General features: G+C 40.5%; 1 protein-coding gene across 1 annotated transcript; it reads left to right on the forward strand.

Moving 5' to 3' along the window:
* Positions 1-20,930: 20,930 nt before the first annotated feature.
* Positions 20,931-84,739, forward strand: LOC148028581 (uncharacterized). Its single transcript, XM_087688464.1, has 6 exons — positions 20,931-22,386; positions 60,177-60,230; positions 70,108-70,167; positions 81,941-82,004; positions 82,145-84,085; positions 84,160-84,739. The coding sequence occupies exons 1-5, from the start codon at positions 21,181-21,183 to the stop codon at positions 84,082-84,084; spliced, it is 3,324 nt and encodes a 1,107-aa protein (XP_087544590.1). The 5' UTR covers positions 20,931-21,180; the 3' UTR covers position 84,085; positions 84,160-84,739.
* Positions 84,740-144,179: the final 59,440 nt, after the last annotated feature.

Genomic DNA, 144,179 nt, shown 5'->3' on the forward strand with positions numbered 1-144,179 from the left:
TATCAAAACATGTTATGTATGAATTTTTTATGTATTTATTTTTGTGTAAATGGCTTTTGTTAATGTACTATACTTTGAGGTTTCTTGCTAGTAATTCCTCTAAGTTTGAATGCAGCCTACATATTTTCATTGTTATATAGGACAAGCAAAAATGGTAAAGATCATCCTCTTCTTGACTTTCCTCTCACAAAACCCTATTGTACATTATTTAGCTTTAAATCTTAATAAGGTAGTTGAAGCTTGTGAAATCAAATGGGACAAATATGAGGACTTTTATCTGATTTACATAGCAACCAATAGGCCCAATTTTCAAAATTGCATGTCCACACTCTAGGTAGAGGTTGTGCATCCGTCATTTGGTTTGTAACCAACCTTATAATCCATCTCTCTCTCTCTCTCTACCCACCCGGGCCTTGTCACCCTCATGAATATGATGGGATCTAAGTAACTCTACAAAGTTCACTTCTACCACATGGGTTAAACTTTTTGATATATGGATTGCCATAAAATTTTAGCCATTAGTACCAATTGCATATCACAACAATAGCTAAAAAAGAGTACATCTAGTAGAAAAACTTAAAACATAAAATATTATTAACAATTTTTTTAACAAATTGCGATTTTGATTGGGGTGTTGCTTGCTATGGGAAGAAAACTCTTACTTTGACCCCTAATGTATTACAACCTCTTTGTGTAGCTCAAATGACATTGGGGCCTTCTTTGTTATTGTCTTAGCTCTTTCTCTCAATATTTTTATTTCACTTTGTCTCCTCTTGGAGATTTTAAATTTCCAAGGCAAAAGGCTTTTGCTACCAAGAAGTCTAGTCTTCTTCTTTATAGCTTGGACAATGAAGAAAAACAAATAAAAAAATTATAAAGATTGAGAGATTGAATACTATAATAAAGGAGAAAGAAGGAGAAATTAAAGAGGATCAAAGTCCATTGCCTCCACTTTTCACTATGCTCTAAGTACTTAGAAGGTAAGATAATGAAAGTGCTATTATGTAGCACAAGGAGAGCACAACCAATGTGGCTACATGCATTTGATATGCTAGGTTTTATTAATACCAAAGCAAGATTTATATAGTATGAAAAATATAGGACTATTATATCATACCCCTTATAAATGACGGGTATAACATGTTAAGACATCATCAAATATGTAGGTTACCATATTCAATTCATAGCTAATCTTTCGTATAATAGAAATAATTCTTTAGAATTAGAAAATATTTAGTACAAAAGAATTCTATAACATCAAAGAAATATAATGTATAAATAACACCTTTAGATGAGCCATAACACAAATGAAAATGTGGCTTGTCTCATTGGTATAAGCTTAAGAGATTTGAGCTTCTCAATCTAACAATCCAAAGCCACAAATAATAAGTTAGTCATGCAATCAATAATTTAAAAAGTAGTCTTTAGTTGATAGTAGATCATATATATATATATATATATATATATATATATATATATATATATATAATTTTACTTTATAATATTGAAATATAAGTAAATTTGATAATACTTCAATGTTATGTAATTATAATATCAATTAAACTTGAAATAGATAAATATTTATTTTGAATAATCATGAATAATACATTGTACAAAATATGTTTTGTATAAGAGATTAATGAAAATCACTAATTGGGATATTATGAACGATATAACATATTTTGAGATGGTAAGTAAATAATCTATCCTTGCCAATTTTAGTCAAGGGTAGAAGGGAAGAAAAAACTTTAGTCAAGGGTTGGTAGAAGGGAAATAACTCTACCTACCCCTTAATTCTCGCCAACGGATACTTCCCTCTCTTTTATATAGTCTCCATTCTTTCGTTCAACATCGTTTCATCCTTCTTTTGTACCATTATAATATTCTTGCACTTTGCTCGTCGCCATATCTGCACCTGGACAGCCTGCATCTGCCACAGTGAAAATATTCGGCGCTTCCAGGCGAACGTCCGTTGGGGGTGGGGGCAGAGAGACAGTTATACAATGATCACCTGCGTTGACGTACTGTAGCTGTGGCCGTTTGCACTTGGGACGTCGACTTCGAAGACCTGCACGCATCGATATTCAAATCAATATATATAGCACAGTACAGTAGTACCGGCGCTGCAGGCGGGCCGGCGCTGATTTGGCGCTGCAAGGCGCGGGGCGCTGATCTAGCGCTGATCTAGCGTACGCACGCGTCGATCAGATCATAGCGCCGCAGTACTACAGTATTGTGCGCTGAGCTGCAGGCGGGGCGCTGATCATCGACTGGCAGCGGCCTTGATCATCATCGATCGAATGGCGCGGCAGCACGCGCAGGCCTAGCTGATATTGCGCCTTGGCCTATGATCTGTGGCCTTGATCATCGTGTGCTGCACGGGCAGCGCGTGGGCAGCTAGCTGTTGCGCAGTGCAGTCCATTAAGGGGCCCAACCACGTCATCACGTGTGTGCCTTTCCTGGATATAACTTATCTCAGCACGGCCTCCTCCTCACACGTGCTTGCCTTGCTGGGGTACTTGCCCCACGGCCTCCAGCTCCTCACACCGGCCTGTATTTGACTCTCCTTTGGGCACCTGCTACCTCAACGTTGGGGGGTATCATCGACGCTGCTGCCGTTGTATTTGTGTAGCCGCAATGTTTCTCAGCGTGTGCAGTGCCTCTTCCGAGTAGTCGCTGCCCGCCCTTGATAGCTCCGTGAGCAGCCTTTCCACTTCCATTTTTGCTGCGCATATATCGAGGGTCGCCTTTCAACGACAGCATGCCCACAGGCTTCTTCCGCCTTTGCTACCTGGACATAAGCCGAAATGCTTCAATGGCAGCGTGCCCGCGGGATTCTTCCGCCTCAAAGCCCTGCTCCACTTCACGGCCTAATAAGGTTTTTCTAGCTCATTTACTTTGTGTGCATCAACTTGAGGCCTAATAAGGGATATTAATGTTTAGCATGAACATAGATATTCGTCTTCATCGAATATTAATATGATTATTTAGCATGTTTAAGGGTATGTTCATGGAATATTAATGCACTCTACTTAAATGGATTATGCCTTCAAAAGCTAAAAGTAAGAATGGAGCTACCACTAACTCTTCTATATTGCATGAAATTCTATGATATTTTGGAATGAGGAATACTCATGATTTCATTATAGTAAGCATCCTAAAATGATTTGTTTGAGGAAATGATTCAAGAGTATTCCACATGGGTGCTATGTGGGTTTGTAAATGTGGATTAGAGTGTTTTTTATGTGCTTCCCTACTAGTGCCTAAGTCGCTTTCTACTTCGTATCCAAGTGATGTGATGGGTCTTTTTGGCCCAAGGGACACGATCTTCCTATCCAAGTAGGGTTTAGGGTAAATTATATCCTTTGCTTGTTTGAGGAGATGTCTAACCATGTTTTGCGAAAGGATAACTGTTGTGATGGGCCTTTTTGGCCCTAGGGACACGATCTTCCTATCCAAACAGGGGTTATGGTTCTCATGTTTACTTTTTACGCTAGGTTTTCTTGAGTATAAGTTTGTTATAGCAAGCTCCTAGTATCACTTGTTTGAGGAGATGTGTAATCATCAATGTATGTCCTTTCTTGGGAAATGAGCCCACCAATGTGTGTCCTTGATATTTTTTTTAAACTCTTTTTTGTAGAAACACCTCTACTAGGACCACCCTTTCAGCCTACAACCATGTTCCTTCTAAGATTCAAGAGTGTTCCACATGGGTGCTATGTGGGTTTGTAAATGTGGATTAGAGTGTTTTTTATGTGCTTCCCTACTAGTGCCTAAGTCGTTTTCTACTTCGTATCCAAGTGATGTGATGGGTCTTTTTGGCCCAAGGGACACGATCTTCCTATCCAAGTAGGGTTTAGGGTTTATATCCTTTGCTTGTTTGAGGAGATGTCTAACCATGTTTTGCGAAAGGATAACTGTTGTGATGGGCCTTTTTGGCCCTAGGGACACGATCTTCCTATCCAAACAGGGGTTATGGTTCTCATGTTTACTTTTTACGCTAGGTTTTCTTGAGTATAAGTTTGTTATAGCAAGCTCCTAGTATCACTTGCACATATCGTGTCTGGAGAAATTTTTATAGAACATCTCCTTTTCTTGTTTGAGGAGATGTCTAATCATGCTTTGGGAAAGGATAACTGTTGTGATGGGCCTTTTTGGCCCTAGGGACACGATCTTCCTATCCATAGATTCATTAGACGTGTCACCACATTTTCTTACACTCAAATAGGGAATAGTTGATGAAATGAAGGGCAATTGTTTAATATAGTGGATAAACATTTAACACGTACATGCTTATGAGTAGACCTCATGTTCTTCAAAGAAATTAAACTATGCCAAATGTGTCCCTCATGTTCTCAAGCATAAGTTTATTATAGTAAGCTCCAAGTATCACTTGTTTGATGAGATGTTTAACCATGCTTGGAAAAGTAAACTTGAAAACTAAAATTGTTAAGAGATTATATAAAGTTTTAATTGAATGGTATTCTTGTGGCACAGATGGCAAGTTCCTCAAGTGATATGAGAAGATGCTCATGCTTATACAAGTGTTCAAAAGCTAATCAAGGATGGCAGATGGTTAGTCAAAGTACTTTCTACCATCATAGCCACCAAGATTTACTTGGTAATATGCATAGGAGAGTTGGTTTACAAAATCCAAACTTGACGATGGCCGAAGATGAGGAACAATTAACTGAAACTATAGATGCGCCCACAGAGAGGAGACAGGTTTGGTGCGATTGCATTTTATATTGTCATGGTGGAAGATATGTTGTTCCTTCTACCATTGCTATTCATCAACAATTGAGGTTGAAATATCGAGACTTGGGACTCGAGATAGGATTAACGCCACAATGCAATGATGACATAATAAGCGATGTTCATGATCATGGAGATCATGCATATAGTGACCCAAATCAACATTGTGAGGATAATGCTAACAATGTTGAGCACTTGGAAGAACATGATGAACATATGGATATGCATGAAGACGTTGATCCAAGTAGTGCAAATGTGGATGATACAGAGTCTTTACTATGCATCCAGATACTTGAGAAAGTAATTGAGTTACAAGCTCTTTGGGATAAACATAGAATATCTATCACAGCTCAGGATGAAATGCTTCAACTTTTGTTTCGTGATATGGGTGGCCAGAGAGTTGGAAAACGAGATAATGAGCCTTTGAAACCAAGCTTGAGTAAAGCTCTTAGTTCAATTGCCTGAGACGTGGGATGGGACCTTGGATGGAGTAAGGATTCCTGCATGTTGGGAGCAATTGATTACAATGTACAATGGACTTGGAATGATTCAATCTCAACGCTATAAGATTTGTGGAGGTACACGTGATAATCCTCATGAGATAGAGCTTTTTGAGCCTAGTAGAGAAGATCTGTATGTGGGAAATGTTGAAAAGTGTTCTTGTCCAGGAAATAGAAGACAAAGCATCTTGAAACGTGATTACTTGATTTGTTCTTCCAAGTGTCCAAGGTGTCAAAAGACACGAAAGGATATGCTTTCATTTGACTATTTACCTATTAAGAATCAGCTACAACTTTTAGTAAAAAGTCAAAGCTTTTGCCATGGATTTTTACAAATGTGGCGCCACAAGGAGAGATGTCTTGGACAAGCAGTTTCTATGCATCCAAACTCATCCTTTGAATTTTGGGATGGATCAAAATGTCGTGAGGTCCAAGATTTTTGGAATCCAAATGCTGAGTACGAGCTACATATCATCTGCCAAAACTCAAGGTGTAATACTGTGTTTTCCACCTTTCCAAGAAAATCGGAAACACTTCAGCATGGATGGAGCGAATCTACCAAGGAGTATATATTTATATGCAATAAGTGTCGTACTTTGAATAAACACCATCATCAGTTATGCAAGGTACATATTTCACTAGTTATCTCCTCAAAATATGTATACCAAATCTAGTTGTGAACACATAGAATCATACTAGTTATTGCTCTATGCGTATTTGTACTAAATTAATTTTTTATGCAGGGAGAGCCTCGAAACTTTGCTCTACTTCTACATTGGGATGGATTCCAAGCTTCTCGAACAACTCAAAAGGATTGTGGAGCAGTAGAAATTATGATTTTAAACAGTGGCAAAAGGTCTAGGGTTGGGATTCTTCCTGTATTATTTTTGCCACTAAGTAGCAAGAAATTGATTCGCAATTCAAGCTTTGCATTCGGGATCCTTTTGAGACCATTAATAAAAGAGCTTGAGGAGTTATTCATTGAGGGAGTAAATGTGTTTTATAATTATCCAATTGAACGTATCTTTGATAATTTCGCTCAACAAACGCAATTTTGCAAGATACGTGCAATGTTAATGATGGTCATAGGTGATCATCCAGCCCAATGCAAACTTGGAATGTTTAAAGATGGAGGACAATCCTTTTGTCGAAGGGATAAAGCTCAGGCTACCTTGGATAGTAATAACTCATCTTTTCAAGGTCACTATATTTATGATGGAAATAGATATCAAGCTCGGTATCCTCCAGAAAAACGTACCATAGAAGGAATGAAAGAAGTACTTTTACAATCCAAAAAAGCATTCACACAGATTGAATGAGAATGTATACTCAAGGAACCAGGATTATCAGGAGAGTCTATAATGTGGAGATTGCATGATCTATATGGTTTCAATTTATCATTGGATTTAGTCTATGATTCAATGCATATTTTTGCATTGAATGTATTCAAAAAATATATAAGTGCTCTTATGCAAGCTACATCCAATGAGACAAAGAGAGAAATAGATGCTTGTGTTGGAAAGGTATTTTCCCTCGCTCCACAATCCATTCAAAATGGTCGTTGGCCATCCACTCCAAGCAAATACCATGATATTTTTAAGGCAGAGGAGAATCAAAAGTTCATCCAATGGTGTTTACCATATATTTTACTAAGAATTTCTGACTTACATAGAGAAATCTATGACTTGGGGATTCTTTTAGTAGATATATCCCATGGGTTTTATAATTACAGTTGCGACAAAGGTTGGTCAAAGGAAAGCATAGAAATGATGCGTTCCTTGCTTCTTTCATAGAGAGTAAGAAAGGAAGAGTCTATGGGGGCAAATTCTTCTCCTCTTGAGCATGCTGCAGGTATGAATCTTTATTAATTCAATATATCAATTTCTCATAGCCTCTAATAATGTCTACTAACTTATTTTATTTACAGGGTTTGGAGAAATACTTGATGATATTTGCAGGCATGGAATGCATGATATCTATTGGTGTTATGAATTTGAACGTAAGGTACTAACATATGTTGGTATCAAGACCAATAAAAAAGACATGGAGATATCGTACATTCATTATTATAGAAGAATACTATTTACAGAGGTTTTCTCAATATTACAGCAAGACAAGGATAGCCTTTTGCCACATGAGAGGACATTAAAAAGTGTTCATATGTGTTTGTCACTTCCTTCTTTTTTTGAGATAAGAAGTCATGACAGCACATCATGCCACGCAACACATGAACAAGGAATCTTGGAGGTTTCGTCAGTCAAGAGGGCGAAGGAGCTATGGAGGGAGCTTGAAATAATAAATCAAGATATTGCATGTTGGAGAACGATAAAACAAAAAGGTATAGCAATACGACAAAAGAGAGGAATAATTAGACCACTTATTCAGGAGGAACAAAAGTATGTAGAGCACTATTGGTCTCTTGAAGAGAATTCTCTACAATCCCAACATGTGACAATGTATAAAAAGTTAGTGTTCAATGGGGATGTTTATAAGCTTGGGGATGATGTAGTAGTTAAAGTTGATGAGCCTAATACTACTGTTGAAAGCATGGGTCATTGGAAGGCTCGTATTACATCATTTTTTTCAGTTCAATGGAATAGAGAGATCATGCTTTTCTTTGGGGCAGAGTATTATAAACAATGTATCACAGTAAAAGATAATAAAGAGTGCTTACTTATCGAACCAACTACAGGAATGAGTGTGTTACAAAGAGAACGTCTTCCATTTGACTGGGATTGTGTAAGGCCTGTAAGCTCATTATTGCACAAGTGTATGCTTCTCCCTTTCACTAATAAGCTTATTGCTTATGAAATAAAAGATCTCTCACCCAAGACAAGGCTGCTTCAAGTAGGTGAAGTTGGATGTATTCCTCCATGGCTAGAGAAGAATGATATTGTGTTGGCATATATGGATATGAATAACAATTTAACCAAACATGCGGTGGTACGTGAAGTGGATAGAGAAAAAAAGGAATGCAAATTAACATGGTTGGAGAAAGATCACAATCAAAATAACTTATGGAAAGTTTCTATGGAGGATAACTGCACGAGGGACTGGAATTGTTGTATCACAATAATACATGGATGGTTGATAAGGAAAAGGAGGAGAGCAATATTACCCTCTGGAGAATTATGTGATTTTCCAGTGTCATGGATATCCTAAATTTATGCAAAAAAGACATGTGTATATAGACTATATACATGCTTATAAATGTAAGTATTTTTTATAACGTTTATTTTATTAGATCAATCCAAGTTTCATATATCTCTCAAACTAATATTTACCATTTTATGAATGATTACTATCTTAAATATTATGTTTATTTGACTTGTATGTTTTTTTTTTCAGGTCATATTTTACGATGGCATCTAATGAAGTCATGGCTGTAGATACACCAACATATGAGCAGATATTTTTGCCTCCGCCATCAAACAATCGCAATCCTAATAAGAAATATGGAAGAAAATATCTCATAGCATATTGTCGTAGTACACAAAACCAAATGTATTGTGCAAATCAAGCTACTGTAAGACGTTGGGTGAAATATGTGGAAGAAAAGTATAAAGATCTGCGACATAAGCTTGACTTGCAAGAAGAGATCAAAGATTACATTGAGTCTAAACATCATGAGATTAAGCCACTTGAGTTTCCAGGGGCAACTTATATTTGGAGAAAAGAAGACATCTACCTATATTTCCTTCGAAATATGCAAACAAATAGAAAATTCAAGAAACAAAAAATGAGACACTTATCAGAGAGCTCCTCTATGGTACACTCTTTTACATGTATTAGAACTTACTTTACTTTTTATACTCCTTACAATTCAATGTCTTTTACAGAAATCGACTACTTCTATAGTTGGAGAGGATGCTAAAGATGATCAAGAAGTTCAACAGGTTTATTTCAAAAAAATTATTTTCATTTTAGAGTGATGTTTTTTTAAATTATGATTTGGTTTACATAAATGTACTGACATAAATTGCACTTTTTTGTTATATTTAAAAAAAAACATTGCAGCAATCCCAAGCTTTTAACAATGAAGAAAATGAGGGTTTGGATCATAATGCATGTGGCACAATAGAGGTTTGTCAATAAAACTATGATATGCACCTCATTGATCATTACTTTTTGGAATATTTATGTTTTTTATTTGAATACTGAGTTTTCTTTCAAACAAGATGGAGATAGAGGATGTTTATCGTCCAGAACTACTTTCACATACACAAGATGATTCAAATCACACTACAAATGACGAGAATTTTGATACGGTGAGCAATATTTGTAATTATTTTTAATAAAAACTTTGGATAATTTTACTAACATGTTTTATTTTCTTTTAAGGATGACATGCTCAAGAATTATAAATCCTTTACCGACCTTCTTGTACATGCTACACAGGTTAGTTATTTTCAATGCTTTGTAAAAATTAATTATTAATACATATCATATTATAATTTAATAATATTATTTTTCAAAAATTATAGATTGAGGAGAACACTATGTTGGCAAATAATGTTGTAGTTCTAAATCGAAAAAGCAAGCGAATCCCAAAGGTACTAAGATATTTCTCTTTCTTTTTATCTCTATAGTTTGTATTAAATATTATCTTTGTTTAATCAATTTCTTTTTATCTTATAGTGGAGTGAAAAGATGAAAGATAACATGAAGGAAATGAAGAAAAAAGCTTCAAGGGATATAGAGAATCATAATAAATCCAAGGTATTTTGAGTATATCTTACACTACAAGATATAGACCTTATAGCGACGTTTAAAGCGACGAAAATACAAACAACAAAATTTGCCCCCGTCGTCGCAAAAAGCGTCGTTATTGACGACGCCATAGAATCGTCGCTATATGCGTCGCTATATTCGTCGCAAATGCGACGCATATAGCGATGGTTACAGAGAATTTGCGATACTGATAGCGACGACAATAGCGACGCGTGCAGTAAATTTGCGACGCAAATAGCGACGGTAACCGAGATTTTTTTTTTGTGGCAAGGCAGCAAGCTGCCCTGCCACATATAGCACTGTGTGCTGTATGAGAGTCATACAAAATAGTTTCTGCACTGCTGCATACAAAGCGTTTGCAAACAAAAAGAATGTATACTGAAATCATAAAACTGATAGATGAAATAAATACATGATATCGCATAAAATGCGATTGGTACAATCATAAAACAATATCACTAATACATAGAAAATGTCTACATAGATCGGGCGACTAAAAACTAAAGGTATGTGAGCTCTAAGGATCCAAGGGCGAGCTACAAATCGTCGTCCCCCGAAAGCTCTTCCCGCTGTAAAGGAGCATCAAACGGATTCTGTAGAAAAAGAAACAACATATCAATCCACCATACAATAATGCATTCAAATATCTCATGGTAACTACGGACAAGAAAGATGAGTGACTTACTGGGCCGCCGCGTCTATACAATCGGTCGATCAATGATCTGAGACCGTGCCTCTCTGCATATCGAGTCTCAAGGCCTTGCGGATTGCGATTTGTAATGGAGTGCTGCAAAGAAAACAAAATGCTAACTGTTAGAAACATGATTGTCAGTACAAAGAATATCTAAAAAAAACAAATAAGCAAAACAAAAGAGAAACTTACAAAGTCCTCCAAATATGTCCTGTGGCCGCCACTCCCAAGATGATGTACCGATCCGGCCTCGATTCGTGCCCTCGCCGCCTCCCGCTGCTGACTCCAACGTCCTGGTGAATTTGTAGCCTCCTCCCTCAGTCGGCGCCAGTCGTCTGCATCTAACCACTCGGGCTTTGGAGCCCCACTCTTGATTGCCTTGCGTGCGTCGGATCGTCTATGTGACATGTATGCACGCATGCAATCCATCATCCAGCCCGTAGAGAATCTATCCACTGCGGCTGGCACCGGGAACTCCTCGTGCAAGGATGCTACTATGTACTCCTTGCTCCCCTCCGGTATGTTCCTCCAATGATCCAGGACGTTGTGCCGAAAAAATTGTTGGCACAACTCCCTCATGCGAGCCATCACCCTCCTCCCCTCATCATTCATGATGATGGCTCCTGACCTGCCATCCACTAGGTATCTATAATCCTTAGGAGTGTGCCTTGTATGGGCCCTCTCCCATCTTCGTCCACGCTCCTGGGCATATCCAGGAGACCCCTGAACATCCGGTGTACCGACGGGGGTACCCTCTCCCGAAGTGCCACTCAAAGGGGTGCCACCAAAAGGAGTGCCACCAGAGGGGGTGCCACCAAAAGGCGTGATATCTGCCGACGGCTGCGCAAAAGCCGGAGTAACTGGAGTGGACGTCCCCACAGGTGTGACAAATCCTGGAGGTGACCGAGCTCCAGCTGAACGACGAGACGGAGACACCGCGTCCATGTCTCCACAGCAGCACCCCCCTGATCCTCCTGCAGTCGCAGTCCCTCCCTCTGGCCCAAGTCGCAAGCGTCGAGATCGTCTGCTCGAAGCTGAAGCATCTGATCGCGCTGAAGCTAATCTAGCAGAGTGCCCTGACGAAGAACGAGACAGCTCCTGATCTGCTATCTCTCTGAATCTCGCGAGCTGATCTGGAGACATACGTGCCATCATCTCCTGAAACTCCTCATCGCTCATCCCTCGACTCATCCTGAAAATGTCGATACCTGCACAGATAAAAAATAATGTTAGAATAATCAATTTAAACTATACAAAGCACATTAATATAAATCTTTTTTAAAAAATCCCTCTTAAAATGCATATCTTATCTACCTTTATGGAAGATCTAAACAACGAATTGAGTAATACAATTCTCCAAGAATGAAGTATTCTATGGTCCCATGTTAATCTCCTGACACAACTCTGCATACACTGGAAGGTCGATAGACATGTCACCACAAAAGAACGAGTCTGCCTCGTTCTCAAAAAATTCTACGACTTCTGTATTTCCATCATTGTTAGCCGATGCAGGCTCCAAGCTCAAGGTGGCCTCCACCCCTTGTAATTTCGATCCCTCTATTTGCATATTTTCTTCATCTATGCGTGGAACATCGCTTTGATCGTATACTCTCGCACCTCGAGGAGTTGAAGGTATAACATACCACCATCGAGGTTGTCGGGGATTTGGATAGAAGATTACCTGTTCACAAACACTTACAAACCGTCTTCAAACCATTGTGACATAAACCATGTCGTATTACAATTAGCAAGCAAATGACTAGTTGTACATGTTCACAATGGGCCGGCAACACAAAGGTGTCGCGCAAATCCATCCATTTTTTTTCGGAATCTATTTCGAGAAATCCAGATGGACCTCGTCGAACTGTTGCGCCAGCTCCTCCAAGTACCACTTTGAACCACTGCACATCGAATATTATCATGGAGAAGCTACGGTAATCCACCGTAATAATACTTTGCAAATTCCCAAAATACTCAATCTCATCCACAACCATGTTCGGATCCGTTGCTCGTCGCCGACTCTCTTGCTCAAACCTTGCCATGATACCACAGTCCATTGTGGAGCGCATTTTGTCAATACGCTCCACCCGAAAATGCCGTCCGCGCGACCACGCTGTACTATATATTTTGTACTGCACATTGAAACACTCAAATTAGATGTAGCAAACAAATTTAGATACGACAAATTCTAAACCCCTCATTACCTTTGGACTACATCCCCTCGAGAACTCCCACTCCTCCATTGAGACCTCTGTCCCTTCGCTGGATGCTGCGATCAAGGCTCCATGCAACCATCGTGTTGACATAAACCGCGGCATCTCCTCCATGCCTTCGGGATATCGAATCGGTCGGTGACGCGTGCTGCGTCGGAATTCAGCTCGCGCTTCCTCTCGATCTTACCTTGCAATCTGGTACTTGGCGAGCCACGTCTCCATGGAGGCATGGTGCAACATACAAAAGCGATTCACCTTCTCTTCCATTGAGGCATCCATTCTTTTTTCTATCCCATTTCCAACCACCACATCTCCAGTCAGCCTGTCATCGACGTCCTTCAGCGTCCATAGCATTTCATTGTCTGGTTCCACCGTTGGTAGCCATTGTGAGATATGCACTAACGTCTCTGACACCAACCAACCTTCCGCCATGCTACCTTCCGGACGAGCTCATTGTCGCACAAAGCCTTTCAGGGTTTTCATGAAGCGCTCCAGGAAGAACATCCATCGCGTATGGACAGGTCCAGCAATCTCCACTTCATCCACAAGATGCACAAGAAGGTGAACTTGTATCGTGAGCATGCTAGTGGGCAGGTATTTCTCAAAGAGACAGACCGTCTCAACTGCTCCCCGCCTTGTGGATTCAATAGAGGACGTCTTAATCTCTTTCTGTGAGATCCATTGCACCAAAGTCGACAGCTTGTAAATGGCCCCGCGAATTTCTGGAGTTAGGCATCCCGCGATCGCGATCGGTAGGACAAACTGCCACAAATGAGAAAGCATTAAGAATAATGGTCACTTTTCAAATTTCAAAATGTCCACGCTAATTAAAATCCATTCTGTTCACAAACCTGACATATCTTATGCCAATCATGGGATTTTAGCCCAGACATTTGGTCATCTTTAGAAAATGCGGACCTGAGAGAACGCATCATACCCGTCAGAGTGCGGATAGACTTGATTACTTGCTTCACAATGCGCTCTTCTTTGGTAGACAAAACCCAGGGAGCGCGAGGAAGCTGCACTCCCCCTTCAGCACTCGACTGCGGCCAAAGCGCCTCCATCTTACCTACCTCCTTTAAATCCATTCATGACCCTATAGTGTCTCTCTTTCCTGTGATGTGGTCCCATAGCAAGCTGCCCACATTTTTGAAAATATGCATGGGATCCAACAAGTGGTTGACCTGTAAGTGGGTCCAATATGGCAACTCGTAGAAAACTGAGAACCGTCGCATTCCATTTGGATGTGATTCCGGGTTTACCATTTTCAGCTCGTACCAGCTTGCAGCGTTCATATGTGCTGGAGGTCGTCCAAGAAAACCTTCCCTGAGTTCATGATCCTCCGGCAAGAAAGCGGCGTGTCCTTGATATACCATCTTCTTCATGGTTCGTGACCTTCGGGAGTCTAACTGTGGCCCACACAATGGACATGCATGATAACCTGAGGTAACGAGACCTGCAAGGCGATCCATGACCTAGTGAATACTTGATTGAATGAAATAAAATATAGATATTACCGGCGAGAACAAAGGTCTGCTCACCTGAGCACTCTCCCAATCCCGGAAAGTCATGCATCGTCCACATGAGAATGGCTCGAATGTTGGCTGACCGCCGACCATCGCGCCTGCTCATATCTTGCACCGTGACCCCCTCCTCCCACAAAATCTTAAGCTCATCGACTAATGGACGAAGATACACGTCCATATTTTTTACTTTGTAGCGGCCCGGGACAAGCAAGCTAAGGATGAGATGTCCTTTCTTCGTAGAAAGCCATGGAGGAATGTTGTAGTTGACAAGCACTATAGGCTACACATTGTAAGAAGTCGAGCGCAGACCAAATGGGTTCACACCATCCATGGCGAGACCGAGCCGAAGATTCCTTGGCTCTCGCGCAAAGCCTGGGAAGGTAGAGTCAATGTGGCTCCATGCGCGCGAATCTGCTGATATTTGTTGCACTCCATCCGTGGACCTATTCTGCACATGCCACGTTGTCAAGCTTGCCATGGCAGACGTGCGAAACATGTGGTTTATGCGAGGGATGAGCGGAAAGTGTCTGAGGACTTTTTGAGGGATGGTCTGCCCTTGCAAGTCCTGTCGATACCTGTGAGCACCACACTTTGGACATGTCTTCATAGTCTCGTATTCATCTCGAAACAATATGCAGTCGTTGATACATGCATGGATGTTATTGTAGTCCATGCCAAGCTTCCGTAAAACATGTCGTGCATCATCACGAGACTCAGGCATGGTGTTTGCAGGTGGCAATATATGATATTTCAATAACCTGAAAAAATCATAAAACACCTTGAAAAATCCATCCATGTTTGCAATAATACTGTTAAAAAAAATAAACAATGAAGTCTGTGTGCAAGGTACCTGAATAACTCAGTCACACTCGTATCGCTCCAACCGTATTTTGCTTGCACACTTAAGAGTGCAAGCAATGTCTTCAACCGAGATACTCGGCACCCATCATATAATGGTATGGATGCTTCCTCTCTAAGCGGGTCAGATGTCTCAACATCCATGGGAATCAATGCATCGATCATTGCCTCCATCTCAGGCTCCAAGATTGTAGGCAAGTCGGGAAGGTTGTCTGTCTCCTCTGGCATTGACGATATAGATGGGCCTTGCGAGTGGTCGATTGGCTCCTGCAATCCATCCATCGCACGTCCACGAACTCTTCTAATTGGCCGCAAAGGGTGCACTCCCCCTTGGGTCGAGACATCACCCCCCTGGATACAAAATTTGCCAACAAGACCCAATCTTATTGTGTATGGTTTTCAATTAGCTTGAGAGTACAATGCATGAAAAATGCTAACTTCAAATTACCGTTTGCTGAAAATCTGCAATCGCCTGATCAATGATCTCAGATTGAAACTCGCCAAATCGTCGTACGTGTTCTATAGACAATCGGCGTTTTCGTCTAATTGCCAACTTGCATTGAGAGCAAGGACATGGGACACGCTGATTAAGATACGACTTGCGGTCTTGAACAATAGGACCTTCTTCGTTTGCCATCTTATCTACATTACAGCAAACGAGGCTTAAATGGATAGCTTTATGGAGATGTACGTCAAGTTGCAAGTTGACCATAAACCTTGCATTGTATATAGTAGTCGAGAGATTTTCCGATGTTATATCTCGGCCTTGTATCATGCTCAACGATTTGTTTGTCCCAGTAGATAATTTTTTGTTATATCTCGGCTTTGAGTATAAGTAATCCATTTTAAAATTAATGCGCGCCATCTATGAAATTTTATAACTATAGTAATAAAATTTATTTCAATCAATTCTACTCATAGTCATAAGACCTGAGAGAAATTATCATATACTCAATTTAAGGGTTTCTTCTTCTATAACAATAATTTTGGGTTCATTTTGATGAAGTACGTGGCCGTATGCAAAGCACATTGCATACCATTATCAATACATATATTATCTTAAATTTCCTTCCCTTCCCTCTCCCTCTCTTTCTCTCCCTCTCCCTCTCTTCCTCTCTTTCTCTCACCCTCTCCCTCACCCTCTCGTTCTCTTTCTCTCCCTCTCTCATTTCCTCCCTCCCCCTCCCTCTCCCTCTCCCTCCCTCTTTCTCCCTCTCCCTCCCTCTCCCTCGCTCCCTCTCCCTCCCCCTCCCTCTTTCTCTCCCTCTCTCATTTCCTTCCCCTCCCCCTCCCTCTCCCTCTCCCTCTCCCTCTCTTTCTCTTTTTCTCCCTCTCCCTCTCTATCTCTCTTTCTCTCTCATTTCCTAAACAAGCAAAAAATAAAGTGATTTAAACATCCTCCAAGCAAAAGGGAGAGGGAGAGATACAATGCACTCTCCCTCTCTTTCTCTTTCTATCCCTCTCTCATTTCCTTCCCCTTCCTCTCCCTCTCACTCTCTTTCTCTCTCATTCCCTCTCCTAAACAAGCAAAAAATAAAGTGATTCAAACATTAAACAAGCAAAAGGGAGAGGGAGGGAGAGAGAGAATGCACTCTCCCTCCTTCTCTCTCTCTTTCTCTTTCTCTCCCTCTCCTATTTCCTCCCCCTCCCTCTCCCTCTCCCTCTATTTCTCTTTCTCTTTCTTTCTCTTTCTCTTTCTTTCCCTCTCCCTCTCCCTCTCCCTCTCTTTCTCTCTTACTCTCTCGTTTCCTCTCCTAAACAAGCAAAGAAGAAAGTAATTTAAACATTAAACAAGCAAAAGGGAGAGAGAGAGAGAGAGAATGCACTCTCCCTCTCCCTCTCTTTCTCTCCCTCTCTCTCCCTCTCCCTCTCCTTCTCTTTCTTTTCCTCTCCTAAACAAACAAAAGAGAACGGTTTAAACCTTCAACAAGTAAAAGAAAGAGAGAGGGAGACTCACTAATGAGATATGGCGAGCGTGGGCGGCTTCTCTTTGCAACGAGGGCTCCTCCTCTCCTTCGCGAACAACGACGGTGGCGGTGGCGGCGGCGGCGGCGGCGGTGGCAGCAAGTCTCTTCCTCCTCTTCTGTCACAAAGCCTTGGCTCTCTCCCTCGCTCTCACTCTCAAAAGGCGAAGAAAAGAAAATGAAAATGGCGCTCTGGTTTCGGCCGCGCTTTTTTCCCCTGCGGCGTCGCTATTGGCGTCGCTATATGCGTCGCTATTTGCGACGCAAATAGCGACGCATATAGCGACGCCAATTGCGACGCAAATAGCGACGCCTATAGCGACGCCGATATCCGCCGTCGCTAATCAGCGTCGCTATTGCCCCATTCCCTTGTAGTGTTAAGATAAACATGGATGTCTTTATTTTGGTAATTTAACCCTTTTATGATGCTTAATAGGGGATTGAAAACTCCAATGTGCGGCTAGCTAGGAGCCATGCTAAGACACTTGATAAATGCCAATCCTCTCAGGTTATATATGCTGTGTTTATTTAGTATATGTGTGTATTGCTAAATATGTAAATATAAATTGTTTTTACTAAAATCGTTTTTTTGGAATTGCAGAGTATGTTGAGTGAGGTGGATGAAGAAACGATCTTGTTAAAATACTTGGATATTGCTATGGTGGATGAGCTATATACATCATTAAAATCCACTTTTAACATCATTAAGAGAGATCCCACTTTCACTACAAATCGTACAGAGAATAATGTGGATGCCATGAGAAAGGCTATAGTACAATGGCTGGTGGTTCAAAAACGAGTTATAATCAAAGATACAATTATTGGAAGTTTAAGCCTAGATGATGTTAATGTAGTAGAATAGGGACAATTTGGATTTCACATTATAGTATGCCGCTTTTGTATTGTGGACATTGGCAAAAAAATCTATTATTCACTTTTACTTTATTAAAATCACTTTTAAAATAAAGTATTCTTTTATTATTATTTATATCAAAGATATAAAAATGTCATTCTATGAGATTTTGTTATATCATTATATGTCTCCTATATGCTAAGTTGTATGATAAAGTTACTACATAGATGCTATATGTTATAATTTCTTATATGGTAACTTTTTCGATGAAGTTACTATATAGATTATTTCTATTTATGAAGTTACTATATAGTAAATTTTTTAGAAAGTTACTATATAGATAGTTATGATAATCAACTTCCTATATAGTAAGCTAACCAAAAAAAGCTTTCTATATAGTAAATTAACTAGAAAAATCTTTCTATATTGGAAACTATCTTTCTAGATTGGCAATCTAGTAAAGTTTGATTTTTCCTATATTAGACTCTTTCTAGTTATGTGGAAATCTAACTAGAAAATTCTCTTTTTTTTCCTATATAGTAAGTGGTTTAGAGTTTCTTGTGGATCCCTCTCTCTCACGCACGCGTTGACTCCAACGCGGATCAGTACACACACACATTATCTCCAACGTGGATCAGTACCGGTGACCTAAAAATCTCACTTGAGCCAAATCTCACTCATCTTGTTGCTGCTTTCTTCTCTCTGGGAACTGGACGCTAGCTGCCGGCCAGCTATTCCAGAAATCTGCTGTAGACGAACTAGCTGTGAGTGGTGTGCTATTCCAGATCGCTGCGGAATAACACATCTCCTTATCAGAACCATTGTGAAAGACCCGAGATATTGAATCGAGGGCTTCATCAAGTACAAAAGTTTTCTATGACACCCCCTTTGCCTTTCCTAGCTGTTTACCAAAGTCTTTTATGGCCTCCATTACTGTGTCCATTAAAGACTTCTCCTTGTAAGTGACTTGGATGCTCTTATTGGATGACACTGTGAATTCTGCCATGCAATCACATATTTATGATGATGGTTCACTCAGGTAAGTTACTCATGAATATATGTGTGCATCACGTGGGTTCAAAATAAGGTATTTTTAAAATACAAATTTTATATATTTTTTTCACATACAAAAGGGTGTAAATAAAGGGGTTATTTACAAATTGAATAGAAAATGGTTATGTATTATTGAAAAAAAATTCACAAATAGGATATTTATAAATAGGCCTTGAACGCACGTGATGTAGAGGATATATATATAGTAACTTCCTCGAGGGAAAAAAAGGGCCAAAATAGTCGCAACAAAAGACTGTGAATGTTTTGACCAACAATGTGTGTGTGTGTGTGTGTGTGTGAGAGAGAGAGAGAGAGAGAGAGTGAGTGAGTGAGTGTGTGTGTGTGTGTGTGTGTGTGTGTGTGTGTGTGTGTGGGAGAGGAAGAGATAGTGTGAGGGAGAGCTTGAGAGAGAGAGAGAGAGAGAGAGAGAGAGAGAGAGAGAGAGAGATGTTGAGGCCTAAATGGACTACGCTATTCAACTTCAACTGCTACAATTTCTTTTACATACATACATACATATGCACACACACACACACACACACACACACACACATATAAAAGGAGAGAGAATAGGCACATATTCTCATTTATCTTATTATAGATGCTATACTACTTTGTGGTATAATTGCTTGCATATGTAGTAAAATATTACAAGCAAAGGTGGAGGTGCATAAGGAGAAGCAAAACATTGCACTCACTCCACGTACAATGAGTACTTCCTGAAGAGAGAGCTCCACATGCACCAATAAGGCATGCACATTAAGTTTTGGTAGCTTTCAATCCTCAAATATTATATATAAGTCAAACTTGGGGTTTTTATAAAGGGACCTTCTAATTATAATGCAAAAAAGAATACCATTTCATCAACCTATTTTCTACCCTTAACATTTTATTGTCTCAAACAATATGTTATTGTATGTACATTTAAATTGAAAATGGATTATATTTGTATAAATGTACAATATCACGCAACAAAGTGCAAACAATAAATTTTTAATATGGTTTTGAGCGCAATGTGGCTAGAAGGGTGGAAGGGTTACAAAGCCCTACCATCCATTTCTTTTTCCCTGCACTACAACCATCAATATTTGCATCACTAATTTTAATATCACCATTGTTGTTAGCATCACTATTGATGTCACTATTAACATTGCTATATAGCACATTAATTAACAATGTCAATAGCAAAACTTTCATGGTGATGATAATAATGACAACAAGGGTATTTTTTGTAGACCATGAGCTTCTCTAAAGACCTTGCAATAGGCCCAATATATTGTAGTGTGACGATGATGGACATGTGCTTCGATTAAGATAATTGGGATGGTTGGGAAATTGTTTGAGGAGTTAGGTGTATTGTTGTCAACGGTAATGATGGGTGTAAAGGCATAGGAGGTACATGACATAATTGTTTATTAGCACTTGTTGATGGTAGGCAATGCTCGCGTGTTTGGAGAGAGGGTGAAGAAAAGGGTGTTAGCACTTGTTGATGGAGTAGAACAGGAGCTTACCCCTACTAGCACTAAAGTACCCTGTTTTGATGGGGTGCTAGAAGGGTATCTCAGGCTTATTATAAACAACCTCCTACCCCCTTCGAGTGTGACCTAGAATTACCCAACTTTGGGTGCGACCCGAGTCCCGACTGTAAGCCTCAACATAACTCCTATCGGATAGATAGGGTAAAGGGACCAATAGACTGTCGTTTAACAATCCTGTGAATTAAATATCGTCCACATATTAGGCGCCGCACCATCTGGCAGCCAAAAAGATTCTCTCTCTCTCTCTCTCCCTCTCTCTCATGCACGCGTTGACTCCAACCTGGATCAGTACGCACACGCGTTATCTCCAACGTAGATCAGTACCGGTGACCTAAAAATCTCACTTGAGCCAAATCTCACTCATCTTGTTGCTGCTTCTTCTCTCTTGGAACTGGACGCTAGCTCCCAGCCAGCTATTCCAGAAATCTTCTGTAGACGAACTAGCTGTGAGTGGTGTGCTATTCCAGATCGCTGCGGAGTCATAGCCGAACAGACGTCATGGAGGATGATGAGGTGCTGATCCAGCTATTCCAGGAAATGGAGGAGTCCAAATGCCGAGAATACATGCTGAGCTCCATGCTCCGACTCGATAACCCGTTGCATATCTTTGTGATTGGGCACATTCAGAACTCTGATCCGAAAAGAGGAGTGGATACGAGCCCGCTGATCCGTGCGATGTTCGGCGGTTCTATGGAGCCACACGGGGAGAGGTTCCCTGGGATTGTGGATGCGCAGTGGCAGGTCCCGCCCCGGTTAGACTCTCCCAATATGGTATTGATCTACCAGATGAGCGGAAGGACTGTTGTAGGAACAGATGATGAGTACGTGGATCAGATCAAGCTCTTCCTCGACTCCCGCACCAATAACATTGACTTCATTTGGTATGTGCGGGCCTCTAATTATGTTAATTGGAGTGAGAAAGACTCGGTGATTGCACACAAACTGGGGACCATGCTCAAGGACAACTACAGTGAAATTCCCGTTATGCTTGTTGAAAGTACTGCTTTTCTTGAAGCCGTGGTAGAGAATTATGAAGATGAGCTCGGGATGCTACGTGATTGGACGCAGTGTCTGGAGACGTGGAGATCAAACACCTGCTGCAGGCTGCCCAGGGCCATGTCCAGCTTCTTGCGGTCCGAAGGCCGCATGCATGAATGGTTGACATGGGTGATCAGCACCCCATATCCCGAACCAGAAGGTTATGAAAGCAAAATTGAGAGCGCTGGGAGGCTCATCGCTGATGTGGTAGTCGGCAGTGAGAAAGCAGTGAGTGAGAAGACCGCTGCCAGCTTAAAGGCTCTTTTCTGCCACCGCATGTTACAGCAGCTCTTCACTGTCTTCCACAAAATGTTGGCGCGCAGCCCAGCGCCATACGATACGACTCCTGATGGGAGCTTCGTCTCTCCTCCATTTTTGGACCTCGTCAGCAAGGCTGCACCAGGCAGCGTATCCAAGATTCTCCTTCTGTACTCTGTGTACACTCTAGGATGCACAATTCATTATCTAGCGCAGCAGGCAACATCGGACGACTCTGTCCCCAAACCAGCGCCGCAAGACTTCTCGGCCTTGTGGAGCGCTTATGGGAAATCTCGTGCTGCCAAGAGAGATTGGGGCTTTGGATGTCAGCTACTTCGCGATTCACGTCCTGCAGGTTATCGGGAGCATATTGTGTCGCTTATCTGGGAACATTTCGAAAGTACATCGGTAAGCCGACTATGACTTCCATTTCCTTTTGCCAGTTTCTTACGTTTTAGGATTTCATTTTTACTTGCGGCCAAACTGTTCGTTGGTGCGTTGGGTGAAAGTTTCCTCAAATTTGAGGTGTTGTGGAATTTTTATAATAAGGGAATGCCATTCGGCCTACGGGATGATGGCTAATCAATGTTGAATTCGTTGATTTATAATTTGGGAAATTTAAAATTAGGAAAATATCAAGTGAACTTTCAAAAATACTAATTTTTGAAAATTACCAAATATACAAAGCCTATTTTTTAGTTGAATTGCTTTGAATTTGTTACAAAGCCCATACTTTTTTACACTCAAAATCTAGCCTTTGCCCAAATCTAGCAAAAGCATCAATAATGAGAAACAAGTTGGTGGAATGTAAATACCATAGAATATTCCCTATTTATAACCTTACCTTGATGAAATAATTCCTTACTATAAAATCTTCAACTTTATTTTACATTGAGATCCATATGTGGAAAATTATGGGGTGAAGTCAAAAGTTTGTAAGTGTTTGGGGGGGGGGGGGGGGGGGGCGCATTTTGGAAATCTCGGCCAATATGGAGAGGTATGGCTCGAGGAATTTGGTCAAACTTGAGGTAACAATTGTATTTTGAAATTTTCACGTAAGTAGAAATTTTGAGAGTTTTTACGAATTTATTTATTGGGGTGTAGTATATGGTCTTTTTCGATGATCACGTACATCACCATGATACGATGATGAAGTTCTTGATACAATTCATGTGATATCATCAACATGATCATCATAGCAATGGCCCTCAAATTGTAGTGTTTCAATGATAGTGGATTTTTAGATGATATCAAGGACAAATAATATTTCAATGATTGGATATTGCATGTACATGTACATAAAAACTAAGGCATCTCCATCAAAGTAGATTATGTTTCTAATTATTGTGATGCTAATCATGGATGACGACCTATTGAGTGTTGCTGATGATGAGTAATAATAATAGTGGTGGTCATGAGCAAGTGAAACTATTTGATGCACAACATCTATACTATTTTTATTGGATTAATTTAGATAGTTTTTGCTACCTAGTATTTGACACTACTAAGAATTTAGTACCTTTTAGTTCAAGACATCATCATTTGAATCTAGTAAATATACTCTTAGGTACTTGAGTCACTTGTGGCCTTGCCTTTTGATGAAGACATCATTGTACATATTGCAAGGATTCCTCGTAAAGTTTGTGTAATATTCCCGTTTGAAAAATATTACTAGACTGACTTTCCACACCCCGCGTGAAACTCATGCAATGGTTATTTTCGGCATTGGAGTTACCGACAGTGCAACCTGTAAACCGTACGCGAGGAATCAATACCTCTACATTGGCAAACCGGGACCGAGGTTCAAAACCGCAGGAGAACTCCCTCTTGGGAGGAGGTTAAGAGGATAATGTTGAAATAAATTTCAACTTTTTTTACTTATCTTCCCCAGCTGATGAGTGGCTGAGGGAAGGGGATGGGCTAGTAGGGGCTCCATGAGGAAAGGAAGGGAGAGAGTCATGCACAGTACCACGTGGGGGGAGGTTCCCTCTCCCCCATGGACTATAAAGACCCCCCTTTTGGGGGGGGGGGGTAATGAGGGTGTTGAAAAAGGGAGAGCTGCGACAGGCTGCATAAGGTCGTGAGCTGAGGATAGTCGTGAGAGGGTGGGAGAAGAGAGAGAGGCTGCGTAAGCGTGCTGAAGACGCCGTAGCTGAGTGCTACGTGGGAGGAGAAAGAGGGGCCGCCGCGTGTGACTGGAGGCCGCTGCTGCCATCATCGAAAGCACCGCCAGCTACCACTTGAAGTCGCTGCCGCCATCCCACCTGTCGGCCGCCATCAAGGCCTTCCCAGTCATCATCATCCACTAGCCATTAATCTCCCTCTTTCCACGTCTGCTCGTTTCAGAAGCTTCTTTAGGAAGCTTCTAAGGGCTTCTCTAAGCCCCCCTTCCCATTGGATCCACCACAAGCCCATTTCCTAGCCCGGGTTTAAAGCCCCCTTCCCATTAGTTCCTCAATAAGCCCATCCCGGGATTTGAAGAGGAGAAGGGGAAGCCTATAAGGGCCTTCCCACCAATCACTCAATCATCCCATCTCGGGACTTTAAAGGAGAGGAAGCTACAAAGCCCCTTCCCACCAATCATCCCTAGTTCGGGATTTGAAAGAAGAGGAGGAAGCCTATAAACCCCCTTCTCACTAGATTCACCAATAAGCCCACCCTTACCCCCCGGGTCTTTGTGGAGAAGAAGAGGGGCTTCCTTAGACCCCCTCCCCACTAGATTATTGAAATAAATTGGCTATTTTAAATTTACTAGAAGTAACTCATGATTGAAGATTGGTCATTTGTACTTTCAAAGGAATGAAGGAAAAAGAACATAAGGTGTCTAAGCATTTTTAGCAAGTTGCCTTTGTGCATTGCAAAGTAACGAATCTAGAACAACTAATGACTACCATTACAAAGTCAAAATTCTTGTAGTACACCTTTGATTGTGCATGGAAAGATTAAATCGCATGTCGCATTTTTAGACAAAACTTCTTCGTAACGATTCATTAAGAAGTCGTTATCAACCAGGAAATTGCAAAGCATGGAAAAGATTCTAAGGGTTACATGAAATAGGTTAACTCTAGCTTCAATTGGCATGAATCGCATTTAACGACGTAGTAGTTAGGAAAGGTTGCATAATGCACATTCATCGTAAGAAGAATTTCATTCATCAAGAGATGTAGTTAGGGAAAGGCTGCATGGTTCATTTTAACATAAAACCTTAAAAGCTTAGTGGCATAAACCATGAATGCAAGCCCTAGTAGGATCAATGGAAATTATGCAGTAATTTAACATGTGTTTTGGTCTTAACAAGTAAAGTTAGGGATTGTGAATCTAGTCATACGTAGAGGCAGTGAATCGCGTGCTTACGTGAATTACGATGTAATGCAACTAGTTTTCCCCTTTTAGATCAAATTAACATCCCTAGGATTGGTTCGCCCTTGTCGTAAGACAAGTAAACTGGATTGCCCAAAATACCTAAACCGCCAAGGATTCACATAGGATGGTTAAATCGATACAATATACTCCAAGTGCTAACTAGGGTTTAGCATGTTAAGGACTTGACCTAGTTTCGCACTTGTTGCCAAGTCGAAACCCTCATACCCAAAGGTCCTACCCACATTCACGGAATGTAGGGACAATTGGACGTACTTGCGAGAAACGATCTAGGGTTTCTACCCTAAGGATCACTCACTCAAAAGATGAAACTCGGATTGAGTTGGAACCCCTAGGACCGAACATTATCGGCCTAGTGCAATTGGGAATAGGTTGGATAAGAAGACACCCTAAACCCTGCTTCTTATCTAATCATGATTCCATGACCAGAGGACGTCGTTCGATGGGTGAAATAATCGCATGGAATTGATGCGACACTTATGCAACAAGTTGCAACGTCGCATGATCTTGTGGTTTGATCACAAGAGAATGGCCAATTCCTTAGAATGAGATTAGCAGATTCTTGTGCAAGTTTAGCTTGCAAGAGGATGAGTAGCCATCCTGTTATATCACCTTTCTTGGGAAAAGTTGCCAAGATAAGGGAATTAGGTATTTGCTTGGAAGCAAAGGACCAATCAATAATTTGGAGCGACATGGTTGCCATGATTTACTGTTAATAAAACCTAAGGTATTGGTTAAGTTGGGTTAATAGGATATGGCCCTAACCCAAGGACATAAGGGTTAGTAAACAAACCCTTGGGGATCTTGCCAAGTCGCAATTGATCCCAGATGGAATGCTGGATGCATTCGGAGAGAAGCATTCACTTCTTAGCAATTGGCCAAATAACAACCACTGGATATGATTGTGCTTGTAACAATTTAGAGAGCACTGTTTGCTTTGTTTGCTCAAGGAACTAAAGGATGAAAAGATATCTAATGCTTCAGATTGAAGGCCTGAAGGGAGATGCAGCCTCAGTTACCCTCGACTGTCTGCCTGACCCTAACCAAGGGGGTTGTTAGCCGCGCCGGGAAGGTGGACCGAACCCGCTGCGTGAGGTCTCTCCGTTGAGTGCTACTTGGAGCAGGAGGACGCTTGGGTGCCAGGGGGGATCTGGCCCCCGTAAATCCCTTTCCTTCTGGGACCTGCACAAGAGGCCAACGTGACTCATGATTGGATCTCGAGGCTCGCATACTAGTCTACGGGCGGAATCTTGGATTAGTAGTCCATGTGGATTGCTGGATAGCCTTCGGGCGGATTATGGATAAGCCTACAGGCCGGACTTTATGAATGTATTCCAAAGATAAATATGATAATCTTTTGAAAAGGAACTTGTTTGACATTGCTTTTCTATGTCAAGTGCTAAGATTACGTGAAGGAACCGGTGTCTAATAGGCTAATTAAGGAAGCTGCTTGATGCATGTCCAACTAAATGTGGTAGGTAATTAGACAACTAAAACAACCTGAGGAAACTGCGGTGGATGTGGCCATGGGTCTGTCCTATGGATAGGTGGTCCCGGTTGGTCGGGAACTTTTCTCAATCATAATGGACAGCAAGGAGATCTTCTCAAAGGAATTGAATAGTGAAGGCGCTGACCTAGAGTCTAGGTTATAATAATCCCGGTTTATTTTGTTTTAGGGAAATAGAATGGGACTATGCCTTATGGCAGAGAGGTCGAGCCTTGCATCCCTCTTGTTTCCCATTCTCCTTGAACCAAGTGCAGTGTGAATCCGCTTCAGCCCTTGCGTTTCTGCGTAAAGTAGTTAGCTCGGGGTTCGACGCTAGTTGCCATTTAGGAAATGACCATTAGGGGAAACCCTGATTCAGGTCGGTCCTAAGTGGGAACGGCCAGAATACTTCCGCTAATGTGGCAGACGTGGAAAGTCCTAGATCGCAAACCCTGTAACATTCCATGGGAGTGCCGAGTGGAGCTTTCTAGACCTCCTTTTCGATGGACTGCTAAGGCGTGTCCTGAGGGAAACAGGTGGAAACGTTACATTTTGTGTGGAGTCATGGATTCTAGATAGATAACCTAATTTAGCTACCTCAAGGTTTCTCCCAATTTCCAGTCTTGTTGTAGAGGACATGAACATGGCCATCAATTGTAGAATGAGTTAGATCTAGCTAACTCAAAGTTTTCTCATATTCCTTTTAGGCTATTTTTCAAAGGATGTGAGCATGGTTTACTTACAAGATTGAATTTGGAAAGTTCATGCTTGAAGCTCAACCGAAGTGTGCTCACACTAAAATTATGTAAGTTAAGCAATCAATGAATCCAACACATTAAGAGGAAGGTGATAGATCTTGTGTTAGATCTTAGATATCTTAGACATCCATAGTTATTCCTTCACTTGACACTATGTGTCCTAGATATTCGATTTGATTTTGAAGGAGTATACATTAATTAGGATTTATTTGATATTATATGTCTAAAGATTTGGGCTATTAATTGGGGTGTGAGAGAGTTATTAGCAAGGGTATACTTGCTTTTGTAGTTATCTTTTCTTTTGTCATTATGATTTCCTTTCAAGGGGGATATTACTAGAATAACCTAAATAATATATTTTAAAAAGTCATCATAAATTGTGAAAAGAAGAAAAATAGGGTACATACTTCATTTAGGACCACTAACTATAATCTATTAGGGATTTATTACATAAACATCTTTGTGTGCCATTGGGAATATAAGGGAACCTTCTCTTGCAAGCATCTCTTTGCATGGTCTCTTAGTCAATTCCAAGTGCAGCCATTAGGTGAAATTTGGATTATAAAAGCGCCCTTTATCCTAAGAGTTAATAACTTTCCTAATGATAAGAGTTATGGGGTGGACCAATGGGAGAGGAGGTGGTGTGCACATTTTGTCCACTTTTATCTCCCCCCTCCCCCCCACCTTTTTCAACTTTTACCTTTCACCAATAGGCCCCCATGTTAGGTGGGCTCAATGAGGTATCCTAAATTACGGCGAAATTTGAATATTATTTCCTCCTTTCCCAAAAGGTTGCTTCTTCTTTGAAAATTTCATTTCATTTTTGTATAGTCAAAGAAAAGCCATTTTTTGTGTGTTTCTTTGAGAACTGCTTTCTTCTTTTGGCATTCTCCTTTTCCATCCCACAAATCCACCCATCAAATATTTATTTATATTATTCCTTATACAACCCTAGCCATAGTCATAAAGTCACCATTGTCATTTAGTACTCCATAGCCACCATTTGTCCCTTTTTTGCAACCAATTTCTTGGCTTCTTCCTCCTAAGGACTACATGTTTCTTCTTACCAAGAATCATTGTAATGGCATCTGGAAGACATCAATGACATCCTCAAGATTGTGTTGATGCTACTTGTGTTTATAACACAAAGGACAAAGATAGACAATAAAGAGGAGTAGATTCAAGAAAGATTCATGGGTGGACATCCAACAAAGAGCAATGCTCTCATTAAGTTAGATATTGCAATTTATTGAAAAATCATTGGAAAGGTAGATCACTTGGGTTAAGGAGGTTAGAAATGGTAGTTTAATTGCAATAGCATAACATGTTTTCACTCCAAAGGATTTGGAACTTGTCATCCAAAATAATGTCTTGAATTACTATCCTATTGCGAGTCTTAAAACCATGGTAATACTCATTTTCTTGGTTATGTTCCTTTATGCTCATGAATTTCATCTAGTTACATGTATCTTGTCTCCTTGCAAAATTAAATTTAATAGAGGAATGGCCCTTAAGGAGCCGAACAGAAACATATAAAGCTTTACATATGGATATAAGCGAAACCTTGATGAAATGCCTTTTGAACACTCTTTTTTTTCGAGTATAAATATTTGATGTGTACATCTTTGAATCCATACAGTTCTTGTGAACTTCTATCTTGCCCATCATTTGACTTGATTGATTAGTTGATCCCTTGGTAATAGCAATAGAGATGTTAAATTATATTTGCAACTACATGAAGTTCTCCAAAGCTTCAAGATCTCTGGGCCTTTCCTAGTTTATACCAATCCATGTTTTTGTGCATACTTTCAAATCTACTAATTTTCATTGTTATCCTCCTATATTCATTTGCAAAGGTACATGTGAAGAGTTCTTCATATCTATGTTTGGAGAAGGTTGAGTAATATGGATGGTGTGCATAGAGATGATGTGTACTCATGTAGGGTGCCTAGCACCAACATTATATTTCATTACTTGATTGCACATTCTTCACTATATAGGTGATTCGATTATCAATGGTAGATGAAAAAAGAAGGTAATTGGATCTATTTAGAGTCCAGTGAAGATGGAGGGCCAAGCTTCAATATTGAAATTCGCATATCAAATAGGTTGGTAGAGAAAGTCTTGGTGAATAAGTATTAAAGCTTATTAAATATGTGTGAACATCTACCTTTGCTGGGGACTATAGGTATTGATCATCTTAGCATTTGAGTTGGGACACCAAAGGTGTGTTTGCTTATGTTTTTCTATGATTTGCTATGTTTTAGTGCTTGCATAATAGTTTTGATTTTTTTCCATGTGAAAACAAGAATAGAGAAGATCCTCATGGTATATACAGCTTTGCATGGAGTTGAGATCTATGTACAATTCAATGATGAAATTGAAATCGAAGAAATATATAATATGTTTATTTGATATATATATATATATATTTTTGTAAATATTTTCTTTTTAGCTCTATTTTTAGTGATCTTATCTCATTTTTGTATTTTTAATACACACACACACACACACACACACATATGAGACCATGAGTCTCTCATTCTCATATTTCACAGCTTGCTTCTTGCTTTCCTCTTACCTCATCACTCATGCCTCACCTCTTCCCTTATGTAATACACAAGCATGGAGGACTCCCAACTCAACAACTTCATGGCTTCTTCGATGAGGAGAGAATACAAAGGTTGGGAAGACTTGTTCCAAGTTATAAATCCTCACATCTCTTTTGATAATATGGTACTTTACTAATGGGGTGGGCCTTAGAGAGCTATCATGAATATATGAACACCTATCTTCGAGAGTACATGGTTTCTTTCAAGAGATCCCAAGAGAATTGGTCCCTTATGACCTTCCTAAATTTCATCAATTGAGATAAAGCCTTTGCAAAGCTAGTCTTTAGTTTTGTAAAGAACCTAACTCTTGCATTCTATATGAGACTAACCATGTAGGAAGCCATGGTACTTGGGATTGACACATATAGTCACTAATTCCTTCCATGAACAACCACATTTGTCTTGGCAAATGAGCTTGAGGATCCTTCCATTATCTAGATCAATGAAGAGAGTTGAGTTGGAGGCTTATGAAAGATGTCTTAGACCCAAGCCAGAGTCGCTCAAAAAATAGATAGGAAGAGGGAAGCGATAGAGAAAGAGCTTTCCATAGTCCTTGCTCGCCTTGAGGACTCATTTGCGGCTACTAGTTGTAGTAAGGGGGAGGGATCCTATGAAGGATCATCCCTTCAAGGAGTACCCATAGTCAGATTCTTGGCTTAGGAAGAGGTGGATGAGAGTATAGATGAAGAGTCCAAGGTATTCAACATTGCCAAAATCTTTATCAGTCTTACAAGGTTTAGGCCATACTAGATATGACAAGTTTGCTAGTAGATAGGGGGTCAAGGGGAATTTGGAAGATATGTTGTTATGGCTCAATACACAAGGGATATCCCCCCTTGGTATACTACTATGCTCCATGTTGAGTTCAGTCTTGTCGCTCTTTCATAGCTCATGATTTTTAAAGCACTTTCGAAGGTGCTATGTATCTCAAGTATCACCCCAAATGCTAACAAATCATTCTTGTTGAGAATGAGTTGGTGAGACATGCTTTTGACATGTTCTTATGTGGGAGAATTAGGAGCTTAGTGGCTTTGGAGAGTGCTTTGAGGCTCCAAAAGCGGAGATGGTGAATAATGTGGTATAGAAATGATTGCTTGCAATGAAAAGATGCCAGAAACAACCAGCAGAAGCCATAAAAAGGTTGTATTTTCAAAGTAACTAATTACTTTTTACTGCCACCATAGCTCTACACATATACCTTGCTAAGAAGCTGCTTGATTTAGAAAGAATTGTAATACTAATATATTTTCCTCTTTCTACATGACTTGTACATGCAAATATAATGTCTTGATCTTGTTTCTATTTGAGTTGTGTAGACAATTATGAATATATGATATTATTCGTTAAAAGGTAGACATGGAGGTTTGTAATATATAAATGGTATTTGAATTTAGGCCAAGAAATTTTAAAAAATTTGCAATATATGATATACTTGACTACACTACAAATTTATATTGATGTTGGACCCTCCTTGGATATTAGTGTTATATATAATAGTGATGGGCATTGGTGTAGATTATATCGAAGACGTGTTCTATATGATCGAAACTTGCATTTTTGACTTGGAGAATCTTATCTTATAGAGATCTAGCATGGGATTTTGAGAGTCTAGAGTCTCTCTAGAGAGGTGACAATAGCAAGAAACCAAAAAAGATACTAAAGCATACATGAATCAGCCAAATTATGACATCTGATTGATTCATGCATCATAACACTTTTTTTTTTTCCTTCTTACTTCTGCTACCCTGCAACAATGTTGACTCTTGTGCCATAGCATCTTTTTTTTGTTTCACGCTCTTGCTACCCTAACAAGCACATACTCATGCCTATTTGCATTGTTGGCATGATAAAACAAGCATTTATGACTATAAAGGTAAACATACATAATACTACTATAATCATCGTGGGGGGCATATGATAAGTTTTAAAAACATGTGATCCACAAAGTATAAACAAAAGAATCATTGAAAGTTTATGAAAATAAGTCAAGAATTAGATAGATAGATATTCAAAACTTAATTTCATTGATGTATAGTGAGAAAATGTATTGCTCTAAAAAAGTAAGCTATAAAACCAGCTTTATTACATTGATGTGTAGTGAGAAAATGTATTGCTTCAAAAAGTAAACTATAAAACCACTCGATTACATTGATATATAATGATAAAATATATTTCTCCAAAGGATTTACAAAAATAGAGACTTTAGTCTCGTTCATCTCTAATTCTTCTAGGCAACTATATATCTCTATGATTGATTATTACATGCTTTGCATGGATTACATATATATATGCAAATTCAAGCAAGCTTAGTAAGTAAGCTTCCATTGTTCTTGTACAATCTCCAAGGTTGCACCTTGCACCTATTTTTATCCTCTCTAGATCCATAATTTCTCTTTGACTAATCAAGCAAAGAGTGTGGGGGGAAGATCTTGGCCAAAAATTCGCTAGGGATGAAGAAAAAGAGAAGACAAATGGAAGAAAGAAATTTTCAAGGAGAGGGACTGGGAGAGAGAAAGAAAAGAGAGAAGATTGCAGAGAAGAAGAAGAAGAAGAGCAAAAGAGAGAGAAAGACAGGTACGAGGAGAGAGAAATACTAGAAATGGAGAGAGAAAGATAGGAAGAGAGGGAGAGAAGACATGGAGGCTTGGAGAGCAAGGTGAAGGAGAAAAAAGTCTTGTATTAATTATCTGATGAGAAAAAATTAAGTCTCTCTCACCTTATATACCAGCGAGTCTAGCTAGTATTTCCCCGTTATTAAGTCCCCCTCTCTTACATTCCATCCCCACCCGAAGGTTTTTGCCCTAAAAAACAATTTGGGCACGTGTGGTAACTGGAAGGGGCCGATTAGAGTACTACTCTGCAGCATTATTACAAGGGTATACTGATGAATGAAGAGGTATTATTGTGTATGATAGGTCATGGGGTATGTACAATACATGGACCTTATTAGGGAGTTATAAACATGAGTTTTGACCCAAATATTTGGAGTAAATGCGGGTTGCAGACAGTGGACAACAAGCTATTTACTACAAGACCCTGATGTAGTGAATCTGTCATAACTTTCTGTGGGAGGCTTTGAACGGGGTGTGCAATACATCAAAACGGAGCTCTCGAGAAGTACTTTCAGCCCATGTATGGTATGCATTGTTGTCCATAGTGCAGAATAAAATCTGCATTAAAACAGTGTGTTATCTGCAGTCTGTCTGGGAGAAAACAAGGCCATAGTTAGCTAGATTTCAGCCAAATCTGCTTCTAAAAGGTATGGGAACTCTTCCAAAACTGAAGCTAGCCTCCAAGAAGCTTTCTCGAGTGGTAAACCTTGCCACTTAATCAAGTATTCCATGATCGAGCGAGAGCGAAGCCTCTTTTCCCTTTGTCCTATGACTTTTTTGGGTATGTATTGAATGATGCCTTCTTCATCTATCGATGGGAGTTCCTCAACATAGTCCACTGTTGAGCCAATGAAGGGCATTTAACTGACTCACATGGAAGACATTATGGATCTTCGTAGATGGGGGTAATGCCAATCAATATGCCAAGTCTCCCACTCTCTTGATAATCCGGTATGGTCCATAGAACCTGTGTGCCAACTTATTGCTGGACCCATCTTTAAGGGAGGCATATCTAGACTTACGCACTTTCAAGAGCACCAAATCTCCTTCTTGGAACTCCACATCCCATCTTTTGTCATCAACATAAAGCTTCATTTGATCTTGAGCTATCTTCAAGTTAGCTTTACACTGTTGAAGTAAGGTCTGTATTTTATCCAATTCTTCCTTGCTTTGTGGATTTATTTTATCATTGAAGATAACCACAGGAAGGGGCACCTTATAGCCATACAAGGCCTCAAAAGGTGAAACTCCAATGCTAGTATGTGTAGAGTTATTATAGGCAAACTCAGCTAAATGCAACCATGAGTCCCAAGCATGCTGCACATCATGACAGAAATGCCTCAAGTAAGTTTCCAGCCATTTGTTAACCCTTTCTGTCTGACCATCTGTCTGTGGATGGTAAGAAGTGGAAGGGGCTAACTATGTGCCCCATAGAGCTAAAAACTGCCTGCCAAAAGTTAATCATAAACTTACCATCTCGGTCATGCACAATGACCTATGGTAAGCCATGTAATTTGAAAACATATTCCATGAATTGGCTGGCTACTTGAGAAGCATTATACTGAGTCTTTGTGGGAATGAAATGGGCTGCCTTTGTGAGTCTGTCCACAACTACATAGATGTTGTTCCAACCTTTCTTGGTCACTGGTAGGCCAATAATGAAGTCCATAGTGATGTGTGTCCACTTGCCTTCAGGCATAGGTAATGACTGAAGTAAACCAGCTGGTTTTAAGGTGCTGTCCTTCTTTTGCTGACAAGTCATGCAGCCCAAGATAAAGTCTTTCACATCTCTCCAAAGGCCCTTCCAATAAAAGCTTTTAGCAATTTTATCATAGGTCTTAAAGACTCCCAAATGACCAGCTATAGGGGCTGAGTGCATCTCATGCATGATTTTCTGCTTGAATGGGGAAGCATGAGGGATGGCATTTCGGCCATTATACCATAAAAGCCCATTTTTTAGCTGATACGAAGAGTTTTTCACACATTGTCCTTGCTGTAATTTCTGAAATACATTGTTGAAATCAGCGTCTAATAGGTAAGCCTCCTGAAGCTCAAGTATCCAATCATTGTGTAACTCCATGATAGCAGAGACTTTACATGCCCACATCCTAGACAAGGAATCAGCCACTACATTGTCCTTCCCATGAGTGTGGGTGATGTCAAAGTCATAGTTCTGTAAGGTGGCTACCCATCTTCTCTGCTTCGGAGTCAAATTTGACTGAGTCAAGAAGTACTTGAGTACTCTATGAATGCTTTTCACTCTAAACCAGCTGCCATACAAATAATAATGCCATTTCTTGATGGCATGAAGGATGGCCAGCATTTCCAGATCATAGACATTCATAACCCTCTCGTTTTCAGCCAGCTTTCGGCTCTCAAAAGCTATGACCCCATGTTCTTGTAGCAAGACTGCACCAATTCCTCTCCCACTGGCATCACACTGAATGGTGAATTCCCTAGAAAAATCAGGGAATACCAAGATAGGGGCTGAAGTAAGCAAATCTTTCAGCTAATTAAAGCTTCTATCTACCAATGCATCCCAGAAAAATGCTTCTTTCTTCAGCCTATCAGTGAGAGGGGCTTCAATAGTGGCATAGTGCCGAATGAATATGTGGTAAAATAAGGAGAGACCCAAGAATCCTCTCAAAGAGGTAGTATTTGCAGGTGTGGGCCAATCTCTTACACACTGTACTTTCTTTAGGTCAGCTCTAATGCCTGCCTCACTGACAATGTGTCCCAAGTACTCAACCTCAGTCTGCATGAACGAACATTTTGTCTCCTTAGCAAAGAGTCTATGCTGTCTAAGTATATCAAATATCTGCCTCATGTGCATAAGGTGAGATTCCTTTCAGTGACTATAAATGAGGATGTAATCGAAAAATACCAATACAAATTTGAATAAGTAAGGCTGAAGTATTTTGTTCATGAGGCTCTGGAACATGGCTGGTACATTAGTCAAGCCAAAGGGCATGAGCAAGAAGTGATAGAGCCCACGATCAGTCCTAAATGTAGTCTTTATCTCATCCCCTTCATACATGCGTATTTGATGGTAGCCGGATCTCAAATCAATCTTTGTGAAATACTTACCTCCTTTCAACTCATCTAACAGGTCGTTCACTCTAGGAATAGGGTATCTATGATCTTATTCAGATCTCTGTAATCAATACACATCCTGAAAGTGCCATCTTTCTTTTCTACCAGCAAGACAGATGATGCAAAAGGGGATGAGCTAGGCTCAATGAATCCCATATCTACTAAATCCTTGACTTGCTTGGCCACCTCTTCTCTTTCACATTTGAACAACCTGTAATGGGGTTTATTGATGAGCTTGGAGTGGGGCTCCAAATCAATGGGATGATCAACCGCTCTCTTGGGAGGTAATGCTGTAGGTAACTGAAACAAGTCACCATACTCCGCAAGTAGAGCCTTAAGGGCTGAATTATCATGCATTTTTCGGGACTGATTTGCCTTTTCCTTATTTAATTGCAGCACAAAAATATGGTAGCATTTCTTGAACTCTTTCTTGAGCTGTTTGGCTGTAATAAGCTAAAATTCACTGTTGTTTTTAATTCCCTACAGGTGAAAAAGCTGTCTAGCCCTGAAAAACTGCATGTACAACAATGAAAAATCCATGGAAATGGTGCCCAAAGTTTTTAGCCAATTGCAGCCCAACACAATGTCTATCAGTCCAAATTGAATGCAATCAAATCCACTTTCTTCTCATAATTTTCAGCAAGCTTAATAGGTACAGCTGGGCATACATGAGTACTAATTTCCTCACTTCCATTGACCACTTGTACCCTCATTGGTTGCTGTAAATCAGAGACAAAACATTTCAGCCTGTCCATGACTGCTCTATTTATGAAACTGTGTGTGCTACCACTATCTACCAAGACAAATACATCTTTCTCGTGAATCTTGCCTTGAAGATGAAGAGTGTTGAGGCTCTTAGATCCTGTCCAAGGATCCAGGGAGATAGTACAAACAGTGACAGCAGCACGTGAACCATTCTTATCACCCATATTTACATCTACATGACCGCCGGTGTCGAAGGGTTTTCGAAAGCAAAGTCGCAACCGCAGAGGTTCTTGAGAAATTCCAAGAAAGAAGATTCCTCAAATCCGAAGATCTTCAAATACAGGCGCTTACTTCCTTAGGTGTTAGAAGAGATTAGGATGATGACAATAAATCTCATGTCAGTGTTATACCTATCTCAATCCTCTCATAGCTGAAGACTTGCTTGACCCTGTGTGCACCTTTACTGACAGGTTATGTGGAAGAAAGTATCTTGGGCTCAGCCTCTTAGAGCACCAAAGATCCATCAGCACGATTAATGAATCACAAATACATTCCAGAAGAAATCAATGACATGATGTATCCCTCTTACAGAGTCAACGAGCATCCATACATCAAACCTTTGCCTCAGTTCTTACATTGCCTATACTTCTCTCTGATCGTAGGTAAAGTGCAGTTCTTAGTATTGCTCTGCAAATCGTACATGGTTTTTATGCATTCCTTCAATTCTGAGGCTCTGTCTCAAAAGCATAATCTGCATATACTTTTTATTGTATCTCTGGATCAATGAAGGATTGAACAACAGATCTAGAATCTTGAAATGGTTAGCTCCAATCTCAATTACTTGTCCATCAAGTAGCTCCTATGGTGTTGTCGGAATATTCGCATATGCAACCTCATCAAAGCTTGATTCTGGAACACGGCAGACAGATTCTTTTATATTAGCTGCATGTATATGCGGTAGCTCTCTGTTGTATTTGGTAAATTCACATTCACAACCTCAAGTTCTCCTTGGCATAATTCCTTTTGTTTTAAAGGGAAAGCGTGGTCTGATCACAACTCCTATGTTTTCCAGTCATCCAAGGTTCCACATGGTCGACCTGATTGTAAATATCATCGATGACTTCATGGTAAGTCTTCAGTCTGTATTGTTCCTTGAAATAGTCAGACGACGGTATGTTCATGCATAGGACTTTCTCCAGAAGGGAATCGATAGGCTTTCCACAGGTCTGCACCTCCATAATCAGATACAGTGAAAACCAAGGAGCTTCGCATGCCACTGGTTCAACAATACCCCTCGGATATGCTTAACATTCTGATTGTATCACATAGTCTTTCTTCTATTCATCAGCTTCCCACAGGAGAGGCATTGCCAATAGCAGCGATCGAGTGTTCCTTCTCGAACACCGAGCAGATGTTATGGCCGACGCACCAGGTCCCGTGAGTGCTCCCCTCAACCTTGAGCTAAAAGTGGATGCCTAGCGGATAAATCAAACACGGAACGTCAAAACTGAATGATTGTCTCATGCTCGAAGAAAGAATGAAGGGTGTCAAATCACAAATTCTATATTGTGCCCAAGCAAACCCTCAGATGTAATGGCAGGTCATATCTCTCTGTACACAAGTTGAAGTGGATGCTTGTCAGATAGATCGAACACAGAAGACGTTGAATGCCTTTCTCCTTGCTTTTTCTTTCCACCCCGATATGGCTCTTCTGCATCAACACGCCATTTCCATACAGAAAAACGGCCTCTCAGTCGCAGTAGCATCCTTGTCCTTCCGGAGCTAACTTGAGCCACTCGGCCACTCCAGGATTATTCAAGACTGCGCACAGTCAAAGCACAAGTCTCAGTCGGCATAACAGGTTTCTGACCATACATCAACTCTGCAGGCATATATCCTGTGATAACACTATGAGTCGTACGATCAGCCCACAAAGCAAATGGTAGAAGTCTCAGCCATTCTCCAATCCGTCCTCTGCATGCTTTGGCTAATGCTTTCACTATCGGCGGATGCCCTCTTTCACTCTTCCCATTTCCCTCTGGATTATATGCTGTAGTTAGAGCCAACTTGATTCCTAGCTGAGAGAAAAACTCCCTAGCTTCATCTGCATCCAATTCACCACGATCCGCAGTGATCTTACCCACACAACCATACCTGCAGAAAATTTCCTCCAATAAGAACTTACACATTGCACTAGTGGTCTTCGTTCTCAAAGATCTGCCCTCAACATGATTGGTAAGATCCTCTCTAGCCAAAACAATGTACCTCATCTGCCATAGACCCATAGGCATGGTAACCAAATCAACTACCCACTTATAATGAATGCATAGCGGATAGGTCGGATGAAGCTCATCTCGATGACGCACTACCGAATACATCTGGCAGTCTCTGCAAGTCTCAACAAAGTGAGAAACATCTCTATACATGCCTTTCCACCAATATTTCTCCTTGATTTTTTCATAAGTAGCCCACATTCCTCTATGACCAGCCCAAGGACTCTCATGAAACTCCCTCATCACCTGTAACTGTGTCTCTCTATCGCAGACAACCCGTAAAGGTAATCCGCCTCTTTTCTTCGGATGCTTCCAAAGAAATCCGTCCTTGAGAAAATAACCATAGGCTTTCCTTCTGATCTTCTTGAACTCTTCATCTGTCCATTCATCTCTTTTGCTTAGTGTACTAAGGTACCTGCCAATCTGCAACCAATCTCCAACATAGAGTTCTTCTATGAAAGCCACAATATCATAGACATGACAAACATGATCAACCATAGTAGCTGAAATTTCTGCATCATCCTCTTCTGCAAGTAGAGTCTCCTCATCATCACATCTGGCTCTAGACAACATATCTGCCACTGGATTATACTTCCCTGCTATGTGTTTAAATTTCGGATTTAATGACTTGATGTATGCAATCCATCTCAACATGGCTATATCCGGAGTAGAGCAACTCGTGATCATACCAATCAATGGCAAGCAATCTATCTCTACCACAACTGAAGCTCCAATAAAGTACTCCTTGTCACATTTGAGAGCCATGACAATCCCCAGTAGCTCCCTTTTTATTTGCGGATATCTCCTCTGTCTCTCGTTTAGGACTTTCGCTCCAAAACGAATAGCATACCTATTTCCATCTGCATCATCTTGACCCACAGCCCAACCTATGCCAATTGGACTAGTGTCAACTATCAATAAAATAGGCTTTCCACAATTATAATCCGCTTTCCTGAGAGTAGGAGCATTCTGCAATAACTTCTTCAATTTCTGCATGGCTCTAGTGTGGCTCTCATCCCAATAGAATTTCTGCCCCTTTCGAAGCAGCTGATATAAACAATCTGCTATGTGTGCAAAATGAGATATCCAAATCATATAAAACACACAAGCTCCAATGAATCTCCATACCTCTGAAGTGGTAGAACAATACTCTGCAATCTTGCCTATAGCATTCACCTTATCAGGTGAGGGTTTCCTGCCATAATATCCACACATATGTCCAACAATGACAACCTCATTCACTCCAAAAACAGATTTTTGCCCTGAAAGTGTCAAATTCACTTCTTCTAACCTGGCCAAAATCTTCTCACATGCTGAAATATGATCAGCCACAAAATATCTGCATCCCTGCTCATTTAGACTCTCATTCTTCTCTTCTTCTGCACACCCCTTAATGGGCACATCATCCAAGAAAGGCATGGTAAGCTGAGGTATGTAATCACAAAGGACCTTATGCATGGCATTCATCATATGCGCAACAGAATTAGTGGCACCTTGAGGCAAGGTACACATCCTGACAAGCCCAATAGGAGTTCTCATGGTGGTAATGTCCCTGCTTTCCAAAGCCAGCTGAAACTGATCATATCCTGAATACAAATCACCTAAAGAATAGATGGCACGTCCAGCAAATGCCTCTGCAAACTCATCCACAACTGGACCTATACCAACATTCCTGATAGTAACTCTGTTCACTCGCTGCATGTCCTGAATAAATCGGAGAGTACCATTCTTCTTTGGAACTATAAACCACCTGTTTGAGTATGGTGCAGATGAAGGCTCAAGGATTCCCATCCTGATTTTCTCATTCAATAAATCAATCAGCTTTGGCAAGTGTGCTTTAGGCACTGGAATAGGTCGGAGATTCCATGGAATATGAGGAATAGTAAAAATGACCATAGGAGCAACAATATCAGGATTCACACATCCAATCTCATGTGGGAAAAAAGCAAATCCCCTTCCATGTCACTCAAGCATCTCCTGAAAGCATTGCTTCTCTATGGGTAGCAAGAAATCACCATTTCCAATTTTCAATTCAGTAAGAGTCTCTGCTGAAAATTTATGACCAATATGCTCCGGATTCCTCAAAATTTGCTGTTTAGCAGCCCTCTCTATTTGCTGATCACTGTCAGGTGGAAGCGGTACAGCAACTGGCTTCACCTTCTTATCCACAGTTTTGTATTTCGTGTCAACCCTGGCTTCATTATGCTCTTCTGCATTACACAAATCTTGCTGTAAATCAGTAATTCTGCACACCAATGGCTGAATATTCTCAGCCCTCTGCTCTATGGACTGCGTAGAAACAGCCCCAAACTCTGAATGGTGAAATATTTCAGTAGTAAACTCTGTTGGCTGAAAGTTTTCAGCCCTCTGTCTCTCTGAAAGCTGATCATAACTAGCTGGAAACTCTGTTTGCTGAATTTCTTCAGCACTCAACACTCTTTGCTGAGTTACCTCAGCCTCTGACTCAATCTGTGACATAAAATCTGCAATTTCATGAAACATGTCCAGGGACTGCACTAATACATTACTGTGACAATTCTGCATATCAGTTTTCAGCATATCTCTCATCTCTGTCATCGTATCTACACAAATCACACTGTCATACATCCCATCTATGTGCTCATCATCCTCCAAAATTCTTGCATTTTTCAAATTTTTCTCCTTCCTGCATATATACTGCCTGGCAGCTCTAGGCAACCTAGAAGTCTTCTGATAGCTCATCGAACTGTTTACTGAAATCCCAACAAAACCGGAGGAGAAAACACTGCTGCCAGGAGGCGAGAACTCCAATCTCCTCTGCTCTGTACCACCTTCGTCTCGCGAAACGGCGGTACCTAATGAAAACCCGAATCCCTCACAGTGGGAAAAGGTGCATCTCTGAGAGTATCCCTGTTTCTAACATGGTTCACACATACAGTCATAAACTGAACTGCTCTCATGCAATCTTTACTACGAATCCGTGCATAAGCAGATCCATCATCCATGACCTTTGTTTCCATGCGCATCTCTGTGATGAATGGCTGTCCAAGAATTATAGGATAAGAGCATGAATCCTGCACAAAGAAATGAAAATCCTCCTCTACATCACCAATAGAAACCCTGACACTAGGACAGGCAGCATACAAATCACCTGCAGTGTTATTGGCGGCTCTCATACGCCACCCATGCTCTACATCCATAGGCCATCTGTTACTCTCATAAACTCCACGAACTATGAGATTAATCTCTGAACCATGATCCACCAATGCAACATAAGGCACCTGTTTCTCTCCAATCTTTACCATCGTCTCTGTAGTTGCCCTAACCCAATGGCTTCGCGAAAAATGACTACGTGGTATCATGACAGGCTCATCAATTTCAGCATAATGCATAGGCTGAACCCTCTTCTCTACCTGCGGAAAAACAGAAGCATTATCAACCATAACCTCATCCTCATCCTCATCCAACTCCCCAATCAAAACTCCCTGTGTATCAGTGGTAGACAATACATGTCTTTTCCTCTTCAAAACCTCCTGAAACTGATCCTGAAACTCTCTTTTTGAGATGCCCAAAATCTCAGAAATAGTGAAAGTCACCTCACTGCCAAGTATCTTATCATTAAAGATTTTCTTCATGTCTGTAGATGTCTCAATATCGGACATCAATCTGAACCCTGGCTGCTTTCTCTCTCTAGGCTCTTGCCTCTTTTCTCTCTTTTGAGCATCTTCCATCTGTCGATCTGGCCCTGGTCTTGAAGACAGTCCTGCAGTAGGTGGAGTAACAAACTCACCCCCTCTAGTCTTCTTAGCTACACTTGGATTTTCTTCATCCCTCTTACGCTTCTCCTCAACAAGTACATCTGCACCATGAGACTTAGCCAAATAAGCATAAATAGAGTACCTGTCAACAGGCGAGTCCCAACCTGTCTCTGATCTGATGCTAGAGCCTGCACTAGTTAAAACAGTTTGCTGAATTTTCCCCTTGTTTGCAGTCTCCATAGCATAAGTCCATAGCGCTGACTGAGTCTCTGATCCCTTCTCAATCTGGACTCCATATGCAGAAGCATCACCTCTTGCTGTCACATAAGAAGTACGCGCAGCCATGTCATCCACTAACTTCTTCATCCCACCTTTACCAAAGTTGGTAGCAAGTGGAGCTCCTGTCTTAGTCAACCAAATCTTACCATCTTGCCCCCAATATACCAAATTCTTCCTCCTTGAAACTTGAAAGGAACAGGAGGAATAGGTGGAGTGGAAACAGTAGGCACTGGCATAGGCCAAGAAACTGGCTGAGGAGGAGAAGAAATAACAGGGATAGAAGCAGGCATAGGAGCTGATGATGGTGTAGGTGTCATGGAACCATTCTGTAGACGAGTCTTCCATATCCTCCTCTTGGTCAAAGTCGAGACTGCATCCTGAGCATCCTGCCAATCCGTTTTAAGACCCATAGGCTTCGTGCGATCCTCAAGAAGCTCACCCAATTCTTCCTGAAGAGCAGGATCTGCAGCTTACAAGAAAAGCTCAACTTTTTCAACATCCAATGCTCTTTGTTCAATGGCATCAAGCTGACTATACCTCTCTTCGAATTCTCGAATGAACTCCGAAGCAGCTAGACCTTTGTTTGGCATGTAGACCCACTCTCGGAATGATCGCCGAGTAGCCATACCAAAGTCCTCAAGGAAGTATTCTTCTTTCAGGGCCTTCTTAAAATCTTGCCAATGTGTATTTTGAATAAAAAGATCAGTCACTTTTGTCCTCAAAGCGGGTGTGACAAGACGAAGGAAGTACTTACTCATAAGTCCAGCAGGAACTCCAAAAAACCCCATCTTGATCTCATATGTCTTCAAATATGCTGAAACATTGCGGCCGTCAAATAGCTTCTTCTCATTCTCAACTGCTTTAATAGCCTTAGTCACGCTGTTTGCATTCTCCTGCTCCGAATAGAGTTGCCTTTGCTGTGACAACTGCTATTGATGCAATTGTTGCTGCTGCTGCATATACAATTGTGTCTGCTGATTTTGGAGCTGCATATACATGGACATATTCTGTAAAATCTGCTTTAGATCCTCTATTGAAGTACTTGACGCAGCAGCCATTGATGGAGCTGAAGTAGACACAGCTGGAATTGTAGAAGAAGCTGAAATAGAGGCTGAAGTATCTCCCATCCTGAAATTTCTGCGACGCTTTCACGTCGGGTTCACCAAAGATATCGAAGGGTTTCGAAAGCAATGTCGCAACTTCAGAAGTCCTTGATAAATTTCAGGCTAGAAGATCAAGCAAGAGAATGAAATCAAATCTGTTATGTCTGCAAAAACTTCCTGTGATGTTGATCAGTTGGGAAGATCAAAAATGTTCATGATCATATAAAATTCTTTGTATTGAATGAACCATCTTCAAAAACATAGAAGAGTTCTGCATAATATATATCATGTGTATCTCCTTCCTTGATGTGATTGTTGCATCTGAGCATGGAACAATTGATAATATGTTGGTCAAATCTGTTATAATTTCAGGACACCCTGCATTCTTTTGAGCATTCAAAGGGACTCCACCCTCTTGTCCAGCTCCATAGTTGCTTCAATAAAGTCTATAAGAACAAAAAGAGAGCTGCTTTTTCTACAAGCTCTAATTACAGTGGCCACCAGTTCAGAAGGAAAACCCATCTCTTGTAATTCAGTCGATGGATCAATCTCTGAATTGTCAATGATCTCTTTTGAATTCAATCCTTCTTGTTTATCACATACATCCTCATAAGGTCGCAAATATGAATCCTCAATCGTAGACTGTTTAAGTTTCTTTGGGTATGTGATACAAGCTCTGACTCGATGCTACTGTCATCACTATCATAGCTACGAGGCTTTGCATGAAGAAAGAAAGGTAACAACCTAATCAATTCCCAATTTTAGCAAGAGTATGGATACCCAAAGAAGAAGTGATTATGAAAGTATTCCTTGTCATTCAGATATACTAAGACTCAACCAATGAAGACAGACTTAGATTTCTCTTCAGATTGCTGAACATCATTTATAAGGTGCTCCAAGAGATCATCAAAATCAATGCTTCCACATGCTTCTGATGCATTTAGAATAGCAGTGGTGTGGTATTGCTTTCAATCTGTTCACTGGTGGTCCTCGCCTCGCAACATTCCAAGATCCCTGCAGCAGAAATTGTTCGTAGACCTCACAAGGAATCGCAGTCCATTTCCTCAGATGTCTTCTTCACTGTAACACCGTTTGCAGGAATGCCACAAATAGTCCTTCCGTGGAGTCTCCACAACGATTGGAAAGCTTTCCTTTAATGGTTCAGACTACAGTTGTATGCATACACTGTTCGTGCTGATTGTGCTTGCTGTTTCCATTGCCTCACCATCATGGAAGATGTCTCAGGAGATCCCTCGGAGTAAAAAGAATGTCAAGCTAGGCGCGGGCCTCGAGATCCAATCCCGAGTCACGTTAGCCTCTTGTGCAGGGCCCGGAAGGCGAGGGATTTACAGCCAGAGCCCCCCCTGGCACCCAAGCGTCCTCCTGCTCCAAGTAGAACTCAACGGAGAGACCTCTCACGGCGGGTTCGGTCCACGTTCCCGGCGCGGTTAACAACCCCCTTGGTTAGGGTCAGGCAGGCAGTCGGGGGTAACTGAAGCTGCCTCTCCCTTCAGGCTTCAACCTGAAGTATTTAGATATCTTTTCATCCTTTAGTTCATTGAGCAAACAATGCAAACAGTGCTTTCTAAACTGTTACAAGCACAATCAATTCCAATGGTCGTTTAGCTGGCAAACTGTTAAGGAGTGACTCCTTCCTCCGAATGCAACCCGCATTCGATCCGGAATCAATTGCAACTTGGCAAGATTCCTATCATTCTTGGGTTAGGGTCATACCCTACCAATACTTTAGGTTTTGTTGTGGTAGATTCCAGCGACCATGTCGCTTTAGTTTGTTGTCTGGTCATTTGCTTCAAGGCAAATACCTAACTTTCCTTTTCCTTGGCAATTATTTCCCCAAGAAAAGTGAGTAACAGGATGATTACTCATCCTCTTGTAAGTTAAATTCTTTCAATAACTTGCCAACCTCATTTCGAGAGATGACAAAACTCTCTTGTGGACAAATCTCAAGTCTATACGATGTTGCAACCTTTTTGCACATGCGTTGCATCATTCCACGGGATCATTCCACCCATTGAATGGCGTTTTCCGGTCACGGAATTTACCTCCAGCCGAGTGGCAGGGTTTTAGGGTATCCTCCAAACCATTCCTAATTATGTTGGCCCATGATCCTAAAATAGGCAACTCCGTCGGAGTTTCATCATTTTAAACGAATGATCCTTGGGATAAAACCTTAGATCATTTCATGCATGAGCATCCAATTGACTCAACATTTAGTGAATGTGTGTAAGATCTTTGGGTTTGCGGGTTTTGACTTGGCAACAAGTGTAAAACTAGGTCGAACTCTTATCGCACTAAACCCTAGTTAGCACTTGGGATACTTATCATATCGTCTGAACCATGCCCATATGAATCCCGTGTGGTTTATGTGATTTAGACAACACAATATACTTGTCCTGCGACAAGGATGAACCTTTCCCAAAGGTAATAAACTAGATTTAATGGAGAACAACAGTTACAACTACACCAATACGTGTAAACATGCGATTCACTGCTTCTACGCATCACATGGTTCACAATAACCCTATCCTTCCTTGGTAAGGTAAAAATGCCTGATAATCCGGACACTAACTTCCCTAGGTCCTACTTACATCAAATAATCATTCCACTTTCAAGTCCATAGATCATTTTCGTGCCCCTCTATTCCTTTTCGAATAACGTCTTATGGGTGTTAACTTTCCCTCATGAATCATTACAAGGAAGATCTATCTAAAAATGGGACATGCCATTAATCTTTCCATGCCTAGTAAAAAGGTGTACCTCAATAATTTCAACCTTGTAATGAGGCAACGGTTGTCCTAGGCTCGTCGCTTTTGAATACACAAAAGGAAGACTTGCTGATAAGGTCTTACAAATGCATAGACACCTTATGCTCTTTTCATTCATTCCTTTGAATGTACCAATGATCAAATTTCATATCTTAAGCTATTTCTAATAAATGTTCAAACAGCCAATTCATTTTCCAACTGCAGTTAACTTGACTAGTTGAATTCGAACATGCATGAGTGCTTCCTAATCCGTGAAGTTATCGTGAATAATTCAATACTTTTGTGTGGAATCCAAATAGATAAAAACCTGGACTTGTGGACTCCGTGAAATATCCACGTAAATACTAGGAGAAGATCCTTCCGCAGGCGCATCTTGCGACTTTTTAGGGCCCATCATGACATAATTACGGACTTCCAGGTTGCCTTTTCCCTTACGCAATCGGTGAATTTGCTCGCCCTGGTACGCAGCCTCAAGATCTTGTTCTTTTCTCCCTGGTACGCAGGAGATCCCTTTCGAATTGTGGATCTTTGGGAATACCAGCTTGCGGAATTTGGCCTTATGGAAGGCCTTGCGGGGTTGGAGCTTGGTTTGTGGAAATGGACCTTGCAAGAATGGAGACTTTAGAGTTCTTCTTCTTCTTCCCTAAAATCCTAGGACCGGCCTTGTAGGTGATTAGTGGGAAGGGCCTTTATGGGCTTCCTCTCTTATTCTTCAAAATCCCGGCCCAGGGATGACTGGTGGGAAAGGTTTTGTAGCCCCTCTTCTTCAAGTCTCGAGATGGACTTATTGGGTGGTTGGTGAGAAGGCTCGTCGCCTCCTTCTCTTCAAATCCCGGGGGGGTGTGGATAGACCTATGGGGGAAATGTAGTGGGAAGGGGGCTTAAGGAAGCCCCCTTAGAAGCTTCTTAAGAAGCTTCTATTAGGAAGCTTCTAAGAAGCTTCCAAGCTTCTGCCTGCGACGTCGAGGGGGGAGAAAGGGGTCGTTATCCAGCAGCGGCGGCGGACTGAGGTGACCTGGTGGCGGCTGTGGCGGCTCGCGGGCTGGGCGGACTGCACGGCGGCTTCCCTCTGCACGGCGACCTTCCCCCTTCTCACAGCCCGTCCACCTCCTCCAGCACGTCCGGCCGTCCTCCTCCCTCACGCTCGTCCAGCACGTTCCTTCCTTCCACCCCTTCCTTCACGGCAGTCTTCTGCCGCCTTCTGTTCCCCACTTTCCCCCCTTCCAAGAGGGGGTTCTTATAGGCCTTGGGAAAGAGGGCCTCCACACACGTGGAGGACTCTTCCTCATGCATACCCGTCCCACTCCTCCTTGGCCATTCCTCCCCACACTCCCTCTCCTCCAGCCATGCATCGGCTGGGGGAAGGGATAATTAATAAAAAAATTTGCCTTGAATTTATCCCATTTGCCCTTCCCAAGTGGTTGTATACTCGCGGCTTTTACGGTCTTCAATCTCGGCCTCTAATTCTCAACGTGGAGACCTCATTTTGAACGTGCATGGTGTGGATTAGGTTACAAATAATTACGAAGTAGGGAATACCCTTGCACAGGGTTTACACGGCGTGCGGGAACGCAATATTTACGGTACGCAGTGTGCGGAAATATTACATTCTCTCCCCCTTAGAAGAATCGAGATGTCCTCATCTCGAGATAAACTGGGGATATTGAAGATTGAGAGAGCTTTGTTCCATCCAGGTAGCACCCTCCTTAGGATAATCTTTCCACTGGACGAGACATTCTCTCAAGGCTCTGGATCTCAGTTGTCTCACCCTAGCATCTCAAATCTTGTCCGTGACTCCTTGACTAGGCATTACAATTTGTTGGTCATCAAGTACATGATTTGGGCTAGGTACATACTTCATTCTTCAATAGACTGTTATGGAATACATTATGAACCTTTAGGTTTTCAGGGAATTGCAGTCTATAAACATTAGGTCTTAAGCACTTGAGGATCTTGTATGGTCCACAATACCTTGGACTTAGCTTCCTGCAATCTCCTAAGGATAGAGAACTCTTCTTTGGGCATACATGAATGAATACCATGCCTCCTTCCTCTATCTTGACACTTCAAATCCGTGTATGCCTTCTGTCTATCCTTCGCAGCTTTGATGTCCCGAGGAAGTGAAATCATGAGCTTCGCACAATATCTTCTATTTAAATAACTGGCTTGCTCGTATACATACTCTCGTCCTATAGTAGACAAGTCCACAACTGACAGAGAATTCACGATACTTAGCCTCTAACTTTTGTTCCTGGTCCTTGATAGAGACTTCCCTTAGCATCCTTTGATAGGCTAGATCATGGCATCCTTCCTTCTCTAGCTAGCTCAAATATTAGGTCGTTTGGCATGGACACCTCTGTAGCTAGAGATCTAGCTATTGATAGATTTTGCAAGATTAATGAATTAAGGAATGCCTTGCGATTGAATGCATCAACAACTACATTCTTCTTTCCAGGTCGGTACTTGATCTTAAAATCATATTCCTCCAATACTTCAATCCGTCGACGTTGCCTCATGTTGAGCTCGTTCTGGGTAAAAATCCATTTGAGGCTCTTATGATCGGTTACTAGAGTAAACTTGTTACCCAACAGGTAGTGTCTCCAAAGCTTTAGAGCATGGATGACAGCTAATAACTCCAGATCATGCGTGGCATAATTCTTTTCGTGACTCTTCAATTTCCTTGAAGAATATGCTGATGATTTTCCTACATGAGCACATATCTTAAGGCAAGCATGCTAGTATCAGTTACTACCTCTACTCCTTACTGTGGTCTAGAAGTTTTAGGATCGGTGCTGATACCAAACTTTGCTTCAACCTATCGAAGCTAGTTTGTTCGGCAGTTGACCATGCAATGGACGTTTGCTTCCTCAATAATTCTGTCAAAGGTGCTGCAATCAAGGCATAGTTTTAGATGAAGACCCCATACCATCCTGTCAATCCAAGAAAGCTGAGTATTTCTTTGACAGTTGTTGGTATTTGGCCATCCTAGAACATTTCTAACTTAGGCTGGCTCCACTAAGATTCCTTTTTCCGATATGATGAATTCTAGATGATCATTCTGATGTTTGAGGAACGTGCAATTCCATCATCTTAGCATACCGCTTGCGTGACCTCCTTGTCTCAAGGAAAATCCGAAGTTGGGATTCATGATCTCCTTCCTGTTTGGAATAGAGTGTCGTCGAAGAAGACAAGCACGAAATCATCAAAATATGGTTTAAAAATATCCTGCATTAATCTATTGAAGGTGGCAGGTGTATTTGTAAGGCCGAATGACATAGCCAAGAATTCAAAGTGCCCATATCTTGTATTGAAGGCCGTTTTTGGAATATCCTCATCCTTGATCCTGATTTGATAGTAACCTGACCTGAGATCAATTTTGGAGAAGATCTTTGCACCTTGAAGGCGATCAAGAAGCTCATCTATTCTAGGAATAGGGTACTTGTTCTTGACTGATGATTGACTCAACCCACGGTAATCAATACATAGCCGAAGTGTCCCATCTTTCTTTTTTTGGACTGGAGCTCCCCATGGTGAATTGCTAGGCCGGATGTAGCCTTGGTTTAACAGTTGCTTGAGTTGTTCCTTCAACTCAATAGCTTCCGATATAGACATTCTATAGGGTCTCTTCGCAATTGGCGCAACTCCTATTACTAGCTTGATCTCATGATCTACTTCTCTTTAAAGCGGGAGTTCTGTTAACTCTTTAGAACTACGTCCACGTATTCCTTCAGCCAAGTGACCAAATCACTTTACGTCAATATTCATAGTCAAGACAATCGGGAAAAAGTTTTATTCCATTCATATCAGCATAGCCCTTATAATTATTTCTTGGGGCGATGGAACAAGTTAATACATTAATTCGAGGAGAATAAGATGTTGTTACATTCAGCTACAGGAACTGAGTAATAGTACGGATTGGGGTCATCGATTTTCAGGAATCGATAGTTCATTGGAAGATTAGGGTATCTTTTCCTTTGATATCCCTTCTTCACATGACGTCCCAAAACCTTGATTCGGTCGGCAGGGATTCTTTGAATCACTTCCCCGTACACATACTTATTCTGGTTAACCCTTCGACCTCCGACCCGTAGAGTCGCGTTTGTGTGAGCCTCAACAAAGATGAACAGCTTTACGATCTTTAAATCCTCCATCCACTTGATTCTCTTCAAGTTAATTTGAAGGTACGCAGGTTGATAGGCAGTTATGTAATAGATCCCTAAAACACCCATCCATCTCCATTCCACGTACACAGGTGATGGATTGTAAATGCGGTCTAGGATGTTCATCATTTCAATTCTCTGCCTATAATACGGAGAATGCATTGCAGTCATAAACATGATCCGGAACACCAAAAACTTGTTCCACGCCTCGTAATTCTGCAAGACAGTATTGAAGATGAGGAAATGTTTGGACAGGGACAATTTCTTTACTTCATTTTTCAATGAAATCTTTATGAAAACAATTCCATTGTAAGTCGGCTCTGATACCAACTGTAACGTGTCCGCTAGAATCATCCCGGACACGTCTTAGCAGTCCAACGGAAAGGATGTCTAGAAAACTCCGCCCGGCACTCCCATGGAATGTTACGGGTTTTGCAATCTAGGTCTTTCCGTGTCTGCCCCGTAGCGGAAGTATTCTGGCCGTTCCCACTTAGGATCGACCTGAATTTGGGTTTTCCTGTTTGGTCATTAGCTAGCAGCAACTAGCGTCAGACCCGAGCGAACTACTTTACGCAGAAACGCCAGGTCCGAAGTGGATTTACGCTGCACTTGGTTCAAGGAGAATGGGAAACGAGAGGGATGCAAGGCTCGACCTCTCTGCCATAAGGCATAGTCCCATTCCGTTCCCCTAAAACAGCGTGAATCGGGTAATAGTTAATTCTAAGTCATCGTTCTCGTTACTTGTTTCGGTGATGACGATCATCCTCTGTTCGTTGAAGACTTGAGAAAAGTTCCCGGCTAACCGGGACCACCCATCCATAGGACGGACCCATGGTCCATCCTCCGCACTTTCCTCGGTTTGTTTTAGTTATGTAATTACCTACCACATTAGTTTGACATATACAAACAGTTTCTTTGATTAACCCTGTTATGCACCGGTTCCTTCACGTAATCTTATCACAGGACATAAAGAAAACAATGCCAAACAACTTCTTTATTATCATTTTATCCTTTTATCTTTGAAATACAAGGAGTTCCCGCCTGTAGGCGTATTCATAATCCGCCCGAAGGCTATCCAGTAATCCACCAGGGATCACTAATCCAAGTTTCCGCCCGTAGACTAGTATGCGGGCCTCGAGATCCAATCCCGAGTCACGTTAGCCTCTTGTGCAGGGCCCGGAAGGCGAGGGATTTACAGCCAGAGCCCCCCCTGGCACCCAAGCGTCCTCCTGCTCCAAGTAGAACTCAACGGAGAGACCTCTCACGGCGGGTTCGGTCCACGTTCCCGGCGCGGTTAACAACCCCCTTGGTTAGGGTCAGGCAGGCAGTCGGGGGTAACTGAAGCTGCCTCTCCCTTCAGGCTTCAACCTGAAGTATTTAGATATCTTTTCATTAACTCCATTGAGCAAACAATGCAAACAGTGCTTTCTAAACTGTTACAAGCACAATCAATTCCAATGGTCGTTTAGCTGGCAAACTGTTAAGGAGTGACTCCTTCCTCCGAATGCAACCCGCATTCGATCCGAAATCAATTGCAACTTGGCAAGATTCCTATCATTCTTGGGTTAGGGTCATACCCTACCAATACTTTAGGTTTTGTTGTGGTAGATTCCAGCGACCATGTCGCTTTAGTTTGTTGTCTGGTCATTTGCTTCAAGGCAAATACCTAACTTTCCTTTTCCTTGGCAATTATTTCCCCAAGAAAAGTGAGTAACAGGATGATTACTCATCCTCTTGTAAGTTAAATTCTTTCAATAACTTGCCAACCTCATTTCGAGAGATGACAAAACTCTCTTGTGGACAAATCTCAAGTCTATACGATGTTGCAACCTTTTTGCACATGCGTTGCATCATTCCACGGGATCATTCCACCCATTGAATGGCGTTTTCCGGTCACGGAATTTACCTCCAGCCGAGTGGCAGGGTTTTAGGGTATCCTCCAAACCATTCCTAATTATGTTGGCCCATGATCCTAAAATAGGCAACTCCGTCGGAGTTTCATCATTTTAAACGAATGATCCTTGGGATAAAACCTTAGATCATTTCATGCATGAGCATCCAATTGACTCAACATTTAGTGAATGTGTGTAAGATCTTTGGGTTTGCGGGTTTTGACTTGGCAACAAGTGTAAAACTAGGTCGAACTCTTATCGCACTAAACCCTAGTTAGCACTTGGGATACTTATCATATCGTCTGAACCATGCCCATATGAATCCCGTGTGGTTTATGTGATTTAGACAACACAATATACTTGTCCTGCGACAAGGATGAACCTTTCCCAAAGGTAATAAACTAGATTTAATGGAGAACAACAGTTACAACTACACCAATACGTGTAAACATGCGATTCACTGCTTCTACGCATCACATGGTTCACAATAACCCTATCCTTCCTTGGTAAGGTAAAAATGCCTGATAATCCGGACACTAACTTCCCTAGGTCCTACTTACATCAAATAATCATTCCACTTTCAAGTCCATAGATCATTTTCGTGCCCCTCTATTCCTTTTCGAATAACGTCTTATGGGTGTTAACTTTCCCTCATGAATCATTACAAGGAAGATCTATCTAAAAATGGGACATGACATTAATCTTTCCATGCCTAGTAAAAAGGTGTACCTCAATAATTTCAACCTTGTAATGAGGCAACGGTTGTCCTAGGCTCGTCGCTTTTGAATACACAAAAGGAAGACTTGCTGATAAGGTCTTACAAATGCATAGACACCTTATGCTCTTTTCATTCATTCCTTTGAATGTACCAATGATCAAATTTCATATCTTAAGCTATTTCTAATAAATGTTCAAACAGCCAATTCATTTTCCAACTGCAGTTAACTTGACTAGTTGAATTCGAACATGCATGAGTGCTTCCTAATCCGTGAAGTTATCGTGAATAATTCAATACTTTTGTGTGGAATCCAAATAGATAAAAACTTGGACTTGTGGACTCCGTGAAATATCCACGTAAATACTAGGAGAAGATCCTTCCGCAGGCGCATCTTGCGACTTTTTAGGGCCCATCATGACATAATTACGGACTTCCAGGTTGCCTTTTCCCTTACGCAATCGGTGAATTTGCTCGCCCTGGTACGCAGCCTCAAGATCTTGTTCTTTTCTCCCTGGTACGCAGGAGATCCCTTTCGAATTGTGGATCTTTGGGAATACCAGCTTGCGGAATTTGGCCTTATGGAAGGCCTTGCGGGGTTGGAGCTTGGTTTGTGGAAATGGACCTTGCAAGAATGGAGACTTTAGAGTTCTTCTTCTTCTTCCCTAAAATCCTAGGACCGGCCTTGTAGGTGATTAGTGGGAAGGGCCTTTATGGGCTTCCTCTCTTATTCTTCAAAATCCCGGCCCAGGGATGACTGGTGGGAAAGGTTTTGTAGCCCCTCTTCTTCAAGTCTCGAGATGGACTTATTGGGTGGTTGGTGAGAAGGCTCGTCGCCTCCTTCTCTTCAAATCCCGGGGGGGTGTGGATAGACCTATGGGGGAAATGTAGTGGGAAGGGGGCTTAAGAAGCTTCTAAGAAGCTTCCAAGCTTCTGCCTGCAACGTCGAGGGGGGAGAAAGGGGTCGTTATCCAGCAGCGGCGGCGGACTGAGGTGACCTGGTGGCGGCTGTGGCGGCTCGCGGGCTGGGCGGACTGCACGGCGGCTTCCCTCTGCACGGCGACCTTCCCCCTTCTCACAGCCCGTCCACCTCCTCCAACACGTCCGGCCGTCCTCCTCCCTCACGCTCGTCCAGCACGTTCCTTCCTTCCACCCCTTCCTTCACGGCAGTCTTCTGCCGCCTTATGTTCCCCACTTTCCCCCCTTCCAAGAGGGGGTTCTTATAGGCCTTGGGAAAGAGGGCCTCCACACACGTGGAGGACTCTTCCTCATGCATACCCGTCCCACTCCTCCTTGGCCATTCCTCCCCACACTCCCTCTCCTCCAGCCATGCATCGGCTAGGGGAAGGGATAATTAATAAAAAAATTTGCCTTGAATTTATCCCATTTGCCCTTCCCAAGCGGTTGTTTCCTCGCGGCTTTTACGGTCTTCAATCTCGGCCTCTAATTCTCAACGTGGAGACCTCATTTTGAACGTGCATGGTGTGGATTAGGTTACAAATAATTACGAAGTAGGGAATACCCTTGCACAGGGTTTACACGGCGTGCGGGAAGGCAATATTTACGGTACGCAGTGTGCGGAAATATTACACCTATATACCCAAAGTGGGGCTGATCCATTGGGCTACCAAGAAATGACCCATTGTTTGAGTGATTCCTTCCAAAAGACGACTGAGCACGCATAGGTGGCATGGGCGTGGGTGGTGGCTGAGAGTTACTTCTCATCCCATTGTTTGTGGGATCCTCATGCCTTTGTGAGGGCTCTCCTTGCTCAAAGCTGATGTTGGGAAGGCCCATTCTTTCCAAAATAACTTGGGTACTTGCATAGGCTGCATTCACGGATGGGATGGTCACTCTTTCAACTTGCATGCTTGGTCTATCCTCTTTTTCCTTGCCTTTCATTTGGGAATCCATCCACATTGAGAACTTGGATGCAAGTGTTTCCATGGTAGAGGTCATTTGGCACATCTCCGTCACCACTTGAGCTTGACCTTCCATTACTTCCCTATGCCTCTCCACATGTCTAATCTCGTGTGAACTAAGGGTATGATTGAGTTCACTAAGACTTCCCATGGAGTGTGAGAGGTCTTCCTCTTCAACCTCAAAATTGGTGTCATCCCTTGGGGTGCACGCATCCCTTATCTGTTGCTGAACATCTTCATTTGCTTTGATTTTCCCCCTGTTACCTACCATGTCTAGGTGCAGTCCCGTGAGACCACCTGTCACTGTTTTGGCTATAACTAGAGCTAGACAACTCCGATTGACCTACTTTTTTGTTAAAAACGGAAGCAGTGATGCCCTCTTCGAGATGAGCATAGGCATGCATTCCCAGGTTTTATACAAAAAATTCTGTAATCAGAAATGTGGGACTGTTCTGTATAATCCAACACCCTGTCCACACCTAGGAAAGGTCTGTTTTGGGCTATAGATATTTGGTATGCTCCAAGTGGGTATCCAAAACTGAGCGGCATTCTTGGCAAAGCATGAGGGTACTCTCCAAGGTCGGCATGTCAATTCTTGGGAGTGGCAACACCTCTGCAAATGCAAGCAATTTCTCTACAGCACCGTGAAACACAAGAGGGCTGAAATTGGGTTCCCCTTCTATTGCACTGTGGGATTCACTATTTGCTTGGCATCATACATCACTTTATCATCCCTTAGCATGTTTGGCATGACTTTCATCATTATTGAGCATAAGAGTAAGCATTCCCATGACCATATCCAACAAGATAGGCTCTCATACATTCATAACCACTGCCCTTACTACATATATGACTACATAGGTGTATCCCATGATACCTATATCCATCTTCAATCCAAGTGAAGCAATACATTCCCATAAATCACTGCATATATAAATGCATGTTTATCTAGAGATACATTTGCTGAAGTACAACCATACATCCCATGCACACAAGAGTGTGTCATGCCATAGTCATCAAAATTTCCATCATGCCAAGTCAATTTCTCAATTTCCCAAGAAATACCTACACCTGCAATCGAGTTTTGGGCTCCGGATCACCGGGAGGTGGGCAAAGTTCCCCCCGGGCCGGGTTGTGCACCCCTTCAAGGTATTTGATGGCGAGGGGGGGTCACCCCTCTTTTGTCTTGCCACTCACATGGCATCGGACTTTTCCTCACCTGAAATATACACTGCAAACATTTATTAAATTAAACATCCAGCATGAGATGCACTTTTGGAATGGAAATTTTGGGCTTTTCATGAACTGCATGGAATTGGAATTGGAACTGGGAATAGGGATAGAGAGCTTACTGGCAGTGACTCACTGCGAACTCACCTTGATACAATGGATTTATTAATCAATTCTTGGCTCAGCCAATTCACAAGAAGCCAAATGGGTTATGGGTAAGCAAAAGTATAATCTCAATGAAGCTTCAGCATGAATAAAGTCCATTCCAATGCCATAAGATCAAATGAGAATGATTGAGATTAATATTCAGCATCCATACAATGTTTGGGACTTCTATTATCTACTTGGACTCTTGCATCCTCTCAAACAAGTGGATAGGATTCAACAAGAGGCTTAATGGGAGAGAATGAGAGCCAAGAATCGGTTATCTTGTGTTGTTTGATGAAGATTGAAGCCACTAATGCCACTTCAGTCCTTCATAAGAGCTCCAATTTGATCCTGCATGCTCCATAGCTCCAAAATGGTTGTGCTCCGTTAAGAAGAGATGAATTCAAGCTTGTGGAAGAAGGATTCTTCAATGGGAGAAGGGCATTGTTTGCATAGACTGATCAAGAGAAGGATTCCTTCCAAATGAGCACTCCATAATGCCTTCTTGCTTCCAAGAAGCCTTCAAATCTTGAGAATGAGCTCCAATGTGGCTGTAGCTTGGAGCTAGGATGGCTCAGGACCTTCCCATGAAGAGCTCTTGATGAAATTGAAGCTCTACTTCCATAGCCATGGCTGCCCACAAATGCATGTCTTGAAATCTTGCTTCTAATCTTCTTCCCATAGCTAGTATTTCCCCGTTATTAAGTCCCCCTCTCTTACAGAAATATTGGAACAAGGACTCTTGAATATACTCTAGAATACAAGAAATAAATAAACCCACTAAGAAATGTATAATTCTTGGGAATTTTCTATAACTACAATAAATCCCTTCAAGCTGAATACATTGTGCCTAAGATGATAACTTAGGTAAACTTTGTCTAAGACGATAGCTCAACAGTACTCTTTCAGCTCAAAAGGCATTATAACAGCAAGTACAAATGAAAAATTTGAAGTACTGGAGAATACTCTTACCAAAATAGCTCTGATACACATCAAACGACCTAGAATCACTTCAACCTTGCTTCTTTGATAAATCCCTATGAGATCTCTTCAATCCTAGCCACATAAACACTCTCAACTCTCACCAATAGTAGTCAATAAATATTTTTTTAGATTTGTTCCAAAAAATAACCTCTTACAAGCATGCCTTTTTGGCTAAAGGGACCCATAAAGAGATAGAAACACTTGTCTTTAACTAAATCCCTACTAATTAAAGCAATACATCACTTGTTTATTTACCTAGGCTCATAACAATGGTTGAGATCTCTATGTATAACCAGTCCAAGTCTACTTTTCAATATTTATGTTCGTGCTTTTTGCCTTCCAAAATCTTGGTGTTTGCTTTTCTTATATTGCTTCTTTTTGTGCCTAGGTGCAACTTGTTTCGACCATAACTCTCACATACAAATATAGAATAGGTTCATTCAAGTACTCAAATCGATGTCAATAGACTTGGTTGATAAGGCAAGATGGGTAGATTTTTGAAAATATTTCAAAATAGTGAAAATTTTCATTTTTACATAAATGGATCGCTTTTTGATATTTTTCTTCTTGAAAGACTTGTACTACTCAAAACAAAATCTAGCACACTAGTAATGGTCTTTGACAAGTTAATTTTAGTCACTTACATGTCCAGTATATAAACTTGTACTTTATATTGTGTCATTCATCGATTACTCTTGACATGCCACATAAATCACTAATATAACATTCAAACCTGTTTGTTTTCACACTTTGGACATGTAGTGTATTGACATCGATGCTTTATGAATCAATAGATCTATGGTCTTTTAATACTTCTTGTTCTCTCAGGGCATTCAAGTAGTAGTTTCTCACCCTTAGTATCTATTTTCCTGGCACATGTACTGTAAGAGGTCGTCTCCTTTGGCTCCCTTGGTAAGGTTGTACTACTTGTGTGGACAATGGGGCAAGTGCAAGTTGGGGGGGAAGGGGGGGGTTGCTACCCAAATGGCAGAAGACCAAGGAGTTGTGTAGATATGGAACCATTGATGGTAAGCAACATCATAGGCCCTTTGACATGGTTGTGATGTTACCTTTTATCTTTGTGCACCATACTAGAGTGAATTCGGTCACTCTTGGAAGTTTGCTCCTGATCTCCATTCTCTTGATTGCTACCTTTGTCTCCATACTCCTCATCTTCGTTATGGTGTTTTTCACTCTTTTCATGACTAGACCCTATACCTCTACCTTAATCGAATGGTATATAGATCTCATTAGCAAAGGTGGCCTTGTCATAGTCCTTCTACAACCTTTTCTCTTTGAATTTATTGGTTGGGTATTGTCTTCTCTCCCATTGTCTAGTGACCTTGGCAAAGATAGAAGATGAGCCTTCATAGAATGAGAAACTTGGGATGTTTCACCCTTCCCATGGTGCAAGGATTAATGATTGCCCAAGAAGCAGATGGGATTGTATAGTTTGTTTTGTATAAGCCATTCTCGTGTAGAGAGCAAGTTTAGAGCCTTAGAGATGAACAAGGAGTGAAGTAAAGCAATGAAGTATCTACTTTCTATTTGAACAGTGAGCGAGTTAAGGAAGGACTTGTGTGCAGGGAGAACAACAATTTATGAGCTTTAGTTAGAAGCCCTAAAAGAACCTTGGTGCCATCTACTATTGGCCCATGGAGTATATGTATTTGTTGTATTGGTGGTCTACCATTTTTTACTATTATGAGCTCATATTTTATTTTTACTAGATTTTCATGGAGCAATGGCCCTTGTGTTTTCCAATGTGATCAAATGACTAAAGGTGCATCTATAGAATCAAGTTAACATTTCAATGAGGTAGCTCCTTTTTACATGGCCTTATCTATGGCAAGTATTCTTAAAGTATATTCCACAAGCATGGAAATGTGACTTCTCCATATCTTGTATGCTCCACATTTCTAAGGATCCATACTTCTCGAAAAAGAATGATCCTTGGGCATATAATAAACTCTCTAAAACTATTGGTTATTAAAATTATATTTGCAACACTAAATTATTTACATAAAATAAAATAGAAGAAGTGAAGTGGATAGAGTACCATGTCATGGGTGATGGTTTCTTCCCCCCATACATTAAACTAATAATATTTTAAATTTTAAACTAATAAATTAATCTCAATATGAAAACAAAATATAGCAACTATAAATGAATCATGTGTGACTATAAGCATAAGACATTATAAAATAGACAAGTAACTATGACTATTTATTGTGACTTGTGTAAGTGATTTAAAGTTTCTCATGATTGCATTGTCTCTATGACTCATTTGATCCAATAACATGCAACATATTTTGTCTTTCAGGAAATTCAAGATATCGCAATGGCATCTTCCAATGCAAGTTATCAGCAGCTATGGGTACGTTCCCCACTCTTCCTACACTAAAGTTGCTACACACTACAATGCCATGTTTAAGAGCTAAAGTTTCCACCCAGTGTCTAGTATTTGTAGTCCATACTTTTTGCCCCTATAGCCAACTAAGTCCGCATGAATGAGTTTCTTAATCATTGAAGTAAATGAGGTTATTTGCATATGCTTTTGTGATGTTGCAATTAGTTTTCTTGTAGGTTAGATTCATGAGATTATACTTTAATATAGTATGTACTTTCCATGATGACGTTTAACTCACTGGCAAAGAATGCATTAAAATGTATGCTTTGCAACATCATGCTTTATTTCAAATTAACAAAATTATTCTTTACATGTGGTTATTATGGATTGAATCCCTAGAGAAGCATGCATTTCATTCATGGCGACATTTGTAAATGTTGAAGGAATATAAAGTTTCTTTTGGTGATAAATAACTCCATTAACATATTTATAATGATCAAAAGAAGTATTATTTCTATTTTGATATGCATTAATCATGGTTTGAACCATAAGTAGGGATCAAATAATGAAATATTTGAATTTCAAGTGATGAGGCATTATACATGTTAGTAAATGCTTTATGTTTTTCATTATGAATTAGAACTTCAAAACACATTAAATAATGCTTTCAAATATATAAAGCACTATCTAATACCAAAAACTCCTCTTGGTAAGTCTGATAGGATTTCCAAATGGCTTGACAGTTCTTCTCTCATATTCTATAGGATGTCAATTTGCATAAGTACAGTGTCTATACCTAACCCAATGTATGAATATCCACTAAAAAGAATGGTTGGGTAAACTGAAGAAATTGTAATATTAGTGCATGAGTCAGAAGATATTTTGATGTGTTGAAAGACTTTTGTTGGCTAGCTCCTCATATAAATATACTCTTATGCAAGGATTTATCAAAGGAAAAGCTATTATGGTTCTTGCAATTTTTTTATAGAAACTAGCCTAGCCAAGAATCTAAGCTCATGATCAAAGAGTAGACCACACTCTTTTATCATCTAAATTTACTTAGGACCCATAATTATTCCTTCACTTGACACTCTATGTAAAAAGATATTCTATTTAATTCTAAAATAGAAAAATTTATTAGGATTTATCTCAGACTAAATATCACAATATTTGGATCCAAATTGCCCTAAAAGCTCAAGAGAATCAAGATGTACTCAGTAATATGTTAGCACAAAGTGTCTATCTATATTTAAGACATGCCCTAAGGTTTGACCTATTAAAAAAACACTCTTGGGGAGACATATGATATAGGTTCAACATAAGTGATTTTTAAAACTTTATTTAGATACATTTTTTACATATAGAAGGATCCCATATAATAGAATTATATATATATTGCATAGAAAAGGGTTATATTTTATTCAAGAAAAATTCATAAATAAAGGTATCTATAAACAAGCATTGAATACACATGATATAGAGGGTACACATATAGTGAACCCCCTCAAGAGAACACCTTACAATTTCTCCCTTGCCTTTGGAACTGAAAATTTAAACTACTACTAAGAGTTTTGGCATCTTTATATTGTAGACCTTTTTTGGAAAGGTGTGTTGAGATTGGGTCCAAAATTTTGTGAGCATGTTGAAACAAGGGACTAAATAAAGATTAGTTGGGACTTTGGATAGACTTGTATTGTTCTTAAAAGCTGTATACAACTCACCTTGGATGATCATCTCTCATCTAGGCATCTCAATACTCCACTCTAGTCAAGCATGCATTCTTGTGTCTAACCTTAGAAAGAAAGAAAAAAGAACACAAGACAGGCTTGAGTTATAGTAGACTCACTTATCTTACTTTGAGAGCTCAATGATAGTTCCATGATTCAAACATTATGAACCGATGCCTTTGCTTCTTTGCATCATCCACCAATAATATATGCACATGTCAAGAGAGCAAGATTGAGAACCTCATCAAAATCCTCACTCTCTCACAACCTTACACATGACCTTAAACTCAAACCTCTTATAATAAATGGTGGCAAGAAGAAGAAGAAAAGCAAGAAGATGGAGATCACCTTCAATATCTCTCAATCACTCACATAATACAAACTCTCACTATGACTTGCTCTCTCACTCACTCTTATAAATGGTGACAAGAGAATCGAGATGATAGAAAAGAATAGATTAAATGCTCAAAATTTGCAGTGATAGAGCTTTAGCAGCATGGATGCACACAATGGATGAAAACAAAGACCTCCTATCCTTATGTAGACTAAAGTTAGGGTTAGGGTTAGGGCCTTGTGAATGAAGGTTAGTTTTTGCACTTCAATTCGCACTTTAGTGTTCCCGCCACTTTTTGGGCTCTTGCTTGGTCCTTCCTTGACACACAATTCTAATTAAACCTAGCATACACTATTGTGATTCCATTTTCATGTGTGGAACTCAGATAATAGTTGTGGTGTCGTGCCACTATGCAGGCACGGTGTTAAAAACTTTGGAGTGCAACATCATCCGACTTTCTTATTGATCAAGAGAGTCCATGTGATCTAAGTCATTAGTACTAGTGTGAGTGGCATAAATGGTCCAAAAATACTAGAATTTTGGATAATTTTAGCCTAATTTTGATATTATTTATTATAAAAATCCAAAAAAGTTAGAAAAGCTTCTAGATTAGGATGGCATGCAAAAAGCAAGTTGCTTTTACAATAAATTGAATCAATATGTATTGACAAAACCTGAAATCCTTTGTTTGGCACTACTAAGAAGCAATCTTCAGGCATTAGATCTCCTAAAGCTCCTTCATAGAACAAAAACGTGCATCCAAATAATAGCTCATTCTCTGCTGCTTGGAATCCAAATCTAATGGCTCCATTGGCTTTGGAAGGGGGATAAAACATAGGACAAGTGATCACAGGGATCTCCCAGATCACTTCTTCTTCTTCTTCCAATTCAAAAGTTTTCAGCCTGTCAATAGCGATCGCAACGCGCTTTGTAGTGTTTACCTCTTGTCTATTCTTTTTCTTCTCTTCCATCTCCTATCTCTACTTCCTTCTACCTCTAATCCCTAGTGGATTTGACCTTTCGACAAAAACCCCACCGATATTGGTGAACCCGACATGAAAGGTCATCAGAAGAAGGAAAGACAAGATGGGAGAACCTTCAAACACAATCTCCAGTGATGTTTTACAATAGTTGATATAGAATATGAATATGCTTATGCAAGTATAACAAAAACAATAGGTGATGCACGCTTTTGCTCAAACAAAAAGTGTTGTGATGAATGCTCTGCAAGTAGTTGAGCGTGATATGAAGTTGTTCAATGACAAGAATGTATCTGCGTATGTACATACATATGCTCAAAAGATGGAATTCTTTGAAGTGACTCAACTTGCATGGAGCCAGTATTTTATACATGTTATTGTACATGAACTGAAAGCATGAATTACTGAATTATACATTTAGGATGTTGACTGGGTAGCTTTCAAGAAGATACTCAGGGAAGAATTTTACATTGAAGATACCAGTTTGATTATGTGCAAGACTTTTTAGGAGTGGGTTTTACAACCCAATAAGGGTCTTGTGGCTACAGAATTATGAAGAGAATTTGAAAGTTGATTTGTGCAGTTAGATCTTGTAGAACAACAAGCTCTTGCAAGTCAGAAAATGAAATTGTTTTTACTAGTAGTCGATCCTGAGCTTCAAGAGAAGCTTGATGATTTGTTGGAGAATCAGACTACAGACACAAGTCTGAAAACAGAGTGGAGACATGTCAAGGAAGCTGTTACTGCACTTGTGAAAAAGCATAGAAGAAGAGAAAGATTGCATGTCTCTAGCCTACCTACTATTATAGGCAAGATAGTTGATGTATCCAGTAAGCCACCCACTTCTGTGGCTAACCCAATTTTGTACCTGCTATTGTTCCCTTTGTTAGGGAAGATGTCTTGGATGAATTGGTCAAAGGCATATGGGATCTTCAATTGAAGGTCACAAAATTGGATGAAAAAGGACAAGAGGATAGGGGACGGAGTAGTAGCCCCTAAGCCAGGAAAAAGATGTATGTGGTGTGATAGTTTGCAGCATGAGAGAAAGGATTATATTGCCTATCAGGAGGCCTTGGCACGAAAGCTCATCTTTTGGAAAGATGGCAAGATCCATGGACAAGAAATGGGATTGCCTCTTGCTTTGAATTTTGGAAAGGGAGGTATGCAAAAGTTATTGGAAGACTTGGCTATCTGAAATGCTTATGTAATTGTACATGCTTCTACTTTTGGTCTATAGTTGGATAGAATGCATGGCCAAGTGATGGTTAGTCTAAAGGCTGAAATATAGACACATACTTTACATGTAGCTGAAAAGAGAAAGGTTACTGATAGTGAAATGTCTCATTCATGGCAAGACATTCGTGGCATAACCGGTTGGGAATCATCGATAGATGCATATTCAATGTATGCATATTTGGCAAAGGTGCAAAACACGGATGTACTTGTGGAAGAGAAACGAAAGAGAGATGAGGATAATGCATGGATATCTAAAAGAGTGACAAGAATAAGTGTGTATCAGCCTAAAGCTACAAATCAGCCACCTCCCGATCATGTTATGGAAGAGGTTAGTCAGGAGCAAAAAGAGGATTACAAACCATAGGGCAAGCAGCAAGGATATAAGTTGCAGTCTGACATTGAGACAGCTATAGATCTTAAGAAGGTTCTTGAAGAACAGATCTTAAACAGTTGAGTGGAATTCACCTTAGGAGAGGTGCTTGGCATTACCAAGTGAGAATTTCATGATGAGATCATTGACATAATTAAGAGGTAGTGTTAGTTTCTCGGTGATACCACTAGTGCGTTGCTACAATTTGAAGAGGAAACTGATTTGTTGGGTATTCAGACTGAATATGAGCATGAAGTAAGTATTGGATTATCTATATAGGATGCTACTAATCAGTGGAAAACATGTGAAAAAGATAAGAAAGTGGCTAAAAATGCATTGTCTTTTAGTAATATGCATGGTGGAGTAAGGCTGATGCAACAATATGGGGAAGAGACTCTAGGAGTTATTCCTCGAAGTCATTATACAAGGAATCATTGGGCTAGGGCTACCACTGAAACGGTAGTGAAAATAGGGGAACATGAAACTCCTTGTGTTGCTTTACTTGACCATGGGTCTGAGATAAATGTCATTGAAGAGCAATACTTCTTTGTGCAATATCATTTCTGAGATGTAGTGATTTTGGGACATCCCTATATTACAGAAGTGTATATGGAAACAAAGGTGCTTGATGATGGTTCTACTTATGCAAGAGTCAGAAGCAAGGATGAGAGGAAAGTAGTCCAATTTCTTACTATTTGTGTTAATCATCCTAGAAATCTAGATATGCTTCAAGATCCTCCTTTGTCTTCAAATGCAAGGAAACTCAAAGATCTAGATTTTCATTTAGCACTGTTGTAATGCGGGGCTACAGCAAGGCCACAATATTTCTATTCAAAGGATATAATCGCCTCTTAATGGAATGAAGCATGTATTTACTATTGGTTATTCTCAATTTACAGCAAATAGTTCATGTTGGTTTAAGCCTATGGAAGCTATGTGCAAGGCTGAATGCATATCTATGAAACAGGCTACTAAGGAACTAAGAGCATTGGGGTTGTTAGCTAAAAATGAAGGTATTTCAAACATCTTTTATGGGCTGAATATTAATAACACTATGGCTGAAATTTCGACAACTATACTTCCAGAAAATGAGGCTGAAAACAGAGTGTTGTCAGTATGTTCTTTGGACATGTATGATGTTATAGCACTGTTTGCTCAGCAGGAAGGATTACAATGGGCTGAAGCACTTGTGGAGACAAAGTATAAGATAGTTGACAAAAAGGTGAAACCAATTGCTTTGCCACTTCCACCAAAAAGTGATGATTTGTATGTAAAAGTGTCAAGGCAGCCAAGCTTATGGGATCCTAAAGATATAGGTCATCAGTTTACATCTGAAACATTACAGGAATTGAAAGTTGGTGTAGAAGGGTTTCTTTTGTCTGTTGAAAGAGACAGTTTTATGTGGATGTTGGCTAGGCATGAAAAGGCATTTACATTTCAGCCAATTGAAATTGGTTGTGTGGATCCAAATGTTGTCTCTCCTATGGTACTATTTACTGTGCCGCATGTACCATGGAACTTGAGGCCTGTTCCAATGCCTAAATCTTACTTGCCAAATCTAATGGATTTGCTAAATGAAAAGATTCCCATGAAGATCTTGGATCCCTCTTCAGCCAGGTCAATAAAGTGATTGGGGCTTTGAGATTTATTGGTCAAGGTTTAATGAGAGCATAAAAAATTGTACTTATACCAAAATTCACAATTATGACTTTGAGTGAAATCATGACATGCTGAACTAGTAACAGTATGAAGGTGAAAAAAATCAAAGTATATCATACTTACCTTGAGTTTCTCGTAAGCAACAAAGAGAGTGCCTCATTGTATAAAGGTAGCAATAACAACCTACAAATATACTTCTGATCTTTTATAATAATCCTATTTTGCTTCCTTTGAAAGTTGATCTCAATATAAAAATGTTGTGATTGCCTTCCCTTAAGCTCTTGAGGTGCTAGTAATACCCTTGCTCCCAGCCTCCCTCCCCTTTTATCCAAAGTAGCTAGAATGTCTGACACTCGTCTCATGAGGGAAGATTTTGAGTTTATTGGTCTTTTATCTTTTTGCATTTTAATTTTAATTTATATTTAAGTGTTTTTCTTTTCTCTATGTTTCTTCCTTGTTTTATGTGTTTGTGTAGTCTACTTATCTAACTCCTTTTTTGTGTTCTTAAAATTCTTAATTTTCCTATTATTTCATTCTTTCTTCCACTTAATCAATCTCTACTAAATTATATAACCAACTTGATTACATTGATGTGTAGTGAGATAATGTATTGCTTCACAAAAGCAAACTATAAAACCACTCAATTACATTGATGTTTAATGAGAAAATATACTGCTCCAAAGGATTTACAAAACTAGGGATTTTAGGCTTGTTCATCTCTAATTCTTCTAGGCAATTGTATATCTCTATACTTGATTGTTACATGCTTTGAATGGATTACATATAAATATTCATCTTCAAGCAAGCTTAGTAAGTAAGCTTCCATTGTTCTTGTACAATCTTCAAGGTTGCAACTTGCACCTATGTTTATCCTTTGTAGATATATAAGATCTCTTTGTCTGATCAAGCAAAGAGTGTGGGGGTTTGGAAAGATCTTGGCCAAAAATCCACTAGTGAACAAGAAAAAGAGAAGACAAATGGAAGAAGGAAATATTGGAACAAGGACTCTTGAATATACTATAGAATTTTTTATTTAAAAAAACCCACCAAGAAATTATATAACTCTTGTGAACTCTGTATAACTACAATCAATCCCTTCAAGCCGAATACACTATGCCTAAGATGATAACTTAGGTAAACTTTGTATAAGACGATAGCTCAGTAGTACTCTTCTAGCTCCAAAAAAAGTTATAACAAGTACAAATGAAAAATTTGATGTATGGTAGAATACTCTTGCCAAAATAGCTCTAATACGCATCAAACAACCTAGAATCACTTTAGTCGTGCTTCTTTGGTAAATGCCTATGAGATCTTTTCAATTATAGCCACATAAACTCTCTTAGCTCTCACTTATGGTAGCCAATAAATATTTTTTTAGATTTGTTCCAAAAAAAACCTCTTACAAGCATGCCTTTTTGGCTAAAGGCACCCATAAAGAGATATAAACACTTGTCTTTAACTAAATCCCTACTAATTAAAGCAGTAGATCACTTGCTTATTTTCCTAGGCTCATAAAAAGGGCTCCGATCTCTATGTATAACCATTTATAGTAGTTCAGGCCTACTTTTCAATATTTCTTTTCATGCTTTTTGCCTTTCAAAACCTTGGAGTTTGCTTTTCTTGTATTGTTTTTTTTTTTTTGTGCCTAGCTACAACTGGTTTTGACCATAACTTTCATATAAGAATATAGAATAGGGTCTTGGAGTACTCAATTCGAAGCGAGTAGTTCTAATTGACAAGGCAATATGGGTAGATTTTCAAAATCCCTTCAAAATAGTGAAAAAACTCATTCTTAAATAAAGGATCACTTTTTTATATTTTTCATCTTGAAAGACTTGTACCACTCAAAATAAATTCTCGCACACTAATAAGAACTTTGACAAGTTAATTTTAGTCACTTACATATTCGGTATATGAACTTGTACTTTATACTATGTTGTTCATCGATTACTGTTGACATGTCACATAGAGCACTCAATACTTCATCCCTTAGGCACATAGTAAAATCATATAACATTGAAGAACATGTTTGTTTTCACACTTTAGACATGTAGTGTATTGACATCGATGCTTTACGAATCAGTAGCTCTATGGTCTTTTATTACTTCTTGTTCTCTCAGGGCATTCAAGTAGTAGTTTCTCACCCTCAGTATCTATTTTCCTATTACATGTACTGTAAGAGGTCGTCTCCTTTGGCTCCCTTGTTGAGGTTGTACTACTTGTGTGGACAATGGGGCAGGTGTAAGTGGGGGGGGGTTTGTTGCTCAAATGGCAGAAGACCAAGGAGTTGTGTAGATATGGAACCATTGATGTTAAGCAACATCATAGGCCCTTTGACATCGTCATGATGTTGCCTTTTATCTTTGTGCACCATACTTGAGTGAATTTAGTCACTCTTGGAAGTTTGCTCCTGATCTCCATTCTCTTGATTATTACCTTTGTCTCCATACTCCTCATCTTCATTATGGTGTTTTTCACTCTTTTCATGACTAGACCCTATACCTCTACCTTAATTGAATGGTATATAGATCGGTGGCCTTGTCACAGTCCTTCTACAACCTTTTCTCTTTGAATTTATTGGTTGGGTATGGTCTTCTCTCCCATTGTCTAGTGACCTTGGCAAAGATAGAAGATGAACCCTCGTAGCATGAGAAACTTAGGATGTTTCACCCTTTCCATGGTGCAAGGATTAATGATTTCCCAAGAAGGAGATGGGAATGTATAGTTTGTTTTGTATGAGCCATTCTTGTGGAGAGAGCAAGTTTAGAGCCTTAGAGATGAACAAGGAGTGAAGTAAAGCAATTAAGTATCTACTTTTCATTTGAAGAGTGAGTGACTTAAGGAAGGACTTATGTGCAGGGAGAACAACAATTTATGAGCTTTAGTTAGAAGCGCTAAAATAACCTTGGTGCCTATAGTATTGGCCAATGGAGTATATGTATTTGTTGTATTGGTGGTGGTCAACCATTTTTTACTATTACAAGATCATATTTTATCTTTACTAGATTTTCCTAGACCATTGGCCCTTGTGTTTTCCAATGTGATCAAATGACTAAAGGTGCATCTATAGAATCAAGTTAACATTTCAATGAGGTAGCTCCTTGCTCTGTGACCTTATCCATGGCAAGTAATCTTAAAGTATATACCACGAGCATGGAAATGTGACTTCTTCATGTCTTGTATGCTCCACATTTCTAAGGATCCATACTTCTCAAGAAAGTATGATCTTTGGGCATATAATATATGCTCCAAAACTATTGGTTATTAATATTAGATTTGCAACACTAAATCATTTACAGAAAATAAAACAAAAGAAGTGAAGTAGATATGGTACCATGTAATGGGTGATGGTTTTTTTCCCCCATACATTTAACTAAGAATATTTTAAATTTTAGACTAATAAATGAATCTCAATATGAAAAAAAAATATAACAACTATAAATGAATCATCTGTGACTATAGGAATAAGACATGATAAAATAGACAAGTAACTATGACTATTTATTGTGACTGATGTAAGTGATTTAAAGTCTCTTACGATTGCATTATCTCTATGACTCATTTCATCCAATAACATGCAACATATTTTGTCCTTCAGGAATTTCTCGGTATCGAAAGTGAGGCTATGAAGGCATGTCATGATGAGGACTCAGAATCGGTATGTTCCCCACCCTTACTCTAAAGTTGCTACACACTACAATGCCATGTTTAAGAGCTAAAGTTTTCGCCTAGTGTCTAGTATTTGTAGCCCGTCCTTTTTGCCTCTATAGCCAACTACTTTCACATGAATGAGATTCTTAATCATTGAAGTAAATGAGGTTATTGGCATATGCTTTTCTAATGATGCAATTAGTTTGCTTGTATGTTAGATTCATGAGATTATACTTTAATATAGTATGTACTTTCCATGATGATGTTTAACTCACTGGCCAAGAATTCATTCAAATGTATGCTTTGCAACATCATGCTTTATTTCAAATTAACAAAAGCATTCTTTACATGTAATTATTATGGATTGAATCCCTAGAGAAGCATGCATTTCATTCATGGTGGAATTTGTAAATGTTGAAGTAATATAAATTTTATTTTGGTGATAAATAACTCCATTGACATATGTGTAATAATCAAAAGAAGTATTATTTCTATTTTGATATGCATTATATGCACAAGAAAAATCATGGTTTGAACCATAAGTAGGGATCAAATAATGAAATATTTGAATTTCAACTGATGTGGCATTATACATGTTAGTAAACGTTTTATGTGAATCATTAGGAATTAGAACTTCAAAACCCATTAAATATTGCTTTCAAATATATAAAGCATGATCTGATACCAAAAACTCCTCTTGATAAGTTTGACAGGATTTCTAAATGGCTTCGCATTTCTTCTCTCATATTCTATAGGATGTTGATTTGCATAAGTACATTTTCTACACCTAACCCAATGTATGAATAACTGCTAAAAAGAATGGTTGGGTAAACCTAAGCAATTGTAATATTAGTGCATGAGTGAGAATATATTTTGATGTGTTGAAAAACTTTTTTCGGCTAGCTCCCCATCTAAATATACTCTTATGCAAGGATTTATCAAAGGAAGAGCCATGATGGTTCTTATTAATTTTTGATAGAAACTAGTGAAGCCAAGAATCTAAGCTCATGATCAAAGAGTAGACCACTCTTTTATCATCTAAATTTTTTGAGGACCCATAATGATTCCTTTGCTTGATGTTGTATGTCATAGATATTCTATTTAATACTAAAATAACAAACTTTATTGGGATTTATTTGACACTAAATATCACAATATTTAGTTCATAATTGGTATGTGAGAGAGTCCTTAGGAGGGATACACTTGCTTTTCTAACACTTTGGCAATTCTAAGTATTGAGTAGAAGCAAAAATAAAATCAAGATAGCCCTAAAAGCTCAAGAGAATCAAGATGTACTCAATATTATGTTAGCACAAAGTGTCTATCTATATTTAAGACATGCCCTAATGTCTCACCTATTAAAAAAACACTCTTGCAGAGGCATATCATATGGGTTCAACATAAGCGATTCTTTTTTAAAAAAATTGATACATTTTTCACATATTGAAGGGTCCCATATAATATGATTATATATAGGTTGAATAGTAAAGTGTTATATTTTATTCAAGAAAAAATCATAAATAAAGGTATTTATAAAAAATCCTTGAATATACATGATATAGAGGGTACACATATAGTGAGTCCCCCTCGAAAGAACACTTAAGAATTTCTACTTGACTTTGAAACTAAAAATTTGAATTACTACTAAAAGTTTTAACATATTTATATTGTAGACCTTTTTTGGAGAATTGTTGGGTCCAAATCTTGTGAGCATGTTGAAATGGGGGCTAAATAAAGATTAGTCGGGACTTTGGATAGATTTGTATTGTTTTTAAAAGCTACAAGTCACCTTGGATGACCATCTCTCATCTAGACATCTCAATACTCCACTCTAGTCGAGCATGCATTCTTCTCTCTAACCTTAGAAAGAAAGAAAAAGGAACACAAGACATGCTTGAATTATAATAGACTCGCCCATCTTACTTTGACAGCTCGATGATGGTTCCATGATTCAAACATTATGAACCAATGCCTTTGCTTCTTTACATCATCCACCAATAATATATGCACATGTCAAGAGAAGAAGATTGAGAGCCTTGCGTCAAATTCGGGGCGAATTCCTTACTCTCTCACAACCTCACACATGACCTTAAACTCAAATTTGCTTATAACCAATAGTGGCAAGAAGAAGAAGAAAAGTAAGAAGATGGGGATGACCTTCAATGTCTGTTAGTCACTCACATGATGCAAACTCTCTCTCACTCACTCTCATAAATGGTGACAAGAGAATCAAGATGATAGAAAAGAAGAGATTAAATGCTCAAAAGTTGCAATGATAGAGCTTTAGCAGCATGGATGCTCACAATGGATGAAAACTGAGACCTCCTATCCTTATGTAGACTAAAGTTAGGATTAGGGTTAGGGGCTTGTGAATAAAGGTTAGTTTTTGCACTTCAATTCGCATTTTAGTGTTTCCACCACTTTTTGCGTTCTTGCTTGGTCCTTCCTTGATACACAATTCTAATTGGACCTAGCATAGACTATTGCAATTCCATTTTCATGTGTGCAACTCAGATAATAGTTGCGGGTGTTGCAAATACATTTTGCAAAAGATAATGTAGCATGTACATGAGTAAACATGGCTCTCACAAAATAATATAACAATAATAATGATGTGTCCCCAACATAATACAAGTGTGCAAAATGGAACATTGAATCTAAAAAATAATACACCTCCAAAACATAAAATTGGCACTTATGTTTTCACTTTATGTCAACATTTCCTAAACGACTTTGACTTTTGCATTCTCGAATTACTATAGTCATGTAGTGACACATTTAACGTTTGAGAAGGGGGGAGGGGGTGTAGTATGCTCGTAGTATGTGGGTTTCATAAAAGTGTTTTTCTAACCTTTTACACATATTTACCTACAAAGAAGTATCATTAAGAGGGATATGATTATAAAGGGATATTTGAAGGTTAGATAGGAAGGCCATAGTTATAGTTGAAATCAATCTGTTCACTTTTTATAATGAAAAGTGAACCAAGAATGAAAAAAATATAATTACTAGCTTTGATAGGCTAAAACGTAATGTAAGGATGGACTGCTTAAGAAGACACAAATATGGTGAGTGAGAAGTGGGCAAGAAGGGACAATTTGAATTTGGCATGTGCTTAGTGGTGGGAGTTTTCTCTTCGGACTATACTAGGTGTCCTACCTTTGGGTGATCACCATGATTTTGGAAAAGTTCCCAGAGCTAGAAGTAATGTTGAGATTAAACCATTGAGCTAGAAGTAATTGTGCTACCTTTGGGTGATCACCATGATTGGACCAGGTTGGCAAGTTAGGGCATTTGATAGAATATCTTGTAAGGCCGTGCGTCCAACTCAGGTTTATCAGCTCATATATCTACATGAAGTCATGGATCTCATGATTTCCTCCAATCTCTACACCATAGACTTTGTTGAAGACATTCAATTGGTCTTCATCTCTATGTAAAATATTCTCTGCTTCATGGTTACTATGGTCTCCCATCTCCCAATGTAGTTGTGGCGTTTCACATTCGGTTCACCAGAGATACTGTTGGGTAATGTGTTTAGCCACAAACCGCAGGGGTTTCTAAGAATGAGCGAGACGAAAGACAAGATAGAAGCAAAAACAACTGACATCAAAATCTTCAATGTATATTTGGAAGCAAAAGCACTACACTAATTCTCTTTTTATATTACAATGAAATCTCAAGTACAATGTCCTGTTCAATAAGCTCTCAACTTAAATACAAGAAGAGCAGCATTTTTGGGTTGATTAATATTTGATGTGAGTTCCCACATGATCAAATAGGTATGGATGCTTTTGCTACAATTGAAAATTTCCTCCATGTCCTTGAATAAGAAAATCTCGAAGATCTTTGAGTTCAAGCTCCAACTTGATGGCTCCAAGTCAAGGATTTCTCATTTGCTTTCTTCCTCAATTTTGTGAATCAAAAAGGAGTTCAAGACTTACTTTTTTGGAGTTGACATATGATAATACAATTAAGCATATTTCTAATCAAAGCATTGGTGAGCCCTTTTGTAGCTTTCTAATTAGCATTTTAATGATGAGCATATTATAGATCAAGTATATTATCGTAGAGTCAGCTTTTGCAGTGGGAGTGCCTGGCATATTCTCTATTGATAAAGCTTCAAGTTTGGATCAGCCCTTTGGTCTTGCAAAAAGATAAAGGAGGTGGTCTCGATTATAAAGAAAGACAAATCAGAAAAAAATTTCCCTCAATGAAATTAGAAATGGAATATGTCCATCCAAGACAATTAATGGTGGAGTGGTTAAATCATATAAAAGTATTGCCAAAGCATTAGAACTTAGAATTAAGCACCTTCTAATGGAAGGGATCCTTGGTTTGCAATTTAGGTTTGACCACAAAAGGAGTATCCAAAATGCTATAAAGAATGTGGTGTAATATATGTGAGGTTACTACACCTCAAAGTTGTAAGTCTTGTATTCTGTCATTCTAGGGTAGAGAGAAACATGCATGGTTAACTAGAGCAAAGTATCAAGAAGAGAAGTGAGAGATTACCCCAATGCAAGTTGCAACTACTAAAATAATAGGAGTCTGTTCAAAGTCCCAATTGTTGGGGTTTTGCTCAACATTTTGATTCCATTTCTAGCACAATGGGTGGTACAATTATGGAGGTTTTCACAAATCCTACCATGCGATGGACTAGGAGGCTTGAGGGCTAGGTTAGCAAAGGTTGCGGAAGCTAGAAGAAGAAGAAATAGATATTTTCTAAGTTTAGAAGAGAAGAGGAACACAAAACACACATGACATATTAGAAAGGAGCCCTAAATACAAAAAATAAAAAAATAAAACAAACAAAAAACACAAAAACACCAAAAAAAAAAAACACTTATACACAAACACAAAGTAGAAAACATGGGCCTTCACCTTCATGAACAAAAGAGGAGTGAATGCAAGCTAGCATAATTGAGTGCTCACTATGGAAAGGTAATGGATTGGAACCAAGAAGGTGAAGGGTAGGTAATAGTTTGAAATCAAGAAGGTGAGGGGGGAATGGGATGAAGGAGGTGAAGGGGCTAAGCTTGAGAAGGGCACATATAGAGGGAAGACTTGATGAAGAAGAAAGGTTAGGAGGATATTTTAATTCACGACGTGTTGATACGGGGAAGGCAGCTCTACTCAAAGCATGGTGTGAGGCCGTGGCCAATAGCAAATTATGCAAAAGTTGATCTCCACTGGAGAGGCTGCATTGGACCAGGTTGGCAGGTTAGGGCATTTTCGTCTTTTATAAAATTATTATTCGTGCTGGTGCCCTCGTCGAATGATGATCGAGTGAGTGATTTTAAGAGCTTGTCGTTCCGTCTTGTACTCTTGCGAGAGAATGTCGTTGCCTTGTTTGTTGCACTACACCACCTCAATATGCTATCGCTTGTCTTACTCGTCGCACGGCGCACGGCAAACCTCTCTGAAAAGCCCTCACACAAATTGTGTGCCAGCCTACGAAGTGAGGCTGAGCTATTATCATTCTGCCATCATATCCACCGATTCAGTAGCCTTACGAGGCCCTCCTACGAAGTGAGTTGGAAGAAAATAACAATAGCAAACATATGAAGATAGACTCGAGTAATCCAAGCTAGTGGTCAGCGCCTACCTTTCTTCCACGAGCTTTTGAGCTGCAGTCAGAATTCACAAGTTTGAGTAGGCATATGATGTCTGTTTTTATCGACTAAAATTGTATTGAGTGGCCCAATTCTTTGGATTTTATCCAAAACTATGATCTTGAGACTAGAATAAGTTTGGTGGGGTATTGGGTAGTAAATGAGCAAAGAGTTTTGCCCAAGTAACTCTTACCTCAAGGTTGATAGTCTAGAACAATCTTTACGCATCTACCAAGGGTGTAAAAACGTGAAAAAATATTCAAAACCCCCCTATTAGACCAAAGCTAAAATGGTATCCTGATGCCACTCAGGATAGGTTTACATTGTTATGCATTGAGGAGGAGGATCTTAGGGCCACTACAAAAGTTTTCCACATCTTTGCTTACAACAAAGCTAGCACTTATGTGGTAAGAATACACAAGGGCCTCATGGAAGATATCTTATTTGGCGAGAAAGTTAAGGAGGATTTGAATGATTTTTGGTTGGATCAAATTTATGAGTCCCTTGTCAAGGAAGATAAGGAACTTCATAAAGCTCTTAAAGTGAAGCTCTCTACTACTAAGGGAAATTTGTGTTTAATCAACTTCAATACTGCTCTCATTAAGGTCATTACTACAACCTTAGGAATTTCAAATCAGTTTGTGGGTACCAATGCAAACAAGATCCACCCGACCAATCCTACTTCATGGAGGAAGCAAGCTTCCATTGCAAATGTGGGCTAGAATTTGTTTAGAAGTAGCCCAAGAAGGATAAAAATTAGATTAGAAGAAGAACAAAAGACAAAAGATGAAGTAGAGCCACATCTAGAGCGACCAACTAAGAAAAGGACACAGAAAGCTACCAAGAAAGGGACATACCAATCAGAGCTCCATGATGCTATTAAATGAATCATTGAATGGGGTACAATATGTGAAGGAAGCTTTTAAAGACGAGAAGTATGGCATGCCTACCATCATGTTGGAATCTTATGAAGTGCAAGATGAGCAAAAGAGAAGCATCCTTTCCATAAAGAGTTTGAGCAACAAGAACTTGCTTAGAGAGAGAGAAGCTCAAGCAAGGGGAAAGAGAAAGTTACAAAGAGTCCGATCAAAGTGATTTCTAGTTACTTATGGCTACCATTCAATCTATGTAAACGTGAATCACAAAGTTAGAGAAGATTAAGCATAATGAAAACATCACTATTACTTCTCAAGAAGAAAGGCAATGACCTTACTGCGTCTACCATTGGCATTTAGGGACACATGGGTAGGATGCAAGGCACCATGGGTTGTCTAAAAATTTTAGAACATTTGTGTGGGGAGCTAAAGCAAGACAAGGCTCGAAGCAATCAATAGTAGCTAAAGATGTGGACAAAGTATTAGAAGAAAAGAGCTACTGACTAGCTGGAGGTCTTAGAACAATGAGCTCAACAACTTTATGATTTAAAAGTAGAGATTGAGAAGAATGGTAAGGAAAGGGAGGAATTAAAACTAAGGTCAAAAGAGCTTGAGATTTTATGCAAGGAGGGAAATTTTGCATGGATTTAGATTGCAAATGTCATAAGGCAACTACAGAAAGAGAAAGTAATGATAACAATTTCGACAAGGGAATTATTAAAGACTCATCAATCTTAAGGTTAGGTGAAGGAAGCCTTCATAAAACTATAGGATATCATTAGCATGAGTCTGATTGTAGTCAATCAAGTAGATGAGGTACTAAGAGAGCATATGAGGAACTCTTGCGATAACTAGCCATAGACTTGGTGTGATCGCTCCATTAGGAAAGTCAATTCAAGATACACATAGTAGCATATAAACAAGCATGCTCTCACTACTTGGGAGCTTTATCAAAAATTCAAAATATGAATAGGCTTGGTGCACCTTTTTTAATTCAAATGAGTGGTTCATGGGAGGGCAGAGGCACCTCAAAAGGGATGGCACACCTCAAAAAATATGTGTACCATGTGTGATCAATAGGACGATTATTTTATCTAACAAAATTTACAGGATTACATTTGTAAAAGGGACTTTCTAATTATAGCTTGTTATAAAGGCATAAGTTTCTTAAGAAAAAGGGGTCATTTATTACTATGTAATATATATGAAAAGGATATTCTTTAATACCCTTTGAACGTACGTGATATAGATTGTATCTTACAGGTGCACCTCCTAAGATGAGCAGGAAAATGTGCTTTGTTATTCTTCATGTCCTTAAGAAGACATAAGTGGATTACAATGCATAACAACATAACATGTATAGTGCACCTCAATAAATATGAGCATACTGTATGCAATTAATAGAATAATTATTTTATTTAACAAAATTAGCATGATTGCATTTGCAAAATGGACTTTCTAATTATAGTTTCTTATAAAGTCATACGTTTCTTAAGAAAAGGGGTCATTTACTACCATGTAACAAATATGAAAATGCTATTCTTTAATACACTTTGAATGCACATAATATAGGTGGTATCTTATAAAGGCACCCCCCAAGATTAGTATGTAAATGTGCTTTGTTATCCATACCTGAGAATGTTGAGAAATGTGCAGTCACACCCAATCTATAGCCCCTTTGTAATGAACAACAAGGCAAAGGACCACATTGCAAATAAAGCCTTAGACTAGGTTATGTATGCATGGTTTATTAAATCCACAGTTCGCGATTACCATGGTCCCTTTCCACCTCTTCCCACCTACCAATACCACCTACTGTAAGCCTATAAATGGCATTCATCCCCACACTCATTTCATGTGTGAGTATCATTCAGCTGTACTTGCATTATGCTTGAGTAATATCAGTTATTCTCTTTTATCATTACTTATGTCTCATTATGATTGTCTACTTGCTCATTAGTGATCCACCCTAGCATGCATCCTCAATATTCTAACATGGTATTAGAGCTGGTGTCAATGCTAATGAGTCATTAGAGCCATTAGTTAGGTAAATCAAGTCATCATAGGTTGGATTTTTTGTTTCCTTCTCCTCTCCATGATTTCCTCACTATCTCAGCTACATTAGTACAACCTAATTGATATTGAATCATTGGATAAAAATTTTGAATGAAAGATGGCCATTTTAGTGGTTGATCTTGTACAAGACATTGCGTTAAATAATGCTTCCAAATAATATAGTACAATCTACTACCAAAAGATGTTCTTCATAGGTTCAGTAGTTTTTCTTAGATGGCTTAGAGTTTTGTCCTCTCATATGCTGTAGGACGCCCATTCTCCATAAGTGCAATGTCTTTTCCTAATGCATTGTATCAATAACCAGTGGAAGGAAAGGTTGACTACTATAATTAAGCCATTATAACAATGGTGCATGAGTCAAAATATATGCTAATGTATCAAAAGACTCTCCTTTGCTAGCTCCACATCTAAATAGAGTGTGTTTTACACCAAGGAATTGCTAAGAAAGAGCTATGAGTGAAATTTTTCTTACAAATTTTGAATAGAAATGAGCCAAGCCAAGGGATGAGCAGAGACCACTCTTTCATTGTTTGAATCTTCTTAGGTTCCACAATTTTTCCTTCACTTGACACTTTATATCCTAGGTATTATATTTTACATTAAATGAGTAAAGTTTTATGAAGATTTATCTGACATTATATATCTGAAGAATTGGGACATAGTTGGCATGTGAGAGAGTTCTTAGGAATAACACATTTGCTTTTGTACCGTGCTAGGTTTTGTAATAACTAAGTAAAAGCTCAACTAAAATCAAGATAGCCCTAAAAGCTCATGAGAATTAAGAAATCATGATAGCCCTAAAAACTGCTCTTACATTAAGATATTCCCTTAGATCTCACCTGTGAAAAACCACCTAAGAAATCTTCATTGACTTTGAAACTAAAATTTAGGATCGTTACTACAGTTTTTGATATCTCTATGTTGTAGATTGCTTTTTGTTGAAGTGTAGTGACATAGGGTCCAAATCTTGAGAGTATGTTCACAAGGGCTATTTGTTTAAGTAGTATTGGGTTGGATTTATTATAAGTAGGATTTTGTTGTTAGAGGAGGCTATCTCATATTTCTCACTCGTCCATTTGCATTACTTATTAAGCATATTTATTGTGATGCATCTGGTGTTTCAAAATGGAGCTATTATATGTGGGTTTGGCCTTGTGTAGATCCTAGGTAATTCACTATATGTATACCCTCTATATCACATGAATTCAAGGCCTATTTATAAATATCGTTATCTATGAATTTTCCCTTAATAAAACATAACCCTTTTCTATTCAATATGTAAGTAACCCCTTTATATGGGACCCTTCTGTATGTAAAAAATATGTAAAAATTGTACTTAAAAAATCCATTATGTTGAACCCATGTGATATATACATATATTTATGTGATTGACCTCCCTGGGTGTACATGAAAGATACTACCATAGAGTGGCTTGGTTCCTTGTGCTGATGCCTAGCATAATCTCTATTGAAAAATATTTATGTTTGGATTGGCCTTTTGGTTTTGAAGAGATAAAGGAGGTAGTTCTCATGATGAAGAATGATAAATCCCCTAGTAGTGGTGGGTTATCAATTGAAAATTTTCAAACTTTTTGAAAATCTTGTAAGTGTGAATTGTTTGCGCATGCCCTCCTTAATGGAATTAGAAATAGAGTAATTTGTTTACCTAAGACAATTATTGGTGGAGTGATTCAATTGAATCCTAGAAATCCAAGAAGGCAAACTTTCAAGGATTGGAGGCCTATAATGCTTCTAAATGCTTCATATAAAATTCTTGCCAAAGCATTTGCACCTAGAGTTAATCGCATGTCTGCAAAAGGGATACATGGCATGCAACTTGGGTTCGTCCACAAAAGGAGCATCCATGAAGCTATTTAGAATCCAATCTTCTCATTAAATTATGCCTTTGCCCTTAAAAACATCAAGTGTTGTGCAAATTATGGTGGACACATGGAGTAAGTTCCTTCTGTAGAATTCTTGGAGGCCCCCTCAAAGAGGAGACTCCTCCTGAATTTGTTTATCTAGTTTATAGAGTGGATAGTAGAGAAATCTTTTGGCAAAGTCTCGAAAAGGTTTTGAATTTGCACCAAAAGTGATTGGTGATAAGGAGTAATCTGTGGGATGGAGGTAAACTTGATTGGATCCTCGTAATTGATGTCCAGTAGAGCTTCATCTTGAAATTGATAAGGAAAATGAGTGGCTGGTTCAGGTTTTCTCCAAGATGAAACAAGATTGGGTCTCTTCTCCTAGATTTAGAGTGAAGTTTAAGTGGATCCATTTCAACCTTAAGGAGATTGTCCCTAGTTTGTCCCTAGTTACTTCTGAAGTTTGGCAACACCATCGGAAGTGCAATATCATCTCAAATATAGGAGGGTAGGAATTCTCTACTATTCAAGGGGAAACCTTGGATTTTTTTGATCGATTCGATTATTTTGTGAAGTTTTGTTTCTAGATGCTAGAGTTGCTTTGGTGAAAGCTAAATACATTAGTTGGAAAGTAATGATTATTAAGCTACAAAGCTCTCTCAGACCTTGACTCTCTTCTTGTAAGGTTGTACATATTGTACGTGTTTAATATAAGTTGACTTCGCAATTATAAAGAGAACAAGGCATAAATGTGAAAGTTGGCTACCTATAATAGTGGTAAAAGGATACACTGCCACATAATATCTAGCAAGACAACCTTGTAACCAAATGACATGTTAAGGTGACATTAAGGTTGATTGCAAGTTCAAAGGAGATGATTGGAACTTGCAACAAGGTGATGCGATCATAAGCGCCATAATAAGGTAGTATGTGAAATGATAACTTGGATCATTGTAGCTTAAACTTCTTTATGTAATGGAACATGAAATGACTCGACAACCCTTATATCATATAGCTCCAATGCTCTTATTTTCTGAAACAAAGTTGTGAGTTATAGATACATTTGCCAACCATTCAAGGTTATGAGAATAAAGGTCGAGGGCCCCAATCAAATGCAATGTATAGCTTTGTTGGGGCAGAAACACAAATTAAGTCGGAACAGGGCTACCCAACAAACAGCACCGAAATCTTAAAAGTTAGCTACTTAATGTAATTATTATCTGTGTGTCACGTGTCAAAAAGACTAGCACGTTAATATCTTTTGATTAGAACGTATAAAATCATTAGAGAGGGTTTAAGCTTTTAAGTAGGTCATTATTAACGTACTTGTGTTTCACGTATTGATACAAGGACGACGACCCACTCCGGCCATTACCATCATTGCCAAAAGACATCAGTAGAGACATTGATGCAGGTCTGGGTTTCTTCTTGTGTGTTTCACGTATCGATACAAGTCTGGGTTTCTTATATTGTAATATTTTTACGTCCGTCCGTTCACTTGAAAAATCTTGCCTTATAGCTTCCATATATTTCTATTTTCTCTACTTTGAACAGCTTCACGAGGCGCACGTCTACATTTTCTACGCGGGTTTCTTTTCTCCCTGGATCCTGCCAAAGACATTGTAGTAGCGGGCAGGATGGTTAGTGCAAATTCTGAACAAGAACGGGACGTAGTGGAGTTGGTGTTCTCAAGTGCCTCAGCGATGGCGAGGTGTGTGGGCGTTGGCCTCCCAACCTCCAAAGTGATCGTTCGTGCTCTGGAGGCGAAGGTTGAGGTGCACAGCATCAGTATGCAATGCTGGGAATCCGCATGGTTACAGGCCTCTGACACCTCTCAGGGAGAAGCAGTCGTAGTAAGGTACATTGATCATACTACGGCTGCAGAACTGACCAGAAGCAATGAGGCAAGGATCAAGAAGCTGACTATTGGAGGGTTGTATTACAAGTATACACAGGACGACCCGGGAACGAGGAGTGATCATGAGGAGAAAGCAAGTTTTGATGTTATGTCTACGGGGAGTGATCATGAGGAGGAAGCAAGTTTTGATGTTATGACTCTGGCAGAGTTTGTCGTGGGGGTTCTATGTGATCAGAGATCATCTGCTGATAAGAGCGAAGGTGGATGGAGTGGTGAGGTCACTGGTCGTGAGGTTCCTGGGGCAAGCAAAGAAGGTGGTGCAGGAGGAGGACCAACTAGGGCTGAAACTGGAGGAGGAGGAGGAGGAGGTGGTGGTGGTGGTGGTGGTGGGAGGGGAAGGAAGATGACGAGGAGGCAGCAGAGGGAAAGCAGCGGAGGAGGAGGAGGAGGAGGAAGAAGAAGACAAGGGGAAGAAGGAGGAGGAGGAGGAGGAGGTGCAGGAGGTGGCGGTGGTGATGGTGATGGCGGTGGCGACGGTGATGGTGGTGGCGGTGGCGGTGGCGGAGGAGATGATGGGAAGAAGGTGAGTGATGGATCATACAAGTACACTGTTCGAGTGCTCCCTGGCCCAGGCGGCGTCTTCGACAAGGACCTCTACGGCTACTCCAGCTCTATCAATCCCGAGTTTGTTTTTGAGTTCCACCTAATTAGATCATCGTCCCCCAAGTCGAAATATTCCTTATCTGAACTCGGCATCACCAGCATCACCGGTTTCTCTGACCCAACCGAACCATCTGGAATTACTGGAACAGATCACAGCTCCTTCTGGCTTCATAACGATTTGGCAGTTTCCGTAACCTTCAAACCTGAATCGACACTCCTGAGATCCTACGAGATGTTAAATGAGAAGGAAGTCAGGGACGTGAAATTGTCACGTAACGAAGCTTCTTCTGACACCACTACAACACAGTCTACTTATGGGCTTGACGTCACTGGAGGTATTCCAGTTGCGAAGCTGAGAGCTCAAGCTGGTCGAACTGGAACAAAATCAGGTCAAGTAAGCCGTTCGGAGGGGATTGACAGCAAGCTAACTAGTTATTCTACAATATGTGATGGCTTTCTATGGAAACCGTGTATTGAATTCTCAAAGCACATGCGGTATGAGCTACACTATCCTTTGCAGAACCTTGGTACAGGGAAGAAACGAATGGGATTAGAAATCTTGCGCTGTAGCGAAGGCATCTTCCGCGCAACAACAGTTGAGGTAAAAGGGAAATGGATCCCCACGGGCAAGGAAGAGGACTGTCCATACCTTTATGCAGCAGAGCGAAAATTTTTCAAGGAGCTCAAAGAAGAGCCGGAGCAGAAAGAACAGCACCCCTCAGCGAATAGATTCATGCGATCCATTCGAAAAGGATTTCAGAAGAGGTCAAGAGGGGCCAAGGTTGACGCTCTGCATCGCGATCAACTGCTCCAGCTCCAGCTCCAGCAGGAGCTCCAGCAAACTTACAAAGTAGGATTCTACATCAACCATGCAATGAGTCGCGCACGAGGCCAAGACGAGTGTCACACCCTCACCAAACTAGACATGAGCCTTCCGAACGTTATTCGATGGACATCTGAAGAACTTCCTTGAGGTGATTCAGAGCAACTGTGCTTTGGGCTTTACATGTTAGGCTACTACTGCAGTAGTTGATTTGTTTGTTTGTAGGTTCCGATCATGGGCTTCTTGTACGGAAACAGTATCAAATTCCCAATTTAAGCTACAATTGCCAGAAAAGAAAAGGCCATTTGTTACTAGAACCTTCCGCTTATCAATTTGGAGGAAATTCTTGAATCAAGTTTCGTTCAACTCTAGGTCCTCATCGCCATCCAAGGTGGACACTTTTAAGGATCTCATTGACAAATATGTATGTGGCTATGCGGATTCTGAGTATGGGCCACACGATAGATCAATGAAATGATCCATTCAAGAAAGTAAACTCAAAGTGAGTTTTGCTAGGTGCAATGGCAATATATCAATTGACAATTCACATGATTGAGAAGCTTTAGAAGTGATGAGATGCCGAGGCCCAAGAGGAGTTCTAATGAAACTAGTGAGGCATAGGATTATATCGATGGAGATTAAGTGAAGGTAAAAGTAAACATGATTGACGTACAGACAGAGATGGTGGAAGTTTGGCATTTTTAACTATTGGAAACATGTATTGTTATATGTTGTGTGTTATGATAATTATTTATCAGTAAGTATGTTAATAGATAAATTAGTTATTTTTTAAAAAAAATCAATTTGCTATTTAGCAAACAAGCATATTTTATATCTTATAAAAATAACTTTTTCACACCTCAAGCTACTAAATTATTCATTCAAACCATCTTTCCTCATCATGGTTTTTGTTATAAGGTTATTCTTATTTATCTAGATGGTAATTTTTGTAATCATTTTTGGATTACTCTCTTTAAAAATATAGCTATCAAAAATGGATTTTACTTAAATTGCTTTTCATGTGAGAGTAATGGACAAATTAAAGCAACCAATAGCACTATTCTTGCACTACAAGATATAGACCTTATACCGACGTTTAAAGCAACGAAAATACAAACAACAAAATTTTCCCCCGTCGTCAAAAAAAGCGTCGTTATTGACGACGCCATAGGAAAGTCGCTATTGGCGTCACTATATGCGTCGCATTTGCAACTCAAATAGCGATGCATATAGCGACGCAACCAGTAAATTTGCGACGCACATAGCGAGGCCAATAGCGATGCGAGCAGTAAATTTGCGACGCAAATAGCGATGGTAACAGGGAAAAAAAAAATTGTGGCAGGGCAGCTTCTGCACTACTGCATACAAAGCGCTTGCAAACAAAAAGAATGTATATTGAAATCACTTAACTGATACATGAAATAAATACATGATCGCATAAAATGCAATTGGTACAATCATGAAAGGATATCACTAATACATAGAAAATGTCTACATAGATCAGGCGACTAAAAACTAAAGGTGTGTGAGCTCCAAGGATCCAAGGGCGAGCTACAAATCCTCGTCCCCCGAAGCTCGCCCCGCCGCAAAGGAGGATCGAACGGATTCTGCAGAAAAAGAAACAACACATCAATCCACTATACAATAATGCATTCAAACATCTCATGGTAACTACGGACAAGAAAAATGAGTGACTTACAGGGCTGTCGCGTCTATACAATCGATCGATCAATGTATTGAGACCGTGCCTCTCTGCATATCGAGTTTCAAGGCCTTGCGGATCGCGATTTGTAATGGAGTGTTGCAAAGAAAACAAAATGCTAACTGTTAGAAACATGATTGTCAGTACAAAGAATATTTCAAAAAAACAAACAAGCAAAACAAAAGAGAAACTTACAAAGTCCTCCAAATATGTCCTGTGGCCGCCACTCCCAAGATGATGGACCACTTCGGCCTCGAGTCGTGCCCTCGCCGCCTCCCGCTGTTGACTCCAATGTCTTGGCGAATCTGTAGCCTCCTCCCTCAGTCGGCGCCAGTCGTCTGCATCTAACCACTTGGGCTTTGCAGCCCCACTCTTGATTGCCTTGCGTGCATCGGATTGTCTATGTGACATGTATGCACGCATGCAATCCATCATCCAGTCCATAGAGAATCTATCTACTGCAGCTGGCACCGGAAACTCCTCGTGCAAGGATGCTACTATGTAGTCATTGCTCCCCTCCGGTATGTTCTTCCAATGATCCAGGACGTTGTGCCAAAAAACTTGTTGGCACAACTCTCTCATGCGAGCCATCACCCTCCTCCCCTCATCATTCATGATGATGGCTCCTGACCTATTATCAACCAGGTATCCATAACCCCTAGGAGTCTGCCTAAGATGGGTCCTCTTCCATCTCCGTCCACGCTCCTGGGCATATCCAGGAGACCCCTCTACATCTGGTGTACTGACGAGGGTAACCTCTCTCGGAGTGGCACTCAAAGGGGTGCCACCAAAGGGGGTGCTACCAAAAGGGGTGCCACCTCTGTTGACGGCTGCGCAAAAGCCGAAGTAACTGGAGTAGATGTCCCCACAGGTGTGACAAATCCTGGAGGTGATGCAGCTCCAGTTGAACGACGAGACGGAGATACCACATCCGTGTCTCCACAGCAGCATCCCCCTGATCCCAATGCAGTCCCTCCCTCTGGCCCAAGTCGTGAGCGTCGAGATCGTCTGGTCGAAGCTGAAGCATCTGATCACGCTGAAGCAGATCTAGCAGAGCGCCCTGACGAAGAATGAGACAGCTCTTGGTCTGCCATCTCTCTGAATCTCGCGAGCTGGTCTGGAGACATGCATGCCATCATGTCCTGAAACTCCTCATCGCTCATCCCTCGACTCGTCCTGAAAATGTCACCTGCACAGATAAAAAATGGTATTAGAATAATCAATTTAAACTATACAAAGCACAGTAATATAAATGATTTTTGAAAAATCCCTCTTAAAATGCATATCTTATGTACCTTTATGGAAGATCTAAACAACGAATTGAGTAATACAATTCTCCAACAATGAAGTATCCTATGGTCCCATGTTAATCTCCTGACACAACTCTGCATACACTGGAAGGTCGACAGACATGTCACCACAAAAGAATGAGTCTGCCTCGTTCTCAAAAAATTCTCGGACTCCTGTATTTCTATCATTGTTAGCCGATGCGGGCTCCAAGCTTGCGGCGGCCTCCACCCCTTGTAATATCGACCCCTCTATTTGCATATTATCTTCATCTATGCCCGGAACATCGCTTTGATCATATACTCTCGCACTTCAAGGAGTTGAAGGTATAACATACCACCATCGAGGTTATCGAGGATTTGGATAGAAGATTACCTGTTCACAAACACGTACAAAGCGAGTTCAAACCATTGTGACATAAACTATGTCATATTACAATTAGCAAGCAAATGACTCTATGCACCTGTTCACAATGGGCCGGTAACATAAAGGTGTCGCGCAAATCCGTCCATTTTTTTCGGAATCTATTTTGAGAAATCTAGATGGACCTCGTTGAACTGTTGCTCCAGCTCTTCCAAGTACCACTTTGAACCACTGCATATCGAATAGTATCATGGAGAAGCTACGGTAATCCACCGTAATAATACTTTGTAAGTTCCCAAAATACTCCATCTCATCCACAACCGTATTCGGATCCGTTGCTCGTCGTCGGCTCTCTTGCTCAAACCTTGCCATGACACCACAATCCATTGTGGAGTGCATTTTGTCAATACGCTCCATGCAAAAATGTCGTCCGCGCGACCACGCTGCACTATATATTTTGTATTGTACATTGAAACACTCAAATTAGATGTCGCATATAAAATTTAGATACAACATATTCTAAACCCCTCATCACCTTTGGACTATATCCCCTCGAGAACTCCCACTCCTCCATTGAGACCTCTGTCCCTTCGCTGGATGCTGCGGTCAAGGCTCCATGCAACCATCGTGTTGACATAAACCGCGGCATCTCCTCCATGCCTTCGGGATATTGAATCGGTCGATGACGCGTACTACGTCGGAATTCAGCTCGCGCTTCCTCTCGATCTTGCCTTGTAATCTGGTACTTGGCGAGCCATGTCTCCATGGAGGCATGCTGCAACATACAAAAGCGATTCACCTTCTCTTCCATTGAGGTATCCATTCTTTTTTCTATCCCATTTCCAACCACCACATCTCCAGTCAGTCTATCATCGTCCTTCAGCGTCCATAGCATTTCATTGTCTGGTTCCACCGTTGGTAGCCATTGTGAGATATGCACTAACGCCTCTGACACCAACCAACCTTCCGCCATGCTACCTTCTAGACGAGCTCGTTGTCGCACAAAGCCTTTCAGGGTTTTCATGAAGAGCTCAAGGAAGAACATCCATCGCGTATGGACAGGTCTAGCAATCTCTACTTCGTCCACAAGATGCACAAGAAGGTGAACTTGTATCGTGAGCATGCTAGTGGGCAGGTATTTCTCAAAGAGACAGACCGTCTCCACTGCTCCCTGCCTCGCGAATACAATAGAGGACGTCTTAATCTCTTTCTGCACCAAAGTCGACAACTTGTAAATGGCCCCGTGAATTTCTGGAGTAAGGCATCCTACGATCGCGATCGGTAGGACAAACTGCCACAAATGAGAAAGCATTATGAATAATGGTCTCTTTTCAAATTGCAAAATGCCCATGCTAATTACAATCCATTCTGTTCACAAACCTGACATATCTTATGCCAATCATGGGATTTTAGCCCCGACAATTGGTCATCTTTAGAAAATGCGGACCTGAGAGAACGCATCATACCTGTCGGAGTGCGGATAGACTTGATTACTTGCTTCACAATGCGCTCTTGTTTGGTGGACAAAACCCAAGGAGCGCGAGGAAGCTGCACTCCCCCTTCAGCACTCGACTACGGCCAAAGCACCTCCTTCAAATCCATTCGTGACCCTATAGTGTCTCTCTTTCCTGTGATGTGGTCCCATAGCAAGCTGGCCACATTCTTGAAAATATGCATGGGATCCAACAAGTGGTTGACTTGTAAGTGGGTCCAACATGGCAACTCGTAGAAAATTGAGAACCGTCGCATTCCATTTGGATGTGATTCCGGGTTTACCATTTTCAGCTCGTACCAGCTTGTAGCGTTCATACGTGTTGGAGGTCGTCCAAGAAAACCTTCCCTGAGTTCATGATCCTCCAGCGGCAAGAAAGCGGCGTGTCCTTGATATACCATCTTCTTCATGGTTCATGACCTTCGGGAGTCTAACTGTGGCCCACACAATGGACATGCATGATAACCTGAGGTAACCAGACCTGTAAGGCGAGCCACGACCTAGTGAATACTTGATTGATTGAAATAAAATATAGGCATTACCAGCGAGAACGGAGGTCTGCTCACCTGAGCACTCCATCCCGCCTGCTCATATCTTGCATAGTGACCCCCTCCTCCCACAAAATCTTAAGCTCATCGACTAATGGACGAAGATACACGTCCATATTTTTTACTTTGTAGCGGCTCGGGACGAGCAAGCTAAGGATGAGATGTCCTTTCTTCGTAGAAAGCCATGGAGGGATGTTGTAGTTGACAAGCACCATAGGCCAGACACTGTAAGAAGTCGAGCGCAGACTGAATGGGTTCACACCATCCATGGCGAGACCGAGCCGAAGATTCCTTGGCTCTCGCGCAAAGCCTGGGAAGGTAGAGTCAATGTGGCTCCATGCGCGCGAATCCGCTGATATTCGTTGAACTCCATCCATGGACCTATTCTGCACATGCCACGTTGTCAAGCTTGCCATGCCAGACGTGCGAAACATGTGGTTTATGCGGGGGATGAGCGGAAAGTGTCTGAGAACTTTTTGAGGGATGGTTTGCCCTTGCAAGTCCTGTCGATACCTGTGAGCACCACACTTTGGACATGTCTCCATAGTCTCGTATTCATCTCGAAACAGTATGCAGTCGTTGATACATGCATGGATGTTATTGTAGTCCATGCCAAGCTTCCGTAAAACATGTCATGCATCATCACGAGACTCAGGCATGGTATTTGCAGGTGGTAATATATGATATTTCAATAACCTGAAAAAAATCATAAAACACCTTGAAAAAGCACAAATGTTTACAATAATACTGTTAAAAAAAAAATCAATGAAGCCTATGTGCAAGGTACCTGAATAACTCAGTCACACTCGTATCGCTCCAACCGTATTTTGCTTGCACACTTAAGAGTGCAAGCAATGTCTTCAACCGAGATACTCGGCACCCATCATATAATGGTATAGATGCTTCCTCTCTAAGCGGGTTAGATGTCTCAACATCCATGGGAATCAATGCATCGATCATTGCCTCCATTGTCATATATCTCAAATATTCTTTTTTTCTCTCTTGGCGGCGGGTCGAGCTGTCTCGGCGGCTCTATTTTTTTTTCTTTTTCCTCTCTTGGCGGCGGGTCGAGCTGGAGGGAAGTAAGGATTTAGTAAGGATAGCAAGCTCCTCGTTGGAGCTTGCATATCCATATCGTCCATGCAGGGCGACACGCAGTGGGGGAGGAATTCCCTCCCTCCCCCTATAAAACCTTGGCCATAAGAGGTAGGGGAAGGGAACGAAGCTGAAATTACCACTGTCCACACGCTGTGAAAGGAGAGGGGGAGGCTGCCATATCCTACTGAACAGACGAGGGGAAAGGGGGAGGGAGAGGACGACGCTGCGAGGACCTCACCGTGAGAAGGAGAAACGCCGTCTCAACGCTGACGGAGGAGCTGAAGCCGGAAGGGAAAGAGGCGGAGGCTGCCGCCACGTCTCGACTGCCTGGAGGAGCTGCTGCCTACCGTCGCACGACGCCAGCTGTTCGTCACTCCCTGTCGCCAGTAAGTTTCCCCCATGTGGGGAAACCTTGGAAGTTTCCTGGGGAAGCTTCCAACGGGCTTAATAAGCCCCTTTTCACCCTTTTTTTCCCCGGGGCTTAAAATTTTCCCACAAAACCCCCTAAGCCCCTTTTCACCCCCTTATAACCCTTTTAACCCTTTCACCCTCGTGCTAAAACCCCTTCCATGGCATTTTGGAACCCCCCGTGTTAAACCCTTAAGCCCTTCTTTTAGGATTATTAACCCCTGGTTTTTTTTTAACCTTATAAGCCCCCTTTTTCCTCTAGAAAATCTAAGGCCTTAAAGGTCTTATCACCCTCCGTGTTCTATAAACCCTTAGACCCACTTTTTGCGTGGATATTGAAATCACATTTTTTTTTGTTCCCCCCGTGTTTAAACCTTCTCTAACCCTCCCCTTGTGGCGTATTGACAACCCTTTTCTCCAAGTTGACCTAAGGGTCCTTGGTCCTTACTTATAACCTTTATGGTTACTATATTCCCTTAGAGTTCTCTCCCGCACCTTGTGTTTTTCTTCCATCCCTTTTCGTTCCTCCTTTGAGCAAGTCATTAAAAGACCATTAAGCCTTCCCCATGGCTTCTATGGGTCTTAATCGTAGAAGACTCTGAAACACCCTTTCGAATTTCCCTGACTTCCAAGGAGGGAGCCTTCCAAAAACTACTATCGACGAGCGGTGCAAGGAAGCGATGGTGGAATTTCTAGGAGGAGTTGTAGAGCTGCTTCCACGTTCGAAAAACTACAATTGCGATGCCTCCTAAGAAAGTCCAAGACGTAGCCGCGGGAGGGTCATCTCCAGGTATCCATGTGGATATCTCACCCCAAAACCAGGTTTTTCTTCTTGGCTTTAATTCGGTTTTAAGTCGATCATGCAAAGAGAAATTGTTAGGGATAGGATATATTTGTCCGAGTTATTTATAATGAAGGAGTTTAGCTTATTTGAATGAATGATAATGTATAGAACTTAGTTTTCTTCGAATTGCATCAAGCATTATAAATTACGAGCAAGATTATCCATTTACTATAGTAGTATATTTTAGTTAAATCCTAAAGGTATAGAAATTATATCTTGCACCATTAGTCTTATTCCTTTCGCAACGAATCATTGTAAATGGTTAAATTCATGAAAGGTTTCTTTCGTTGCTCAAATTACTGGGAAGTTATCATTACTAATTGCACATCTTGGCAAGGGAAATGTATGTTATTTGGCATGAGTTCATCTGCAAGGAAAAAGGAAGTTTAAATTGAACTGTATTGACTGAAAAGTAAATTGTCACAAGGATAGAAAAACTGTGACAAGACGATTAATATTACCTTCCAAACGATATCCAAACCAATCTAAACATAGAAATATTCATACCCTAAGCACTTGACTACTTTCCTTATTGTAGGGTCAAAAAAATTCGTAAAGATAAAGAACTAGGGCTGTCCCCGAGATCCTTAAAAAGAAACCCTAGGCCCGACATACGTCAGCTTAAAGGATCTAAAACGGATTATTCCATCGCAGGACTTGTGCAGCAAGTACGAAATCATTTAGTCTTGAGATTGATTCAGAAGGAGAAAGGGTAAAAACCCTCAATAAGGATAGCAGATCCCTATGCAAGTTATCTTGCAAAAAGGACGTATTTTTGGATATCCTTCTAAATAAGAAAAGTTGTAAACCGGAAACTAGCATATCTAAGGAACTTTAGGGTTGACCAAGTTGGGTTAATAAGGTACGCCCTACACCGGAATGTAAAGGATCTTACCAATTTACAAGACACCTTGGGAACGAGTGCTGATACACTCAAAAGGAAAGAACACTTCCTTAGCAATTTGCCAAACAACACGGTTGATTAATGGAAATGTTTGTGCTTGCTAGAGATTTTAGGGCTCTGTTAGAATTATGAATTACAAATTAAATGAGTACCTATACTTCAGGTTAAAGGCCTGAAGGAAGAGGCAGTTTCAGTTACCCCCGACTACCTGCCTAACCCTAACCAAGGGGGTTGTTCACCGCGCCGAGAACGTCGACCAAACCCGCCGCGAGAGGTCTCTCGGTTCAGCTCTACTTGGAGTAGGAGGATGCTTGGGTGCCAGGGGGGGGCTCTTGGCCGTAAATCCCTTGCCTTCCGGGTCCTGCACAAGAGGCTAACGTGACTCGGGATTGGATCTCGAGGCCCGCATACTAGTCTACGGGCAGAAGCTTGGAATAGTGATCATTATGGATTATTGGATAGCCTTCGGGCAGATTATGGACAAGCCTACGGGCGGAACTCCTTGTATTTCAAAGATAAAATGATGAAATGTTTAAAAAAAAGAACTTGCTTGATATTGTTTTTCTATGTCACGTGATAAGATTACGTGAAGGAACCAGTGCTTAATAGGATTAATTAAAGAAGCTGATTGTTATATGTCAAATTAATGTGTTAGATAATTACATAACTAAAACAAACCAAGGAAAGTGCGGAGGATGGGCCATGGGTCTGTCCTACGGTTAGGTGGTCCCGGTTAGCCGGGAACTTGTCTCAAAAATCTCGAAGAATAGCGGGATGATCATCATCATCAAAACGAATAACGAGAGCGATGACCTAGAGTTACGTCTTACCCGATTTACGCTGTTTTAGGGGAACGGAATGGGACTATGCCTTATGGCAGAGAGGTTGAGCCTTGCATCCCTCTCGTTTCCCATTCTCCTTGAACCAAGTACAGCGTAAATCCACTTCGGACCTGGCGTTTCTGCGTAAAGTAGTTCGCTCGGGTCTGACGCTAGTTGCTGTTAGCTAATGACCAATCAGGAAAACCCTACTTCCTGTCAATCCTAAGTGGAAACGGCCAGGATACTTCTGCTACGTGGCAAACGCAGGAAGACCTAGATTGCAAAACCTGTAACATTCCATGGGAATGCCGAGCGGAGTTTTCTAGACATCCTTTCCGATGGACTACTAAGACATGTCCTGGATGATACTAGGGGACACGTTACAGTTGGTATCAGAGCCGACGAACAACAGAATTGTTTTTATAAGATCTCAATAAAATGAAGTAAAGAAATTGTTGCTGTCCAATCATTTTCTCACCTTCAATGCTGTCTTGCAGAATTATGAAGCGTGGAACAAATTTTTGGTATTTCGGGTCATGTTTATGACTGCAATGCATTCTCCGCTTTTTAGACAAAGAATTGGGATGATGAACATCCTAGAACAGATTTATAATCCATCACCTCTTTACATAGAACGAAGATGGACAGGGTCTTCAGGAACCTACTATATAGCCGCCCACCGGTTTGCTTATCTACAGACCAACCTAAAGAGGACCAAGTGGTTGGAAGACTTGAAAGTCGTGAAGCTGTTCATTTTTGTGGAAGCTCACGTAAATTCGACTTTACATATTCAAGGTCGGAGGGTTGAAATGAACTCATATGTATATGAGGAAGTAACACTTGTAATCCCAGCCGACAGGATTAAAATGTTGGGCCGCCATGAGAAGTATGGATTCCAATGGAAAGGGTATCCTGAACTTCCAATGAATTATCGATTCCTAAAGATCCATGACCCAAAACCCTACTATTACACAGTTCCTGTAGACAAATGCAATACAACGTTGTTCTCCCCAAACTGAATGTAACAATTGGCTTATCATTACATGAAATGTTGTATAAAAAAGGCTATTCCCATGTAAATACAAATAAAGACTTCCTTTTATCAATATATGGCTGTGCATAAGAGTTGTTAAGAAGTTAAGTAGCTACATTGTTTATAAGATGGATGAACTAAAAATGAAAGATAATCTAACGTCGATTATCATATAATAACATTAAGAAAACCTTTATCTAGGCACAACCCCAGGTACAGGTTCCAAATTCGCCTCCTACATCAAGTACTGCTATGACCCAGGAAAATAAGTTCCTCCTTAAGCAGATAAAGCCACCCGAGTTTGACGAGAGAGGCAGATTCATCCAGGCTGATGCTGAATTTCGATTGAATCCATGGAGGATTACTTTGAAGCGGCTGGTACTGCACCTACCAATCAGGCCATGCTCGCCAAGTTAAAGCTCACCGGCGAAGCCAGACTTTGGTGGAAGCAATGGTGCAGGGATCAAGGGATTACAGAGGGGTCCGTTACCTGGAAGAAGTTGAAGAAAGCCGTGCAGGGAAGATACTTACCACCTACATATCGTATGCAGAAAATGAATGAGTTCTACGAGCTAAAACAGCTAGGACTCACTCTTGACGCATACTACTCTAAATTCGTCTCACTTTTAAAGTATGTGCCACAGATGGACATGACGCAGCAGGTGTCCAAATTTTGTGCGGGCTTAAATCCACCAGTAAATACCCGTCTCGAATCTATGCGCCCATCAGATCTTCAGGATGCACTCATTCGAGCGGCGCCTATAATTCAGGAGGTGCAAGCTAGACCAAGGGGTAACAAAACTTGGTCCTATAGTGACCCGAACAGAGGAGCATTCAGACCTCAAATGAAGAGAGTTCAAGGTCATAATCAGGGACAAAGGAAGAAAGCAAGGACAAATAACGTCAACAACTTTGTTCCTACTCAAAGTAATGGCCGAAATCTCCGTTGTTTCCACTGCAACGAACCCGGTTACTTCAAGAGGCAACAATGTCCCAAGCTCAGTGGAGGACATCGTCAAACGCCTTTCCAAGGTGCAGGCCGCGGTCAAGGACCCGTTACCCGTGGAAGAGGAAGAACCGCTTGCATTGCCAATAGGCAAGGATGCGAAGAAGAAGAAGAGGAAGATCCGACTATGGAAGCTGAATTCCAAAAAGTGACAGTCCATGCTGCTTTACACAAGAAAGGGCCGAATCGCCAGTTCTCAGTGATTTAGACACTGTGGGACTATCAAGGTAAAGGTTTCAAAACCTTGATTGATTGTGACAGTACACATTTCTTTATCTCACCAGCATGTGCAAAAAGTTTAGGAATAACCACAGTAGAAGCACCTACCCTGCTTGTGGAGTTGGCAAACGGTCGTGAGGTAACTTGTACCAGGCAAACTGCTAAGGTGGAATTCTTTCTGGGAGGAAAGAAGACTTCAGTCAAATTCAGAGTCATGAATTTAGGTATCCATGAGTGTCTACTCGGGATGGATTGGCTTAAGCCCAACGACGCTCACATCCACTGTGGAAAGGGTCAAGTTTCCTTTCGAAACTCTGAAAGGGAATTTGTCACAACTCAAGGTGAGGCAAGAGTGCCAAGAATCCAATTAGCCAAAGTATCTCGGATCATAAAAGGAGTCAGAAAAGGATTACCCGTTTACCTGATCAAACTCAACAAGTTAGATCAAAAGCAAGAGTCTCATGAGGGACCTTCTTGGCTAAAGGAATACGCTGAAGTATTCCCTCAGGAATTGACTGAACTTCCACCTCAAAGAGAAGTGGATCATGAGATTAGGCTCGTGCCTGGAGCTGCACCAATTGCAAAGAGACCTTATAGAATGTCCATACCAGAAGCAATTGAGTTGAAGGAACAACTCAAGCAAGTGTTAGATCAGGGTTACATCCGGCCTAGGAATTCACCGTGGGGAGCTCCAGTACTATTCCAGAAAAAGAAAGATGGGACACTTCGACTATGTATTGATTACCAAGGGTTGAATCAATCAACAGTCAAGAACAAGTATCCTATTCCTAGAATAGATGAGCTTCTTGATCGTCTTCAGGGTGCAAAGATCTTCTCCAAGATTGATCTCACGTCAAGTTACTATCAGATAAGGATCAAGGAAGATGATATTCCAAAGACGGCCTTCAATACAAGATATGGGCACTTTGAGTTCCTGGTTATGTCATTCGGGCTTACAAATGCACCTGCCACCTTGAATAGATTAATGCAAGATATCTTTAGACTATATCTTGATGATTTCGTGCTTGTCTTCTTCGATGACACTTTAGTCTATTCTAAATAGGAAGAAGATCATGAACCTCAACTTCGGATTGTCCTTGAGACAATGAGGTCTCATAAGCTGTATGCAAAAATGAAGAAGTGTGCATTCTTCAAGCGTCAGATTGAATATCTGGGATTCATAGTATCATCAGAAGGAATATCAGTAGACCCAGCCAAGGTCAGAGATGTGCTTGAATGGCCAATACTAGTATCCGTCAAAGAGATACGTAGCTTTCTTGGATTGATAGGATGGTATAGGGTCTTCATCAAAAACTATGCTTTGATTGCAGCACCTCTTACAGACTTACTAAAGAAGCAGACTTCCATTACATGGTCAAATTTCAAACAAAATAGCTTCGACAAATTGAAGCAAAAGGTATCAGCACCTATTCTAAAACTTCCTGACCTCAATAAGGAGTTCGAGGTAGTAACTGATGCTAGCATTCTTGCCTTGGGGTGTGTACTTATGCAGGAAGGTCATCCAGTAGCATACTCTTCAAGGAAATTGAAGAGTCATGAAAAGAATTATGCCACGCATGATCTGGAATTACTAGCTGTCATCCATGCTCTAAAGCTTTGGAGACACTACCTGTTGGGTAACAAGTTTACTCTAGTAACCGATCATAAGAGTCTCAAATGGATTTTTACCCAGAACAAGCTCAACATGAGGCAACGTCGATGGATTGAAGTGTTGGAAGAATATGATTTTGAAATCAAGTACCGACCAGGGAAGGAAAATGTAGTTGCCAATGCACTCAGTCGCAAGGCATTCCTAAATTCCCTAATCTTGCAGAATCCATCAACGGCCAGATCTCTGGCTACAAAATTATCTATGCCAAACAACCCTATACTTGAACTAGCTAGAGAGGAAGCATGCCATGATTTGGCCTACCAAACAATGATAAAGGAAATATCTACCAAGGAGCAGAATCAGAAGTGGCAAGCTAAGTATCAGGAATTTTCCATTGATAATGGACTTGTCTACTATATAACAAGGCTATGTATACTAGCAAGCCAGTCACTTAAGCAGAAGATATTATGGGAAGCTCATGGTTCCCCTTTCGCAGGACATCCTGGCTATGCTAAGACTCTTAATGCAGTTAGAAAAAGCTACCATTGGGAGAGGCTTAAAGATGACATTCTCAAATATATCACTGAGTGTTTGTCTTGCCAATGCATCAAAGCCGAACATGTCATGATGCCAGGGAAACTGCAACCACTTGACATTCCCCAAATGAAATGGGAATTCATCAGTGTGGATTTTGTTGTGGGCTTACCCCAAGTCCAAGGAGGATACAATTCCATTATGGTTGTGGTTGACATGCTTACCAAGGTTGCACACCTGATTCCAGTAAAGACAAACTATAAAGCCTCCGACATTGCAAGATTGTTTATCAAGGAGATATTCAAGCTACATGGGTTACCTAGAAGAATCATTAGTGATCGAGATTCTCTCTTCACATCACACTTCTGGAGAGTTATCTTTGAAGCTATTGGGACTCAACTCTGTTTTAGCACCGCTTACCATCCCCAAACGGATGGCCAAACAGAGAGAGTAAATCAAATCATTGAAGATATGCTTAGGGCATACTGCTATCGAGAGCCGAAGAGGTGGATTCAATACTTGCCATTAGTTGAATTTGCCTACAATGCTTCTTACCAGCAGAGCATTCTGATGACTCCTTTCCAGGCATTGTATGGTCATGATTGTCGAAGTCCCCTAAACTTTTCTGATCCAACCCTAAGAGTTGAAGCATCAAGACAGATGTTGGAAGACATGGATGATCAAATAAAGTCAATAAGACAAGACATAAAAGCGGCCAAGGATAGACAAAAGGCATACGCAGATTTGAAACGTCAAGAAAGAGTCTTCGAAGAAGGAGACATGGTCTTCATTCGTGTACACCCTAAAAAGAGTTCTCTATCCCTAGGAGAATGCAAGAAGCTAAGTCCAAGGTATTATGGGCCGTACAAAATCCTCAAATGCCTCGGACCCAATGCTTATAGATTGCAACTCCCTGAGAACCTAAAGGTTCACAATGTATTCTATATCAGCCTATTAAAAAAATATGTACCCAACCCTAACCATGTACTTGATGACCAACAAATTGTAATGCCTAGTCAAGGAGTCCTTGAACTAAGGCCGGATATGATCTTAGATGTTAGGGAGAGACAATTAAGATCTAGAACCTTGAGAGAATGCCTCGTCCAGTGGAAAGATTATCCCGAGGAGGATGCCACTTGGGTAGAAGAAGGCACTCTCAACCATCAATATCATCAGTTTATCTTGAGATGAGGACATCTCGATTCTTCCAAGGGGGAGAGAATGTAATATATCTCAATTATTCTTTTTTCCTCTCTTGGTGGCGGGTCGAGCTGTCTCGGCGGCTCTATTTTTTTTTCTTTTTCCTCTCTTGGCGGCGGGTCGAGCTGGAGGGAAGTAAGAATTTAGTAAGGATAGCAAGCTCCTCGTTGGAGCTTGCATATCCATATCGTCCATGCAGGGCGACACGTAGTGGGGGAGGAATTCCCTCCCTCCCCCTATAAAACCTTGGCCATTAGAGGTAGGGGAAGGGAACGAAGCTGAAATTACCACCATCCACACGTTGTGAAAGGAGAGGGGGAGGCTGCCATATCCTACTGAACAGACGAGGGGAAAGGGGGAGGGAGAGGACGACGCTGCGAGGACCTCACCGTGAGAAGGAGGGACGCCGCCTCGACACTGACGGAGGAGCTGAAGCCGGAAGGGAAAGAGGGGGAGGCTGCCGCCACGTCTCGACTGCCTGGAGAAGCTGCTGCCTACCGTCGCACGCCGCCACCTGTCCGTCACTCCGCATCGCCAGTAAGTTTCCCCCACGTGGGGAAACCTTGGAAGTTACCTGGGGAAGCTTCCAAAGGGCTTAATTAGCCCCTTTTCACCTTTTTTTCCCCGAGGCTTAAAATTTTCCCACAAAACCCCCTAAGCCCCTTTTCACCCCCTTATAACCCTTTCACCCTCGTGCTAAAACCCCTTCCATGGCATTTTGGAACCCCCCGTGTTAAACCCTTAAGCCCTTCTTTTGGGATTATTAACCCCCGGTTTTTTTTAAACCTAATAAGCCCCCTTTTTCCTCTGGAAAAACTAAGGCCTCAAAGGTCTTATCACCCTCCGTGTTCTATAAACCCTTAGACCCCCTTTTTGCATGGATACTGGAATCACCTTTTTTTTTGTTTCCCCCGTGTTTAAACCTTCTCTAACCCTCCCCTTGTGGCGTATTGAGAACCCTTTTCTCCAAGTTGACCTAAGGGTCCTTCGTCCTTACTTATAACCTTTATGGTTACTATATTCCCTTAGAGTTCTCTCCCGCACCTTGTGTTTTTCTTCCATCCCTTTTCGTTCCTCATTTGAGCGAGTCATTAAAAGACCATTAAGCCTTCCCCATGGCTTCTATGGGTCTTAATCGTAGAAGACTCTGAAACACCCTTTCGAATTTCCCTGACTTCCAAGGAGGGAGCCTTCCAAAAACTACTATCGACGAGCGGTGCAAGGAAGCGACGGTGGAATTCCTAGGAGGAGTTGTAGAGCTGCTTCCACGTTCGAAAAACTACAATTGCGATGCCTCCTAAGAAAGTCCAAGTCGTAGCCGCGGGAGGGTCATCTCCCGGTATCCATGTGGATATCTCACCCCAAAATCAGGTTTTTGTTCTTGGCTTTAATTCGGTTTTAAGTCGATCATGCAAAGAGAAATTGTTAGGGATAGGATATATTTATCCGAGTTATTTGTAATGAAGGAGTTTAGCTTATTTGAATGAATGATAATGTATAGAACTTAGTTTCCTTCGAATTGCATCAAGCATTATAAATTACGAGCAAGATTATCCATTTACTATAGTAGTATATTTTAGTTAAATCCTAAAGGTATAGAAATTATATCTTGCACCATTAGTCTTATTCCTTTCGCAATGAATCATTGTAAATGGTTAAATTCATGAAAGGTTTCTTTCGTTGCTCAAATTACTAGGAAGTTATCATTACTAATTGCACATCTTAGCAAGGGAAATGTATGTTATTTGGCATGAGTTCATCTGCAAGGAAAAAGGAAGTTTAAATTGAACTGTATTGACTGAAAAGTAAATTGTCACAAGGATAGAAAAACTGTGACAAGACGATTAATATTACCTTCCAAACGATATCCAAACCAATCTAAACATAGAAATATTCATACCCTAAGTACTTGACTACTTTCCTTATTGTAGGGTCAAAAAAATTCGTAAAGATAAAGAACTAGGGCTGTCCCCGAGATCCTTAAAAAGAAACCCTAGGCCCGACATACATCAGCTTAAAGGATCTAAAACGGATTATTCCATCGCAGGACTTGCGCATCAAGTACGAAATCATTTAGTCTTGAGATTGATTCAGAAGGAGAAAGGGTAAAAACCCTCAATAAGGATAGCAGATCCCTACGCAAGTTATCTTGCAAAAAGGACGTATTTTTGGATATCCTTCTAAATAAGAAAAGTTGTAAACCGGAAACTAGCATATCTAAGGAACTTTAGGGTTGACCAAGTTGGGTTAATAAGGTACGCCCTACACCGAAATGTAAAGGATCTTACCAATTTACAAGACACCTTGGGAACGAGTGCTGATACACTCAAAAGGAAAGAACACTTCCTTAGCAGTTTGCCAAACAACACGGTTGATTAATGGAAATGTTTGTGCTTGCTAGAGATTTTAGGGCTCTGTTAGAATTATGAATTACAAATTAAATGAGTACCTATACTTCAGGTTAAAGGCTTGAAGGAAGAGGCAGTTTCAGTTACCCCCGACTACCTGCCTAACCCTAACCAAGGGCGTTGTTCACCGCGCCGAGAACATGGACCAAACCCGCCGCGAGAGGTCTCTCCGTTGAGCTCTACTTGGACTAGGAGGACGCTTGGGTGCCAGGGGGGGGCTCTGGCCGTAAATCCCTTGCCTTCCGGGTCCTGCACAAGAGGCTAACGTGACTCGAGATTGGATCTCGAGGCCCGCATACTAGTCTACGGGCAGAAGCTTGGAATAGTGATCACTATGGATTACTGGATAGCCTTCGGGCAGATTATGGACAAGCCTACGGGCGGAACTCCTTGTATTTCAAAGATAAAATGATGAAATGTTTAAAAAAAAGAACTTGCTTGATATTGTTTTTCTATGTCACGTGATAAGATTACGTGAAGGAACCAGTGCTTAATAGGATTAATTAAAGAAGCTGATTGTTATATGTCAAATTAATGTGTTAGATAATTACATAACTAAAACAAACCAAGGAAAGTGCGGAGGATGGGCCATGGGTCTGTCCTACGGTTGGGTGGTCCCGGTTAGCCGAGAACTTGTCTCAAAAATCTCGAAGAATAGCGGGATGATCATCATCATCAAAACGAATAACGAGAGCGATGACCTAGAGTTACGTCTTACTCGATTTACGATGTTTTAGGGGAACGGAATGGGACTATGCCTTATGGCAGAGAGGTTGAGCCTTGCATCCCTCTCGTTTCCCATTCTCCTTGAACCAAGTACAGCGTAAATCCGCTTCGGACCTGGCGTTTCTGCGTAAAGTAGTTCGCTCGGGTCTGACGCTAGTTGCTGTTAGCTAATGACCAATCAGGAAAACCCTAATTCCGGTCAATCCTAAGTGGGAACGACCAGGATACTTCTGCTACGTGGCAGACGCAGGAAGACCTAGATCGCAAAACCTGTAACATTCCATGGGAATGCCGAGCGGAGTTTTCTAGACATCCTTTCCGATGGACTGCTAAGACATGTCCTGGATGATACTAGGGGACACGTTACAGTTGGTATCAGAGCCGACGAACAACATAATTGTTTTTATAAGATCTCAATAAAATGAAGTAAAGAAATTGTTGCTGTCCAATCATTTTCTCACCTTCAATGCTGTCTTGCAGAATTATGAAGCGTGGAACAAATTTTTGGTATTTCGAGTCATGTTTATGACTGCAATGCATTCTCCGCTTTTTAGACAAAGAATTGGGATGATAAACATCCTAGAACAGATTTATAATCCATCACCTCTTTACATAGAACGAAGATGGACAGGGTCTTCAGGAACCTACTATATAGCCGCCCACCGGTTTGCTTATCTACAGACCAACCTAAAGAGGATCTAGTGGTTGGAAGACTTGAAAGTCGTGAAGCTGTTCATTTTTGTGGAAGCTCACGTAAATTCGACTTTACATATTCAAGGTCGGAGGGTTGAAATGAACTCATATGTATATGAGGAAGTAACCCGTGTAATCCCAGCCGACAGGATTAAAGTGTTGGGCCGCCATGAGAAGTATGGATTCCAACGGAAAGGGTATCCTGAACTTCCAATGAATTATCGATTCCTAAAGATCCATGACCCAAAACCCTACTATTACACAGTTCCTGTAGACAAATGCAATACAACGTTGTTCTCCCCAAACTGAATGTAACAATTGGCTTATCATTACATGAAATGTTGTATTAAAAAAGGCTATTCCCATGTAAATACAAATAAAGACTTCTTTTTATCAATATATGGCTGTGCATAAGAGTTGTTAAGAAGTTAAGTAGCTACATTGTTTACGAGATGGATGAACTAAAAATGAAAGATAATCTAACGTCGATTATCATATAATAACATTAAGAAAACCTTTATCCAGACACAACCCCAGGTACAGGTTCCAAATTCGCCTCCTGCATCAAGTACTGCTATGACCCAGGAAAATAAGTTCCTCCTCAAGCAGATAAAGCCACCCGAGTTTGACAAGAGAGGCAGATTCGTCCAGGCTGATGCTGAATTTCGATTGAATCCATGGAGGATTACTTTGAAGCGGCTGGTACTGCACCTACCAATCAGGCCATGCTCGCCAAGTTAAAGCTCACCGGCGAAGCCAGACTTTGTTGGAAGCAATGGTGCAGGGATCAAGGGATTTCAGAGGGATCCATTACCTGGAAGAAGTTGAAGAAAGCCGTGCAGGGAAGATACTTACCACCTACATATCGTACGCAGAAAATGAATGAGTTCTACGAGCTAAAACAACTAGGACTCACTCTTGACGCATACTACTCTAAATTCGTCTCACTTTTAAAGTATGCGCCACAGATGGACATGACGCAGCAGGTGTCCAGATTTTGCGCAGGCTTAAATCCACCAGTAAATACCCGTCTTGAATCTATGCGCCCATCAGATCTTCAGGATGCACTCATTCGAGCGGCGCCTATAATTCAGGAGGTGCAAGCTAGACCAAGGGGTAACAAAACTTGATCCTATAGTGACCCGAACAGAGGAGCATTCAGACCTCAAATGAAGAGAGTTCAAGGTCATAATCAGGGACAAAGGAAGAAAGCAAGGACAAATAACGTCAACAACTTTGTTCCTACTCAAAGTAATGGCCCAAAAATCTGTTGTTTCCACTGCAACGAACCCGGTTACTTCAAGAGGCAATGTCCCAAGCTCAGCGGAGGACATCGTCAAACGCCTTTCCAAGGTGCAGGCCGCGGTCAAGGACCCGTTACCCGTGGAAGAGGAAGAACCGCTTGCATTGCCAATAGGCAAGGATGCGAAGAAGAAGAAGAGGAAGATCCGATTATGGAAGCTGAATTCGAAAAAGTGACAGTCCATGCTGCTTTATACAAGAAAGGGCCGAATTGCCAGTTCTCGGTGATTCAGACACTGTGGGACTATCAAGGTAAAGGTTTCAAAACCTTGATTGATTGTGACAATACACATTCCTTTATCTCACCAGCATGTGCAAAAAGTTTAGGAATAACCACAGTAGAAGCACCTACCCTGCTTGTGGAGTTGGCAAACGGTCGTGAGGTAACTTGTACCAGGAAAACTGCTAAGGTGGAATTCTTTCTGGGAGGAAAGAAGACTTCAGTCAAATTCAGAGTCATGAATTTAGGTATCCATGAGTGTCTACTCGGGATGGATTGGCTTAAGCCCAACGACGCTCACATCCACTGTGGAAAGGGTCAAGTTTCCTTTCAAAACTCTGAAAGGGAATTTGTCACAACTCAAGGTGAGGCAAGAGTGCCAAGAATCCAATTAGCCAAAGTATCTCGAATCATAAAAGGAGTCAGAAAAGGATTACCCGTTTACCTGATCAAACTCAACAAGTTAGATCAAAAGCAAGAGTCTCATGAGGAACCTTCTTGGCTAAAGGAATATGCTGAAGTATTCCCCGAGGAATTGACTGAACTTCCGCCTCAAAGAGAAGTGGATCATGAGATTAGGCTAGTGCCTGGAGCTGCACCAATTGCAAAGAGACCTTATAGAATGTCCATACCAGAAGCAATTGAGTTGAAGGAACAACTCAAGCAAGTGTTAGATCAGGGTTACATCCGGCCTAGGAATTCACCGTGGCGAGCTCCAGTACTATTCCAGAAAAAGAAAGATGGGACACTTCGACTATGTATTGATTACCAAGGGTTGAATCAATCAACAGTCAAGAACAAGTATCCTATTCCTAGAATAGATGAGCTTCTTGATCGTCTTCAGGGTGCAAAGATCTTCTCCAAGATTAATCTTAGGTCAAGTTACTATCAGATAAGGATCAAGGAAGATGATATTCCAAAAACGGCCTTCAATACAAGATATGGGCACTTTGAGTTTTTGGTTATGTCATTCGGGCTTACAAATGCACCTGCCACCTTGAATAGATTAATGCAAGATATCTTTAGACTATATCTTGATGATTTCGTGCTTGTCTTCTTCAATGACACTTTAATCTATTCTAAATAGGAAGAAGATCATGAATCTCAACTTCGGATTGTCCTTGAGACAATGAGGTCTCATAAGCTGTATGCAAAAATGAAGAAGTGTGCATTCTTCAAGCGTCAGATTGAATATCTGGGATTCATAGTATCATCAGAAGGAATATCAGTAGACCCAGCCAAGGTCAGAGATGTGCTTGAATGGCCAATACCAGTATCCGTCAAAGAGATACGTAGCTTTCTTGGATTGATAGGATGGTATAGGGTCTTCATCAAAAACTATGCTTTGATTGCAGCACCTCTTACAGACTTACTAAAGAAGCAGACTTCCATTACATGGTCAAATTTCAAACAAAATAGCTTCGACAAATTGAAGCAAAAGGTATCAGCACCTATTCTAAAACTTCCTGACCTCAATAAGGAGTTCAAGGTAGTAACTGATGCTAGCATTCTTGCCTTGGGGTGTGTACTTATGCAGGAAGGTCATCCAGTAGCATACTCTTCAAGGAAATTGAAGAGTCATGAAAAGAATTATGCCACGCATGATCTGGAATTACTAGCTGTCATCCATGCTCTAAAGCTTTGGAGACACTACCTATTGGGTAACAAGTTTACTCTAGTAACCGATCATAAGAGTCTCAAATGGATTTTTACCCAGAACAAGCTCAACATGAGGCAACGTCGATGGATTGAAGTGTTGAAAGAATATGATTTTGAAATCAAGTACCGACCAGGGAAGGAAAATGTAGTTGCCAATGCACTCAGTCGCAAGGCATTCCTAAATTCCCTAATCTTGCAGAATCCATCAACGGCCAGATCTCTGGCTACAAAATTATCTATGCCAAACAACCCTATACTTGAACTAGCTAGAGAGGAAGCATGCCATGATTTGGCCTACCAAACAATGATAAAGGAAATATCTACCAAGGAGCAGAATCAGAAGTGGCAAGCTAAGTATCAGGAATTTTCCATTGATAATGGACTTGTCTACTATAGAACAAGGCTATGTATACTAGCAAGCCAGTCACTTAAGCAGAAGATATTATGGGAAGCTCATGGTTCCCCTTTCGCAGGACATCCTGGCTATGCTAAGACTCTTAATGCAGTTAGAAAAAGCTACCATTGGGAGAGGCTTAAAGATGACATTCTCAAATATATCACTGAGTGTTTGTCTTGCCAATGCATCAAAGCCGAACATGTCATGATGCCAGGGAAACTGCAACCACTTGACATTCCCCAAATGAAATGGGAATTCATCAGTGTGGATTTTGTTGTGGGCTTACCCCAAGTCCAAGGAGGATACAATTCCATTATGGTTGTGGTTGACATGCTTACCAAGGTTGCACACCTGATTCCAGTAAAGACAAACTATAAAGCCTCCGACATTGCAAGATTGTTTATCAAGGAGATATTCAAGCTACATGGGTTACCTAGAAGAATCATTAGTGATCGAGATTCTCTCTTCACATCACACTTCTGGAGAGCTATCTTTGAAGCTATTGGGACTCAACTCTGTTTTAGCACTGCTTACCATCCCCAAACGGATGGCCAAACAGAGCGAGTAAATCAAATCATTGAAGATATGCTTAGGGCATACTGCTATCGAGAGCCGAAGAGGTGGATTCAATACTTGCCACTAGTTGAATTTGCCTACAATGCTTCTTACCAGCAGAGCATTCTGATGACTCCTTTCCAGGCATTGTATGGTCATGATTGTCGAAGTCCCCTAAACTTTTCTGATCCAACCCTAAGAGTTGAAGCATCAAGACAGATGTTGGAAGACATGGATGATCAAATAAAGTCAATAAGACAAGACATACAAGCGGCCAAGGATAGACAAAAGGCATACGCAGATTTGAAACGTCAAGAAAGAGTCTTCGAAGAAGGAGACATGGTCTTCATTCGTGTACACCCTAAAAAGAGTTCTCTATCCCTAGGAGAATGCAAGAAGCTAAGTCCAAGGTATTATGGGCCGTACAAAATCCTCAAATGCCTAGGACCCAATGCTTATAGATTGCAACTCCCTGAGAACCTAAAGGTTCACAATGTATTCCATATCAGCCTATTAAAAAAATATGTACCCAACCCTAACCATGTACTTGATGACCAACAAATTGTAATGCCTAGTCAAGGAGTCCTTGAACTAAGGCTGGATAGGATCTTAGATGTTAGGGAGAGACAATTAAGATCTAGAACCTTGAGAGAATGCCTCGTCCAGTGGAAAGATTATCCTGAGGAGGATGCCACTTGGGTAGAAGAAGGCACTCTCAACCATCAATATCCTCAGTTTATCTCGAGATGAGGACATCTCGATTCCTCCAAGGGGGAGAGAATGTAATATATCTCAAATATTCTTTTTTCCTCTCTTGGCGGCGGGTCGAGCTGTCTCGGCGGCTCTATTTTTTTTTCTTTTTCCGCTCTTGGCTGCGGGTCGAGCTGGAGGGAAGTAAGAATTTAGTAAGGATAGCAAGCTCCTCGTTGGAGCTTGCATATCCATATCGTCCATGCAGGGCGACACGCAGTGGGGGAGGAATTCCCTCCCTCCCCCTATAAAACCTTGGCCATAAGAGGTAGGGGAAGGGAACGAAGCTGAAATTACCACCGTCCACACGTTGTGAAAGGAGAGGGGGAGGCTGCCATATCCTACTGAACAGACGAGGGGAAAGGGGGAGGGAGAGGACGACGCTGCGAGGACCTCACCATGGGAAGGAGGAACGCCGCCTCGACACTGACGGAGGAGCTGAAGCCGGAAGGGAAAGAAGGGGAGGCTGGCACCACGTCTCGACTGTCTGGAGAAGCCGCTGCCTACCGTCGCACGCCGCCACCTGTCCATCACTCCGCATCGCCAGTAAGTTTCCCGCACGTGGGGAAACCTTGGAAGTTTCCTGGGGAAGCTTCCAAAGGGCTTAATTAGCCCCTTTTCACCTTTTTTTTCCCCAGGGCTTAAAATTTTCCCACAAAACCCCCTAAGCCCCTTTTCACCCCCTTATAACCCTTTCACCCTCGTGCTAAAACCCCTTCCATGGCATTTTGGAACCCCTCGTGTTAAACCCTTAAGCCCTTCTTTTGGGATTATTAACCCCTAGTTTTTTTTAAACCTTATAAGCCCCCTTTTTCCTCTGGAAAAACTAAGGCCTCAAAGGTTTTATCACCCTCCGTGTTCTATAAACCCTTAGACCCCCTTTTTGCGTGGATATTGGAATCACCTTTTTTTTTGTTTCCCCCGTGTTTAAACCTTCTCCAACCCTCCCCTTGTGGCGTATTGAGAACCCTTTTCTCCAAGTTGACCTAAGGGTCCTTCGTCCTTACTTATAACCTTTATGGTTACTATATTCCCTTAGAGTTCTCTCCCGCACCTTGTGTTTTTTTTCCATCCCTTTTCGTTCCTCATTTGAGCGAGTCATTAAAAGACCATTAAGCCTTCCCCATGGCTTCTATGGGTCTTAATCGTAGAAGACTCTGAAACACCCTTTCGAATTTCCCTGACTTCCAAGGAGGGAGCCTTCCAAAAACTACTATCGACGAGCGGTGCAAGGAAGCGACGGTGGAATTCCTAGGAGGAGTTGTAGAGCTGCTTCCACGTTCGAAAAACTACAATTGCAATGCCTCCTAAGAAAGTCCAAGGCGTAGCCGCGGGAGGGTCATCTCCCGGTATCCATGTGGATATCTCACCCCAAAACCAGGTTTTTGTTCTTGGCTTTAATTCGGTTTTAAGTCGATCATGCAAAGAGAAATTGTTAGGGATAGGATATATTTGTCCGAGTTATTTATAATGAAGGAGTTTAGCTTATTTGAATGAATGATAATGTATAGAACTTAGTTTCCTTCGAATTGCATCAAGCATTATAAATTACGAGCAAGATTATCCATTTACTATAGTAGTATATTTTAGTTAAATCCTAAAGGTATAGAAATTATATCTTGCACCATTAGTCTTATTCCTTTCGCAACGAATCATTGTAAATGGTTAAATTCATGAAAGGTTTCTTTCGTTGCTCAAATTACTAGGAAGTTATCATTACTAATTGCACATCTTAGCAAGGGAAATGTATGTTATTTGGCATGAGTTCATCTACAAGGAAAAAGGAAGTTTAAATTGAACTGTATTGACTGAAAAGTAAATTGTCACAAGGATAGAAAAACTGTGACAAGACGATTAATATTACCTTCGAAAAGATATCCAAACCAATCTAAACATAGAAATATTCATACCCTAAGCACTTGACTACTTTCCTTATTGTAGGGTCAAAAAAATTCGTAAAGATAAAGAACTAGGGCTGTCCCCGAGATCCTTAAAAAGAAACCCTAGGCCCGACATACGTCAGCTTAAAGGATCTAAAACGGATTATTCCATCGTAGGACTTGCGCATCAAGTACGAAATCATTTAGTCTTGAGATTGATTCACAAGGAGAAAGGGTAAAAACCCTCAATAAGGATGGCAGATTCCTACGCAAGTTATCTTGCAAAAAGGACGTATTTTTGGATATCCTTCTAAATAAGAAAAGTTGTAAACCGGAAACTAGCATATCTAAGGAACTTTAGGGTTGACCAAGTTTGGTTAATAAGGTACGCCCTACACCGGAATGTAAAGGATCTTACCAATTTACAAGACACCTTAGGAACGAGTACTGATACACTCAAAAGGAAAGAACGCTTCCTTAGCAGTTTGCCAAACAACACGGTTGATTAATGGAAATGTTTGTTCTTGCTAGAGATTTTAGGGCTCTGTTAGAATTATGAATTACAAATTAAATGAGTACCTATACTTCAGGTTAAAGGCCTGAAGGAAGAGGCAGTTTCAGTTACCCCCGACTACCTGCCTAACCCTAACCAAGGGGGTTGTTCACTACGCCGGGAACGTGGACCAAACCCGTCGGGAGAGGTCTCTCCATTGAGCTCTACTTGGAGTAGGAGGACACTTGGGTGCCAGGGGGCTCTGGCCGTAAATCCCTCGCCTTCCGGGTCCTGCACAAGAGGCTAACGTGACTCGGGATTGGATCTCGAGACCCGCATTCTAGTCTACGGGCAGAAGCTTGGAATAGTGATCACTATAGATTACTGGATAGCCTTCAGGCAGATTATGGGCAAGCCTACGGGCGGAACTCCTTGTATTTCAAAGTTAAAATGATGAAATGTTTAAAAAACGAACTTGCTTGATATTGTTTTTCTATGTCACGTGATAAGATTACGTAAAGGAACCAGTGCTTAATAGAATTAATTAAAGAAGCTGATTGTTATATGTCAAATTAATGTGTTAGATAATTACATAACTAAAACAAACCAAGGAAAGTGCGGAGGATGGGCCATGGGTCCGTCCTACGGTTGGGTGGTCCCGGTTAGCCGGAAACTTTTCTCAAAAATCTCGAAGAACAACGGGATGATCATCATCATCAAAACGAATAACGAGAGCGATGACCTAGAGTTATGTCTTACCCGATTTACGCTGTTTTAGGGGAACGGAATTGGACTATGCCTTATGGTAGAGAGGTTGAGCCTTGCATCCCTCTCGTTTCCCATTCTCCTTGAACCAAGTACAGCGTAAATCTGCTTCAGACCTGGCGTTTCTGCGTAAAGTAGTTCGCTCGGGTGTGACGCTAGTTGCTGTTAGCTAATGACCAATCAGAAAAACCCTAATTCCGGTCGATCCTAAGTGGGAACGGCCAGGATACTTCCACTACGTGGCAAACGCGGGAAGACCTAGATCGCAAAACCCGTAACATTCCATGGGAATGTCGGGCGGAGTTTTCTAGACATCCTTTCTAATGGACTGCTAAGACGTGTCATAGTCATAAGACCTGAGAGAAAATATCCTATACTCAATTTAAGGGATTCTTCTTCTATAACAATACTTTTGGGTTCATTTTGATGAAGTACTGTAATGACCATTAGCTAGGGTATCATTTTCTTTTAGTCCTTCCGTTGACTAGTTGGCATGATTTCTAATTTGTTATGCCTATAAAGTTAATACAAAAACAATGAATTATGCATATCACAATTAGATCCCCTACTTGGACATTATGAAGGACATGACCAATTTTAAGCCATCTTAAAGAGTCACCAATGTATGTGGCCCATGGCAAAGCACATTGCATACCATTATCGATAAGTCTATTATCGTGCATCTTAAATCTCCTAATTAGACTTTATAAATGGTATGACTAATTTTTAACCCCCTTAAGGAGTCGATGTAATGGTACCCATAAAAAAAGTAAAGTGGATACCATTACCATAATCATGGATATGCTATCATTCCAATATATGTTATCTTTCTCTTTCTCTCCCTCTCCCTCCCTCTCTTTCTCTTTCTCTCATATTTCCTCTCCCTCTCATAATATATCTTAACACTCTCCAAAAGCAAAAGGGAGAGGGAGAGAGAGAATGCACTCTCCCTCCCTCTCCCTCTCCCTCTCCCTCTCTTTCTCTTTCTCTTTCTCTTTCTCTCCCTCTCTCCTTTCCTTCCCCTCCCTCTCCCTCTCTTTCTCTCCCTCTCTCTCCCTCTCCCTCTCTTTCTCTCTCATTTCCTCTCCTAAACAAGAAAAAAAGAAAGTGATTCAAACATTAAACAAGCAAGAGGGAGAGTGAGAGAGAGAATGCACTCTCCCTCCCTCTCCCTCTCCCTCTCTTTCTCTTTCTCTCCCTCTCTCATTTCCTTCCCCTCCCTCTCTTTCTCTCCCTCTCTTTCTCCCTTTTTCTCTCATTTCCTAAACAAGCAAAAAATAAAGTGATTTAAACATTGAACAAGCAAAAGGGAGAGGGAGAGAGACAATGCACTCTCCCTCCCTCTCCCTCTCCCTCTCTTTCTCTTTCTCTCCCTCTCTCATTTCCTTCCCCTCCCTCTCCCTCTCCCTCTCTTTCTCTCCCTCTATTTCTCTCTCATTTCCTCTCCTAAACAAGCAAAAAATAAAGTGATTTAGATATTAAACAAGCAAAAGGGAGAGGGAGAGAGAGAATGCACTCTCCCTCCCTCTCCCTCTCTTTCTCTTTCTCTCCCTCTCTCATTTCCTCCCCCTCCCTCTCCCTCTCCCTCTCCCTCTCCCTCTCTTTCTCTTTCTCTTTCTCTTTCTCTCCCTCTCTCTCCCTCTCCCTCTCCCTCTCTTTCTCTCCTACTCTCTCATTTCCTCTCCTAAACAAGCAAAAAAGAAAGTGATTTAAACATTAAACAAGCAAAAGGGAGAGGGAGAGAGAGAATGCACTCTCCCTCTCCCTCTCCCTCTCTTTCTCTTTCTCTCCCTCTCTCTCCCTCTCCCTCTCTTTCTCTCTCATTTCCTCTCCTAAACAAGTAAAAGAGGAAGTGATTTAAACCTTAAACAAGCAAAAGAAAGAGAGAGGGAGACTCACCAATGAGATATGGCGAGCATGGGGCGGCTCCTCTTTGTGATGAAGGCTCCTCCTCTCCTTCGCGAACAACGGCGGCGGCAGCGGCAAGTCTTCTTCCTCTCCTTCTCTCACGACGGTCGCTCTCTCCCTCGCTCTCGCTCTCAAAACTCACAAGCCGCAAACGCGAAATGAAAACCGCGCTCGGTTTCGGCCGCTTTTTTTCCTTGTGGAGCGTAGCGATGCTATTAGCGACGCCAATAGCGACGCCGCTATCTGCCGTCGCTAATCAGCGTCGCTACTAGCTCAAATCCTTGTAGTGTTGATCTTCTTAGATCTTACATATCAGTCGTCTTGTTAAGTGGGATTAACATCCATATATCCTTCAATTTTCTTATAATATATAATACATCCCATTTACCTATTGGTCATGCATTCTTTAAAGCCGTATATTGTAACAAATTGCCTATACCCATCTCTACCATATAACCATTGACTATATAAAAATATTCATGAAGTCGCCGATAAGATTAGACAATCACGATACAATTATATTGCACAAGCTAACAAGCTTTGTAAATTTATGATATTTAAAAATAATAATTTGGTATGGCTTCAAATTGAGAAAATAACATTAAAATTAGTTGAATGGCATTACAAAAATAAACTTGCTCCATGATTTTATGGGTCTTCTCAAATTGTTCACACAATTAATGATAATGCTTTTTGTTTTAGGAACCCTTCTCGTTAGAAAATCCATACTTCTTTTCATATTAGTTTATTCAAACTTCAGAGAAATCCACGTATTACTCCCAATGTAGTTGATGATCCACCGCTCCTTGAGGATGAAGAATCTGAAGTCTTAACTCCTAAAGTTATCATTGAACCAGACAAAACTACCACTCCTACTGATCATGAATATCGTTGATACTCAGTCAAGTATAAAAATCATTCATTGGAAGAATCTGGCCAATGGTTTAAGCTTCTGATGATCTAATTTTTGCTTATCATTTATAAATGTTTTCATATTTCAAGCATATACTAGTCCACCACATGAGGTAGTGATTGTGTTTCATAATCACTTGTTATTGTATTGCTCTGCCACTTGAAGCAGTACATTTTTTTCTTGCCCATTTTATGGTTCATAGTCACTTGTTATGACACCAATTCATCACTTGAGGCAACACATTTTCTTTTTGCCCATTTTGAATTTTTTTTTCTCAATGTAGAACTATTGCATGAGGTAACACTTGCATGAGATTGATCATCCATGCCATTTCTTTTACTTGTGAACTAAGGACAATTGCTTTTCTACTCCTAGACAATGTTATGAATATTTACTTCTTCAATTGGTTATTAATTTTAAGTGACTAGAATATTTATATCTTATGTGAAATTTTATTTTCTAATAGTTCACCGAATAATTGTGACTTTGCAAGCTAGAACATATAGTACCAATCATATTGTGTAAGGTGGATGTTAGGAGGATTAATGTGTTTTATGTTGGTGGTAGATATTTACATCAATGACTTGGAAAAAGACATGAAATGCTAGTTAGGGTGCAGAAATCATTATTATTCATGCACTTGAGGTGCTAGATATTTTATTATATGCTTAAAAGCATTAGACATTTTATTGTATGATTGTAAGATTGGGCAATATTATTATTTTTAAGCCCAAGATATTCAAGTTATTGTATAAACTTTCTGGATATTGGCTAGGTATTAGGAAGAAGGGAGCTGCATGAAGACAAACACTAAAATATGAACATGAATTAATTGAAGGGACTGAACATGCAATTGATTGCACTGTCCATCTCACATGCATGTGTGGAGAGTGGAAGAGACTATGCGAACTTGTTTGCATGGATTTTAGGGATAGGAGTGAAGTAGGGAAAAAACCAAGATTATTCTATCACTTGTGAGAAAAGGAAAACAAGAGAAAAATGAAGGAGGAGTAGGGATACACCGAAAATTTCGATGCTTGCTTCTTACTTGTCATCTACAAGTCGTATTCATGGGACGATCATTGCAGGATATAAACAAGGCTTCCTTGGGACAAACTTGGGCATATCCTTGGAGAGTCTTGGGCTGATTTCTATGGCTGAAAACATGGTATTTTAGGATTGATTTATAGTAGTCCACTATTGTTATAATTTCTCTATGTGATGAGCATGATTGACATGATACTTTCTGGTTGAAATCTGAAGGTTTTGGAGGCCTACCTTTAGGCTCAAGATGAGGCATACTTCATGGATGCTTTAAACATCATTAGGAAGAATCTAGAAAGGCTGAGAATAGGAAATTACAAGTTACAATAGTATGTTGTTATCCTACTTTTTTAGTACTTATTATGTATGCTTTGTTGCCCTAAAACAAGGGACATACTAGTCTATTTTGAAGCTCTCTTAAACCATATTTTCATACGTTGGAAGGATAATGGTTTGGGATTGAAATAAGAGTTTTTTGCCATTATAATACATATCATAGTAGGGTAGCACTACTATCATACACTTTTATCTCAGATTTGTGTACTTGTTTGGTTCTAAATCAAGTGATCTAAAGGATTGGTGCACAGATCAGATGCCATAAGCGCCTGTAGTGAGCGTCAGAAGGTCCCCAAGAACAAAAGAACTCTACTTTTTGCACAAAACTCAATGTAGAAAGCATGCACGACATGAAGAAGAGACCAATTGGGTGCAATCTCCCCCCATGCCTTATGTGAGCGCTCCACAAAGCATGTATTTTATGTACTAATCATCTTCAAGCTCAAATAATAGCCCAAATTACAAAATAGCACGCTTTTGGCTTTTGAGTTTGCTTTAGCTGTGCCAAATAGAAATAAAGCTAATGGGCGGGCACCCAAGAAGTCAGGCATACCCAATACAATGTCCAAATACAAATATCTAAATCGTGCGCCCATGCGCATACAAAAATAATAAATAAATATCCAATGCCTTAATAAATAGGCGCGACAAAATATAGGTGCCATGCCTAAGGTATGCGCCCATCAAAATATAAATGATAACTCGAATACACGCTATCCTCCAATGCTTTCCTCCACCACTGCTGCTATCTCTACACATCAATTGAAGCATTCACAATCGTTAGTAAAATAATACAATTTAAACCGACAAAAGTGAATAACTAGCAGTCTTTAGCTACATAAATAAATCAATTGGTTAGAAATCAATCCTAACCTTAATTTATCCCGAGTGCGCACTCTAAACTCATAAACGTTTATTAATTTAATATGCATTTTACGGAATCACCCGCTATGGAATCACCCATGTACACACTAAATTAACGAAACGCCCGAAAAAGATAGGCATCCCTATCGACTTCTCACACAAAGAATCCACTTTGTGTATGAGCCTCGGTAATAAAAGTTTACGGAATCCACCGTAAAACCTCTACAATTTAAACCGGCAAAAGTGAATACCTAGCAGTCTTCATCTACATAAATAAATCAATTGGTTAGAAATCAATCCTAACCTTAATTTATCACGAGTGCGCACTCTAAACTCATAAATGTTTATTAATTTAATATGCATATTGCGGAATCACTCGCTATGGAATCACCCATGTACACACTAAATTAGTGAAACGCCCAAAAAGGATAGGTGTCCCCATCGACTTCTCGCACAAAGAATCAACTTTGTGTATGAGCCCCGGTAATAAAAGTTTATGGAATCCACCGTAAAACCTCACGGAATCCACTGTGTAATATGCCTCCTCGCATCATACCCCTAGGGTGGGATAGCAATTTTCCTCAATTGCTATTAGCTCAATGTGGAGCTAACAGAGTGGGGAAAGCATTTAAGTCTCTAGCGTGCATCCATTGGGCCTCTAAAGGGTCGTAATAAACTAATATGAAAGGTGTTGTGAATTTTCCAATGTGGTGGTAGTTCTAACTTAAATGCATTGTCATTGATTTTGTGAATGATCTTGAATGGTCCATAGAATCTAGGTGCTAATTTCACAACTGGGTGTTTATCTACACTTTGTAATCTACGTTTTTCTATTATTAACCAAACATAGTCATCAACTTTAAAATTCATGGACTATCTTTTCTTATTTGCTTGCTTTGTATATGATTGTTGGGCTTTGGCAATCATATCTTTAACTTCATCAAAGATAGTAGCATGCATGTTAGCAATATCATCAGCAGTCTGAATTTTATTTGATAATGATGCAACAGGTGTAAGCAATCTATAACCATAAATCACTTCAAATGGTGCTTTCTTTGTAGCTGTGTGTGGTGTATTGTTATATGCAAACTGAAGTAAATGTAGATGTGTATCCCATGTGTGTGGTTTAGAAATAGTGTAAGCACGTAAAATATCTAAAATAGTACTGTTAGTAGCTTCTGTTTGACCATTTGTTTCAGGATGAAATGCAGATGAAAAATCAATCTTTGTGCCTAAGTTAGCAAACAAAGTAATCCAAAAATTATTACAGAATCTAGAATCACAATCAGAAATAATAACTTTTGGTAAACCATGATTAGTAAAAACAGTTTTCAAAAACAATTGAGCTGCTTGAGATGCTATTAGAGTTTTCTTGCATGGAATGAAATATGCTTGTTTACTAAACCTGTCTACAACAGTCCAAATCATATCATGGTTAGCTTTAGTGTTAGGTAAACCAGTAATAAAATCCATAGAAATTTGTTCCCATGGTCGTGATGGAATAGATAAAGACATTAGTAAACCATATTGTTTACCATGATGTCTCTTAACTCTTTGACAAACTAAACATTCAGAAACAAAGTTAGATACATCATTGTCCATATGTGGCCAATAAAAATCTTCAGTCAATGTACGCAAAGTAGATATAATACCTCTATGACCTTGATATGGAAGACAATGAATCTCATTCAAAACAAAAGATCTAAATGGAACTGTAACACATAATCTCTTTTCATAAAACATGAATCCATCATCGTAAGACACTGAATCAATAGGAATCCAGTTATTTCCAACTAATTTATTCCAATCAGCTTGAAAAGTAACATCCTGATGATAAGTATCTTTCATAGGGTTAAGGGAATCAAATGATATGACAGAGATATTATGAATGGTCTGTCTTCTACTTAAAGCATCAGCTACTATATTCTCTTTTCCTGGTTGATATTGGATACGAGGATGAAAACTTTGAATGAAAGCTGCCCATTTGATATATCTGTCAGATATTTGGGGTTGACTAAGGAGATGTCTAATGCTTTGTTGGTCAGTCTTAATCATAAACTCAGAACCCATTAAGTAATGTTTCCATTGTCATAAAGCTTATACTACAGCTAGCAATTCTTTATCATATGTAGAATATTTAAGTTCAGATGTTTTCACTTTACAGCTAGAATAGGCTATGGGATGATTATCTTGCATAAGTACAACTCCTATTCCAGATCCGCTAGCATCAGTAACTACTAAAAAGAATGGTCTATTGAAATCAGGTAATTGTAATACAGGAGCATGGGTTAATGCATATTTCAATAAATCAAAAGATTTTTGTTGATTATCAGACCAATGATAAACAATACCCTTCTTTAAAAGTTTAGTCAAAGGCAAGGCAAGTAATGAAAAATTTCGCACAAACTTCCTGTGAAAACTAGCAAGACCTAGAAAAGAACGTAACTCATGTATATTTTTGGGTATGGGCCAATTTAAAATTGCTTCTATCTCTTTAAGGTCAACCTTAACACCTTCTGATGAAACAATATGACCTAGATATTCAATTTCTCTTTGAAAGAATTCACTCTTTTCCGGATTAGCATACAATTGATTATCTTTTAACAACTTGAAAACTAAAGAGAGATGTTCATAATGCTCATTCTCATTTTTATTGAATACCAATATATCATCAAAGAATACTATAACACAATGCTGATATTTCAAGAATATGGGATTCATCATTCGGCTAAATGTAGCAGGTGCATTAGTCAATCCAAAAGGCATCACTAAAAATTCATAATGTCCAAATTGTGTTCTAAATGCAGTTTTGAATATATCAGATTTATCTAATCTCACTTGATGATAACCAGATTTAAGGTCTATCTTACTGAATATGGCAAAACCTTGTAGTTTATCCATAAGATCATCTACCCTAGGAATTGGATATCTATTATTTACAGTAATTTTATTCAGGGCACGATAATCAATGCACATGCGATAAGTATTATTCTTCTTCTTTACCAATAAAGCAGGTGCGCCAAATGGAGAACTACTAAGTCTAGTTAATCCTCTGTTTAACAATTCTTCTACTTGATTTTGAATTTCTTTCTGTTCAATCTGGTAAGCCTATATGGTACTTTACATGGTGGTTGTGTACCAGGAATTAAATCTATTTTGTGATCTTCAGGATGTGAAGAAGGTAGTCTAGGTGGCAAATCATCAGCAAAGCAATCTTTAAATTGAGCTAGAAATTGTTTATGCCTAGGATGCATATATTTTTCTTTTGCTTGAAGTTCATTCACCCATATTAAATAAGATTTACTACTTTTACGTAATGCACGTTTAGCTTGAGTATGAGTAAGCAGTGAAAATTTATTAGAAGCATGCATACCATACAATGTAATTTGTTTTCCTTGGAAATAAATTTTAATTGAATGCATGGAATAATCTATGTCAGGATTATGCTGATGGCGCCAAGGCATACCTAGGATAATATCACTAGACTGCAAAGGTACAACTAGGAAATTCCTACGTTCAGTGTATTCACCAATTTTAAATTCTAAGTCACGCACCTCTTGTGTTCCATTATATCTTGTGCCTAAGAATGCTGCTTTAATGCGATAATGTGTAGAAACAGTTTGTAATTTCAATTCTTTCACTAATTTTGCAGAAATAAAATCATGTGTACTACCATCATCATACAAAATAATCTTTTCTTTTCCAAGCACTAAACATTTCATTGTCAACAAAGAATGTGGAGTTGGCATACCTGGTAAAGTATCTGAAGGAGTAGCAATATCATCCTCATCTTCCATAAAGTTAGGCATTTCCTCATGTTCTTCTTCATCCATTGCTCCAAGATAATTGATATGGACAGGTAGTTTCTTCGATTGGAGATTGGCTGCTAGATGTCCAGGTTGATGGCATTTGTAACAAACTATAGGTTTGGCTTTAGATACATTGTTGGAAATGGCAAGAAGTCTAGGAATATTGGGATTTGGCTGTGAGGATGGCTTAGGGTTTGGATTGGTATTTGATGGCAAAGCAGGTGGTTTTGTCCAAGATTTACGGAATGACGATGAAGGAAAACGACTTTGATTGAATCTTCTAAAATTTGAATTGAATTGCTTGGAACCATAGTTACCATTTGCTTGAAATTGTTGTGGATGCTTGTCTCTTCCTCGAATCTTGTCTTCAGTGTCATGAGCCAAAGAAATTGCATCTTCAAGGGTTGTAGGCTTGAACATATTGACTTCAACATAATAATGTCCAAGTAAGCCAGACAAAAACTTGCGTTTGTGAGTCGCTTCAGGTACGTCTTCAAGCATTTGGAGTTGCAGTAAGGCATTCCAAAAACGTTCAGTGTATTGGGAAATAAGCTCACGATCTTTTTGCTGAAGAAGATCCCATTGCTTTATGGCTTTTTCATGGAATTGAGGAGGAAGGAAATTCTGCAAAAACTTCTTTTTGAAACTCTCCCAGGTAGAGGGACAATCAATGCTCTTACGAACCACGGTCCACCAAAGAGATGCTCGATCGACTAAATGATTAGTGACACATTTAATTTTATCTTTTTCAGCGTATGTCTCTTCATGAAAGTAATCATAAAACTGATTAATAAATGCAAGTACAGTCTTTCCATCTCGAGTTCCATTGAAAGTACGGAATTTGAAATTTCTTTTACTTATCTTTTTTTCTTTGCGGATGGATTGAGCTTCGAGTGTCGCATCGATGTTACGTCGGATAAGATCTTCAAATTGCGGTCCATCTTTGTCGGTAGTAGATCATTGCAAATTGGCTAGTTGAACTTACAAAGCTTGTCGGGCTCTTCGTTCTTCATCAAGCTGCATCATAATTAAATCCAATTTTTGTTTCGTCATAGGTTCAGGAAGATCCCCCTCAGCCATTAAATCATCCATATTTTGTTCCATCATCCTATAAAAATCCAAAAGACCTCACACTCTCAAAATCCAATTAGCGGGATGAGCGTAGCTCAAAGTCGGGTATACAAGGCTTATATATTTTTGTTTGGCTTGTACAGTCTTTGTCTTTTGCGGTTGCGGGATTTGTAATCTTCTTAGAAACTGTGTATGAATTTCTGTGTGTACTGAAACTGGTTCAACAAGTCTGCGTATGTGAACAGAGTCTTCCAGGGAGCAATTTTGTAGTTCTGTGCTTCTGCGCATGAACAGTCCTTATGGGAGTAATTGAGATAAGTCAGTTTTGATCTCTGTGAACTTGCAGGACTTGCAAAGTAAGTAAGTTTGAACTTGGAGAACTTGGTAGACTAGGAAGACTTTAGTAATTAAGCTTTTGTAAAGCTTTAATGACTTAGGCTTTAGGAGTTATTAAGCTAACTATCGTTGATTCGAAATTTAGGAGGGGGGTAGCTGTTTTTTGCCACCGAATCCGTCTAGGAGATGCCCGATACCAGATGGAAGAATTTAGGCCCTTTAAGCTTTTAAATAAGCTTATTAAGCTTACTTAAACTTTTGACTTAAGCTTAAACTTTTGAAAGTTATGGGAGCTTATCTGTTGGCTGTGGAAAAATGACTTAGAGAGGGAGATTTAGGAGTGGTCCTCCGCCTCCTCAGGCCGGTCCTTCGCGATCAGAGGCTGTGGAGAGAGGTTCTTGACCGCCAGGAATCCACCCGTATCGACCGTTCGTGATGAAACTGACTGTAGAGCTTGATCATTCCAGGAGCTCCGCCTTCGTGCAAGATGGATAGCGATTGAAATCTCTCGATCTTAGCTTCGCTCTGATACAATTGCTGCATAGATCGGATGCCGAAAGTGCGCGTAGTGAGCGTTAGAAGGTCCCCAAGAACAAAAGAACTCTACTTTTTGCACAAAACTCAATATAGAAAGCATGCATGACATGAACAAGAGACCAATTGGGTGCAATCTCCCCCATGCCTTGTGTGAGCGCTCCACAAAGCATGTATTTTATGTATTAATCATCTTCAAGCTCAAATAATAGCCCAAATTACAAAATAGCACGCTTTTGGCTTTTGAGTTTGCTTTAGTGCCAAATAGAAATAAAGCTAATGGGCGGGTGCCCAAGAAGTCACGCATACCCAATACAATGTCCAAATACAAATATCTAAATCGTGCGCCCATGCACATACAAAAATAATAAATAAATATCCAATGCCTTAATAAATAGGCGCGACAAAATATAGGTGCCATGCCTAAGGTATGCACCCATCAAAATATAGATGATAACTTGAATACACGCTATCCTCCAATGCTTTCCTTCGCCACTACTGCTATCTCTACACATCAATTGAAGCATTCACAATCGTTAGTAAAATAATACAATTTAAACCGACAAAAGTGAATACCTAGCAGACTTCAGCTACATAAATAAATCAATTGGTCAGAAATCAATCCTAACCTTAATTTATCACGAGTGCGCACTCTAAACTCATAAACGTTTATTAATTTCATATGCATTTTGCGGAATTACCTGCTATGGAATCACCCATATACATACTAAATTAACGAAATGCCCGAAAAGGATAGGCGTCCCCATCGACTTCTCGCACAAAGAATCCACTTTGTGTATGAGACCCGGTAATAAAAGTTTACGGAATCCACTGTAAAACCTCACGGAATCCACCGTGGCATGGAATCCACCATGTAATATGCCTCCTGGCATCAAGGATTGAACTTATGTTTTCATGGGTGTGTCTTTGCTATCATGAATGCAAAGCTTGATATATGAAGGTGAAAGAAGGAATCTAAAGCAATCCAAAATAGGTTTTTTGTTTTGTTTATGTGGGCTAACTATGTATTGGTTTGTTATCATGAATGGTTAGATGTGTTTATGAACCATAGATGCTATGTATGCTATCCAAATCTATGCATGGTGGATTGGATGCATGAAGGACTGAATATAGCTAAATTTTCACTAGGCATAGAATTGAAGAATTGATGTTTAAGCAATTATATGATCTGTAACTAGTTTGGAAGCAAAAACATGTGTATTATAAGGCCTCTACGAATCTGATTTGAGTTGAATTCGATAAAAAAGGTTTTGCACGATTATATACCATAGCTAACTATGCCTCTTCTTGATGATGTACCAATAAAATGATGAATGGAAGTGGCCAAAGATGCATCATTGTATGAAAAGATATGTAGGAGATTTGTTGAAGATCATATTTTCAACTATGAAAATATTTTCACTAGATTAGGTGAGGTGAATCTAAGATTGTTAGGACAAGGTCAAGACAAAATTCTCTCTTTGGAATGAATGGAGTCTTGATTGTAGATCACATGTACAGACCATATGGAACACTCCAAGGGTATAGGGTCATAGTGACGGGTGTTTGCGATGCAAATTAGCGGCGAAATTTGAAACAAATAGTGATGGTACTTTGAGAAAAAAAAGAGCGCGGAATTTTTCCACAAAGAGTTGGAGAGGGAGTGAAAGAGAGCGAAAGAGATCGTGGCTTTCTTCGGAGGGAGAGGGAGAGGGAGAGGAAGAGAGAAAGAGAGATTCTCATTGTCGCCACCATCGTCATTCGCGAAGAAGAGAAGGAATTGCACGAAGAAAGGGAAGGGGCCGTCACGAAGAGGAGACCAAGAATCCATCCTCGAGCCTTTGCGGTGCATACATTGCCTCCTCTTGGTTTGTTCTTGTTCTATCTTCTTTTCTTTTATTTGTTTTTTTTTAGAATGAGGTGCATTGAGGGAGAAAGAGAGGAAATGAGAGAGGGAGAAGAATAAAGGAAAAGGAACAGAGAATGAGAGAGAGAGAGAGAGAGAGAGAGAGAGAGAGAGAGAGAGAGAGAGAGAGAGAGAGAGAGAGAGAGAGAGAGAGAGAGAGAGAGAGAGAGAGAATAAACATGAGAGAGAGAGAGAAGGAGGGAGGGAGGGAGAGAGGAGAATGAGTGAGAAAATACGAGGGGATGGAGAGAAAGAAAGAGAGGGGAAATAAAGAAAGAGAGAGAGAGAAAGAAAGAGAAGGGAGGGAGAACATGAAACGAAGATCATAAAGAGAGGTGGATAAATTGTGTTAGGTTAGTTAGAAAACTAAAGCTACTCTTTGAGGGAAGGGGGCGTTTAAATTTCCCATGGATTTTTTATATAGGAAAGTGGTCTTGGTTAGCCAAGAGAATTCCATTAAAAATCTGAAATGCTAGATTAGGTCAAGTTAGGAATAATTGAATATCAACTATCCTAGTGTGTCATCCTAGATCCAAATCGATGTTATTTTAGGGGGCTTGAGTTGAGACTACAAGGGGGTTTTGAGCAAAAGTTACATTGATTACCTCTTGGTAAATTTGTGTCATTAGGATTCGGTAGATAGACATGTTACAAATATAGATATGCACCTAGATATGACTATAGTCTCTAGATTCATAGGCTATGCACTCTCTCGAATTTGGATGAAAAGGGATCAATTTGTGCATACTTAGATTGACTTTATGACCTTTCTACATTATGAAAGGTATTGGATATGGAATGGCATGTATTGCTTTATCAATGCTGATCATCTTCCCTATACTAAAACCAACCTAAAATAGATATAGTGGATATAAAATCTAAGAGTTTTTTAATGTTTATTTTGATTTGAAGGAATCTATGGTAAATCATACTATTAATGTATCTAATTTCCATGTATCTAAAGTTATTATATGTTATAAACCAAGACATTTTAGTTGATGTTAATTCTATTGAGTTACAAGAGAAGAAATCCATTCTCAAACAAATTAAAAAAGAAAAAGAGAATGAGAATAAAAACTAGATGTTTGTCGTAACATAGACAAAATGAAAAACGATGATGGACATGATGTTCAAGATCACAAGGTGTATCTTAATCAGCATGTCACGTGTCCTTGCTCTCAATGCAAGCTAGCAATTAGACGAAAGCATCGCTTGTCTATAGAACATGTATGATGCTTCGGTGAGTTTTAATCAGAGATCATTGATCATGCAATCTCAGACTTTGAGCAAGTGGTAAGAAAAGTGTGTATCAATCATGCCTTGTGGTCTCGGTTGGTTGGTAACTTTTCTCGAAGGAAATTGACAGCAAGGAACGTTGACCTAGAATCTAGGATACTAGAGTCCCGATTTATGATGTTTTAGGGGGACGGAATGGGACTATGCCTTACGGGCAGAGAGGTCGAGCTTCTCATCCCACTCATTTCCCATTCTCCTTGAACCAAGTGCAGCATGAATCCGCTTCAACCCTGACGTTTCTGCGTAAAGTAGTTTGCCTGGGGTTCAACGCTAGCTACCGTTCTAGGAATTTGACTACTAGAAAAACCCTGATTCAGGTCGGTCCTAAGTGGGAACAGCCGGAATGCTTTTGCTTCGTGGTAGACTCAAGAAGACCTAGATCGCAAACCACGTGACATTCCGTGGGAGTGTCGGGCAGCGCTTTCTGGACTCTCTTCTCGATGGGCTGCTAAGACATGTTCTACAAGTGAACAGGTGGACACGTTATAGTTGGCCCAACAATGAACTAATATTTACAAGAAAACTTAATAAGGAGAAGTAGAGCAAATGTTGATGTTAAGAACATTTCCTTACTTATTGATGCTGACTTGTAGAGTCGCGAAGCATGGAACAAATTCTTGGTATTCGAGGTTATGTTTATGACTGCGATGCGTGTTTTGGATTATCGATGGAGGATCGATATGATGAATATCCTAGACCGCATCTACAATCCTTCACCCCTATACGTGGAAGTGAGATGGACGGGTGATTTAGGAATCTATTACATATCTGCCCACCGATTTGCGTACCTTCGAACCAACATAAAGAGAATCAAGTGGTTGGAGGACTTAAAGATTGTGAAGTTGTTCATCTTTGTTGAGGCTCACGCAAACACAACCCTACATGTCAGCGGTCGAAAGGTCAAGCAGAACACGTATGTGTACGAGGAAGTGACTCCAATAATCCCTGCCGACAAGATCAAGGGGTTGGGACGTTATGAGAAGAACGGGTATCAAAGGAAAGGATACCCTAATCTTCCTATGACCTATCGATTCCTAAAAATCCATGACCCCAATCCATACTATTACTGAGTTTCCGTAGCTGAATGTAACACAATATTATTCTCCCCAAATTAATGTATCAGCTTGTTCTATCTTCCCAAAAAAAAAAAAGATTATACTCAAAAGGGCTATGCCCATATGAATGAAATAAGGCTTCTTTTTATCAATGATTGTCTTGACTGTGAGTATTGGTAAAGAAGTTAAGCGATTAGGTCACTTGGCTGAAATTTGAACTGGGCATGTAACGTAATGTGGGAAACATTTAGCAAGTTTTTAACGTTAAGAATCTCAATGCCCAAGCACAACTGCAAGTGCAAATTCCTAGTCTGACCCCTACACCAAGTACGGCCGTGATTCAGGAGAAGAAGTTTCTTCTCAAGCAAATCAAGCCACTAGAATTTAATGGCAAGGGAAGGACCGTCCAAACTGATGCCAAGATCTGGATTGAATCAATGAAGGATTACTTCGAAGCAGCATATACTGCACCCGCTAACCAAGCGATGCTTGCCAAATTGAAGCTTACCGGTGAAGCAAGACTTTGGTGGAAGCAATGGTGCAGAGACTAAGGGATCTCGGAAGGGTTAGTTACTTGGGAAAAGCTTAAAAGAGCTATGTGCGGAAGATATCTACCACTTGCCTACCGCACAGAGAAGATGAACGAGTTCTATGAACTGAAGCAGCTTGGTTTATCTCTTGATGCATACTACTCAAAGTTCGTCTCTCTTTTGAAGTATGTCAAAGTTTTGTGCCGGATTAAACCCACCTGTAAACACCCACCTCGAGTCAATGCGGCCAACAGACCTTTAGGATATATGCTCATTCGAGCTGCACCCATAATGTTGAGATGACAAGCTCAACACATGTGGACATTGATGATGGACCGCCTAGTTAGATGGGTCCACACGTCTACACAGCACGTCGGTGGTCATTATGACTCTCACATGGCCACTGACTTAGTACTTATTATATTCAGGTTGTTACACCTATTTACAGCTGGCATAGTTATAGCGCCAGTCGACTAGTGTAGTCGGTTATGCATTGTTTGACTTAGTAGGCCACTTTCCTTTTATCTTGTATCTTATCTATACTTTGTGTACATTGTGAAGTGTGTGGAAGAAGAAGAAGAAAATAAGCAAGAAAACGTTTTGGCCTCCATCTCTCTTCTTGTCTCTTGAGTGAGCTTCTCCTTGTGCATTCTGTGTGTTCGGCGCAGCATCTTGAGCAATCCCCTCCACCACACGATTCTTGACACATAATACAAGAGGTGCAGACCAAACCAAGAAATAACAAGACTTGGTCTTACAAGGATCAAAACAAGGGAGTGTATAGGTCCTAGGTGAAGAGAGCTCATCTTGAGCAATCCCCTCCACCACACGATTCTTGACACATAATACAAGAGGTGCAGACCAAACCAAGAAATAACAAGACTTGGTCTTACAAGGATCAAAACAAGGGAGTGTATAGGTCCTAGGTGAAGAGAGCTCAAGGTCAAAACCACGGACAAAGGAAGAAAGCTAGAACCAACAATGTCAATAATTTCATTCCTATCCAACGTAATGGTTGCAATCTCCATTACTTCCATTGCAACGAGCCTGGTCATTTCAAAAGGCAATGTCCCAATCTTGGCGAAGGACAACATCAAGGACCAATCCAAGGAACCATCCGTGGCCAAGGAGCCGCCACCCGGGCCAAAGAAAGAACCACCAGTGTTGCCAACAGGGAGATGTGCGATGAACAAGACCCGACCATGGAAGCTAAATTTGAGAGGGCAACAGTTCATGCCACCCTTCACAAGGAAGGCCCGAATCGCCCGTTCTCGGTGATTCAGACACCATTAGATTATCAAGGTAAAGGCTTCAGAACCTTAATTGATTGTAGCAGCACACATTTCTTTATCTCACCAGTTTATGCAAAAAGATTAGGAATAGCCACAAAAGATGCACCTACCTTACTTGTGGAATTAGCAAATGGTCGTGAGGTCACTTGTACCAAGCAAACTGCTAAGGTGGAATTCTTGCTGGGAGGAAAATCGACTTCGGTCAGATTTAGGGTTATGAACCTAGGTATCCATGAGTGTTTGCTCGGAATGGATTGGCTTAAACCTAATGATGCCCACATTCACTGTGGAAAGGGCCAAGTTTCCTTTCAAAATTCTGAAGGGGAATTGGTCATAACTCAAGGAGAGGCTGGGAAGCCTAAAATTCAATTGGCCAAAGCATCTCGGATAATAAAGGGAGTTAGAAAGGGTCTACCTGTCTATTTGATTAAGCTTAATAAGCTAGATTAGAATCAAGAGTCTAGGGAAGAACCTTCATGGCTAAAGGAGTACGCAAACGTATTTTCTGAAGAGCTGACAGAGCTTTCTCCTCAAAGGGAAGTTGATTATGAAATCAAGCTAGCGCCAGGAGCTGCACCAATTGCAAAGAGACCATATAGGATGTCCATCCCGGAAGCAATTGAGCTGAAGGAGCAACTCAAGCAACTGTTAGACCAAGGCTACATCCATCCTAGTAGTTCACCATGGGGAGCTCCAATGCTGTTCCAGAAGAAAGATGGAATGCTTCGGCTATGTATTGATTACAGAGGGTTGAATCAATCAACCATTAAGAACAAATATCCTATTCCAAGAATAGATGAACTTCTTGACCATCTTCAAGGTGCAAAGATCTTCTCCAAGATTGATCTCAGGTCTGGATATTATCAGATAAGGATCAAGGAAGAAGATATCCCAGAGACGGCATTCAGCACAAGATATGGACACTTTGAGTTCCTGGTCATGTCATTCGGGCTGACAAATGCACCTACTACCTTCAACAGGTTAATGCAGGATATCTTTAGGCCCTATCTTGATGACTTCGTACTCGTCTTCTTCAACGATACCTTAGTCTACTCCAAACAGGAAGAAGATTATGAACCCCAGCTCCGCATTATTCTTGAAACAATGAGGGCACACAAGATTTATGCCAAAAAGAAGAAGTGCGCTTTTTTCAAACAACAGATTGAATATCTAGGATTCATTGTATCAGCGGAAGGAATTTCAGTGGATCCGGCCAAGGTCAGGGATGTTTTGGAGTGGCCAATACCAACAAGTGTGAAAGAAATACATAGTTTTCTTGGATTGACAGGATGGTACAGGGTCTTTATCAAAAACTATGCTTTGATTGCAGTGCCTTTGACCGATCTACTGAAGAAGCAAACATCAATTGTATGGTCAACTGCTGAACAATCTAGCTTTGATAAACTAAAGCAAAGCTTGGTATCAGCACCTATCCTGAAACTTCCGGACCTTAGTAAGGAGTTTGAAGTAATAACTAATGCTAGCACACTTGCCTTAGGATGTGTGCTTATGCAAGAAGGTCATCCTATAGCATACTCTTCAAGGAAATCGAAGAGCCATGAGAGGAACTATGCTACCCACAATCTGGAATTGCTAGCTGTCATCCATGCTCTCAAGCTTTGGAGACACTATTTGTTGAGTAACAAGTTTACCTTAGTGACAGACCATAAAAGTCTCAAATGGATATTTACCCAAAATGAGCTCAACATGAGGCAACGTCGATGGATTGAAGTGCTGGAGGAATATGATTTTGAAATCAAATACTAGCCTGGAAAGGAGAATGTAGTTGCTGATGCACTCAGTCGCAAGGCATTTCTAAATTCCCTAATCTTGCAAGATCCATCAACAGCCAGATCTCTAGCCACAAAGGTATCCATGCCAAAAAACCCAATTCTTGAGCTAACTAGCGAAGAGACATGCCATGATCCAACCTATCAGAAGTTGCTAAGGAAGATCCCTATCAAGGATCAAGACCCAAAGCTACAGGAAAAGTATCAAGAATTCTCTATCAATAGTGGACTTGTCTACTATAAAACGAGATTATGTATAACCGCAAGCCAGTTACTCAAGCAGAAGATACTTTGGGAAGCTCATTATTCCCCTTTTTCAGGACATCCTGGCTATGCCAAGATCCTCAATGCAGTCAGAAAGAGCTATTATTGGGAGAGGCTTAAATGTGACGTTCTCAAATATGTCACTGAATGTTTGTCTTGTCAACGCATTAAGGCTGAACATGTCAAAATGCCAGGGAAGTTGCAACCATTTGACATTCCCCAAATGAAATGGGGATTCATCAGTATGGACTTTGTTGTTGGCCTGCCCCAAGTTCAAGGAGGATACAACTCCATTATGGTTGTGGTTGATATGCTCACCAAGATCACGTATCTTATTCCAGTTAAGACAAACTATAAAGCCTCAGACATTGCAAGGTTGTTCATCAAGGAGATATTCAAACTGCATGGGTTACCCAGAAGAATCATTAGTGATCATGACTCTCTCTTCACATCACATTTCTGGAGGGCTATCTTCGAGGCCATTGGGACTCAACTCTGTTTCAGTACAGCTTACCATCCCCAAACCGATGGTCAAATGGAGCGAGTCAAGCAAGTCATTGAGGATATGCTAAGGGCACACTGCTGCCGTGAACCCAAAAAGTGGATTCAATATTTGCCACTGGTCGAGTTTGCCTACAATGCTTCTTATCAACAAAGCATACAAATGACCCCTTTTCAAGCATTGTATGGACACGACTATCGTAGCCCTTTAAAATTCTCGGATCCAGCCTTGAGGGTTAAAGCTTCAAAGCAAATGCTAGAAGATATGGATGACCAAATCAAGTCAATAAAGCAGGACATCCAAGCCGCCAAGGATAGACTTGAAACGTCAAGACAGGTCCTTCCTTGAAGGAGATATGGTCTTCATTCGCGTACCTCCAAAGAAGAGTTCCCTATCCTTGGGTGAATGCAAAAAGCTAAGTCCAAGGTATTGTGGGCCCTACAAGATTCTCAAGTGCCCAGGGCCCAATGCCTACAGACTGCAACTCCCTGAGAACCTAAAAGTTCACAATGTATTCCATATCAGTCTACTGAAGAAGTATGTACCTAACCCTAGTCGCATACTTGATGATCAACAAGTTGTAATGCCTAACCAAGGAGTTGAGCTACGACCTGACAGGATCTTAGATGTTAAGGAGAGACATTTAAAATCCAAAACCTTGAGAGAATTCCTCGTCCAGTGGAAAGATTATCCCGAAGAGGATGCCACTTGGATGGATGAAAATACTCTCAACCAACAATACCCCCAGTTCTTCTTGAGATGAGGACATCTCGATTCCTCTAAGGGGGAGAGAATGTAATATTTCCACACGAAATATTAATGAATTTTGACCACTACACGCTACGCACAAGAGCATCTTAAAATAATCTCCCCACGACTAGAAGAACCCTAGGCTAAATGCTCCACCCTCGTGCGTTAATAGACTCCACCCGCATTGCGTATAAGAGGCCATGGCTTGAAGACCGTAAGCCCGCGCGAGAATAACTCTTCTAGAGGGAAAAATGGATAATGGTTAAAGTTATGGAAAAAAATTTACTAATAATCCCTCCCCTCAGCCGATGCATGGCAGGGGGGAGGAGTGTGAGAGGGAGTGGAGCTAAGTGGTGTGGGGAAGCATAAGGGAGGAGGCATGCTATCTCCCTCCCCTTAGCCTATATAAACTCCCCCTTGGAGCTTGGGAGGAGAGAGAGAGGTCATGGAGCCCCTGTAGCTACCTCCCATGTTGTGTTGGCCGCCATCACCAAAGACGCCACCTGCTACCGCTCTGCGCCACGCTGCGCTACCCACGGCCACCATCATCATCATACTCCTCCTCGTTCTCATCGCCCTGCTCATCATCCTCTCCTCCAATCATTTCTTCCACCCCTCCACGTCATTCTGTTCCAAACATAAGCTTCTTGGAAGCTTCTTTAGAAGCTTCTAACAAGGCTTTCATAAGCCTTGTACATGCGGCCTTTATCGGGTTTCTTAAAACCACGTCTTGCAACGGAAAATTCATGTGGGAGAGGTAGTAGGCAAGTTTTGAGGCTGATTTGGCAAAGGCTCGAGGAAGTTTGGAGATTGCAAAAAGGCAAGGACAAGTTTGCGGAGTCAAGAACCTACGTCATCGATGGCCCCCAAACAAAAGACACAAGGTGCACACGCGGGAGCCTCCAACCCAAATTTACATGTGGACATCGATGTGAGTCCTCATGCCCAGGTTCCAAATTTTATTTCTTGCATGAAAGGAATGCGTTTAAGCACGATGGTTTTTAGAAAAATTTAAATGCACTCATCCCTTTGATTTACAATGTTTAGTGCATGCCGATTAATTGAAATTGCTTGCACTCCCGTCAACAAGGGTAGTTGCAATCCCCTTGAATGTATGATGCTTAAATTAGAGATGGATCATGCTAAGAAGGATAGAGCTTGTTACATGTTGCATTTATGATTTAAATCTATGGACGTGATTTGTATAAAGGTTAATCCTAGACGCCATTGAATATTCCAAAGAATTGCATTGCATGAAAAGGAAACCATGAACTTACCTGTTGCATGTGAGGATGCTTGCATTTTAAGTCGGGTTAAATGCTGTAGGATGGATTAAGTCAATAAATAGTCCTATGACATTCACTCATGCATGAACTTCTTTATCGAAGTTGTTTTAGAAGAAGATGCATTTTATATTAAATCATGAATTCAATGCATTGTATAAAGGGTTTATAGGTATAATTCTTGTTGAAACTCAACGTAGGTTTCTATACGAGTTAGTCGTAAATTGTCAATCATTAAAGCTTGGTTCCGTTGCATATTTATAGTCTTAGTGCAAGGGAAAAGAAACGATCATTGAAATCTTTTAGCTGCATAGAAGGAAAAGCCTATCAATTGCATATTTGCATGGAATGTTATGTCTTGCAATTATTTTCGTTTAGGAAAAATATTGGCATCTCTAAGGAAAGATCTCTTGTTGTCGCAAGACAATTAGATCAATTAGGTAATTTTGTTGCAATGGTGTGACTCAAAACGATGATTACCTCAATGCGCTAGGTAGAGCTAAGCCACATTAAAATTCTGCTTAGTATCGCACTCGGAAAAAAACCAACTTGATAATTCCAACCTCAAAGGTCCTACCCACATTCATGCAATATTTGGGTTAATTGGACGCCCATTCAATAACAATGTAGGGTTTTTACCCTAGGGCAAATTGGCCTAATACTAGACTTCCGATTGAGATTGGAAACCCTAGGGCCAAACGATGTGGGCCTAGTAAGATTAGGGTTGGGTTGGGTCAAGAAGACATCCCAAAACCCTACATCTTGATCAAACGTATTTCTTGACCAAGAAACGTCGTTTGATGGGAGAGATGATCCCGTAAGTCAGATGCGACTCCTATACAACAAGTTGCAACGTCGCATGGTTTTATATTAAATCACAGAATTGAATTGCCACTCCTTGGAATGAGGTTGGCAAGTCCTAAGTTCAAGTCAAACCATCTTGAGGATGAGTAGTCATCCTGCTACATCACCTTCCCTTGAGGCCGATTTGCCAAATTAGGGGAGTTGTGTATCGTCTAGCAAGAAATCAACCAATCAAGTTAGGGCGACGAGGTTGCCCAGGATTTACTGTCTTAATTTAAGGAACCTAAGGTGTTGGTTAATTTGGGTTAACATGATATAAACCCTAACCCAAGGATAAAAGGGTAAACAAACAAACCCTTGGGGTCTTGCTAAGTTGCAATTGATCCCGAATTGAATGCTGGATGCATTCGGAGAGAAGAATTCACACCTTAGCAGTTGGCCAAACAAAGGACCACTGGATTGATTGTGTTTGTACAGTTAGAAGAACTGTTTGTACTTCTTTTCTCAATGAACTAAAGATGGAAAAATAATTAATGCTCTAGGTTGAAGGCCTGGAGGGAGAGGCAGCATCAGTTACCCCCGACTGTCTACCTGACCCTATCCAAGGGGGTTGTTAGACGTGTCGGGTACGTGGACCGAACCCATCGCGAGAGGTCTCTCTATGGGTGCTACTTGGAGCAGGAGGACGCTTGGGTGCTAGGGGGGCTTTGTCCATAAATCCCTTGCCTCTGGGTCCTACACAAGAGGTCGATGTGACTCGAGATTGGATCTCGAGGCCCGCATACTAGTCTACGGGCGGAAACTTGGATTAGTAATCCCTGAGGATTGCTTGCCATTGGTTGGGATGAAGTACTTTTTGCACCATTGTTGAGTACTTCACGGCATGAGGCCCGTTGCAGCTATATGCAATTAATCCTAATTGCACGTGTACCAAGAGAGAGCACTTGTCATTGAGCACGCACTGTTTCTTGCGTGCATGATATTCGGGATGTTCATCACAAAGTTAGGAACCTCTGGTTGAGAGTGTAAGGTGGTTGAGAGAGTTAGAGGGTCGTGAAGGACGCCGCCAACTGTGAGATGGGCTGTTCTTATCTGGTCAACATCTTGAGAGCCATCTTTTCTAGAGTGTTGGTGATATTATGGGCAGGAGAAGCGAAGTATGTTAAATCTTTTTGAAGAGCATTGAGAGGTGAGGATAAGGATTTAAATAATCAAAGAATTTTGTTTGCATTTTGCACGGTGCACTAGCACATGTAGATAGGCTAGGCACAATTTCTTCAATGCATACATTATTTTTGTGTGTAGCATCGCTTGAATGGTTGCATAGCATGGATTTGATGTTGTATCTCTTCTCTAATCATGTTTGATTGAGCATGGTGTATTATTTCAAAGCATATTCTTGCTAGGACACAATGCATGAGCAAAATATGATGAAGATATACTTCTTGAGAATAGCAAGACAGGCTTCAGATTCGTCAGAACAAAAGCGCCTCTGCAAATTCGACATGAAAAGTTTGATGAAGTTGTAGTTCGTGTGAGTGAGGAGAGAGGTTGTAGTGGTTATTTCTATGGTCAATGGCTTGGATAGAGTAGAAGAAGACAATCAGTGTTTTCACGAAGTAAAACTAAAATAAACATTTGAAGGAATATCTATCCATGGAGGGGATTTGATGAAGGCATTATTAACAGAAATAATAGCAAATCCTATATGATCGTTGACTCACAGGCGACGGATTGAGGATGGCGATCTGATTGGTCTTGGCAGGGTGGCATGTCATAGACAAAATGGCATTTCACAATATGCGAACAATACGGATAACATTGATTAATGATTGGATGGCTTATAGTATTGATCACAGACAGATTTGGTGTTCAGATAGCATAGAGGTTCGCTGAGATACGAAACACACAGACAAGATGGCATAAGTCAGATGCTTGGAGCAGCTCGTAAGAAGGCAGTTTTTGATAGTTGTGTGGGAGGAGGAGAACAAAAGAGCATATGGCTAATGAAGACTATGGCAACTTGCAAGCACAGGGTGGCGGGGAGGTAATTCCCGCTCTCATTCTCCTCTTTCGCAAGGGGAACAGCTGCTGGCAACAGAGGTCTCGGGGTGCGCCACAGAGACAGCGAGAAGAAATTCAACATCGTGTTCATCAAAAATCAAATCCGTTCCATTCAGCGCCTTCTTAGAAAGGCTTTACCAGTGGAGGTAAAGAATGCTCATCAGAAGAGATTTGAAGATTTGAAGAAGCAAGCAGAACTCCATGCCCGTGTTGAACTTAAACGGAAGATGGCACTTGGATATCAGAAAGATAAGTTCTTTGAGAGACGAGGATTGAATGAGCTTTTCGAAGGTGGACGGATGGCGGAATGTGAAGGAGCCGTGGCCAAGATAGGAAGCTGAACTGCGAAATATTGAGCCCTTGAAGGCTGAACTATAGAGAGCACAGAATAATGCTCAAAAGCTTCATGTATCTCGTCAAGAGTTTAATGCACAGGTGCAGAAATTAACACAAGAGCTAGTGAGGGTTCGAAGGTTTTCTGAAATAGCTTTCTGATCATGAGTACAGACGGCAGCATTCTCAACATATGGAAGTAACCATTGACGAGCGCGGGATAGCGTTTTAAAAACGCAATCAGACTATTAAAAGCCTTTAAGGCTTTCCATCTAGAATTGAGCCCAAATGATTTAATTTTGAACGTTTCTTTTTTTAATTTAAAAGAAAGCAAGGCTTAAAAAAGCTTGCGCCTTGTAAAAAGCCACTTATACTTTCAGAAAAGCACACGCAATGTATGTAACCAAAAAAATCTATATAAGGAGATATGGGAGGAGTCTTAAAGGCCTTCCTCCTTGATTACAATTGTATTTTGTGAGAGAGGAGAGTGGAAGGTCGCATGCTAGAGTGAGCTCTTGTCATGCCAATTTGGAAGTTGAAGAATTTGGATTTGCGGTGGCGAGCGTCGGCTCAAGGTTGTTAAGGTACGAGAATATATTTCACTTGGTTTGTTTTCAAATTGTTGGTATTTTCATTGTGTTATGGTTGTGTGATACTCAACCTGAATTTGGGTTTTAATTGTCTTAAGCTAAAAGAGGCATTGTTTATTGTTTTATTTTTTGTGTGTGGTTCGTGTAGTGTTTGTCAAAATATTTAAATTTTTGTGTTGTGTTGTGTATCCAACAAAGTCAAATTTCCCTAACCGACACTCCTTAACGTCTCGTTATCGGGTTGTGAGTGAGGCTTGCTCTCGATCACCATGCACGTAACACCGTATTGGATCCACTTTACAGATCAACCACTTGTTGGATCTTATGCATATTTTCAAGAATGTGGGCAACATACTATGGGACCGCATTACAGGAAAGAGAGACACTACAAGGGCACGAATGGATTTGAAGGAGGTAGACAAGATGAAGGCACTTTGGCCATAGTGATGATGGTCACTCGTGAAGGGGTGGAGGTCTCTACTGAGGAGTGGTAATTCTCGAGGGGATATAGTCCAAAGGTGACCACATGTTTTATAAGCTCTCATATCTAGATTTTATATGTGAGAACTAATCTAACCGTTTCAATGTACAATAGAATATATACAGTGCGGCATGGTTGTGCAGGTGACATTTTCGCATCGAGCACATCGACAAAATGTACTCCACAAAATGTACTCCACAACGGATTTTGGTGTCGTGGCAAAGTTCGAGCAAGATAGCCGACGACAAGCCACATATCCAAACACCATTATAGATGAGATGGAGTATTTTGGAAACTTGCAAAATGCTATCTCAATGGATTACGTAGCTTCTCATTATCATATTCGATGTGCAGTGGTTCAAAGTGGTTTTGGAAGTAGCCGGACCAAAGGTTCCAATGAGGTTCATCTGAATTTCTCCAAATAGATTCCAAAAAAAGATGGATAAATATGGGTGACATGTTTGTCTTACCAGCCCATTGTCAATAGGTGCATGCACTATTGATTTAAATTTTGTTACTGCACAGATATGTCACAACTATTGAATCTCTCTTATATGTGATTTTGAACATGTAATTTTCTATCCAAACCTCTGGCAACCTCGATGGTGGTATGTTGTACCTTCAGCTCTACGGAGTGCAAGAGTGTATGATGAAAGCAATATTCTCAGCGTAGATGAGGACATTATGCAGATGTAGAGGTCGGTATTGCAAGGGGTGGAGATCGAAGATGGCTTGGAGCGTGTAGAGAAGGTAGAATCGGGTAAGGATGACAGAAAGACAAGAGGCCAAGAATTCTTTGAGAAAGAGGTGGACTCATCCTCTTATGGTGACTTGTCTATCGACCTTCTAGTTTATGTGGAGTTGTGCCAAGAGATTGACATAGGACCATAGGCTATGTCATACTTGTAGCATAAACCTACTCAATTTGTTGATGAATCGCTTATAAGGATACTCTAGAATATGCATTTTAAGTAACATTTATTTTTTTAGAGTTATAATACCATGCTTTTCTTGAATCTTTATATTGATTATGCTAACATTACTTTGTGTGTGTGCAGGTGACCTTTGACGATATTTGGAGAGCACGATGAGTTGAGGAATGAGCAACGAGGTGTTGCAGGAGATATTCATACGTATGTCTCTAGATCAAATGGCTCGATTTAGAGATATGGTGGACCATGAGCTATCTTAGACACCATCAGCCTATTCTATTAGATCTACTTCAACATGCTTTGATGCTTTGATTTCTAGTATAGAGGAGGTCAATGATCCAGACTGGGCCTAGAGGGAGAGAGTGGTTCTGGGGAGATGCTGCGAAGATGTGGATGCTCTGAGATGATGGTCAGCCTAAGTTATAGGTGCTACTCCTTACTCTTGGGCAGGTTTGATAGAGGGTGGCTTAGGCGGTTGTTGTGATGCATTGATGCAGTTTCTCTGTCTTGTCGTTCTGGTGGAGTTGCATCACCTGTAGGATTTGTCACACCTGTGGGGACCTCTAGTCTAACGACTCTCACTTTTTCTTAGCCACCCACAAGTTGCACCCCTATGGATGCTACTCTAAGAGATACCACCCCCATGGCTTGGGGAAGTTACTGTATGCATATCCTCTATATCACGTGCGTTCAAGGCCTATTTATAAATATCCTAATCTATGAATTTTTCTTGAATAAAACATAACCCTTTTCTATTCAATCTGTAAATAATCCATTTGTATTATACCCTTCTATGTATGTAAAAAATGTATAAAATGGTATTTTAAAAATACCTTATTTTGAACCGATGTGATGCACACATATATTTAGGAGTAGCTTACCCGAGCCCCATGGACACACCAGATGTATAGGGGTATCCTAGTTATACCTAGGAGCGCGATCGTAGGTGGGAGAGGACACATCTTACATATATCCCAAAGAGATATGGATACCTTGTAGAGGACAGGACATGAGCCATGATCATGAATGATGAGGGGAGGAGGGTAATGTCACATAGGAGAGAGTTGTGCCAATAAGCTTTTTGGCACAACATCTTGGAAAATTGGAAGAACATACCTGAGGGAAGCAAGGAATACAGAGTAACATCCTTGCTCCCCTTAGGTATGGAGACATGTCCAAAGTGTGGTACTCACAGGTATCGAAAGGACTTGCAAGGGCAAACCATCCCTCAGAAAGTTCTTAGATACTTTTCACTTATCCCTTGTATACGCCACATGTTTCGTACGTCGAGCATAGTGAGCTTGACAACATGGCATGTGCAAAATAGAACCACATATAGAGTCCAACGAATATCAACGCATTCATACACATAGAGCCACATTGGCTCTACCTTTCCACGCTTTACATGAGAGCTAAGGAATCTTTAGCTGGGTCTTGCTATGGATGGCATAGCCCATTTGGTCTCCACTCAACTTCTTAGAATGTGTGACTTGTACTCCTTGTTAACTACTACAATATCGTACCATGTCTTTCTAAGAAGAAGGGATACCTGATTCTTAGCTTGCTCATTTGTAGCCACTACAAAGTCAAGAATATGGACGTCTAGCTCCGTTTATTAGTCACAGTGGAAGATATGAGCAAGGGTGATGGTTGACGGTACGCCAATATATGAGCCATTCTAATGTGGACCATACATGACTTTTTGGAATTGAGGGAGTGCTCAGGTAAGTAGGCTTGCGTTTCTCATTGGTAATATCTATCATAGCTCGTTCAAGTTTGTCTTCACTACATAGGGGTGTTGGGACAAGTCTAGTTGCCTCATGTTATCATGTGTGTTTATTATGTGGGCCATAGTTAGACTCTAGAAGGTCACAAACCATGAAGAAAATAGTATATCAAGGATACACCCTTTTCATGCTGGAGATTCATGAATTGAGGGAAGGTTTTCTTGGAGGACCTCCAGCATGAATGAACACCCAAAGTTGGTATGAGTTGGAAGTGGTCCACACAGAGTCATATCCAAATAAAATACGAGAGTTCTCCATTTTCTATGAGTTGCCATATTGGACCCACTTATAGATCAACTGCTTGTTGGGTCCCATGCATATTTTTCAAGAATTTGGGCAACATACTATGGAATCACATTATAGGAAAGAGAGACATTGCAAGGGCACAAATGAATTTGAAGGAGGTAGACAAGATGGAGCGTGGGTCACTCATAAATATATGTATATATATCGTGAGTTCAAAATAAGGGGTTTTTAAAACACTATTTTTATACATGTTTTGCATACAAAAGGGTGTCATATAAAGGGGTTACTTACAAATTGAATAGAAAAGTGTTGTGTTTATTCAAGAAAATTTTGCAAATTAGGATACTTATAAATAGACCATGAACGCAGGTTACATAGAGGATATATATATAGTAAACCCCCCGAGAGATGGAGGCACTTTGACCATAGTCGAGTGATGATGGTCACTTGCGAAGGGGTGGAGGTCTCTACTGAGGAGTGGTTATTCTCGAGGGGATGTGGTTCAAAGGTAGCACATGTTTTATAAGCTATCATATCTAAATTCTATATGTGGCAACTAATCTAACCGTTTCAATGTACAGTAGAAAATATACAGTGCAGCATGGTCACTCGGGTGACATTTCCCCATTGAGCACATCGACAAAATGTGCTCCACAACAGATTGTGGCATCATGGCAAAGTTTGAGCAAGTGTTATCTCAATGAATTATCATAGCTTCTCCATGATCATATTCGATGTGCAGTGGCTCAAAGTGGTTTCGGAAGGAGTTAGAGCAACCATTCCGATTAGGTTGGATTTCTCAAAATAGATTCTGAAAAAAGATGGACGAATATGCGTGACATGTTTGTTATGTCGGTCAATTGTCAACAGGTGCATGAATTGTTTTTTAAAATTTTGTTACGTCACAGATATGTCACAATTGTTGAATCTTTCTTTTATGTGATTTTCAATAGGTTATTTTCTATCCAAACCTCTGACAACCTCGATGGTGGTATGTTGTGCCTTCAGCTCTCCGGAGTATAAGAGTGCATGATGAAACCAATGTTCTGAGCATATATGAGGACATTATGCAGATGGAGGGGAGAATATTGCGAGAGGTAGAGGTCGAAGAGGGCTTGGAGAATGTAGAGGAGGCAGAATCGAGTAAGGATGATGGAAAGATAAGAGGTCAAGAATTCTTTGAGAATGAGGTGGACTCGTCCTTTTATGGTGACTTGTCTATCGACCTTCTAGTTTATGTTGAGTTCTGCTAAGAGATTGACATGGGACCAGAGGCTATGCCATACTTGCAACATCAATCTACTCAATTCCTTGATGAATGGCTTATAAGGATACTCTAGAATATGCATTTTAAGTAGCATCATTTTTTTAGAGTTATAATACTGTGCTTCTCTTAAACCTTTATATTGATTATACTAACATCACTTTGTGTGTGTGCAGGTGACCTTTGATGATATTTGGAGAGCACAATGAATCAAGAAATGAGCAATAAGGAGTTGCAGGAGATATTCACATATATGTCTCTAGATGAAATGGCTCAATTTCAAGATATGGTGGATCGGGAGCTATCTCAAACACCATCAGGCTATTCTGTTAAATCTACTTCAGCATGCTCTCATGCTTCGATTTCTAGTATAGAGGAGATCGACGGTCTAGACTGGGCCTAGATGTAGGGAGTGGTTTTGGAGGGCGCTCTAAAGATGTGGATGATGTGAACTCATAGTTAGTTCAGGTTATAGGTGCTACTCCTCACTATCGTGCAGTTTCAATAGAGGGCAGCTCAGGTGCGATTATTGTGGAGGCACCGATGCAGTTTCTCTATGTTGTTGTTCTGGTGGTGTTGCATCACTTGTAGGATTTTTTTGACCTTTGGGGACCTCTATTCTAGTGACTCTTGCTTTTGCACAGCCATCCACAAGTGGCACCCCTATGGGTGCTACTCCTAGAGATATCACCCCCATGGATACAGGAGATGTACAGGAGTCTCCTAGTTATACCTAGGACCACAATCATAGGCGAGAGAGGACACATCTTACACATACCCCCAGAGACATATGGATACCTTGTAGATGACAGGACATGAGCCATGATCATCAATGATGAGGGAAGAAGGGTAACGTCACATATGAGAGAGTTGTGCCAACAAGTTTTTTGGCACAACGTCTTAGACTATTGGAAGAACATACCTGAGGGAAGCAAGGACTACATAGTAACATCCTTGCTCCCCTCAGGTATGGAGACATGTCCAAAGTGTGTTGCTTACGGGTAATGACAGGACTTACAAGGGAAAACCATATTTCACAAAGTTCTTGGATACTTTTCACTTATCCCCTGTATACGTCACATGTTTCTACACCGGTCATGGTGAGCTTGACAACATGGCATGTGTAGAATAGATCCACATATAGAGTCGAATGAATATCAGCACATTCATACACATGCAGTGACATTGGGTCTACCTTTCCACGCTTTACATGAGAGCTTAGGAATCTTCAGATGGGTCTTTCTATGGATGGTGTAACCCATTTGGTCTCCACTCAACTTCTTACAGTGTGTGGCCTATAGTCCTTGTTAACTAGTACAACATCCTGCCATGGCTTTCTACAAAGAAAGGATACCTGATTATTAGCTTGCTCATTCCTGGTTGCTACAAAGTCAAGAATATGGACGTCTATCTCCGTTTATTAGTCAATGAGCTTAAGATTTTGTGGGAGGAGGGGGTTACGGTGGAAGATATGAGCAAGGGTGATGGTTGACGTTCTGCCAATATATGAGCCATACTCATGTGAACCATGCATGACTTTTCAAGATTCAGGGAGTGTGCAAGTAGGTTTGTGTTTCTCATTGGTAATATCTATCATAGTTCGTTCAAGTTTGTGTTCACTATATAGGGGTGTTGAGACAGGTCTGGTTACCTCAGGTTATCATGCATGTCCATTGTGTGGGCCACATTTAAACTCCCGAAGGTCACAAACCATGACGAAAATGGTTACCTCAGGTTATCATGCATGTCCATTGTGTGGGCCACATTTAGACTCCCGAAGGTCACAAACCATGACGAAAATAGTATATCAAAAACATACATTTCTCTTGCTAGAGAGTCATGAATTGAGGGAAGGCTTTCTTGGACAACCTCTAGCATGAATGAATGCCTAAAGGTGGTATGAGTTGAAAATGGTCCACACAGAGTCATATCCAAATGGAATGCGACCGTTCTCAATTTTGTACTAGTTGTTGTATTGGACCCACGTACAGATTAACCACTTGTTTGATCCCATGCATATTTTCAAAAATGTGGGCAACATACTATGGGACCGCATTATAGGAAATAGAGACACTACAAGGACACAAATGGATTTGAGGGAGGTAAACAAGATGGAGGCACTTTGGTCATGGTCGAGTGATGATGGTCACTCGCAAAGGGATGGAGGTTTGTACTGAGGAGCAGTAATTCGCAAGGGCATGTAGTTCAAAGGTTGTTGTATAAGCTGTCATATCTAGATTTTATATGTGACAACTAATCTAACTGTTTCAATGTATAATACAAAATATACAGTGCAGCATGGTCATGCTGGTGACATTTTCACATCGAGCACATCAACAAAATGTGCTCCAGAATGGATTGTGATGTCATAACAAAGTTTGAGTAAGATTGCCGACGGCAAGCCATAGGTCCAAACACCATGATAAATGAGATGGAGTATTTTGAAAACTTTCAAAGTGTTATCTCAATGGATTATCGTAGCTTTTGATTATCATATTCGATGTGCAGTGGTTCAAAGTGGTTTTGGAAGGAGCTGGAACAATCGTTCCGATGAGGTACATCTAGATTTCTCGAAAAAGATTCCGAAAAAAGATGGACGAATATGCATGACATGTTTGTCTTGTTGGCCCACTGTCAACACGTGCATGAAGGATTTTTTTTATATTTTCTTTATGGCATAGATATGTCATGATTATTGTATCTCTCTTATATGTGATTTTGAAAACGTAATTTTCTATCCAAACCTTCAACAACCTCAATAGTGGTATGTTGTGCCTTCAGCTCTCCAGAGTGCTCAGGTAAGTCAAGAATATGGATATCTAATCTCTGTTTATTAGTCGATGAGCTTAAGATTTTGTGGGAGGAGGGGGTCATGTTGGAAGATATGAGCAAGGGTGATGGTTGACGGTACGCCAATATACGAGCCATTCTCATGTGGACTATGCATGAATTTTTGGGATTTAAGGAGTGCTCAAGTAAGTAGGCTTGCGTTTCTCATTAGTAATATCTATCATAGCTTGTTTAAGTTTGTGTTCACTAAATAGGGTATCGGGACAGGTTTGGTTACCTCATGTTATCATGCATGTCCATTGTGTGGGCCACAGCTAGACTCTCAAAGGTCACAAACCATGAAGCAAATAGTATATCAACGACACGCCCGTTTCTTGTCGGAGAGTCATGAATTGATTGACAGTTTTCTTGGAGGACCTCGAGCATGAATGAACACCCAAAGCTGGTATGAGTGGTCCACATAGAGTCATATCCAAACGTAATGTGACAATTCTCCATTTTCTACGAGTTTCCATATTGGACCCACTTACAGATCAACCGCTTGTTAGATCC

The sequence above is a fragment of the Lygodium microphyllum genome, chromosome 11, assembly GCF_053477565.2.
Source record: "Lygodium microphyllum isolate KBCC chromosome 11, Lygodium_microphyllum_v1.1.10, whole genome shotgun sequence".
Lineage (NCBI taxonomy): Eukaryota > Viridiplantae > Streptophyta > Polypodiopsida > Schizaeales > Lygodiaceae > Lygodium > Lygodium microphyllum.

What these genes read in the sequence shown, in the direction of transcription:
- LOC148028581 (XM_087688464.1), top strand. Translation starts at nt 21,181, where the DNA reads ATGGAGGATGATGAGGTGCTGATCCAGCTATTCCAGGAAATGGAGGAG. An exon ending in AACATTTCGAAAGTACATCG is followed by an intron (nt 22,387 to 60,176) that starts GTAAGCCGACTA and finishes TTTGTCTTTCAG; the next exon opens with GAAATTCAAGATATCGCAAT. An exon ending in CAGTAGAGACATTGATGCAG is followed by an intron (nt 82,005 to 82,144) that starts GTCTGGGTTTCT and finishes TACTTTGAACAG; the next exon opens with CTTCACGAGGCGCACGTCTA.